Source organism: Solea solea, chromosome 3 (assembly GCF_958295425.1).
Source record: "Solea solea chromosome 3, fSolSol10.1, whole genome shotgun sequence".
Classification (NCBI taxonomy): domain Eukaryota; kingdom Metazoa; phylum Chordata; class Actinopteri; order Pleuronectiformes; family Soleidae; genus Solea; species Solea solea.
The window spans coordinates 26368115-26511632 of NC_081136.1; the positions used below are offsets into that span (position 1 = coordinate 26368115).

Sequence of the window (143518 nt, forward strand, 5' to 3'; positions counted from 1 at the left end):
GTTCACATATTCTTCTCTAAACTTTCCAATAGTGGATTTCAAAGTCCTCAAAGCTTTTCCCTTAATACTAATTTTGACAGGTCACAGTGGGAAAAGCACAATCTAAGCCAGTGTTTCCCAACCCTGGTCCTCAGGGAACACTGCCCTGCATGTTTTACATGTTGCCCTGATCCAATACACCTGATTCAAATGCTCGTCACCAAGCTCTGCAGAAGCCTGATAACGAGCTGTTCATCTGAATCAGGTGTGAATCAGACGAGTGAGTTCCATTTAGTGTCAAATGTAATCAGTGACACCTGTGCTTCTCCTGCTCAAACATGACAAAATGTATAATTAGACTTTTTATTTTAATAAAAAAAACTTTAGTAGTAGAAGTATGTTCTTCTGAAAAACAGGTGAAATAAAAGTTATTTGTTTCATTACTACATACTGTGCATAACATAAGTCAACACGATTTACGTGCACAATATGTTGAGTTCCAATAAACCGACCGAGAAACCATCTGCTCATATTGATTTCTATGTTTCTCTGTGGCTCCGCCCTGGTGCTGCTAATCACTCCTTAATGAGAAACACCTGTCCTGTGAGTGTGTGTGTGGGGTTTTCTGCTGTGTAAAGATATGTGTTATGTACCTGGTTACTTTAATCTTTAACTAATTAAGTGAGTGGAGTGTTACAAGTGTTACAAGTTGTAACACCACAAAAGTGCTTTTTTAATATTACGACTTTATTCTCATAATATTACAACTTAATTCTCGTAACATTATGACTTTGTTCTTGTAATATTAAGACTTTATTCTCATTAATTTATTATTGTACTACTATGACTTTATTAATAGTACGACTTTATTTTCATAACTAACCACTTTATTCTTCTAATATTAAGACTTTATTCTCATAGATTATGACTTTATTCTTGAAATATTACGACTTTATTCTTGAAATATTACGACTTTATTGTCATAAATTCCAACTTTATTCTAAAACCAAATGTTTAAATGCACTTATTGTAGGTTGCTTTGGATAAAAGCGTCTGCTAAATGACATGTTATGTAATGTAATGTAATGTAATGTAATGTAATGTAATGTAATGTAATATTACGACTTTTTTAATAGTATGACTTTATTCTCGTAATATTAAGACTTTATAGTCATAAATTACGACCATTCTCGAAATATTACGACTTTATTCTCGAAATATGACTTGTTTAATAGTAATACTTTATTATTGTAATATTACGACTTTATTATTGTAATATTACGACTTTATTCTTGTAATATTAAGACTTTATTCTCAAAAAAGTATCAAAAGATTTTTTTTTCTCTTCAGTCTGTCCCTTATACTCCATCATAATTTTGCAATCTAAGCTAACGACGAGTGAGTTCCATTAGTGTCAAATGTGATCAGTGTGCTTCTCCTGCTGAAACATGACCAAATGGCTGCTGTTATTACACCTGTACCTGCACATTCACTGTAACTGATTAGACCTCGTGTTGACACACAAACATATGCACACTGACTCATTTGTTGCACTTGTCTGTTGTATATCTTAGTAGTAGTAGTAGTAGTTTAATTAGATTAAAAATAAAATAAATACAAATAAAAGTTATTTGTTTTATTACTACATATATGTTGACTTAAGTTATGCACAATATGTCTAGTTCCATTAAACTGACCAAGTAACAATCTACTCATATGAAATTGTACTTTTCTCTGTGGCTCCGCCCTGATGCTGCTTAATCACTCCTTAATGAGAAACACCTGTCCTGGCAGCCAAAGTGCTTATAAGCTGCTGACACAGCAGCTCACAACCACTCTGAGTGGGAGAATGTGTGGGGGTTTTCTGTTGTGTAAAGATATGTGTTATGTGTCTGCTTATTTTAATGTTTCACTCATTGAGTCAGTGGTGGAGTGTTACGGGTTGTAACACCACTAAAGTGCAGGGAACATGTACTCATTTTTTTCTATCCCTTTCTTTTTATACTTGACAGTCTAATTTTCACAGCAGCTATTTTGATGTGTTTCCACAGGGAAAGCACAGGTTAACCCTGAAGCTGAGTAAGCTCAATGGAATTTAACTGTCTTTAATTTGATTATTTACACCTGTGATTTTCCCTCAATGACCTGTCCACATGGCTGCTGTGCAAAAGGCCCGTTATCAAATAAACCATTGTTTACATCCACACAACTCTTGAAGTTAATGCTGAAATAGAATAAAACAGGGAATAACTAATTAAATAAATAACTAATAAATCCAGCATCCCTTTTTTTTTTGATGCCCTGAAGTTAAAAGTAACTTCTGTTACAGTGCTACCCTCTGGTGGTTCTGATGAAACACTGCACTGGGGTTGGGTGATAGTTAATATTCTTTTTTTTTTTTTTTTTTTTCTTTTTTTTAACCAAAACCAATATATCCAACTGCTAGAAATTCAGGAACGTTGTCTTTTTCTTTGTTACCACACACTGCAACACACATATTATTGAGCTTATATTGCTAATCCTAACCTTTAAAATGCACAGTCACTCCCAAGCATAAGAAATTAATCTCTGGAAAACTTCTAGGTATCTATTATTCTAGGTCCACAAACTGTTTGAGGAAAAATGAGAATAATATGTCATTTAAAATGAATTTTGATTGTCCTCTCACGAACCATCTGCATTACCGTAATGATCCACCATGGGGCAGCAGCTCTCACTATGAGAACTCCAACGTAGTTGTCAGGACAATTACAAAACAAATATGACAAATTATTCTTAAGATTACAACTATGTCTCACACAAACCGTAACCTAATTATAACAGAAATGACCACACAGTAATTGTACAACAGTTTCTTTGTACATGTTGTCATTTATTAAATATCAACATATTAAATTAAAAATGACATTTGACCTTACATTTAAAAAAAACAACCTAACCATCTGCATTTTTATTTGGATTTTTTTGCTTGTTTTTCTTCTCTAAAATGCCAGAGTTCAGCTCAGCTGCTACATAAAGTACTCACTGACGTGTAAGAAGCTGAACCATGGCATCGAAATCAGTCATGTCAGTGCATCGTCGTTTTTAAAAAAAAAAGCCTGAGAAAGGTCATGGCACACGGGTGTGAGATTCATACATGTAAAGATCAAGTCTGTGCATGTTACACGTGAGGAAAACGGCTGAGTCAAGCACACGGAAGGGAAAAGGAGTGAAGGACAAAACACTGTCTGAATAAAATAACTGTGCCACGTGAACCACAGCTGAGACAGTTCGTATTCGTTTTCTCAAAACATTTTTTTTTTTATCTTATTTGTTGAAATCCTCTTCCCGTCCTGATAGCCTTCAAAAGTAAAAGTCTGGGGGACATGACGTAGGCTACATCCATTGCTTTTAAGAGAGGGCAGATTATGTGTAGGATTCATTGTGCAGTGCAGCCTGTGGAGATCAACCAACGTGAATATTTTCTGGTTTCCTTGCTCTGTATCAAATGGAATGTGTGGTTTGGGGACAAAACAAGACATTTAAGAACATCATCATAATTTCCAGGTTTGAAAAACACCGATGACCAAACCATTACTCGATTAATCGAGAAAATTATCTTTTTTTCCCATATATTTATGTGCATCTGATTAAAGATAACTCTTCAATGCTGACGTAATAATAATGATAATAAAAAATGTGCTTAACACCAGTAACTAGTTATTGAATAACACTTATTGTCCGTCTCTCCAAGGTACAATTTATGTTGGCACTATAGTGCAGTTATACACAGTATTTTCAATAAAAATAATGTATAAACTAAATATTTAAAACGTGAAACAGGTCCTCGGAAAGCAAAAAAATAAATAAACATAGGGATTGAAAACATTTAGTGACATAGCAACAGGTTTCTGGCTGATTTATTATTAAAAAATGGCAAATATCTGCCTGATTAATCGCTCTAACCTCTTGTGGTTTGCTGTTGCAACATTCACCACACTCCTACAGATTTTCTTTTGTTCCCCAGACAACTGTATTTAGTTAAGACCGTCATTAAGTGAAGAGAATTTCACCAAATAACACAATTAAGTGTTTTCCCAAACAAACTATGGTCTCAAGCTTTGAGATACAGTGAATCCCAGAAATCCTGTAAATGTTACTGTTTCACTGAAGGCACAGATTGTGTTCGATTAAAAAGTCTGTCGTTTAAAATCAAACTCCAAACACACGATGGTCTGACGACATGAAAAACAACGACTCTCGTCGTATAAATCGTTAGTAGTGGGCGACTAAAAAGTGTCTGTCAAAGTCTTCTTTGTTTGTGTGAGATTTAAAACTTTCTCTCAGTGGTTTTATTTTATTTTTTTTATCCTGAGTAAGTCTTTCACTCAGCTGCTCCAGAGTCAAATCCCCACACCAAGTCACGAGGAATCACATTCCTCTCGGTCCAACAGATTCTCTGGCGTCTTTACAACTCTGGCGGTCCAAGCCTGTGCGTGTCCACGATGCGTCGCTGCATCAGAGGCTCAGAGGAGCAGCGGCGTGTGCTCGCCCGCTGGCTCCATGCGCTTGGTGAGCTGCCGCACTCGGGCCATGAGGCGGTTGGGCAGAGGGGGGAAGTGGTGGCTCGGGTCCAGCACGTTGGTCTTGCGGCGCTCGCGCTCCTGCATCCACATGAGGTACGGGCTGGGCGGGAAGAACGGCCGAGAGCGCTCGCGGTACAGTTGCAGGACGATGCCGCACACGCCAAGCACCACCCACACTGTGATCAGGATGTAGTCTGGGTGAAGGAAGGAAGAAATCAGCCCAAGGCCACACCCACAACAATACTACGACATTTTTATTTAAAAATAAGAGAAGAACGATCTCTGTCCAGATGAGCATTTTAGGTCCCGTTCAGAGGTAATCTGTGTCCATACTAATACACATACAAATGTGTATATATATATATATATATATATATATATATATACATATATATACACATATATATACACATATATATATATATATGTACTTTTTTTAACTGGGAAGAGTAAAAGGGACCACATAGCACCAGTTCTGGCTTTCTTCCATCGGCTTCCTGTCCAACTTAGGATCAATTTTAAGATTTTAAATAGACTAGCTCCACCTTATTTATGTATTTAAGACCCACCTCTTGTCTTTGGCTTCTTGGTTGTGGTTGGGTTGATCGCGTGGAATGAGAGAATGAACGTGTTTTTGTGCACGTCATTCTTTTCTCTCTCTCAAGGTTGTTTTATCCTGTTTTAATCCATTTAAGACATTGTGCGATCAAGGCTGTAAAGCACGTTGGTCAACTATGGTTGTTTTTAAAACGTGCTGCTACATAATTCAATTTGACATTGACATGAGAACAATCGTGATTTCTTTTTTTTTTATATTAGACTGACGATTGTTTTGTGAGATGATTGTATTTAAACCTGTACTTACAAGTAGTCAGGCGTCATCTGATTGCAATCGGATCACAGAAAATGCATTTTAATGCCAGGTGTTAAGTCTCTGTTTTGGGGACTTAAAAAAAACACCCGGCGTAGTGTGCAGGGTATCTGAGTATTTGGAGTCTATTTTGATGTTTAACATCTTAAAGTTTACGTTACTGGTCTCAAGCGTGAACTCACCGATGGTCTGGAACGGCACGTCCGTGAACATGGCGCTGAAGTTGTTGTTGAGCAGGCGTTTGAGGATGTTCAGTGCGATGAAGGAGAGGCTGGTGTACATGTAGGCGTTGACGGCCAGAATCACAGCGTAAGCGCCGACAATGCCACACGTGCAGATGTTACCCTGGAGGCATTTGAAAAAGCAGAATCAGAGATTTAGTTGACTGAAAAACAATCACAATTTATTTATAAGAACATATAAAATAGGTTTTCATGTCTGTTTTCAATCGTAATACATTAGAATGGAAATAAGTACATTGAAATAATAGCACTTCTACAAAACTAAAATGCTAAATTTAAGTAAAGGAGCAGTTTAACATTTTTGAGAGATGCTTTCATGCCGTCACATGAGGAAAAACTCTCTTGGCAACAGACGGCAAAGCTCAGTGAGCACGAGGAATCACTTAGCTGAGAAATGTATAAACAAGGATTTGTCACTGGGCAGATACTGGAATTTTCCCACCATAAAAAGACAACTTAATATTTTTGTTTAAGTTCTGTTAGTTTACACTTTTATGAAATGGTGTGCTTTAAAGTGAAGCGAAGGTCAGCAGCACCTCTAGTTCAATGCATATGCTGGACAGTAAATCTGTTGCCAAGAATATTGAACTTATAACAATAATAATAATAATAATGAAAAACATATATACTACTACATAAAGATCCCAGGGTGTAATATTTAGGAGGGCTAATTGGCAGAAATTGCATCTACTTTCCAAAATGTTTGTATAATTGTACAAAAAGTACAATATTTCTATAGAAGCCCGATGAAAGGAACATGCATTGATAGAAGAAGTGTTTGCCCACATTAGGTAACTTTAACCTCTGAAAGGGACCTAATGACAAATAAAGAAGAAGACGGAGGAAATGGTAGACTGAGTGGGAACATGTGAAAGAGTGTTTACATCCTGGTTCTCTGACACGCTTGAAAAAAGGTGTTGCATTCTACAGTTACAGTATGTTTGTATTATGAAACTTAAATGTGACGCTGTGGTGAGGAGGTGTAGGTGTAAAAAGCCGTTACCTCTCTGGGCCAACGCACAAAGAAGAGTGGCACAATGATCATGATGCAGCAGAACGTCACCCAGAAAACGACATCCGATTGTCTGAAGACATCAAGGTCACCTGGAAGAAGTAGCACAGCACATGGTATACAGCTGTGTTAAAAGAACTTTACAGAGGATTCTGTGATTTAATGTGGAAAACTAATAGTGACTTCTGTTTGGGGAACACGCAGAATTTCGTTTTCTCACCCAGAGGAGTGAAGAAGACGGTGGAGGCGATGAGAAAGCCGAGCATCAGGCCGACCACGACGATACAGGCCATGACCGAGCCGAAACGCCACCAGCTCATCACCAGAAGAACCCCGCCCACCACGCCGATCACTGCCGACACAGCCAGGCGAACTGTGGAGGGACGGAAGCAGACATTGTTTTTATTTCCTTGCTGCAACTGTCTGTTATTATACTTCAGCTTTATTAGTGTAAACAATGAGAAGTAGATAAAAAAAAAACTCACGATCATAGTTCAGCTCTGTGGTCCTTGTGATCAGCACAAAGAAGAAAAACGCTGCAAAGCTAAAGCCCATGCAGAACAGCTCTGTGGGAGATATTAAAGAGATAAAGGCTGCACATATGTGTTTGTTTAATAACTAAAACAAGATGTTTCAGCTTCTTTAATGTAAACATGTTCCAGTTTCTTTGTTTCATTTAACAAAAAAAACTAAATTAAAACATTTGTTCATTTATTTCGAGATTGGGACACACCAATCAGCATTTTAACATTTTAAGGACCAAACAACTAATCGATTCATCAGGAAAATAATCAACATATTAATTGTGAAAATAATCATTAGTCGCGCCATGTAGCCTTTAAATGCAGCAGCTGGAACTGGATGGAACCACGTGTTCCGGAATAAAGAGGTTATGCACTTGATCTAACGTCTCACTCTGGCATTTATTAGAGAACTACTGGCAGCATCAAAGTCATGGGTTGGAGTTTGGAACAAATACATTTAAGCTTCGCACGAAAGATCACATGAGAGGAAGACCATGCTCAAGACCAGTAATCATTTTCATTTTTAAATGCATAAAGAAACAGAGAAGCACACACTGGACCTAATAAAATGGCATACTGTATGTATGTTGGAGAGCCAGAGCTTTGCTTCGTTTCTATGAGAAAGTTTACATTTACAAACATGACCTTGTATCTCACTGGCCTTTTCCTCATGCTCCTGAAGTGAAATGTGACTGAACAAAAACAGTACTTCGCTCAACAAAGTTTGGGTTTGATTCCCAGACCTCAAGAGAGAAAAAAAAAGAAAAAAGACGTAATGATTTATAGCTCCAAACAAAAAAGGCTGACCTGACGCTACGATGGAACCAGAAGTAGAGAGAAAAAAATTAATATGCCCCAGCTGTACTAAAAACCACTTTGCTGTTGCTGGTATTTTAAACCATAACTTACATTTTATGAAAATGAATGTAAGTGTTATTAACTGCAATGCTGATAAGATTAAAATACATAGACATTATTTAAAACAAGACTCCTTACCACATTTGAAGAATCGGTGTCCAAAAAAGCAGACAAACAGGCCCACCAAGCCAGTGATGGTGAAAAACACTTTTGTTGATACCTTTCCTAAAAAAAAATTAAAAAAAATAGTCATAATAATAATAATATAAATCCAATTGATCAACTGTTTTCAGAACAGTGCAGCTCAAGTTTCAACCTGATGTAAGAACTAGATCACGCGATGCAGGTCTAGTTCAGTTTTACATGGATCACTGATTCTTTTATTACCACCGTATAATAGTATAAACCTGTTTAAATGAGCAAATTTGCAGCGACTCAATCCATTGGACACAGATTGTCTTATCAGCTTTTGCTCCAATCATCAAGGTTAATGTGTTTTTCATCTGTTTTGACAGCCTTGCTAAATCATTTCTGGAGCCAGGCAAAGACACACATTCATTATCTGGCAGTTAGCATAGCTGTTAACAGTGCTAAATATGCAATAATAAGATAGTAAAAATCCAAGGTATAGCCATTAGATTTAGTGTGAAAGCGGCTTTAGGTGCTCACCCAGAGTTTGACAGCCATCCAGGGTGGAAGCAAAGCTACAGGCATAGGTGTGAACAGGGATGTAGGGGGCTGAAGTGTTCCACAGTGGGTCTCTGACAATGACCGAGTAAATGATGCCCTGGCCGGGGATGGAGTTGAACACCGCCATGCTCATATCTGATGACGACAGTGTCATGACCTGCAGGGAGACAGTGTGACGGGCTGTGTGTCAGCTGACCCTACTTGTCAATAAGAAAAACAGATTTCCACGGTTTAATCATGTGTGCGTTTATGCTGCTTACATGTTTGCCATTCTGCATCATACCACTGATGTCAGCCACGGCCTGAATGCCACTGAACAGGCTGCGCTCTGATAGGTCATTCTCGGGCAGGAAGTACTGGTAGATGTCGTACTGCAGACGCCAGCGTGTGTCGGCTCCTGTGGATTCGTCGCAGAGTGGAGGAGAATTGCCTCTGATGGAGAGCAGGGACAGAGGGGACAGTCAGGAGAACTCAAACTTCACCTTTTGTTCACCTCCTTCTGTGACTGCTTTTGTCGGAGGCCCTTTTCCTACTCAGCGAGACAGTGAGCCTTTCACTCACTGTACGTCAGCAGTGAGTGAAAGGCTCACTGTCTCGCTCATATGCACTTAACTCACTAAACAAAGAAATCTAAGTGAGATGACAATGGTCCGGGACTCTTCGTCTGAGCTGTTTACCGGAAACTGCCCCACTATAGTGAACAAGTGTCTCTACAAAACTGAATATGATGAGTTTGTGCAAATGTCAGCTAATTTACACATGGAAGAGACAGCAAATGGAAACAATCGAAAGGATATCATGTGGTTCTTATGAGGTGCCGTTCTATATACGTAATTCAGTGGTTTGTTGATGCACAGTGAAGTGTTCCACTTTGATCAATGCGGTACTGACTTCAAACAGGATATGAATGTAGTTAGTGTAGTGAAGTAGTGAAGCAACTTTGTGAGACATGAGAAAAAAAATCAAAGCCGAGTTTCTTTCAGAAACTAGAGAAAAAGAAGTTAATTGCTCTTAAAAAAACTCATGAGCCTCCATAGAATTTAAGGCAGAGAAGGTGTATAATCTCAGAAAGACATGCTTGAGCATTACATATACATGTTCTAGGAGTTTAACTCATTCAATTCAGCTTGCTAAACTAAGATTGCTAAGACCAACTTTCAGTCACATCATTCCAATCCAAATGCCAATGCTTTGACAGACATACAGTAAAAACAACAAAGCTGGACTTCTGCACAGCACTGTTTGTTTACAGTCTTCCTCCAGCTAAACAGGCCTAACAGGAAGTTGGGTAATGCCATGTGGTGCATTACCTCGCATATCCTGTGTTTGCAGGGGCAAAACGAATCGTGGTCTCATAGAGGTTGTAGTGAATGTTGAGATTTGGATCGACGTCCAGGTTGGACTCCATGTTGCAAGCCCCAGGCACTGGGTCTACAAGCAAGTGAAAGAGTGTGTTTATTATCAGCGGTGTCAGTGGAGCATGTTTGTTTCACCACACAAGGAAGAGGGCAGGCATGTGGGTGTAACCAACTTCAGACATAAGTGTGTCAAAAATATCAGGTCTTGCAGAAAGCATTCATGCACAACATGAATCATCCCATCCACGTGAACTTTTTCTTAAATCAGACATGGCATTAACATCCCTCCAGACTGATCTGACCCCCTGCTTTAAGTGCAGGTCTAAATGGTCACAATCCATCCTAAATGCGTCCTCAGATCTGAATGCAAAAACAACAAATGGAAGTGGTTTGGTGGCACATTTAAGGCCACTTCCTCAACTGAAGTAGTTTACCAGTATTCTTAACACTAATCAACAGGCAGGCAAATCCAGATACAATTTCGTTTTATTTCAGCTGTGAATAGTTGTACCTAGATTATTTCGATCAGATCACTCAGGATAGATGTTGAATGCGACATAGACCGGAAGCTCCAATTAACGCTGCGTTTGTGTGTGTATCTGTGTCATTACCTCGTTTATGAAACCCTAAAGTTTCAGAATAAACAGTTCAGCCACAGCTGAGAAAATAGGGTTTTATTGTTTTCCTGGGCTCTGCAAAGCGGAAAGGCACTTCCGTTTGCTGATGATGTCATCAGTAAACCTCCCCACTCATCTCACTACCGTAGCTCCTCCTGGTGCAGGCAGTAGTCCGGTCACATCTGGTTGCGTACATTCAACCGCAGAAGAAGAAGAAAAACTACTCTCGTTGTAGCTGCTGAGATGCAGAGCATCCACCGTGCCAGAGGGGGAGCTGCGTATCTGAGAGTTGAAGTGCTAATTACATCACTTCCAGGTACCTGGCCAATCACAGGACAGTGGGAAAGCTCTCGTTGGCTGGCCAATCACAACACAGCCCACGTTCTGGGGGTGTGATTTTGGGCTGAAACAGCGCGGCTGACGAGAACGTCAGTGAAGAGATATTTCGGCTCGTTTGCAGCTCGTTTTCACCATGGAAACAAGTTAATATATGTAAGTAGACCTCCATAACTAACATATATGTGCGATACGAGCACTCAATGTCACCTTTAATCCCAGGTCTAGACAGGGCCTAAAACTCACCAGTGCTAGAGAGAGGTAGAATGACCCCGATGCTTGCCACAGTGTCACTGTTGGGTGAAGACAGGAACAGTGAGAGGGATATTTGGGCCGGCAGCAGAGATGAGAGGAGGCCAGAGTCCACTGCTGTCATAGAGAGATCCAGACTTGGCATCTGAAACACACACACATAACAAATATAGAGCAAAGGTTTGTCAGCAGACAAAGCACAAACAAAGCACATGTGAACTTGTCTTTATGACCAGGATCACTTTAACAAACAGATAATTGTTAATCGATCCAGTGCAGCAGCTGTACTCTGTAAGACCTCACCACATACTAATGTGTTAGTGTGCTGATCGGTGTCTTGTATGTTTCTGCAACGCTGTCAATCAAAAACTGGTTTTGCTTCAAAATTAGGACAAAGTAAAGATTTAGCACAGATCAAGAAGCTATGATTGGCATTAAAACTCTGTTCGCTCACCATATCACGACACACTCGGTTCTTTGTTCCATGGATTACTGTGTTAGCGACCCACACAACACGCCTCACACTGAGGACTGTGGTTCATTGCAGTCTACATCCTCCACAGACAGTGACCTTTCTGACAGTGACAGTCTCTATTTATTCTATCTCTGAGGACGGTGGTGACCTGAAGGTTAATTAAATATTTCCGGTTGTTTCTGGAAAGTCACTCAAAGAATTTATAAGAGACTCTTTCTCAGAAGCTCTCACAATCTTCTTTTAAACAAATTATTTTCATTGACCAAGGAGTACTGCAGTACATGAATGAATTAATTCTTGTCATTGGCAGAGCAGTTGAAACACAAAGGTTCAGCAAAAGCTTGACTACAAAGGATAAGTTTAGTATCTTTCTTATTCTCAACAAAGACCAAAACAATCAATGAACAGCTCAAACTAACAAGTAACAGTAACCCTGATATTTAAAATGTTCCAATCCAATCCAATTTTATTAAAAAACTTTTGAAAACAGTACAGTTTGCCAAGTGTTGTACAGTAACAACATGGGTTTGGAAAAAATCCGGTACAGTAATATTAAAATTCATGTAACATGTAAAACACAAGTTAAAAAAAGTACAAAAAGCCAATTATTTTGTTTTTGTTCTTATTTTGTTGCATTAAAGAGCTCTTCTTATGACAAAAAAATGCATATTATTGCACAAGCTGGAATTTAACCCAATGTGTTCTTGATGTGTGTTTGTGCCAGTAGTAGTAGAGTCAAACAAGGAAGTGTGTTAAATAGTTCTGAACCCAGTACACATGAATAGAAAGTTTACAATACATTTTTTTAAAAGCGTGTGTGTGTGTGTGTGTGTGTGCGTGTGTATGCACACAGGAAATAGAGGAGGTCGATAGAGAGGAGTTCTTCCTGGCTAAGATCTCATAGATCTTGTAACAAAGTCAAAATAGAGATATATAGTCTTGACTCCACTGCACATACAATAACTCTGTTGTGTCACACTCATCTTGTTCAGAGTGGGTAGTGCCACCATTCACTGTGGTCACAACTGAATTAATCCAACATGACACAGAGCAATCACAAGAGTGTAAAGACGGTAGTTATTAGTCACCACCAGGTACAGCAGTGATTCATCACCCAAGCTTTTGTATTTCCTTTTTAAAATACAGAGCAGTAGATCTGACTTTAAAAAATCCTATGGTGTTCAGAAATAGTTGACATAACGTGCCAGTCAGCACAGACAACTATCTTGTATTAAGTCTCCTGTGAGAGTGAATAAAAAGGAAACAGATAACGCGAACAATCTCAGGAAATCTCATTTTGAGTGCATGTTCACTCTTAAATAAACCTGTCTGCACAAATACTTTTTTTCAATGAGAATTTCTAGTTTCCATGGTGAGAGTGATCTGCTCCATGTCAGAGGCATTTGTTTTTTTGTTTCTTTTTCATGTCTCCTTCATGCTTCATTTCTTTTTACCACAGAAAAAAAGCTTTTAGTCCCATGACTTTTTTTGTTTTCTTCTCTGCTATTTCAATCAGAAGAGAAAAGTAAAGCTAAACAGGTCTAGGTGGCTTTGACCTAATGTGTTCCCTGAGGCTGCTGGGACCATGGCCAGAAGGTTGTTTCCCTCTTGGTTGCCCCTGTCTGCTGCTCATGACCAGTAAACTGTACATCAGCTGACTGCCACTGCTCTCATAAGGGTCAGACGACTCAGCTCACAAAGCCTCATTCATCCATTGGGCTTAAACCAACTCAAAAAGTAATCCGTAAAACCACAACATGCATGACTGATAGAGGCAGCTACACAAACGGTTATCTCAGCTGTTGATATCGGCACACTCATCACTGCTTAACAGAGGTTTATCTACAACCTGTATGTTCACAATCAGTACAAGTACAATTCATCACCCACCCCATGAACAAATACTTACCTAATAGAAAGCCTTCATCTCAAAAAACAAGTAAAAAACAAACAAAAGAAGTCCTGTAGGCCAGAGAATCTTATTTGATTAAGTTACCTAACAAATCAATGTAGGCATTAGAAAATGTGCTAGACTGTGGTGAAATCACATAATTATCACTTTAACTCCACTGTATCCCGCTACTAAACACCCATATAATATTAATGTCAGTTAGTTGTGACCTAAAAAAAAAAAAGGAAATACATTTTTAATCAGAAGATACAATTCTGATATCTGTATCCTAAATCTGAGTCTACAAGCAGCAGTTCACCTTAACTCAACTTTTGTTTACACCATAAGCTGCTTTCTTTTTTAGCCCCAAGTAAATTCTTTGAAAAAGTTTGAGTCAAATGACAACTGGTAGTGACGTCACCATTAGAATCGTAACTGCTGTTTTGAGATTGGCTTCAAAACAGCTGCTGAGGGTTTTGCAAAAGGAAATTGACAGATGTCACCTGAAACCACACACATATTGGACAATACCAGCTGTCAATCACACTGGTGTCCGCTCATATGTGCCATTCTTAATCTTCTATCTTCTTTTAAATGGGAAGATCTTTTAGAACCATAATAATACTATTACTCTCTGAAATCACTCTAATATAATAGTGCTCCTAAACAGAGCTGCAGTCACTGCTGAAAAGAGTAAATTAAGTATTACTGCCATCCATCAGTTCATTGCTGTAGAACTAGTGAGAAAAGTGAGCACTTTCTCACCCTGTTGTAGGAGAGAGTGACGTTGTGGTGCTGTGTGTGAAACTGCAGAGTGATGAAAGCGACTTCCGGAGGAATCCCGGACACCATGGCCTGCACCGTCTCATTCTGGGAGATGTTCACGTTTTGGAACATTCCCGGTAGGAAAACTACGCGGTCTGTGAATGAGAGAGAGAAAACATTGCAGTAACTTGATTGTAACTTGCAGCATATACAGCTAAACAAATCAGCTAATACCCCCGTGTCTCTCTACCCCCACAACAAGCTCAGTCAGTGCCATAAAATCTTTGAGATAATAACAGAGTAATAAGATCATCCGCAGTTTATTAAATCAATTATTATGAAACAACCAATTAAAATAACTTCTGATCCAATATTCTAAATTTAACTGCAGAGCAGGCAGGTCAGATGTCAAGCCAGTGTATATAATACCTTTTATAGAATATTTCTCTCCCTCTCACATGATCTTTTCAACTGTTGCCCAGCCTGTGGATGCGGATTTTATTGAGTTAAACAGATTAAATTTCTTTAGTCTTTAGTCTTTAAGTCTTTAACATGGCAAGATACGGTGTTAGCCCTGGTGAAGGTATGCACTCATCCAGTGCCATTCTAGAAACATTCTTAAGGTGTTTCTTGAAAGAAATTACAAAACTACAATATTAAAATCAGTAAAACATTTATGAGTCCTATCTGAATTACAACACAATCTTCAGATGTAATGTGAAAATCATTGCCCTGGCAGTTAGCTATTATTCTTTACTGTTTGATATAAAAGAGAAAATTATTCATTAACTATGGATTAATTCATTAATAAGGATTAACTTTCTTTTTAAAAGTGGAAAGTGTACAAAAGCCCTGACATTTGATCTGTTGCGCCATGAGGGCCTCAAATGATCTATGCTCAAACAGCAATAACACAAGAGTTCAATCAGGACAGATAAATAAACACAAAGGCAAATATTCACAGAACTCCCAGGGCATGAATAAGTCACTTGGCCTGATCAGCTTTTAGCCTTTTAGACATCGATGTGACACTGCACTTTCCTCGCTGTTTATCTCTTAGTGTTCACCCAGATTTATTTGTGTTTACTATCTTGTAGTCGTGACAAGCACAGCACATAACTTTCACAATATGACCTATGGACCCCATCTAAAATACCTACCGCTCATTTTTACTTTTACTTCTCAACGTTTACATGGTTCACACTTCACTGTAGTATAGTATTTGTCTGAAGACTTATATTTTTTTTTATATGTTCTGCACTGATGGGATCACATGAATGGTATGTCATACTAACAGAATGAGTTTCAAATCTTACAGCTAAGGAACTAATGCAAAAGATGTGTTGATGGTGACACACGTGCTGGCCAACCCATGCACTTTGTTTGCTGGTCATTCTCTAAAACTGGAATTATCTGCCACTTCATTATTTAGACATGATTTTCACATACATTTTTATTACAGTACAGTTCAAAAGTCTTAGGCCACCATTAGATTTGTTGTTTTGGCAATGCTATAGAGACCATAATAATCGGTCACTTTATTGGAACATACTTTCCTTTGGGATAATAAAAGTATTCTGATTCTGATTCTGATTGACTTTCGAGCAATAGCATGAGCCAGCACGCCAGGTTTATTCATAACGTGTTGCATGAGTTGACAGCTTGTTAATATAAGACCAACTTTCAGTCACATAATTTCAATCCAGATGCCACAGATCACAGAATTTTTGCAAATAGAAAAACAACAAAGCTGATGGTGCCCTAAGACTATTGTGTGCACAGTATACTGTATATATGGTTATGTTGGAGTCACATACTTGTGCTCAAGTGATATGTAGTCATGTGCCTTGAAGTAGTATTTTTATGCGGCTTCCTTAATGTGAATATGTGCTCTTGCATATATCCTCTGAAATGATGTCAGTCAACTGTAATCTGTCATCTTTTAATGTTTCCTCCATCGCCCTGCCATGAACTGCCGATACAAACAAGCTTGTGTGGCTAAATCAGGCATATTTACTGATAATATCCCTATATATTAATATATATATAGAGAGAGAAGGGTACTACTCTTCTTATTATGATTATGACCACAAAGAAGAAGAGGACAGACTCATCCATTCAATTATTGTTGACACTTGAAAGATTGCATCATATAGCGTCACAGTTTTGTGTTCCCAAAATGTGTCCTCTTTCTGAGGCTATCCCAACCTTTCACACAGTCAATATGGAGTGGAAACAGTCAATATGTGTAGTGAAATAGCAAATAATTGTACAAAGACATAGATCATTAGTTACATGTGCTTTAAATCTGGAAGCTGAAGGTAACACTGCAGCACATATTGTATTATCACCTCACCTGGCTCTTGTCACTGCTCAATAAACTAATATATAGAATCTTATGTACGATATGTTATAGTATAATAATGTAATATGCAAGTAGTGTATTTTATTTATTTTATCTTGCACATTAAACTAAATTATTATTTGTTTTACAACACTAAATGTCTGTTTCCCTTCACGTGATTACAAATCCAGATGTTAAACTGACGCTCATCATGTCTGACTGACTTTCAGCGCAATATTTGTGTAAAGTTGTGATGCTGAGTGAGTTGTTGAGATTGACAGAAGCTGTTTGCTGTGGTGTTTCATCCATGTTGCAGTGCTTTGAATTGTCTCCGCCACCGTTGTAACGGGTTTTTGATATTCATACATGTACATAGTTGACGCTAGCTAGCTAAAATGGAAATAAAACATTTAGCTACACAAAGCGGCTCGAGACACTTCAGTGATTTGACAGCGCACGTTAACTATTGAGTGCAAAAGAGAGGATTTCTCTCCATTTCCTATAGAACAACACGCGATAACACCTCATATCCATATGTTTTATAGACTAAAGCATACAAATGAGAAGTTAAAAATGGTTAAGTTCGAGATTTAGCAACTCACTTTCCACTTGAGCGTTAACTTCACATATCGAGTGAAGCAGCAGCAGCAGCAGCAGCGGAGACCAAGTCCAAAGAGACATTTCCCTCTTTTCTTCGTTTATTCTACCAGAAGACGCTTCACTCTGTCGGTCACAGAACTCATTGATAACCTGACATTCTCTTGTGTTTGGACACAAATTCCTGCAAAGAAAAGAGCGGCATGTTGACAGAGCGGAGACAGCGCTTGCGACACAGGACGATTTCAGTCCGACATCGACTGGAGAACGACGCTGGCGCTGCCGCGAGAATCACGCCCTGTCTCGCGACGGTTCCTTCTCCTGCCCTCTCCTGACAGTCGCCGTCACCAGTATTTCCCACACTTTTTATATGGGGTGACCAACATAAATCGTGACCAGATTAAATTAATCGATTAGTGACTGTTATGACACATTTTTTATCTCCACATGTGTGGACCTCTTTGCCATCTTCTGTTCTCATTGCAGTCACAAGTTACTTTAAAGTAGTACAAAAACACTGCTGAATTTTGTCAGATTTACAGAGAGACTATTTGGCTATTAAAATAAACAATAACATGTGAGCAGGATACTTCACATACTTCAAATTATGACTCTTAACTGTTTCTATTCCTGCTTTATAGTTGCTGTGGACAATATACTAACATGGAGTAGTGAAAGTGAGAAGTAAACCACTTGCACAGGCTGCCCAAGAAAACAAGGGAGTCTGTGATGTGAAACACATCTGAAATCAAATCCCACCCATATTAAAGTAGCGACAATTTTATGTTTATGGATTTATTTTACCTCAAGCCCTTCTTTTACTCATTCACACTTTGCAGGCACCACAGTTTCATGCATGCTGGCAAAACAAGCAAACACAAGTACCAACAATAATTTAAAAAAAAAGAAAGAAAGAAAAACGTGTGCACACTGCATCTATCTGAATCACCAGACAGGAATGCAACACTGTAGCATAATGCAGTATTATGCAGTCAGGGAATGGGGAAGATCTTTGTTGTAGAGTCTTTATGGAAAAGGAGAAGTGGTTTGTGGCAACAGAATGTACATAACTGTACCCAATAGTGGCAGCAGATGGATGGGGAAGGGGGCTGGGCAGTGATCTGGGCTCTAACTTTTCCTTAAGCTGACATCGGCGCTGGTCAGCAACGGTGACAGAGATGTGCTCTCCGAAGCGTCTTCTCTCTTCAGAACAAGGAAAGCCTCACGACTGATTCCCAGCAGCTCGCGAAGTCCAGTGTTCTCTAGCTAAAACACAGACACAGAAACTGAATCTTTATTGAACAGTACAGACAATACTTCAGAATGTCTCATAACTAGTGCATTAGTGGATCCGACAAGCTTTGTGTAGGTTTGGACTCACATAGTGTACATGCAAAATTACTTCTCAGTGACGGGAAGAAAAAAAAAAAAACACTAAATACAACTGCTTGCATCTGTAAATATGCATGTCCTCAAGTTTAATCTAATGGCTCAAATTGTCACATGAAATGTGTGGCTTGTAATGCCAACCCACAGGTTAGCATTCAGGTTTAGTTTATTAAATGTATTTGTATTAAGGAGAGTGTACATAGTACATCTCAGTAAAAGAAAATATAGCTACTGGCTAATTTCCATCTATAGTCCCCTTAGGTCTCTGAAGTTTTTAGCATACTTCTGTTGTGGTTTTGGTCTTCCTCCATCTTTAGTGTTGCCATTTTCTCACAGTTGTCAGAATGTACTCTGTCCAACCACTACATTACAGACAGACAAAGATAGCAACTAGCCTGTGAAATATGTCAATGGGTCTTTACCATCCTCCTTGATAAAAGTAGTATTTTGTATGCACTTCATATTCACGAGTCATACATCCTTTCAGAAAATTACTGAATACTCCAAGTATGAAATGCAAGCTACATCCGTGAAAGTCAGGCAAAGAGGAACTTGCACATATTGTATCTTGTATTGTACATTCAGCAAAAAAACATTTCCATGATTATTAATTCAATGTAGAAATAATTTTCCATAACTTTTATTCTTCACTTCATTTATTAATTTTTGATAGCTAGGCTCGTGTTTTTGGATTTTTGCAGTAGGTCTGAACATTTGCTTTTACCTCTAGCTGTTTAATCCTCTCCTCATCTTCACATATCCGCCCCTCGTCCACCTCTATTGCCTTCCTCATCACAGAGGCCATCTCATTGATCTTGTCTATGTGTGCTTGCATTTCCTAAAAAGGGTAAAGAGTAAAGCATCAATATAAGACAAAAGACCAGAAGTGTGTCTGACTTGTACACAAAAACTTGCAGTTGAAATGTTGTGTTCTATTTACAGTTCAATTAGAAAGTTGAGAGAAAATTGCTCTGGTGGTATATGGTAACAATAATTTACAAAACTCTAAGTCACCAATAGCAAAAGCTGGTCTTGACTAACCGTGGTGTGCTGCTCCTTCAGCTGGCTTACAATAGTGGGGTCTTCCCTCTTGCTGGTCATAAGGAGCCTGAAGACCTGCTCCCTGTATTTGGTCATGATGAGCTCTAATGCAGACTGATGTTCTTCCAACGATGTCCGTAGTTCTGCAGAAAGAGTGAATCGAGGTTTGGTTTCAGAGGGATACAACAGTGAGAAAAAAATAAAAAACTCTTTTACAACACAAAAAAAAGTATATTCTTATACTTGAATATTAAGTGACCAGTATGATAGAGCTACACCTGCACAATATGGTCAAAAAATATCATATTGCCATTATTTTGACAGTTATTGCAACACAATACAAAATTCAAAAGGTTTTGACATTTTTTGGAGTCTGTTAAGAAACAATTTCTCCGATTCTCCAGTTTTCTTTCCGCCATCCAAAAACACGCAGATTAGGGTTCAGACAAATTGGACACTTTAAATTGACCGTAGGTATGAGTGTGAGAGTGGATGGTTGTATGTGGCCCTGCGATGGACTTGTGAACTGTCCAGGGTGTACCCCGTATGTCACCCTATATCAGCTGGGATTGGCACCAGCGCCCCCTGTGACCCTCGATGTATAGGGCAAAGCAGTAGAACATGAATGAATGAATGAATGAATGTTAACAAACAAATGTAATGCTTTATGACAGATGAAATGTATAGTTAAACTTCTACCCACAGAGTAACAACTCTTGCTCACTAAACTGTTCATGTTACACAAAAAAAAAAAAAAAAAAGCAACATGAAACCAAAGTCCATGTGCAGACCTTTATTTTCCTGCTGGAGCTCTCTGATTTGACGATTTTCCTGTTGGATTCCAAGTACCAGACTGGATCGAGGCCGATGTCGCGCAACTTGGTTCAGTGCATCAATCTCTTCCTGGTACTGTAAACAAGGATTAAACAAACTAAATCCAGTGAACAGGCGAAAGTGTTTAATGGCTTACATTTTTTTCAACAGATTTTACTCCATTTATTGCCAGTTTTTTGGTTGTTTTTTTATTACAGCATCTAAAAAATAAACAATCACATCTAATCAGAACCAAGCATCGTGTGAAACCCTACCTGTTTCATGGCCTCCACTCGCTTATTGAGGGATGTCGTCTGTTCGATTAACATCTCAGCAGCATTGTCATGGTTACGAAGCCTTTCCACTAATGATTTGGCATCTGCCAAGACGTTCTCCAAGGTACAGTTCATGCCTGAGAAAGAGTAACTCATTATTATGAGGACCTATGTAGGTTAATTGACAACAGCGCTATAGATTTAGTCAAGAGGGGTGGACTCCTTGTGCAATGATTATAAACTCAACCTTCAGACCAAACAATTAACTGCATTATAAATGATCACTTTTATTGTATGTCATAAAGTTATCTTATCTGTCTCAGAAAAGTCATTTTCTGACCTCAGGCAGGCCAAGGAGTCACACTAAATTAAACATCACCATACTGTGAGCAGTAAATCAGTAAAGCAAAAAAACAAAACTAACCATAATTGCTCAGAACAATGTATTATAAACTATATAATGTGTTTTACTTATAAACTTAAGTAAAACAACTGACCACAACTGATACAATGAACGCGTATATGCTAATTTGCTACATTGCTAATCTAGTCACACCTTATGACAGGTGCTGTGTTAAGCTGGCATTACTGTGTTGAAGGTGATATAACCAGCAACTGTAGGTCAGGACTTGTGTTCGCGATAGCAAGTGTAAAGGCAAATACACACTTCAATTCAGTTAACCAACATGAAGTAACATTTTAAGTCTAAGCTAACTTTGTTGGTGATCACTAACCACATTCAAAGTCATATAAGGTATATCGTTATATGCATGGTGGTGTAACAACTCAAGTGCCATGCAGAATGTTTGAATAAAAGGAAATTAAAGAATGAAAAGCGTTACCTGGAGAACTCAAAGTACAAGACATGAGGATTTAGTTAGCCCGCTGCTTCCTGTTGATGTTTGGCAGCTAGCATTAGCTAAAGACTAACATTAGTCCTCTCCGAGGTTAATAATGTAGCTCTTTTCACTTTTATAGCATTCTAAGAATTGAACAGGTTAACTAATTTTGTTGAACGCTCTTCTTGTTCGCTGTAAAGACGGGTTTGAGCTGCTACAACTGTTGACAGCTTATCGAAGCAGTGAAAAGTAGAAACAAAGCTTCCAAATACCGTCAAATTCTGCGAGAGTTTATGCTGGCAGGACATTCTCGCGACAACGATAGCGAGATTTGGTTAAAACACAGAAAATATGGCGGACAGGGTAACGCAGCTCCAAGACGCTGTCAATTCGGTAAGGATTTTTTTGCTGTTTTTAAAACATTAGCGCAGTATATTGACGAGGGACTTAAAAAATAAACCACGAGTGTTTATATCATTTGAAGGTAGTATGTACTGTGAAGCAGTATGTCCTATATGTGTCACTATTAACCCGCTAACGTGATACATCACTGGGGAGCTAACGATAGGGGCCTGTTTCATGAAACAAGTTCACTTTCAGATTACGTTGCACAGTACTGAGCACTTTCAAACTATCCAACTCTGCATAATATTGTGTTCAGCTTGCAGATCAGTTTTGTAATGCCATCGGGGTCCTGCAACAATGTGCGCCTCCTGCATCCTTCAGTAACATCCAGACAGCCATCAACAAGGATCAGCCCGCAAACCCAACAGAAGGTGTGTATTCTTTATTTTAAAGCTATGATGTAGTGTTAATCTAACTTGCCAGAAGTAACAAACACTTAGATCTTGTAAATTGCACTGTTTGCTGTCACAATTTGCAACAACATGGTTTTTATCAGCACTGAAAAGCAACATTACAAAAAAACCATTACACATCTAAAAGATCTAATTTATTGCTGAACTGAAATCACAAATGTTTGCGACTTCAGCCATCCCAGTAGAGGAACAATCACAGGGAGCGTGTTATTGATCAGTTGACAGCTAAAGAAAGTTTACATATTACTCCATTAAATCAGAACATAGCTAAATATTTTCTCCCAAACGTGATTATATCATTTATTGCATGTTCATTCATTCTCTTTACTTCTTTTTTATTGTTGCATTTACACACATCAGTTATCTTCTCCTAACTTTCTCTGTAACGCTTGTCTTTAGAGTTTCTCTAACTGTATTGTTAAACGTTCCACTTCTTCCCCGCTTTAGCTGTTGCTAGATAAGGATACAATAAGATGTAGGTTGTCATCTTTAGCCATATTTTGCAATTGAAGAATAAACACAATCTTACTCTGCTGCGTACCCTTTCATATTGTTTTTTCATATAGTTTTTTTAGTGACACTTAAAGGGGACATATTACGCAAAATCAACTTTTTAACCATTTTAATACTTATATTTGGGACTCTGGAGGCCCTACCAGTCACCAAAGTGTGGAAAAAGAATACTCCGTCATGTTTTCGTGGTTCCCCTTAGTGTAAGTATAGGCGATAAAACACTCGTTGTTGAATTCCCTGCGCTTATGACGTCATAATGCGCATTTCACCGCGAATGTTACCGCCCCACCAGTAAGTTTACTTCGAGAGCTCCACCTTAGCTCCACCTTGTCCCTGCGAGAGTGCAGGCGAGGGAGGAAGAGCGGTATTATGTCTACGCGGAGGGACAAGTGTGCTGTTGGTGGCTGCACAGTGGAGCACAGTGTTTTACACAAACTTCCACAGAGGATTTTATATATGAAGCTAATGTGCCGGATAAAGTCAGCAAACGTGTGTTCGTGTGTTCGCACTAGACTGCGGCCAGCGGTCGCCGTATTTAGTCAGGGGACGTATTTCACCGACGTACAAACACACACACGTTGTTAAGAAAAGGTCACATAGAGCTCATAACTGACCATTCTGACACGTCCTAATTAAAAATATTTGTTCAGTACGTCCTCCATGACCGGAGCACAGACTCAGTCTGATACAATCACATATACAGCGGCCGCTCGCCACTGGCGATCAGCGGTGCTGCACTCTCTGTGCAGAGGTGCTGCACTCTCTGTGAAAATCAGCTGATCGCCACCGCTGATCGCCAGCGGCGAGCCGCCTAAACGGCCGCTGTATGCGACTGATCGCCAGCTCCGGTGCAGACCGGTGACTATGCTCCGGAGACCTCGCCACCGCGGCACCGCTGATCGCCACCGCGGCACCGCTGATCGCCACCGCGGCACCGCTGATCGCCAGCGGCGAGCCGCCTAAACGGCCGCATGCCGCGGTGACGAGGTCTCCGGAGCATAGTCACCGGTCTGATACAGTAACATACAGCGCCAGCTTATGCAGCTCGCCGCGCGCCGCTGGCGATCAGTGGTGCTGTTCCTAAGTGTTTTTAACTGATTAACAGTTCGGCACTGTTCGGCTCGATCCTTATGTAGGACGTCTCTTCCTGTGACGGCGCTGTTTTCTGCGCACGCTGCCATGTTGATATTGTCGGAGAACTAGTGGAGGGAGGGGGAGACGAATAGAGCTGTAAAGCGCTGTAACGAGGACAAATCAGAAACCCCCTGGAAGAAGTGGGTGTGTGTTTGCCTGTGTCTCATTTGCATGTAAAGGGACCATGCACGAAAACCGAGCGTTCTGAAAGGGGCGGGCTTAGCAGGGTTATTGAACTGCTATGATGCTTCATCCTTATGGTATTTTGACCAAGGCATGTCACTGACATGTTCATTAGGACACCAGGGAACTATTTTAATGGGGGAAATAGGGTATAATATGTCCACTTTAAGTTATTCCTTTTGCCCTGTATTTTGGTTTGACTCAAAATTTTGAATTTGCTGCCCAGAGTATGCCCAACTGTTTGCGGCCCTGATCGCCAGAACAGCAAAAGACGTGGATGTACTAATTGACTCTCTGCCCAGTGAGGAGTCCACGGCAGCTCTGCAGGTCAGTTTTCACACAAACATGTTTGAATCTCATTTTTATCCTCAAATTATCCTTCAAATGTCATTGGCTGTCCAACACAGCAATTTCTCATGTAATGTTTGATCTATGTGAACGTGTACTCTCAGTAAAGCCCCTTTTCCACCAGCGCGGCACAACGCGGTTATTTTGAGTTTCCATTAGTGATAGTACCTGGTACTTTTTTTAGTTCCCGCTCTGGCAAGGCTCCAAGTGAGCTGAGGCGATACTATGCGGGATGTCGTCAGGCTGCCGGCCACTGATTGGTCAGAGTGCCGCCACAGGAAGAGGCGTGAGAGTGACGTCCAACACAAGAATCAATCCGAACAATGCCAAACTGTAGAACAGTTAAAAAGACTTAAATATCCTGAAAATGTGGGTTAATCTCCAACAGTTACCAGGGATGTATGTCTAATGTCTAAAATCTCATCACTTAACAGAGGAGTCTGGTGTATTTAGCGACAGCACTGCTGAAAGCCTGGGATCGCAACAGACGAGCCCCATCACAAACCCTCCCGTTGTATTTCAGTCCGATCTTTTCGATTAACTGATTCTAATGATTCAGTGCACTGAAAACAACTGCTTTACAAGTCACTAGTTTGTGTGTGTGACGTGTCAAACAAAGTCACGGGCAGTTTCATGCAGCCGTGCAGTGATGACTTTGAGGAGGAACTATATTGTAATGGAAACACAACCAAATCGTGAAGAAGTGAAGCGAGCCGAGGCGAGCTAGGACCATTTAGTGGAAACATGGCTTTGGATCGACATTTACATGACCAGAAGAACAAACCAATTTCCAGTGTTCAGTCAGTAGAGGGAGCCAAATGAGCATTTGGACAGTTTCTCTCTGCATCGATGGCTCTAGCTCTGAGAACCAGTGTGACGTTTTAGTCTATTTTTGATGGATGGATGGAAACCTAGATCCTACACATGCCATCCTGAACTAATGAAATGTACTCAATAATCAGTCACTTTAATATTTACTGGCTGTGTATATTCCGTAAATTTAAACTTAGTATGGTGACTGTGCTGTTCTGTTTCTTTTTCTAAAAAAAGAAGTATACATTGGTTCAAATGAAAATGATCCTTGTGCACCAACCGGGAAAAAGGTCAACTAACCTGACTCAGTGGTTGAACAAATATTGCAATACCTGTTTTTCACCCTACATACAGACATTTTAACTTTTTATAATCACAACAACAATGGTTCCTTTCTATCCAAGTTTCCCCGTATCACGGGACAGTAAGCCAGCACAGAAAACGATTTCAGAGAAAGGTATAATTAGCATTGGTATGAGCTTATTATTTGGGTCTGTGCGGCACAGGAAATACAGAGACAGAGGAATGGATTTCAATCGAATATAGATCAAGGATAAAACTGTCCTGTCAAGAGAATAAATGGTTTGCATTTATATAGCTCTTTTCTAGTCTCGATGACTATTCAAAGCTGCTTTAGACAACAGTTTTTGCCTTTCACAAACACTTTCATACAGCACATCTATGTGCAGAGCATTTCCTATCACTCATCTTTCATACCCATTCACATGCTGCCGGCACAGCCGTCAGGAGCAACGTGTAGACTAGTGGTGCCGGGAAATTGAACCCACAATCTTTAAGTTGAAAGACAACTTGCTCTACCCCTGAATGAAACCACATAATGCCACATAAGTTCAAGAAACGCATGGGTTTCCTGCATGGGATGTCCGTTCCAGCTGAACCAAAATGATATCAAGGCTTTATAAATAAATATGTGCCCTTGCTTATTAGAAAAATAAATATACATTTTAAAAGCATTGGTTATTCATTGACAAAAACAGTTTATTGTAAATGATTATGTGACTGTGATCTCCCATCAGGCAGCCAGTCTCCGACAGCTGGAAGAGGAGAACCACGAGGCAGCAGCTCGCCTGGAGGAAGTGGTTTACCGTGGTGATATGTTGCTGGAGAAGATCCAGAGTGCTCTGGCTGACATAGCCCAATCTCAACTCCGCACACGCAATAGTGCCCTAAGTCAGCCATCGGCGGCTGAATCCTGACCCACACCATGCACAAAACATAGGACTCTATTTTGTACCATCAGAGAATAAACTGCTATCCTGAAAATATTCAAACCCATACTAAAAGTGTCTGAATACATGTTTAAATGTGTAGGAGATTCTTACCAGACTGGTGTGGATGAGATGAGGTTTGAATATTCACAAAAACTAAACTTTTTTTTTTTGTCCCATTTAAGTAATTTGGTGTAGAAAAAGTAAGACCAGTTACACAATGGATGCATGTGCTGTGTGTCACGGCTGTAACATGTCTCTCTTTTTATTTAGGAACACTTAACCTCTTTATTATTTTTTTTTATGCGAGTGGCGGGCCTCTGGCAGCAAAAAATTACAGTGAAAATGATCTTTCTTCACAATTTTGCCATCTTTATATGTTTCATACATCCCAAAAACAACAGGTCCTGTTTCATAGTAAAATCACTCCACATGTTAGTTTTGTTTCCATTAAGAACAATTCAATAAAGTTTTATTATGAAACATGCAGCACTGACTGATGTGTTTTCATGCCAGGGAGTCTTTGCTTTTATGTAGGTACAGAGGAGTATTTGGAGTATTTAACATTTTGTATTTCAAAGGCAAATTCTGTGTAGAACATAGCAGAAGCTGCACTGAAGCCCTGCAGCAGTTGAGCTTGAGACATGCACTATGTGTGAATGACAGATGATGAAAAGGAAGGAGAGGAGTTAAAGAACCCACAAAATATTGTTTCATCCTACTTCCTCATGCTCTAATTTTGTATGTTTTATGGCAAGTATATGCTGTAAATGACGTTTTAATATGTTTTTGGATGAAATTGTCCTAATTTGAGTTGCTGCTGCTCTCAATAGTGACATAACTGTTTTCTGCTTTATTTAAATAAAACTTTGGGCACATCATTATTGTAAACAATTTATTTTCAGTTCAAGCACCTTTCTCAGTTTTGTAATAGATAGTAATGATATTTCAATTGGTTTCATATGAAAGATACAAATAGTGTGTAGGGGGAGATGACAGACTGTTGGCGGAAAAATAGGCAATTTAAATTTACATATGGAAAAACAAAAACAAATATTTAACTAATTTTAAAAATGATCTTTGTTAAAACAGGAAATATTGTTTGCAATAATTTATAATTAAGTCCTAGATGTTTTTGAGAACATAAAAGCAACACCTGTACATTGACTATTGATGTAATTGTTGTCAGCGGTAACAAATGTGGGGAGAGTGTTCCCACAGATGTGCTGCTGCCTTGAATTTCATGGTCTGGGGGGGTTTCGAGAGTGAACTTTGCAAAGTACAGGCTGCACGCCAGAGAGCCCATAGCACAAATCTAAATATAGCTGCAGTGTCACACAGCTCAGTGAGTGCCATCGATGTGAGAAAATGGAAAAATATAAAAACAGCCTTGTCAATGAGACACCACACCCAAAAGTGTCAGCAGGCTACACCCACCTTCTTTGCCTGTTGACACTGTGGCTTTAACAGTAAAAGCACTTAACCTGTCCAAAAAAGGAAATCTACAGCAGAGAAACTTAACCCATCAACCTTTGCTGCTTTTCACCACTTCTTATTTTTTTCTCAGAAGTATATTAATTTGTCACTGCATCCACAAAGATCTCTACACAAGGAAACTCCCAATAAGTTGAATACATTAAGGAGAAGCCTTGCTGGGATTATTGATGGGAACAAGTAATTATCACTCAGTGTGCAATATAAGTGCAATATTCTAATCTGAAAAATTCACATTTAAAGTATTCATAATCACATCCACAGTGATCTGTTTCATAAAAGGTTTATAGCTTGATTATTGCATTATTTAAATAGCTTTGGTCTGTCCGTGTCTGTGTCACTGTCGTGATTTTACATTTATCACAGTTTAGGCCCTCTGTACAGCGGCCATTTTGATGGGACACAGCAAATAGTCAAATTTATGATTTGCCTATTTTGCTTCCTTGGATTCAGGGTGTATTTCAGGGCTCGTTCAATGGCACACTGTCCTGTCTTACATTAAATGAACAAACCCATCGTTCATACAGTATGGGCAGTAACACCTGTCCTTATTGTCCAAATGGCTGCTGTGCCAAGGGACCATTGCTATGAGGCTTAAGCCTAATACAATACAACACCCATAGGATATAGATTATTGTTTTGATATTTTTACAATAATCAATTTTATTTTGCTCAATGTCTCATGTTTTGGTCCATAATTTTAAAACATGCCATCTGTATTTTGATAACAGTGTGACCTTTTATTGACCTTAGATACCCTTATTGCACCTCATAGGACATTCACTTTTGCTTTTTGTAATAATTTTAATAAATGCAAAATATAAAAAATATAATTGGACTACAACAATACTAGCTTTTTAGTAAGGGTTTGCAACAAGAATAATGAATAGAAATCTCGCTAGTGTATTATCTCACTGCTGCAAGTGCTTCCCAAATAAACCCGACCTCAAAATGCAACCCTTATCATTGGCTGAGGCACATGTCAATCATGTTTCAATCCCACACACGATAGGCCAGTGGATACAAACGGGCCCTGTTCTCAACGCTGATTGGCTCCTCGCCACGTCGGTCATAAAGCTACGCCGTTGCGTTTCCCAGAACGTGTGATGAGAGCAACGGTCCCAGGAAGCATCGCTGCCTATTTCATATTTATAACGATAAAGACGAGAGAAGCGTTGGGTTTCGAGGTCAGGGGTTACAAACAAAGACGGCAAAAATATTTTTGAATAATTTCAAGTTGGCTTGGACGTGAGATCATTTTTTTGATGGTTTGGCGTTGATGTCGGCGATGATTACTGTTTAGCCTGACTGGCGTGTGTAAGGGTTTCGCCAGTTAACTGGAGCGTGTAGCTGTGTAGCTGCATATTAGGCAGAAAAACACGGAATAACATTTAATATTTCTTCACCTGTGTCGTGGCTGGCGGCGAGCCAACAATTGACTCTGGAGCAGGACACGGAGGTAAGTGAACAGATTTTCTCACAAGAAGCTGTTTACTTTTGTCCTGCCGTGTTTTCATGTATTGATGGAACGAAACATGCCAGACAACCCTAACACGTAGCAGAGAAAATAGCTAGCTAACAGAACACAGCGTTAGTCTCACCCATTATCTGTGTGAAATGTAAAGAGACGCACAGCGAGTCTTATCTACCGTCTGTCGTCACGTCAGACAGCAGTGGCGGAGCTAGAGGTGGACACTTCTCTACCACTGGACATACTGTACCACTGTCGTGAAGGTACATACTGTCTTTAAATCATGATGACTACAAGCTAGCACTGAAAAATCTGTTCATGTATTATGTTTTGTCAGTAATGAAATACACACTGACCTTGACGGTACATTGAATAAAAGTTCAGGCCATATTTTCATTAAGGATAAGATAGGTTTTCACAATTCTGTACATTAAAATGCGCCTTTACCTGTTACCGTCAAAGCAAATATTGGGAGTTACTTTACTGAGATAAGCAGTAGGTGGCTTATGAGTCAGTGTCACCACAGAAGAACCACAAGGTGCAACTTGAAACATAACATAAATACATGACATGACATAAATAAAGAGTGCCATAGCTATTGATGTACTTTTCATTACTGCTTCATTTTGTTAGTGTAATATTTGCTTCTCATGCTAAGTCAAGGAATGTTATGGTCTTCAATTGTAGCTAAATGTGTACGTGAGAGGGACGTGTCAGTAACCTGATTTATAAATGTCCTCAATCATATATCACCCATTGGCTTCCTTGATTTCCAAAGAAAAGAGAAAAACCCTTATTGGATGACCAATACCTATGAGGTGTGTGTATCCATCAGTGTGGATTGGAAGGGTAGTTGAGTACATCAGAAATACACAGATCTGCCACAGTGACGTAGCTACTAGATTTAATGTTGTGGATGATCAATGTATATTATGGAATAACTGATACACACTCTTCCATAGAATTCCCATTATGCAAATGTTTAATACGTTTTATGATATTATTAAACAGGCTTTTGAATTTTGTTTGTGAGCATGCATGTGTGCCCCCATTCCTCATGCGGGTGTCATGACTGAGTCCATTCATTCAGGATGGAGAGGGTTTCTTGACCAGTTACTTTAAGTACTCAAAGGGTGGAGTGTGTCAGTAGGTTTCCACACACACATGCATACTGAAACAAACTCGAGAAACGAGTGTGGAAAAAGTTACACTCTAAAGCTTCTGCCTTGAGTTGGCTTCATTTCAAACTCCAAGAAATCCACATATGTGAGGAGTCTTAGTGTGAGTGTGTTAAAAATATTCATTCACTGATCTGATCTCAAAGTAGTTAAGTCTTATTCTAAGGCAGTTACAAGCATAGTTATCTGTCGCTAGCCATAGATGGACGTCAAATTTTTACCCCAACATTTGACTCATTGTCCATATGTAGATTATAGATTGTCAGGTTTGAACCATGATCCTTTCAGCAGCATACATTTTACTCCAAATTTTGAGGCTACATTCAAATTGCTGTCCTCACTAGACCGTAGTCATGAAGTCTTGTTTGTTTCACTGAGAGGGTGGATTTGGTTTCCTAAAGCCAAACCATGTTAGTCTGAGCTCAAGGATCAGCCTGCTCAGCTGTGATGTAACACCTTTCAACTGTTCAAATGTTGTTTCATTTTCCACTTTGGTTGGAAAAATTTGCTTCAAACTCCGTCAGACTCATGACTCAACTGTGTACATCAATTGGTCTTTTATTCTGAAGACCATGGTGTCACAGTAGGAAGAACACAGTTGTAACTCTTGAAATGAATGATGGCTGAGTTCCATTTAATTGCCCTCTGATGTAGACCACTGTCACAGTAAACATTTTTAGTTATTAGCAGCAAAAACAGCGGTGTGACTGGTGACATTCAAAATAACTGCATTAATTTGGGTGAGGTAGTGTTGATACTTAAAATACAAGCTTACTGGTACTGACGTGACAGACCATTAGGGCACTAAAAGGAAATGACTTATTGTTAAAAAAAAACAAACAGTAAAGTTAAGAGTGAAATTTAGTTTCGTTTCCAGTCTTTTCTATGGGAAAAATATAAAATAAAATAAAATAAAAGGTCTGCTGTTGGAAAAGTAGTGTTGCTTTTCATCATTAACCTAACACTGCTCATTGTACAAAATAATTGATGTATTTACTTGAGTAAGCTCACGCTGTCAAATGGAGCACATGAAACTGTCAGCGCACATGAATTGGAATGTAGTGACTGAACAAATCATTTTCAACAATGTAATTTACAAATTGCAAAGGCAAATTGCAAAGGAAATTAAAACATCAAACTCATGCACATTGGAAACAATTGATAATTCTTATCCTTGCAATAGAAAATAGAGTTGTAATGTTGATGATGATGATGATGATGATGGTGTTGTGTGGCAATTCCAAATATTAATCTGAACCGTGACTTTAAAAAATAGTTTTGCACATTCACTTGCATTTGTCAGAAAAATTGGATTCAAAGAAGCAGTGTTATGTAGCAGCATCCGACTACTACAGCCCACAACTAGACCACTAAGTGACACGTTGTGGTTTTAATTGTCACTACAACCTACACTACAAGCTAAATGACATGTAACAACCATCTAACCTCATCCAGTTCCACTCTGAAATGCCATACTGGTGCATTTTTAGTTTTCCTTTACTTAAAACTGTAGTATGTATCTTTCAAATATAATCCAATGTCCATTACATTCAAACCATTGTGAAATGAGTTCACACTTTTCTTACCAGTGATAAGATTTTGTGTCGCAAAGTGGCTTTACCATGCTGCATAGGGATGTGATTAGTTTATGTCACGATAGACGGAGGCAACAGCAGCATTGTGCTAATAAAGCAAGACGACCACAAAAGATTACAGAAGTTAATTCTACTGCACAGAAAACCCAGGGATTTTCATGCTTCTTGCCCCTGCCCACCCCTGTGCTTTCTCTGTATACTCACAAACTCTCTTTCAGGGAGGTCTGCCATTATTCTTGATCTAACCTACTTATCTACATGCCCAATTTAAAGCTGTAATGGTATTGTGTGCGGAGGGTCCACATGAACTACTCATTAGTCTACTTGTGCTGATTTACATTTATTATATTGATGATTGGTAATGTTTTGTTTTAAGTTGAGCTTCCTTTGAGTGGTGGTACTCAAGGCAATTTCTTACAACTCTCTGCCGGAACCTCTCAGAGTGCACAGTGTGCGAAAAGTGATTCAGTCATTTTTTCCTCAGAAGTAAGGAAGTTTTTTGTTTTTGTGAGATCACTGGGGCCAGGACGGGAAAATGGCTGGTGTTTAGACGAAACATGGTTCCTATCTCCAGGCTGCAGGGCTGTTTTTATCTCTGTGCGAGCTAATCAAGCCCATTCATACTTTCTCTAAAGCTAAAAAAGGTTTGTATAATGAATTGTCCTCATCCACCCTCTTCCTCTTTACCTGCGTTACCCTATTGGTAGCCTTAGAAACATGTTTCTGCAGCCGTCATGTTTCTCACTTTGAATCGGAAGCTTACTTAGTTCACTGACATGCATGGGAATGGGACGGGTGAGTGTTGCAGTCTGCAGTTTCACCTTTAGATGTCACTAGTTCTTACACACTGGACCTTTTTAAAGAAGAAGAATATTAGCTCTCTCTCCATGTACTAAGGATTTAAGTGCTTCATTGATGTGATGCGTTGTTCTTGCTCTGATTTTTCCCACCAGTAATTTCAAAAGTACCTGACATTTTTCCGTCCATCTATTTCTTTTGGTTTGATATTATCCAAGACTGAAAAATGCCTACTGAAAAATATGTGTGCACATTGCACTGGTATGAAACACTGCACACCATGAGCCATACATAGCATGATTCCCTGTCTATGTTAGGCGATCACAATAATATTTCTGTCCCGAGGATCTGACTCTTCTTAATGTGTGCTCAGGGGATCTGCTCCAGAGAGGCACTCACTGAAATTTAAAATGGATTCCTTCTCCTCATTGACCTTTACCTTGTTTAGCCATTCATTTAGAATCGACATTTAAATCCAGACTCTTTTACGTCATCGGGTCAGACAGGATGACTTTCTTCATCGGAAGCAAAGAGTGAAATATATATAATATAAAGGCTTTTTGCGTAAAATAGTCCTGAACATGTTTTTTCTATTTCAAAGTCTGACCGTCAGTTATTTATTTCCCAATGCACATGACAAACATACTGTATTCCAAATCCATAAAACTAATGGTGTATAACTAGGTGACTGTGCTAACTGACACAGTGTAGATGGATAATCATGTTAACTTGTCAGCCACCATTGACAACTGCAATTCATCAACAGATTATTTTTATTAAATGAATCGAATGATTTATTTCTGTTAGTTTACACATTTTTATTCGCAGAAACTTGATGAGTGCACTCAGCGTTTTTATCCAGGTGTATCCAATACTGGCCGATTATAATTTTTTCATAATCGGCATTGCACTGATTCCTAAAGACTATCACTAGATATGAGTAGACCTCTACTTGACGATTGAAGGAAAAAGGACAGCAATCACCAGAAAGTGGCAAAGTGGTGTTTATCAGCACATTCTTGAAATAGGCTGTACTTGTCTGTTGTGAGAAGTGACAACATTTTTTTTTATTGAAGCGTCCCTGTTAGCTGTCAATTAAATTTTCCTGCCAAGTTTTGCAGTTGCAGCTGTGATTTAAAAAGTGCAAAACTGTTGAGCAGCACTATCCCAGGAAAGCGAAAGTTGGTGTGTGTAGTGTAGCTAAAGTTTGTAAGCATTTGATAACATCAACCTTCATAAGCTGCTGGTTATATCACACCAAATAAGGCTGCAGCAATAAAAACCCCACCCGAGCGTATTGGGTGTGTTTTATTGGTAATGAATTGAACTTTGGTAATTGGATAGTTCCGTGTAGTCCTCTTCACTGGCTGATGAAAAGCATATTGTTGAAAACCGAATCGTTCTGTCTATTTTCTTTTTTGATGGATGATCAACTTATCCATCAAAAATATTCTCATCACGGTAGTTGAATCTGGCCTGATAAGCTCTTCTTCTTCTTCTTCAGGATAGTGTGGCCATGACGGGAGGGACTGCAGCTGCCCTTCCCATGAGCAACCACACCAGAGAGAGAGTGACTGTGGCAAAGCTGACGCTGGAAAACTTCTACAGCACTCTGCTCACCCAGCACGAGGAGCGGGAGATGAGGTAAAACCCTGCTTTCACAGCCGACAGTACACACAACCCACATATTACACAGAAACACACCTGACCACATCGCACCTAATGCTCGTTCACAGAATCATTGTATCGTGGAACCATGTGATTCCCACCCTTGCTATTAACTGCTATGAGTTCAAGACTACTTGTCACAGCAATTGCGTGTAGCATCTCATGCACCCTGTTGTTCACACGGGGAGTGTAGCTAGTGCATAGCTGCTGCAAGAGGAAGTCTGTCTGTTTCATACTTTAAAAAACAGCTGATAATTGTTATGTTGTGTATGCAACTACAAAAAATAGAATACAATGCGACTGCGGGAAAAAGTCTGTTAGTCAATCCCTTAGTCAGGAAGTGAAGTAAAATAAACAATGGAGGCAGCAGCTCTGTGTCCCATGGTCAGTCTGTCTGAATCCTTTGACATGTTAACAATGCAGCCCAGTTGAGAGAGTAAGAGAAAATTATTATTACTTTGTCATTTATTATTTTTGTGTGTGAAGCAGGGATGAGGGCGTGGTGTCATGATGGCGACCCTGCATGAAACTGGAACTCAAAAATGCAAAATGCAATAGCTAACTCGTTGCAAGATTTGCAATAATCAAATGAATCTAAAAGTCAAGTTATTAAAGTTTGCATTCATTTGATTTCCAGTCAAGATAAGCAGATTGGTTGCAAAATGATACATATTTAAACATTTGATAAAATTGCAATGCAATCCCAGTTAACTTTTGAGCTGATTAATCATGATAAAAAATATATTATTTTCAAGAGTTTTACCACAGTCCAGCCAGTCACATGTAAAGTCAGCTGTTGTTTTATGTATCAGATATCACTTCAGACACCAGTGTAAAGCTAACTATGAAGAGGTGTTTCATCACAGGTGTGTGAACACAACAAAGTGCATCAAATAATCGGCCTCTTGTGCTCTCATGTTACTTGAGAGCTGATATCTGGTTCAGGTAACATGGATGATTCCCATGACTGACTGGCTGTATAAACTAAGAGAGGATTTATTTTCAGTGTTTAACACATTTTAGGTCACCGGATCCTTCATTGTATGTCCCCACTTACAAATGTACAAAGGCATCACTGTTTTATTTATATTTTTATTTATATTATGGTTTTTGTTAATCATAGGCAGAAAAAGTTGGAGAAAGCAATGGATGAAGAAGGTTTACCAGATGAGGAGGTACAGCTTTTCCTTTTTTGTCTCACTTCCAAATCTCAGATTTTTTTTCTTCCTTTACATTCTTCTATATCATATGTGAACTTTTTTAAACCGCTGAGGGTTTTTCTGTGTTTTGCAGAAAGTAATGCGGCGCTCCCAGCATGCCCGCAAGGAGACAGAGTTTTTGCGACTCAAGAGGACGCGATTGGGCTTGGATGACTTTGAGTCCCTTAAAGTGATTGGACGGGGTGCTTTTGGAGAGGTACATTAAAACTCTGTTCATTTCAGAAATGTTGCTGTGCAGGTGTTGAAAACTCAAAGGTATCAGGATTGTGTATCTGTGCTTTTTTGCAGTGTCAATTTCAACTCCTCAATGTACTTTCAATGCACCAATATTTTAATGTCTCCTCCTGCAGGTTCGTTTGGTGCAGAAAAAAGATACAGGCCACATCTATGCCATGAAGATTTTGAGAAAAGCAGACATGCTGGAGAAGGAGCAGGTAAGCATTTGTCAGCTATGTTTACAAGGCACCTTGTTAGAACCACTGCTGCACCTGCAGTCATGTTGTGTGCAGTCTTAATTTGTCCATCTCTTTCTGTAGGTCGCTCATATCCGGGCAGAGAGGGATATTCTAGTGGAGGCAGACGGAGCCTGGGTGGTCAAGATGTTCTACAGCTTCCAGGACAAGAGGAACCTCTATCTTATCATGGAGTTCCTTCCTGGAGGTATGTTTCCTAATTAATTAATTTTTAGTCCATAAAATGTCAGAAAATGTTGTAAAATGTCATTAAGTGTTTAATGTCAAATTGATGACATCCATAAACAAGCCATTTACAGACATGTCTATAAATGGCTATGGTCCTAAAGAAGTAAAGAAACTACAACATGATCACACTTATGAAACTGTTATTTTATAATAAATCCACTCACCCTTTAAATGATTTGTTCATTTTCATGTGGATATTTCAGAATACAACAATTGTTAAATACATGAAACTGAAATTGTTAATAGAATATATTTGAATTCTTCAAGATCCTTGGCAAAAAAAATAAAATTCAAACATTTTAAAACAACTCAACACTTTTCCTAGTTGTTTCTGAAATGTACCTTATATAATCACTTTGTATACTCTGAAATAAAAGTATTGAACAAAATTTACATTACAAGAATTTGAAGAAAATCATAATATTCAAAAGTGTTGACCTCCGATCTTGTTACCAGGTGACATGATGACCTTGCTGATGAAGAAGGATACTCTCTCAGAAGAAGCCACCCAGTTCTATATCGCAGAGACAGTTTTGGCCATTGACTCCATCCACCAGCTGGGCTTCATCCACAGAGACATCAAACCTGACAACCTGCTGCTGGACTCTAGGGTGAGACACCACACACAGAAATTTGGTAAAGCCTAGAGTGTGTGTTCTTCTTTTCACAGTGACTGTCTGCAGATGATCAAATGTCTCTTTGCTCCCAGGGCCATGTGAAGCTGTCAGACTTCGGTCTGTGTACAGGACTGAAGAAGGCCCACCGCACTGAATTCTACAGGAACCTGACGCACAACCCACCCAGTGATTTCTGTTAGTAATTCATTTAATATACACAATGTGACCAGATCCAGACACAAACGTTTACTTGCACTGTAATAAATTTCAGACACATTGAAAACTTGTACTCCTGACTGTTCATGCTCGTCCTGTTCGTTCTTTCTTGCAGCCTTTCAAAATATGAACTCCAAGAGGAAAGCAGAAACCTGGAAGAAGAACCGCAGGCAGCTGGTAAGGATCTGACATTTTACTGTGATGAAGCTGGTGTTTGATGTGTTTCATATGTTTGCACACATTAATAAAGTGGTTTTCTTTTTTAACCAAGTCCTCTAATAAAACCAGTAAACCAGCTCTCAGTGTGTGAGACTAGTGAGCATTAGTGACCTCTAATGGTGGGACTGTGGAGTGCAACAAACCCAAGCTCATCAAGTAACGACTGTGGCCTTCACACACCAGAAAGGATGTTGTAATCTTGTACAACTCTCCCCACTCCCACTCCCACTCTGCAGTTTCCTCAGTCTTCTTTGTTGGTGTTGCAGAGATGATAAATGATCAAATGTAGTCTCCTGGCTGCAAAAATGGTGTTCACTCATTGTGTATTTTCCCCTAAATGGGAACCTAATTTACAAAATTGACTTTATGCTATATTATAGGAAGACCTGAAACTTAAAATTTAGACCTTAAGTCCTCAGGGTTTTTTTTCAATGTTATGCTGTAAATTAAGTTAACATCATTCTTATTTATTGATTTACTTTGCTTCAAAAAGTGCAGTTTGCAACCAATGGAGTCACCCCCTGGTGGCTAAATGCTAGTACGGTCCTCCTTCCTGAGCTTCACTTTTCAAACCAGAAAGTTGGGTCCTATGCATGAAACAAATTTCTGCTCAGGTCAGCTCAAGATAGCAGATAAAGCAATCATCTCCTTACTCTAAGTACATATAAAAGCCTTATTCTATACTATGAAAACCAAACAAATGTATGGGTAGTATATTCAATTTCTGCCTATAAACATTACTCAATCTTACACACTGTACGGTTAAATTATAACGTGACTTCCTTTGTCAAAGTCTTACTTTCCAAACTGTGACTGTGTGTGGCTTTTAGGCCTATTCCACTGTGGGGACGCCGGACTACATTGCTCCTGAGGTCTTCATGCAGACCGGTTACAACAAGCTGTGTGACTGGTGGTCTCTGGGTGTCATCATGTATGAAATGCTCATTGGTAAGCGGGCACTTGTCTAAATCTGAGTTTTTCACTGGAAAATTTAAAAACGATAGAAACCACAGAGTGCTGTACACATATTCAGAGAATATGTGTTTTTAAAATCCTTATCGTCTCTCTTCAGGTTACCCGCCATTCTGCTCAGAGACGCCACAGGAGACGTACAGGAAGGTGATGAACTGGAAGGAAACACTTGTCTTCCCACCTGAAGTCCCCATCTCAGAAAGGGCCAAAGACTTGATATTAAGGTATTCAAATTTAACAGGTTAACAGTTATTCAGCAGTTTGTATACAGCAGCAGCGCATAGCCAACAAATAAACACTCCCTCAGTTAGGTCTGGCAGATTACTTGACAGAGCCCATTTCAGGAAGCAGCATACAACTAACAACAAAATCATGATGAACTACAGCTTTAAGATGATGTTTTCTGTCACTGTAATGTGTGTGCAATGTGTGTACATTATAATGCAGTTACATTATCAGCCTGCTGTGTGTGTGTGTGTGTGTTGCAGGTATTGTGCTGATGCTGAGAACAGGATTGGAGCAGTGAGTGTGGAGGAGATCAAGAGTCATCAGTTCTTTGAGTCCGTGGACTGGGAGCACATCAGGTAGTACAGGAAGCATTTTCTTCTTACCTTCTTCTCAACAACCAAGGCGCTTCTTCCTCACTCCTCGATCTGTCCATGATTCCCTCTGTCCTGCCTCCACAGGGAGCGGCCAGCGGCCATCTCCATTGAAATCAAGAGCATTGACGATACCTCTAACTTTGATGACTTCCCTGAATCAGACATTCTTCAGCCAGGTCTGTCTTGTAAAGTATTTTACATCACAATTGTGAAACCTATATTGATTTTCAACCCACTGAGCCAAAACTACACTAGTTTTAAATGTTGGTCATTAATATACTAATATAATGATAGCTTTAAATACTTTTCCAGGCTTTTTCAATCCCATTGTATCCTCCACAGTGACCCCACTGAAATGATAGTTAAAAAAACCCTCTCTTCTTTTTGTTTTTGTACAGCCAATGCAACAGAGCCGGACTTTAAATCAAAGGACTGGGTGTTCCTCAACTACACTTACAAGCGATTTGAGGGTTTGACACAGCGAGGCACCATCCCCACATACATGAAGGCAGGCAAGGCCTGATGTGCTCACATGTGGAGACAGTGGTGTGGACAAAGAAAAAAAACAAAAAAACACAGACGTTTACGGACACAGGGTCGGGCCCTGGAGCCCTGCTGGTGCTGAAGGCTGCACAGCCTCTCAGTCTAAATTTAAGCTTCATCACAAGTTATCTACTGTAGGTCTGCTCAGCCGCTGCAAGAACACCCAAGAGCATTACCGCATTACCTCGGTTGTTTATATCGTATACCTGTGCTGTCCTTAGCCATAGCTCTCAGGCCACCTCACTAACTAGGACACTAACTCAGCCTATCTGCATGTTCAGCGGCATATTGCTTCTGGAGAGATTTTTCTTTTTTTCCCCCCAGCTTGAAAACAAATCACTGCTTTGACATCTTTGCATTATTATGTTTTAACACTAATGGTCAAATTGCCTCTGATGCAATTAGTTCGTGATGTTGAAGACATGCACTGTAGTTAAACTCTGGATAATTAGTAAGAACTGGAACCCGTCACTTATTGTATGTGCTAATTTAAAGGAAACTTCCAGCATGATTTCTAGTGTTTTTGCCTTGAATGTCAGTTTTAGTCAAGAGATGCTAAGCTCGTGATCGGGTAACTGGTAGCACAACTTCTTCCAACTTAGTTTCCAGTTAAAGTGCAGCTGGTTGTCAGGAGAATGTGTAGGACGAAAGAAGTATTGGTGTCGTTTTCATTTAAAGAACAGCGGTGTCAGTTCAGACTAGAATACCTCCGTAATAAATGGATGCTTTGGACTGTTAACTTTTTTTTTATAATCTTGTTTATTGGCACTCAGCAGTTAGCTGAACCTTGCTACTTTGCTTTGATAAGCAAATGTTAGCGTTGTTGGTACAGTAAAATAAACAAGTTCAACTTTACACCTGCTAAACACGTTAGTGTCATCATAGAGAGCGCTTTACTGTGCCATGGTTAGCATTTAGCTCAACGCACCATTATGTCCGGATGCAGCCTCAGAGACATGCTAGCATCTGCCGTATACTCACCTTTGTTAGCAGCTGTGTCAGTGTGGCTGCTGCTGTTTTCACTCTGTGTGTGCAATAATGCCAATAAGTGCTCCTGGAAACACCCACTGTAGTAGGAACTACCACAGAGGTGCTTTTGATTATCTTTCCGTCTGTGGTCACCACAATAGCATTGTAAGATACTCTCATTAAATGTTACAAGATGTAAGTCAAGTTAATGGAGGGTTGTTGTGGTCAGTCAATGCTGAATGGCTGATGTTGAATTTAAAAATGTCTGGTTGTTTTCTCTGAACCTAAATGCTGTTATGAAAGTGATATGGAAAAATGTGTAGGACAGTAGCAGGTGATGAAACATAATAGAGTAAAAACTCGAATCATGCTGGAAATGTTCTTTAACCATGATGGCGGTGACACAGTGTGACTTTGTGTCAGCTCCGTGGGGCAGCTCCTCCTGTGGCGTTGCTGTTCTCTGACCATATGTGAGTGGAGTATAATCGCTGGGCTCTCTCACATTGCCAAACAAACTGCGTGGTGTACCACTTCCCTTTTAGTGCCAGCGGGTGTGCTAAGATCAGTGCTACCATAAATTCTATTTCCCAGTTTTAATTCTAATCCGTCCAACAACGTAGTCGCTTCCTTCTGAGACAGAAGAAACATGTAAAGTGCCTTGTAATATCTAACATCTTTAGAGATGTTATCAGAACTAAAACAGAACAACTTCAATCAGAAATTATAATAATAATTTATGGTGGGGACAAGGGGGGGGAAAATAGACACAAATGTCTGATCAGTCATATGGTTTTTATATGTTAAATAGAAGCTCGTAAAAAGCAAACAGTGACTCTGTTTGGTAAGAACAGGTCAATGTGATGTATAGCTTGTGGTTTATGTCTTTGAGGTTCCTAAATGTCTTAGTTGATATTGAATTTGTTTTCCATTAGCTGGTTAGTTTTTTTCCTCCAAAAGAAAAAAAAAAGAAAAAGAAACGAGGCCTGATTTTCTCAACGAAAGAAATCGTCACATCTGCTCCGAGCCGTCTCGACACACCGTGCTAAAAATACTTACCAAAGAACTCTGACCGTCACATGTAGCTGTCGCTTACTGCACTTAACTTCAAACTACCTGTTAGAAAAACGTTTCTCAAGAAAGACGTCCTTGGTCATGGAATAATTTGCCCTTTTATTTTTTGCCGACACATCTGTGGAGTGTCAAAATATCAGAGAGGCTAAAGACGTCCGCGCAGGGACTGGATACACACTGATAACTTACCCACACTGAACTACATTTAACCATTTAACTGTTGCCATCACAGCGATCCCACGTGAAACTGTCTGTTGAGTTATTTATGGAGGAGGTGTTTTAGCAGGTTGAAAAATAAGTGTCGTATTATCATATCATCTATACCTCTTTGTTTTTCTTACATTTAATCTGTTTTACTTTAATCGAAGTACTCCTGCTGAAAACCTGTTTATGCACCAACGAGACTGACCAATAATGTACAAGGTATGCTCGACTGAGGGGAGACACGTGTGTTTTCATTGTTTTACTTTATTTATTTTCATGTTTTCCTTGAAGGTGTTGATAAATCTGTTCATTCAACGTTCACCGTATTTAAAGTTTATGAGTTTTGTGTTTGCTTTCCCTTGAATTGTAAGGAGCATCCATTTAGGACTGCACTTTTGTAAAGTTGAAGGAGTAACAAGAAAGAGAAAAGGTCAAAATTGATGCAGCAGGAGCTAAAATATCCTACAATGTCCTACTTTTACTATAAAAGACAGTTGTTGTTTTTTTACCCTTTAGAACAAGTTAAGGCCTACAGTAAACTGCAGTAGTAACTCCCATGAAGAAAAATCTGGTCCTAAACAGATAGTACATATTTTTGAAATGGGGTTGTAGGATGTACATGTAAACTACTTTAATAGTCCAGTTTTAGTTGGACTAACAGTCATTTAAATGTACTGACCATGTTGAAGTACATCAAATTTAAATCCAAACATGACAGATAATGTCTGGAAAAATAATAGTCAAACAATCTGGATTATATGGGATACAAGACGACCCTATGTGGCCATTGTTTTATTCCACATTTGGATTCAACCTAAAACACACAGAGGTCAGAGGAGGCTGTAACAGTGTGTGCTCTCACTGGACGACAGCATGAACACACACAGTGGGGGATTTTGCTGTTGCTACCGCCAAAGATTCCTGGTTGTGTGTAATCAGTGAAAGACACTTGACATAGACTGGATTGAAAAAAAGAAAAAGCTAATCTAATAAGAATTGTTCATGGAAAAAAAACAAGGGTGGAGTGAATGTGATTGTGTGATGAAGTTGCAAGTGACAAGAAGTGATATTTTCATGAAGTAGATATTTCGGTGCGTTCTTTTGTGAGGCGATGTCACCTTGGTCTCTGTGAAACACATGCTGTGTGCTGTAATAGAGAACTTGTTAGAGTAATCAAAAATACATGCACATAAAAGGTAAGAGGAGGGTTAATCCATGCAATTCTATGTGTATACAAGATGACTTGAACTCCATTACTGTGCCACTTTATCTGAACGGCGCTCAATGATGGTGACATTCAATTTTCCACAAGTTTATCATCTAATTACAATTATGACACTGGGCTATCAGCTGTCTGACTCACCCTGTGTGTTGTTACTGATCTAATTACATCACATAATCTGTCATTTTAGGGAGCATATTGAAATGCATCTGGGCTAATCCGTGTCAGAAACTCCAAAGCACCATGATTTTGCCGATAACAAAAAAACCTTCCCTCGTGATAAAGCAAGAATTCGTCTCCCTGTGAACATGTAAATGGTTTTAAAAACCTCTCCACAGGTCAGGAGCATGTTGTGAGGTGTTTTAATGTAATGTATATATATCGTCATAGACACTTGAAGGAAACTGTGCAGGGTGAAAGAGGAACAACTCAATAATATGTTCATTCACAATGGTGAGTTTTTAAGTAGATAAAGTGCTAAAAAAATAATAAAATCAAATACTCACAACCCTAACACTCTGAGGTTTCCTTCTTTTTTTTATTGGGTATGGGATTGAAACATGGCTGAGTGGTTCTCTATATCTGTGATTCCCAAAGTGTGGACCGGGTGGGCTGTAAACGCACTGCAAATGAGCTTCGCGAGGTCATTAAAAAATAATAAATAATTGTAAAATAGTTGGTGTTCATTGTTAAGTTATTGTGGATGAATTAATATTAATTGATAAATTTCATTTTGTGGTATAGATATGCAGAGATAAAAAAAGGATGTGTAAAGTTTGGCAATGACTTCTAAATTGACACCACATTTCCCATAAAAACATTTTCAGAATGTTAATCCAACAATCTTGTTCCGCATATTATAATTATTGTAATCAATATTAGTAATACCTTTTGAATCCCAGATTTAGACAATGATGAACAAAATGACGTAATTTGATTGTGAAAAGATGCTTAAAATCTAAATGATTTATTCAATCAAACCTTTTTTTTAACACGTTCTCTAAAGAGCGTTCAAATTCAAAATAATAGAATGAATCGGGTCAGTGAGTCTAACGTCATTCATAAGTTGAAGTTTTTTTGCATCTGCTACATTAATTGTATTTTCTCTAATAATCACTCAATTATTAGTTTTTTCACTTCAAAAAATCTGAATAACTGAATACTAAAGATTAGTTTTATTCTCTAAAGTGCAAGTCCTGCATTTTACCCCCAAATCGCCGCTAGAGGGAGCTCTTAGTGCAAATCAGTGCGGCTCCTGTGAGAGGAGCATGAATGGGCTAACAGCTGTTCAGCTGGTGACATGTGCAAACCTGTTTGTTACCCACGACTTATGCTACGCATTTAAATGCATAAAATCACTTTTTATCACACACACATTTATGATCCAGACTAAATCACTCGAACGCTAATTGGTCTAACGTGATTAAAGTATACATTTAGAGCTGAACAAATCTGGTAAATATTTGAATTTCTATAATAATTTTGCAGCCCGTGTTTACAGGAAACATTAGTCACCATGATCATAAATCCCCCCCTTAACAGCATAATATATTCCAACCATACAGTACATTTAAACGTGCATTAATTACATGAGGTTTACAGCCTACACATTAAATGTAATGTTTGTGCAACACACACATCACTTGTAGAGTACAAGGAGGGCACCTACATGTCAACATGGCCACGTGTTTTCACGTGTGGTCCCTGTCACTGGACATATGGTTACGTGGCTGAATGACCAACAATTCATTTCCTCCCCCATCACAAAAAAAATCTAGTTGTGTTAACCGGGTTTCTCTTAATCCCTTATCTCTATTAAAGAAACCAGGTTTCTGGTTTACATTAAGAAAGCAGGTTACTGGAGAAAGCCGACAACAACCGAGTGAGTGTGGGTGACGTTGTAACATATTCCACGAAGCATTAATTACACACACACACACTTACCTGATGATGTCTTAGCAAAAGTACTGTACTTCAAATTATATCTGAGTAAAAGTTTATTTTTTTTAACATATCCGGATAAATAATACAATATACGAGCATAAAAACAAGCATCAACAACAAAAACAAAATAGATACTTTTTCAATAATTAAAGCAAAACAAATATTTGTTGACTGGCTGATTGCTTATTAGTAAAGTCTTTATTCATGTGTTTTTTCCCGGCTTGTATTTCCTGTGATATTACGACGCTTCCGGGGTCGCAAACTGCACGAGGACACTACTTTCTCAACAAACGGGATTTGAAATGGGTTAACGAGCCAACCGTAGACACGTGACCTTCGAGTTATATAATATATAGGTCAACACGTTTCTCGCTGGCACGTGCAGTCTTCCTTCTTACATAAAGTCTCGTGCAAAGGTCTCAAATTACACTATGTAGGTAAGCGCCACAGATCGTAAACGCTTGGAAAGATGGATCACTTCGATTTATTGCTGTTATGGGGGAAATTGGGACATCATCATACACTGGAAAACAGTTTGATATTTGGAGAGGCCTACATATTTTCTGCCCCACATTAGAGTTTTCTTTTTAAAACTCTTTATGCCAAGTTAGAGCAAAAGTACACCAACTTTTTTCTTGTTTTTTTTGTTAATTCAGCACGTGAACATGATTTGGTGACATTTTGGATGCCAAAAAGCAACACAAACAGAGGAGGACATTTTTGTGACAAAGGCACAAAATATCACTCAAGGCAAACACAATTTAGATTCAATTTAATGTTTTTACAAAATATTACAAAATTGACCATCAACTATTTTGATAATCTGAGTATTTTTTTCAATAATTAAAATGAACTTTCTGATTTTTCAGCTTCTTAAGAAATCCTTAAAACTGACTCATTTTGGTTTGTGGACAAAACAAGACATGTGAGAACATCATCATTTCCAGGTTTGGTAAACACTGATCAACATTTTCTGACATTTTACACACCACAGTATTCGATTAATCGAGAAAATAATTGATAGATTAATTGATTACACAAATAATCCTTAGTTGCAGTCCTAACATCAACATATAGAACAGAGTAATCTATATATTCACTAAGTTTATTGCATTATGATGGCACACATTAATCAACAAATCAGTAGGAACCATGGTACCGGAATCATTGCTAAATTACATATGTGGTCCTAAGGCAACAGGTACCAAGAAAAAACCATTAAAAAGAACATTGCACACAACAGATGTAGTGTGACCAGGTATGTATGTGTGAGAACAGAACAGCAGGTTTGTTTTCAGCCAATGTTCGAATACAATGATAAAAATATTAATTAATTTTAAACATGTGATATGCAAAATACCATTTATTTTTTACAGTGCCTTATCAATTTTCTGAATTACTTAGAGCAATAAATATGCATAATAATAGTCCTTAAAAACGAATGGTCCTAAAACATCATGGGTGCTTCAGTAATGTCGTTAAGTCTTCTAAATATACTTTAACACAAAAATTCACACAATTTCATGATAGTACTTTAATGTTTGTGTTTGACTGTAGATTAAATACTAGGAAATGAGGACAAAGTGAGAGGTCTTAGCTTTGTTGAGTCTAATCTGTATTAATGGAGCACTCATGATATTCCGCCAGAAAAGTCGAAAATGTTGTGTTCAGAGTGAAAAGATGCCGTTTAAGTGTGTGAACTGGCTGAAAGCAGCTTTTCTTGTTAAACACGGCACATGAATGAACCAGGTAAAACAAAAAAGGTCATAGTGGAGGAGACAAGTGTGAGCCCTTACGTTTGTTTCCCAACGAATATGGGTGTCTGAGTCTCTGCCTCCTCAATAATGAGAAAGTAAGAGGAAAAAAACTATAGTTGGAGAAGAAGGAGGAGGAGGAGGAGAAGAGGAGAGGAGGGTGTCGGGAAAAAAAAAGAAGTAAATTATACAACGCGCCGGCTCTCTTCCACAGCCTCCTCCTCTCATCTCCCCCACTACTATAGCTGGTGGCTCCACACTCGCCGCGGCGCTCCGGAGCCTTCAGCGGACACCGGCTACTGTCCGTCGGCATGTCGGCCGGTGGCTCTGAGGGGATGGCTGACCAGAGGCCAGTGGGTAGGTGCACTTTTATAACTATTTTACACAATAATGTGTTTATTTTTATTTAATTTATTTCAACTTCACGGGTGTTTTCTTTCTGTTTGCTTCTCCTGTTTTAACATTATAGTGGACAGAAAAAAAAATCAAAAAGCAGATATAACACTTGTGAAAAAGTAGTTGCAACTTAAATACGCGCCGGTCACCCGCACACAAACATTCAAATTGTAAAAAAAAACAAAAAAAAAAACACACTTTAATGCTAATTTGTTTGTTTATTCAACTTTAAAGTGACATTAAACTAGTGACAACGCACACGGTTACTGTAGTAACAGTAGTAGCGACTGTGACGGCACTACCCAGCCAAATGTAGGTAGAAGTCAGTAGCCGGCTAAAGTACCGGTAACTTGCTAACCTGTTGTCCCCATGTTACCCACCGGCTACCGGTGATGCACCGTGTGCGCGCACATCCCCTATGGTGGTGGAATCCTCTCCATTCATCATTCTGTATACGTGCTCGTGTCCGGCGGGACGCGCGCGGAGGGTTGCCCTGTTCCATAACAGTGTCGTGTGGAAAGGGAGGGGGTGTCGTCAAGTGACGTAGGCAGTGTGTGTTTGTTTTCCTTTGCCGTCATAAAATATGTCAAACCTGAACCATACAGTTCTTTTCGCCGTGGACGAAGTGTTTCTGCATCATGTTTGTACATCCTTGAGGTGTCCTCGTGCAGCCTAGTTTGGCACGTGGTTCCATAAGGTTTGTCAGAGTGTCACGAGTACACTGTGGCTTTTCGGCTTCGTCCAAAACTAGGTCAGTAGCTCAGTGGAGCAGCGCTACCTCCACCGTCCAGCAGAGGGCGTAGTGGTCACAGAGCCAGGAGCTCCACATTCATGTCAGCAGCAAACTCACTACAAACTCCAGCAGCAGAGTTTTCTCTGAATGCTAAAACATATTTTTTTTGCTCACAACTGCACCATTCTTTTTGCTAAATAAAAACACAGCACTCAAAACCATGGTCTCTTTTTTATAACTGCCACTAATGTGATCATTCAGGCCAAGTTAAATATCCAAATGTACGGAAGGGTATTATGGCCACCTGTATAAAGATTTTTGAAGGAAATTTGATCCAGAAATTTGTGCTCAGAGATTTGCAAACTGTGATTTAGAGTGAAATATGAGTAGGAATTGGGTATAGAAGTTTGGAACATAAAGGAGCCTCACATTTTCAGAATGATCTGTGCATAGTGGCAATTCTTTGTGTGCGTATAAAATGGGAAAAAATATTTTAATTGGCTGGAATTTTATTTGAGCGATTGCTACTACTGTGCTTTTTATTGCAAAATCCCAAACTCCCCTCTGTTTTCATAATACAACAACTCATCATGAGATGTATTAATGTTAGATAGCAAACTGATTCTTCACCTCCAGCAGCACAATGTAAAACTAAATTAGTCTTATTCCCCTGGTTTCTTTTAAAATACAGCCTCATCAATTTCACTCACTAAAAAATAATACACAGAGCTCACAGAGCTGCCTATATGCTTTAACAATCCTGTATTAGTTCATATACTGTATACGTGTAACCCCCCTGCCTGAAAACATAATTTGCTTTGTAAAGCAATATACAATGTATAATATTTGCAAAAATAACAACGTATTGTAGAAAACCCCTGCATATACATTATCTTTAATGACCACCCAGGAATTGTAATTCAACCAGAAACAATCAACAACATATGCTGAATTATAACTGTTGGATTTAAACTGCCCTCTCATTTACAATTATCCAGAAGCATGGCTGTGTTCCTAGAATCAAGTATAAATATCTCACGTGGCTCAGATGTCACTAAAAAAAAAAGTCATGTCATACTGAGGTGTGAAGACACACGTCCTACTGATGTGTGGCCCAGTTATTCAAAGGTAACCCGTAGAGAGGGTTTTTCCAAAGAGAATAATCCCACTGCTCCTGTACTGTATGTACAGATATCACGTTTTAATAACCTTTATTTGTCACGGAGTGTGAGGGATGTTTCTGAACTTGCAGCCATGCAGCTCACTGAATGACAACATGACACTGCTCCTGCCACAGGAGAAGCAAAAAAATAAGCAGAAATGTGTTAAGAACAGCCGGAACAAAGAATAGTTTTCACCGTGGAGCCATAAACACACTAAATGCTGTTTAAACGGACAGCGTCATTATAAATGACACAATACAATAAGCAAATCTCAAAGGCTGCAATTTCATCATTCTGTTTTGTGTTGTTCTTTTTTTCTTTTGTGGTAATGCTCCATCTTGTTTTAAATCTAACAGCAAATACTGAACGTGAGGCTTGACTTAATATAAATATATGTATTAATCAAATCTCAATGGCAGTATTAAATAAAAGATAAACTGTAATCTTAATATTTTACCAAATCATTCAGTCTTACAAATAGTACAAACACACAGTATTAAAGCCTGAAGGTTGTGTTTTGCACAGTAGCCTGTGAGTGAACAGATGATCCAGGCTTTGATAAATAGTGCAAGGTCTGATGTGACAGAAAGAAAGTGAGTATTTAAGTAGTTTTAAGTGTAGTTTCTGTCAAAGTATTGATCAAATGAATGCAGACACAAACTCTGCTCTATGTTTTTTTAAATTTTTATTTAAAGATGGAATTGGGCTTTTGGAAAAGTAATCTGTCGGTATATTGTGCTGGCCTTGTGAACAACCATCGTCCTTTAAAACATGAAGAATGAAGAATGAAAAGATGCACAAGAAACTTGCTAAAAAAGATTAATTAAAATGCAACCTGTGGTTAAATAATAGTTAATAAATGAATGTGGCAAGAATAAAAACTATCAAATCAGAAATTGATCCTTGCTATGTTTCGGGTATATGAGGTCACAGAGTTATTCAAGTGTTCTTAATTGCATGCCTTTTAAAAATAAGGGCTTGGCTAAAATGAAGTGCATGTAGGTCATCTCATGATGGCTTTCATTAGCTCACACTCGTTTGTTTCAGTTATATAGTACGTCATCAGCCGCCCCCGCTGGCTCGGCATCTCATCAGCATTCATGTCACAAGCGATGCCTGTGGCGCTCGTGTGCCTCACGGTGTTGACCATTTATCTTTTAGTGCATCTATTAGTTACAGAGCGTGTTTCAGCCTCTCGGCTGTCACAGGTGATCATTTCCTGGAACATATGGGAACAGTGTGACATTGAAATAAGTGTGCAGTGAAGAGCCGTGGTGGGTGAGAGGGAGCGTCTGCACGTGCTCTCTCCCACACTGCAATTATTATTGTCAGTGATGACCCACAAAACCTATCTAGGGAAGGAAATGATGATGTCATTTCCTGACTGTCATTGAAGATGCAGTGTGAAACTTTTGAAAGACTTTTTTTTGTTGTTGTTGTTGTTGATGTTATTGCTGTGCCTCTGTTTGGTCTTAGTGAACAGAAATGATATAGCAGACTTTTGGTTATATTTAAAAGTTACTCACTGCAGCTTTACTTCACTCCATTGATTTTGAAGTTAAAAAACATCGTGTTTGACTTTCAAATAATCCCCACAGCCGTCAGACTTGAACATCTGCACCGTGTAGAAAAGTGGAACAAAACACTGTTAAAACACTCACTATGTTTGCATTATTCCTCACAGCCTGCTAGATATCATACATCTCTATATTACATGTGTCTACTACTACACTGTGGGCTGCTGGTGAAGTGAATGGTGTGAAAAAAAATAGAATAAAATCCTTAACCAAAGGAAAACAGGCAATAATCATTGCAGCCCTAAACAGGATTAAGGCGTGGTGCGGGCCTCGGCGGTAACATTTGCTAACTCTACTCCTATTTTGTTTTTGTATTTTTTATATCCTTATTTGAATTTTCACAGTTTGGCACCAGTGAAGTCAAATCTAAAAAAAGTTGAGGAAGAATATTAAAATCAATTCAAATACACCAAAGCCACAGTGTTTTTCCAGTGTTCTAGATAAGTACAAAACCAGCAGACACACATGTGCATTCATTGTTAAAAGTTTGCTTCTTCTTCCTCTTGTCATCGTTTCCGGCAGGTTGCACACTGAGAGGTACAACGCCACCCTTCACAGCCTCGTCTGTTACTATTATATGAGTTAGTCATAGTCAACATTGACATTGAAAAGCACTTTTTGGCCCAAATGGATGTCACAGTTCCTCACAGAGAAAAGTAGGTCAGTGTTACAGCATTATATAAGTATTAGGTTGAGATAGATGATCGCCCAAACCCCCATTTACTCTCACGTGCCTTTCAAAGTGACAAACGGAGAATACAGCTGGAGGTTTGATGATGTATAATGGCTGCATGAGACAATGACTGCAACAGATGACCAGACTGAGCCCAGGCATGTGTGTGTGTGTGTGTGTGTGATTGTTGGTTTGGCAAGCGATTAAGCAGAAAAGAGAAGAATTTTTGCCGTCCTGCACGTCCTACAGACATTTTAAAAAAAAAGTTATGGGTCAACTTTTAAATGCCTCATGCCCTATTTTGCTGACCGAGTCTTTGGAAAATAACTCGCTCCCGCAAACATATTTTACTCCTCGACAGTTATATGTATTGTATTGTGGACAAAGTATTATGGCAAACACTAGTGGAATTTTTTTCAGGATGTCACAAAACTTTGCCAAAATGACCCCAGTTTAAAAATAAACGATATTTCATGGGTAAAAACGAACTATTATGACAAGCAGTTATGTGGACTTTTGTACAGAGTGAAGTCAATTACTAGGTATATGTAAATATTTCTGTTCTGGCAAAGAAAGGTCATGTCATTTTTTTGAGCAACTGAATATTTAATGACTTCATTAAATATTTAATGACTTCATGTCTCATTTGAACTTTTAATTGTAGAATTGAAGTACTACTTCATTGAATGAATGTTAATATTTTAATTCTATAATTACTGAAAACTTAATTCTTTACTCTTCTTACTTCTTAAAGAGTATTCAGGTTTTGTTTTTTAATGATTGAAATTTACACATCAAATTTCCTGACACAACATTCAGATTTTTTAAATGATATTTTCCCAAATTCTAAATAAATAAAAAGAGTTCATTTCCTCTGATCAAAACAAACAGCATATATTCATATATTATTTTCATTATCAATCAGGGTTTATGATCCAATGGTAATCATTTAATATTAATAATTGATCGTTGCCATTATTCGCTAAATTGTCTTGTTTTGTATTAATTTGTAGTTGTTTTTTTTAGATACTGTATTATTATTATAATTATGTCTTTTTTTCTCTTTCTATATTTACATCATTACAGTGTCCTACTTATTAACGCAGCTCTGACAAATTACATCAAATTAATTAAGTTAAACTATTCAACAGATACATTGTTTTCATTTAAATCAGGGTTTAACCATTTATTTCATTGCAATAACAGATACTAATATATATGTACTCTAACACTGTATTTTTCTTAATGTCACAATTTTCAGTTATTAAACTGAACCAATTAAAATGGAAATGAAAAATTATCCATTTGGTCCTAGGCCTTTGCAGTCATATCACCTTCACTCCCCTCAAATAACTCTTTTTATTGTGTGCTGTGTATTTGTAAACCAACCTGTCTGATTAGTTTATTCGTGGTCATTTATGAACAGTGCAACTGTCACGCTGGCAGATCTCAAGGCTGACATATTTATTTTGAGTCTCTCACGACTATGCAACGCTTCTTTTCATGTACCAGAGGAGCCGGGTCCGAGCCAGATGGGACTGTCACTGCCAGCTGTCGAGTTGCCAAGGAAACGAAAGGGAGACGTGGAGGAGAGATCAGATGCCCAGCTACAGTAAGAGGAGTGATGCAATTCTGCTTTATGTTGGAAAGACAAACTCGTTGTAAATTCAACTTTGTATTCACCACAAACACAGCTCTATTACTATATATCCCTCCTTTTTACACTCACTCAGTGTCCATGCTCTCTTACAGGGAAGGCCTTGACTTCCAAATGGACGACGACCTCAGCAGGTACATGACAACTCTTGTCTTTATTCACACACTGTGGTAATAGAAGATTCAGGCAAAAAGTTTTTTCTTTGCTTAAGTTCATACATTTATTTCTTTGCAGGTCTGAAGGAGAGGATCAGCAAGTCAAAATGAAATGCTTCAGGTGATTCTACTATTCAGTGTTTTTTTGTTTTTGTAAATATGAAATGAATGTCTTAGTCACACTAGATGTACTTATTTTTCACAGAAGGTACACTATCGTGCAAAAACAATTACAATAATTTCAAAAACACTATAGATTGTGATGTGAAGACGTCATTGCTTTAAATATTTAACCTCATGTTTGTGAAATGATTCTAAAAGAGTGTTTGTTGTTGTTTTGTCTATAAAAAGGTTTAAAAAGCACAATTAAACAATTGTTTCTTTAAAAATACAAAATGTAAATTTAAAGTTGCTTTTTCATTGAATCACACTGTTTCAATATGGTTGCCTTTGAAGACACCTTCTTTATCATCTCTGCTAATACTTCAGTGGCAAACATCAGAGAGAGGAAGGAATTATTCAGTATTACTACTCAGCCATTGTGTTGTCTTTGGTTGTTTCAATAATGTGTGTATTTTTCACTAATGGATCAAGACTATATTGATCCATGATTGCTGCACATCCTGCTGCCAAACACACAAATTTGAAATCATTTGCACTATTGATTGATCTTAACCATTTTTATTGTGCTTTTACACGTTGTCCACAGGGAGCCTCATCGCCAGATTGAGAAGCGGCGAAGGGATAAAATGAACACTCTCATTGACGAGCTGTCCGCGATGATCCCTGCCTGTCAGCCAATGACTCGAAGACTTGACAAACTCACTGTGCTGCGAAAGGCTGTCCAACACTTGAAAACCCTCAAAGGTGATCCCTGACTCAATGCTGAGTCTGCAGTCCTTAATATTATTAATGTCACAATATCATTATCTGTGGCTACTTGGTTCCTATCTCCTACATTTTTCAGCCGATTTCAACAATTCATATTCATATAATTCATACCTCAAAACATCTGGCTGGCACACGACACTCATGGCTCAATCTCGGAACTTGTCTTTGCTGTGATTTCCAGCTGGGACGAGCAGCGCCTTCACAGACACCAGCTACAAGCCTTCCATTCTGTCTCACGATGACCTTGAGCACCTTCTGCTCAGTGTAGGTGCTAATGTGTGACCCACAACAACACCTCCAGTTTGAGTTGACTCCTTGACTGTTAACATGTAAACACACTGTATCCTTTTGTCTTCCAGGCTGCAGACAGTTTCCTGTTAGTTGTGAGCTGTGAACGAGCGAAAATCCTGTTCCTCTCCGAGTCCGTCTCCAAGATCCTCAACTTAAGTCGGGTATGTAGCACTGATGCCGTGCTACATCACACACTGAGAGAAGTTAACTCAGGACTTTTTATTTTCACTGTTTTGAATGTTACCAGATTGTGAAGGAAAAAATGCATGAAAGAAAGAAAGAAGTCTAATAATTGAAAAGAAACTGCTCTAAAAGCATAAACTTCCTCCATCCCTTAAAAAGTATTCACCCCCTAAATTATAATGGGTTTGTCTTTAACCCCTTCTCAGTGGTATTTGATCATTCTTCAGAAAGAAAGAAACGGACAGAATACAACCTTAGTCGAGATAAAAATAAATTGAGCACATTTTTCAGCAGGGAAACCTGTAATGTGTTGGACGTCACCTCACATGGTAAGATTAATGACTTTGGATCGTGTGTGGAGGCCTGATGTATGAAAGGCGAGGCATCTCCATATCTTTTGTGTTAAGTTTTGGTGCAATGTGAAAGACTATGAAACTTGAGCAAACAGTGGGGATGCTGAAAATAAATAAACAAAGACAATCAATCTAAACTAATTTATTACGATGGTGAGTGCCCTCCAGGTCAAGGGCTGGGGTACCTCTGAGCAAGATACCCAATCTCCATTGCTCATTGTTAATTGGGCACTCTAAAGTGTGAGTGCCTCCGTGTAAAAAAATCTCTGGCAGATCAAATGTGCGTATCATCAGCTATGGTGGCCCCTAGAGAGAGGGAGCAGCTGAAAGAGAATAAATAAATGTGAGCTGTTGGTGTTCACAGTTGGAGCTGATCGGACAGAGTCTGTTTGACTTCATTCACCACAAAGACATCAACAAGGTGAAGGAGCAGCTGTCGTCCTCTGACCTGCATCCTCGCCAACGCCTCATAGATGCAGCGAGTAAGTCTCATCACCAAACCTGTGTGTCATGTCTTCATGTGGAGGAGATCAGTGTTGGTGTCATGTCTACAAATGCCGTGTCCCTGTAGCCGGAGCTCAGGTGCAGACCGATGCCCCCATCAGGGCCTCTCTGTCCACTGGGGCTCGACGTTCCTTCTTCTGTCGCATGAAGCTCAGTCGGGTCGCTGGGAAGCACGAAGACAAACGCCCTCTGCCCACTACTTCCAAGAAGAAAGGTGAGCACATGCAGAGAATAACATGCAGCAGTTTTAAGAGCAGCATGTGCCATAGTTCACCCACAACTAAATTGTTGCTCGTGTTGACTCTATTCTTAGACAGCTTTCAGATTAGGATGGTTTATACAATGGTTTACAGCATGTTCACTGCTGTAAAAACTCAAAATTAACATTCTTATCTGATTCTGACTCTGAGCAAACACTTCCAAATGCTTATCTGTTTGACTCCTCTTAAAATACCAGATGGATGGAGGGATTTACAAGCCTCTCTGCTGTTTTCCATGATTTTATTCTGAGGTGATTAAGTTCACAGGACCAGCCGAAATGTGGTCCTGTGAAACTACATATACTATAGTTTGAGTTTCTGAGGGTGGAGCCTGTTTCTCTGTCTGGGCTTTTTGTGATCAAAATAACTTTGCAGTTCTGTTTATTTAGCAGCTGCCTGAACTGTGAAGTCAATCATCTCCAGTACAACGGTGATTACTTCCTCACACAGGAACTTTATCATATTGTAGAGATTTCACAAAGCTGGATTTGTGAACATTGTCATGTTCAAACCTGGCAAACCTGTCTGCAGTTTGGTCCTAATGGCTAATCAGAAAAAATGATTGTGAAAAAGGAGTGAGATATTTGAACGTGGTAATGAGGTCACTGTTCAGGCAGCTACAAAGTCAAATGTAAACAAATGTAGTGGAAGATGTGTTCCGGGCCTTGATTGCTTAAGAGCGAATAGACCAATAACGATCTGTGGACAAGTGGACAATGGGTATGTTGCGTCTTAAAAATCTCAAGGCGATGTGACCTCAGATTTGATGGAAACGCATAGACAAGGCAATAATGACAAGAAGTACTGTACTTTGTTTTCCCTCAAAAAAATGAAATGAGTATATGCAGACTGACTGATGGTAAGGTGAAAAAAAAAGAAGAATTTGTTTCTCAATGTGGGTCAGCTTTACTGATCGATGCCCTCATGGAAAGAATTCAGCGATTGATCAGGACTTTTTTTTCTAACTCGGAGACATGCCACAATTTTGTCCTCCGCAGGAAGTAGGTCGGTGTTACATCATTATATAACCACGAAGAACCAAGATGCTGCAAACTCCTCTTACTGTACAAGCGTGGTGGTGGAAACAGGACGTATGGCAGCACTCGGTGGCAAACATCAGCAACTGCACAACAGCATGTTTAAACTGCCTTCTCCCATAATACGCTGTCATGCTCTAATAAATAAACATTGAAATCAACAAATTTAAAATGGAAAATAATAATAATTTCAAAAAGCCACAATTATTAACATTAAATTCAAACATAGAGCCCGTAGGTTTCTACACAAAAAGTGTCCCCTTTGATAATTTTGTTGCATCACTCGATGTTACTACAGACGTATTAGTGCACATGGAGAATTGTATTATTGAGACTTTTTATTATTTGTATTATTCAAAACTACTTTTTGAAAATCAAACCATTGATTCATTTTACATCTTTCATTCTTTTGCGTCTTTACACATACTGTACATAGATGTATATAAGTGCTGACATTTTCTGACATTTTATGGACCAAACAATTACTCAATTAATCAAGAAAATAATCGTCAGATTAATTGATTATGAAAATAATCATGAGTTGCACAATCCACTGGTTCGTTAACATGTGGAATCCTGTGTGTGAGCAGTAATATGTAAGACTTTACAGTTAACACTCACACATTTTACAAAACAATATTTGTGTTTGTGCCCACAGACACCTACAGATACTGTACCCTGCACTGCACTGGATACATGCGGAGTTGGCTGAGCAGCCAGATGGACTCCGAGGGCGACACTGAGAAGGAAACCTCAAACTTGACCTGTCTGGTGATGGTGTGCTGCCTCCACCCTCACGTACCCCATCACCCTTCCAAAGACCTCAAGGTCAAGCCCACTGAGTTCGTCACCCGCTGTGCGATCGACGGCAAGTTCACTTTTGTAGACCAACAGTGAGTTTCACAATTCCAACTACGTGCATTTGTACCATATGTCCCTGTGTGATGAGGCATGGATTAGGTTATTAGTACACGACTCCGCTGAGAAAGTAATGGCCTAGGCAGGTTGTGCTGATTTGGCGTCTGAGGGCCGTACAGCGTGACCTTTGGCGGTGGAGATAATCTTTTTTGTCTTTGCCGTTGTTTCTCAGAAGGAGGTGTGCGTCTTGATGACATCACACGAAAGACTCGTCTCATTTTTGGGACGTAATGTCACACCACAAATATGGTGAATCATTCTACCAAATATCAAGTGTTAACATGAAGAGTGGCACATTATGATGCCTTTACCCCACTGTTAGTGTTCTCGAGCGGCACAAACCTGAGAGGCAGCCAGAGACGCGCAGAAAGCAAGAGGGACAAAACTGCATCTTAATTCTCTCTCTCCCTTTACAGAGCCACGACTGTTATTGGTTATCTGCCACAGGAACTCCTGGGCACCTCGTGTTATGAGTACTTCCACCAGGACGACCTGCAGCACCTCTCAGAGAAACACAGGCAAGGTAATGGAGCAAAGTCTATACTGCTCGCAAATTTGATCCCATATCAGACACAAATGATAACTCAATGTTCAACAGCAACCTTTATTGTTTTGAACTGTAGATTTTCCAACATCTAAATCAGAATCGGAAATATGTTATTGGGTAATGTCTCCATAAAGCACATGAAACTGCGTTCTCAGTACTCTGTCTGACTCCTAACTAGCCCCGTTAGCTCCTTCATTTTATTAGCCTCAATGGCAATCTCAACGGTTTATGCCTCCAAAAACATCTCCTGTCTCCACCCAGTTCCCACGTCGCATGGTTCCTCTTCTGCGTCCTTTGTGTGTTGTCCTCCTGATTTCTGCAGGCAAATCAGCAGGTCAACCTGCAGGTACAGCTGGTGAACATAGTATATCCAGTATTAAAAAAGAAAAAAGAAAAGGCTAAGCAGCATTTTTACAGCGGGCACAACTTCAAAACAACCTACTGAAATAAGAAAAAAAAAAGCGAATACAGTGAAAAAGTAAAAAAAGATGAGTAAAGCAAACAGTTGCAGCGACAACGGGCATGTGCACTCATGAATTATAAAAATTAAAGAAATAAGATGCTGCACTTAGCTGTCCCACCGTCTTTAACACAAGTCTACTGCAGCCCCTCGTTTTTCTTTTCCTCTGGGGGAGACATTTTTAGAGAGGCCTTTTTTTTGGTTCAGTATCATTCAGTATTTGACAATTCTGCTCACTTTGCCTGTATCTCATGTGTCAAAATGCTACGAGCTGCATTACTGTGTGTGTGGCGGTGGGTGGTTGTGGTTTGTGGCCCGCAAATTAAATTCAATTCAATTATGAATGAACTGGGTTAGTACCACAGTACCACCAGTGTTGTTAGTAAAGCTTGTATTTCAATTAAATGTGTTCCCATAATCTCTAATGACATATCATGGTCATTTTATGTCTTAATATTATGGATTATATATATTATGTAAGCTTTAAAGTGTAACTATAGGGGTGGGACAATGAGCCAAATCTTGTACTAGTGAAGCAAGAGTGAACGAAGAAAGCCAATGGCAAAAGTTGATGCAGTAGCTGGTGTTTGCAGCACATGCTAAGAAAAGTGCTTTTCTAAAGACCAGTAGGCCCATCTAATTTTTTCTAAAGTTATGGCCAAACAGCTCTATAACAGCATTTTTTAATTTTCTTTTTTTAATAATCTCCCCCTGTGCTTTGTGATGACACCTCTGTCTAATCTCTTGACAGTTCTTCGGTGCAAAGAGAAGATTGAGACACAGTGCTACAAGTTCAAAACAAAATATGGCTCCTATGTTTCACTCCAAAGTCAGTGGTTTAGTTTCACAAATCCGTGGACCAAAGAAGTTGAGTTTATTGTGTCTGCAAACAGGGTTATCTCGTAAGTATTGCCATCCATCACGGTGTGGTCAAGTCTTCCTCTTTCACAACACCTTATTGTTAAATATGTATTGTGTACTGTTTGTTTTACATATTTTTATAACTTCCAAAACCTTTTACCTTTTTGGAAAAACAACACATTTAATGCATTAAAGCAGCATATATATTCCTTTGCACCAGCAGGGGGCCTGGTCACACAAAAGATGATGAGGAGGGAGGTTCTAAAGCACTTCAGGGTAAGAAGGATTTACAGATGATATATTCACATACATACTCTTGTCCATGTATGAAAGTTTGATGTTAGTTTTTTTTTCCTTCCACAGAAGTCACAAAGCAAATACCCATAATTCCTGGCCTTTCCAGTGGATCGGGGACAATGATCTACGCAGGCAGTATAGGGACCCAAATAGCAAATGAGCTCACAGACTCCTACAGGTGCCTTCTGTGTATATGTATAAATAAATCATCCTTAATGTTACACACTGGATCTTTTAAAATGATATGATATGAATATTTAGCTTTACAGGGGAAATATGCATGCCTGGTTTTAGACTGCTTTGATTGGAGGAGCATTAGAAGATTTCTACTAGAGCATGTACTGTTTGTGTGTCTAGAACTACAGCCAGTGAACTGTGACTGTCTCTGTTCAGTGAGGACTCAGGATGTCTTTTTCCTCAGGCAACTAATCCTGCTGCAATATGAGTCTTTCTCCACCAGTCTTTCTGTAGCATGTTTGTTTGTCTCTTTTCTGTTTTTGCTCTCCCTAATTTGTTTCAGCGGTAAATATGACAATACACACACACACACATGAGAATCAGTATACACAGCCCTACAATGCTCTATTTGGGCCTGATCTTGTGCTTTGAAAATAAATAATCGTGTCTCTACAAAACACATACTCCGTATAGGAACTGAGAAAGCATCTTTCTGCTTAAAATAACTTCTGGACCTTTGACACTGACACATTTTTTCGGGCACTATCACAGTGTTGCTCAGTGAGCAGTGATATGCTGCTGCAAGTAGATTAAGACAACCTGAGTGTCATGTGATTGCAGGCTTCAGTAGATTCCCAAATTTGACCTCTGACTGAGACATTCTTAAATATTTAATCTTCTATTTACAAATCTTGTTTTTCTTAATATTTTTTCTTTTCACAAATGTTATTTGATTTTTGGACCCAGATGTGTACATATACATAAAGGTAACGCACTGTTTTCTTTGCTGCTGTGTGTTTTGACCAGAGTGAACTCGTCTCCATCAAGCGGAGCATCCAGTCCGTTTGGTCCAGTCCAGGAGAAATTTTCACTGGTTTCCCCTCAAACCAGCAGGAGTGTGAGTGTCACACTATTGCACATTTACTTTCGAGCAAATGCAACTCTGTTAGTTGCCATTTGTGTTTGACCTTGTGATAAGCGTATCACCCAACTAAAAGAATTTGCCAAGATAAAGTTCCCCAGTTAATGTTGCATATTACATTTTTTTTTTTTGGGAGAATATCAACGTTTGTTGCTGTGGTATGTGGAAATGAGAGCTACACTGTACATTTACAAGTAATGATGACAAGGGGAGTTTTCAGTTACGTAGGTACAAGACAATGACCTGACTATGCAATAGTATAAAGAGGTAATGTTACATGTAATAAAACAAGACACTATTTTCATTGTAAAATCAAATTCAGCTTGGAATTATTTGTATAACTTGTAAGTAATTAAACGTAAATATCTAAATTGCTTTCCCACTGCTACATGGGAACATGTCCTTATTCTGTAAACCTGCAGTGAGTGAGTGTGAAACAGGAGTGTTTATACTGGGTTGATTGGAGATGTAGAGCAGCTGAGTGAACCAGGTGAGTGGGTGAGGAAGAGGCAGGGTGAATGAGGAGTGAATTAGCTTAAACTGGAGCATATGATGCAGATTATGACAAATATTGTAATATTGCTGTCTATGTAGACATAGTCATTGTCAACAATTTGTTTACTTTGGGGCTGTATTGTGTTTTTTTTTATTAGGTATCCAGCAGAGACGACACAATGGGCAGTTTATCACAGTCTCAGTCGGACTCCAGGACGGCGATGGGAGCTAGCAGCGCAACATCTGAAAGTACAGGTACTGTCAGCATCCCATTATGTTTATTGTACATATTTGTAAAGAAAAAAAGAAGGGGCTGCACCCACGAAACAGGGGACAAAGTTTGAAAAAGGCCCTTCAAAATCAAAATTGTAATAAAATGATATATACATAAATTCAATGTTGCATTATTCACACAAATCAGGCACATGAAATCAGTTTGTGTCCCTGCACAGTTAAGTCGAGCTACGTTTGTAGCCCAACTATGGCATTTAACTGGAATTACTGTCCTTATCCCACTATGAAAGCACCAGTCAATAATCGTATGAAGTGTGTCAGTTGACCTATTACGATACAGACCAAAACACCAAGCACCATCAGTACCACCACTAATACCAATTCTTAAGCTGGCAGAACATTAATTTAGTCTCCTTCTCAGTCCAAAAATACACAGGTCCGGCATTTGCCATTTTTTCCTCACTGTTGTCTTATTCTTCTGTGTACCATTTTTTTATTTTACTTTCTGTAAATGATCTGGATGCGTTGGCTCAACAGAAATTTGTGCCACACAGGTGAACCATCCCAGTTATCAGACTTGGACAACATGGTGGTGCCAGGCCTGAGCAACTTCACCAACGATGAGGCAGCCATGGCGGTCATCATGAGCCTGCTGGAGACGGACGTAAACATGGGTCAGTCTGGAGCTTTTGAGGACTTAAACTGGCCTTTCTAGAAGGCGAAAACACTTACCACCACCATATGTGCTTTTTGTGCCATTTTCTTGCCATTTGCCAAGAACCTGGCTCTTCACTCATTCACTGTTGTGATGGACTGATCTGGTCAAAATCACTGGTCTTAAAAAAGGCTGGCTGCAGACACAAGATGGCAGACCTCAGACATGGAGGACCACTCAGTGAGTTGTCTTATGTCACATAATACCCATGATGATTCTACTTGCAGCTGGTTTACGCCCTGAAAACAAGTTGCTCAAAAATGTCAAGTAGAAACACTGAAATTAAAAGAATGAAAACATCAAAACTTGAGCACCCTCAACCAACTTGAACAAAATAATGAATATAAATAACCACTAACTCCTGACTCCATGTGATATATTTCCTCTGGCAGGTAGTTCTAGAGTCTTACTTATAAGCTCTAAAATAAAATAAATAATTAAAGCACTGATAATGCCACAAACTACAGCATCAATAGCTTCACCGACTACAGTCATGAGTCATTTACCCATGTCTCTGTTTGTATTTATAAAATACATTATTGGCTGTTTGTAGCTTTAGAATAAGCTTTGTATATGTGCTTCAGGTCCTTGTTTTACAGAGGCTGCCGTTTTGCACTGTGCTGTTTCTACAGCAGCTTGAACGGATTCCTTTTTGGTATGCAGAGGCCACCGTAGTTCCCTGACATGTTAAGGAAAGGGAGGAGTTAGAGGTTTGTTACAATTGGCAGCGTTTGCATCACTTGTTGCATCACTAATTCTTGCACACTTGAACTTAAAAAGGACAAGAAAAAAACCCATATGTAAACTTGTAAGGAAGTGAAATCTGAGTGGATACAGACTTGGAAAAATAGTAATGTATTGTATATGGGAGAAAAAACTAGCATGACACACACTAACAAAGCAGAATACATCTGCTGTGAAGCTCTTATGTGCTCCATGTTTTGAGATTTGCCCTTGTGTCTGCTGTGTTGGCCTCTTCACTGGACCTGGACCAGAGGCTGTAACACCTCGTACTTGAGGACGCCAGGTGGAAGTTTAAGTTGGTAGGAGATACTGTGATTAGCTTGTTGGTCATGCAGCTCTGGCCTGAAGGACAGAAGGACGTCACTGTGTCCTCAGAGTCCGTGGTGATTCCGGGTTGCATCTCCAAACGTGGGCAGTGCTGCTAAAGAAAGTCCTCAAACCTTTTCACTTTAGTGACAGCTGTGGTACCAGGTGATAACTGATAAGTTTGTTCTATTTATTTACTGTACTTTTTAAAGATTCCAGATGGTAACGAGTGTACAAGAAACTGCCAATGCTACTCTGAGTGAGCTGAAAACCTTTCTGTGGGTTTAAATTGAGTCAATGGAATAGTTTTTCCATTTTCCTTGAATATTTAGTCCATTTGGAAGGTTTTAATTAAAGGTCTAGAGTATAGAATGAATGGGGGGGGGGGGTTATTATGTAAAAGTGTACTGTGTTCTTTTAAATTATCACATAAAAATGTACAACTGTTGTGTATTATTTAAAAAGAGCATGTCCCATGCTCTGCCATGTTTGTTTACAAACAGTATTCAGTTGGTTGCATTATACAACTTTACCAATAGGTGGCACTACATCTTACACACTGTTTCTTAAACACAGCTGCACAAACCGCCAAGCTGCCAGTAATGTCTTAATGTCAACAAAAGATTCAATTAATACAACTATACTTTACAAGCTTTTTTTCATTTCGTCGGCCAAGCAGCTGTCAAACATGCAGACTTCAAACAGAATCATTGAACGATCAGGAACTGTAAACCCAAGAGTAACGATATATTCATGTTGATGTTACTCGTTTACAGCATCCATCTCAATAAGTGTAGAACATCCGTCTGAACAGCTAACTGTTTGAAAAAAAAAAACACACTTGAATTAAAAAAATAATACTTGAATATTAAGCAGTTTTATAGATAGATAGATACTTTATTCATCTCACAGAGAAATTATTATAAAAAGGACAACTTTATTTATTTCTTTTTGGATTCGTTAAATAAAAACAAACAGATAAACCAGACGAGCACCTGCCAGGTGAAATTTAAAAGAAGTGAAAAACACATTTCTCAACTCTCCTTAATATTAGTTTTCACACTGAAGAACAGAGCTCTATTACTGCCTGTGCACATATTTACTGAAACCTACTCAACACAGTTCTGTGAAGGACAACCACTGTCCACTTCACTCCTGGGAAAATGTAGACAGACTGTGGATATAAGAACGTTCTCCAGTGTTAACAAGACACAAGCAAGTCTTTTTATTTATTTATTTATTTTGGAAGACACGTGTTTGTGTCTCCTTTGCGCTACTGTTGCCCTAAAAGTACTTACCTTCCACTGCACAGAAATGATCCATCGCAATGAAGGAGCTAATTGTGGTGCCATCTATTATTGAATAACCCATTAGCGTAAAAGCTATTCTGAATGTAATCCGTGCAGAGGTAGTGCACAGAAATCAATTTGAACACAAGTGGTGCATTTACAAGTGAAGGTTGAGGGTCTGAGCAAATGGCCATGAATGATGTACAGTATATTATGAAGCTATTTATTTCCTCACAACCACACGTTTGATGCCAGCTTTCCGTTGTTGACAGGCTGATGAAAGCGGGTTCACCAAAAATAAAAAGCAAAAAAGCATTTTTATCACAGCACAAACTCCTGATATCAGCTGTGTGAGAGTATGTGAGTGTGGATTTTAGTTGAAACCCAGGGACTGGCCTTCATGTGTAACCTCTGGTTTGTATCACTGATTCTCCCTGTAGTTTGAGAAGCATCATGTGATTGATTGTGTTGCCTTAAACACATGCTGTCTCAGCACAGGGTTCGATTGTGAATCAAGCCCTCTGTGCTTTCATTGACTTAAAAAATAGTGTTGGTAATGGACATTATTTGCTGTTGCCATCAGTGCCACTTGACAACAATCACTGAAGTGTATTGAACATGCCCTGCTTAAGACAAAATGTCTGATATTTGTATGTGCAACCTGTCGATGTATCTGCTGTAACAAGGGATGGAGGTAGGTTTTGAAAGTAAAAATTGTTGTTTTTATTCAGTGGTCCAATTTCTTTTGTCATATCAATGTAACTTTTTCACAAGATATATATATATATATATACACACACACACCTATACCATTTGCCTTATTTTTATAAACACTGAACCTATTTGGCTCGTTTTAGGTGGATATTGAAAGTGGAATCAACAGCAGAGAATTAGGAGGAGGAGATGAGAAACAAGTTGGAGAAGGCATTAATACGAGACTGCAAAATAAAACAAATATCCCCTGACTACATGTATGGGGATATTAGCTAAGTTTGATTGTTTCCCTGTCCAGGAGAAGAATATATTTTTTTATTTTAATGCATCTTCACTGCTCCATCATGGCTGACCCTGGACATTGCAAGGTTATGAGAGGTGTATTTTAGTCTCAATGTGAAGAGGGTCAGCAGCAAATCCTGAGACACTTGTGAGTCCAAAAAGTCCCCCCAGGTTAATCAAAAGGTCAGATAAAGGAAGAGTCAAAGGTCATTGAAAATTCAAGCGTGTATTATTTAAGGATTTACTCGCAGTGATTAAATATACGATCAGTAAGTATGTTTGTATAAGTTTACTTTTCAAAATGTATTATACATGTTACAGTCGTTCGTCGCTTAATTACAAGACTGACAATCAAAAGCTATTTATTTTTAACCAATCTTGGGCTCCACCTGCAGTACCTTCAAAAGCCCAACAGGGGGATGAGCCCCGCGACAATTCCTTCGAAACATGATGATTTATTTTAGTATTAGTCACATGAGGTTGTCTTATTGCAACTCCTGCCTCCTCGGGTGGAGCTAACAACGAACAGGCAAGTCCACCATTTTTGTTTCTCTGTCATCTATGATGTAGAACTAGAAAAACACGCATGCTCCACTTTTCACATGCGTTCAGTGAGGTGTTAACAGACGCGATTTTAGGTCACGTTCTTTGTCACAATATTCCTGTCCTTCCCATTCTGATTCCCCGGTTATAATCATTCCTGAATACATCGTGTTACAAATAGTCAAACAGGTTTACCTACTTAAGTGGCCGGTGAGTGTATGACTCTGTACAATTTTCTCGCCTTGGAGAAATAGAACATGGGACCAATGAACACGCCAAACCTGGGGAATAAACTGGATAATTCAAATATGTTACAGATGCTCAAAGATGGAATTAAACTGGAGGAAAAGTATATTTCAAAGGGAACTAGAACCAGGATTGGGAGGTAAGAAATGACTGCAGGCACAACCACAACCAGTACATTATACACGGCCTGTCTCTTCAGTGCTGACTCAGGGCCTCGGTTTGCATGTGTGGTGTGGGCGGGGCTCTTCTGCATCAACGACCAGATCATTCTCCCTAGGCAGGCGAGCATTACGATGAAGAGGCAGGCGATGATGATGGGGACAGATGTCAAGACGATGCCAACATTATTCAGTACACCTGAAAAGACAAAATTGCAACATCAAAATACCCTCCTTTATATTTTGTCCAGTATTTGTATGATAACAATCACTTTAAAGCTGTAGTGTGCGACCTTTAAATGTAAATAATACTTATTTAAGTGATTGATAGCTCAATCAAGCCTACTACAAGGAAGACAGAAGCAGAACAGATCACACACTCTCATGAATGTCTGTTACAGAGTCTCGTGAAGCTGATAAACTACTCAGTATGAACTCAGTGTGAACTCATTTGTCAATGGCTGGAATGTAGTGGACCGCTATTTATAATGAAACGATACAGCTTTAAAGGGCTGTTTCCTGTTCAATTAGATGACCTTTTTTTATTTACGTAGATTTGAACTGTTTCGTCGCACACTAACTGTACCTTTGTGATGCATCAACACAGTGCAAAACTCTTACTTGTGCCCAGAATGAAGAGCAAGGTGACTCCCCACACCACAAGACTCACAGCCATCCGGTACTCCCACTTCCTCACTCTCATGTACAGCACCGGTTTCACCACCGCCAGGTATCGCTCCACACACATGCAGGTCAACAGCAGGGGGCAGCCAATCATGTTGAACATACTGCAGCTGTCTGTTACCCTTTCCAGTAGACTTGTGTCGTTGTTTGTGAGTGTGACTGAAAAGTAAATAGACATGAAGCGGCTTAGCTTTGCTGTGGGATTATGTAAGATGCAAATCATTAGCCTGAGTCATTGACTGTATATTATAAAGAGACATATGGCGCTTTCCCATGATAGATTTCCAGCACGACTCGACTCTACTCAGTTTGGTATCGTTTTCCGTGACTAGAGTCCCTCCACCACGAGGGAGCGATTAGAATCATTTAATTAGAACGATTCAGTTCAGTACTTCCCTCGCAGCTCGCATGGAAACTCACAAGAGCAGGTACCAAAAAAAGCACCAGGTACCAGATACTATCCCTAATGACAAGTAGATTAGAGTCGAGTCGAACTAGAACTGTATATTAGAAAAGCACAAAAAGGACTTTAAATTAGAATAAAGTATTAAAACTGAAATAAAACGTATTAGAAAAAATAGTTTTGCTCTAAATCAAAACATAGTAGTGTGAATGTAGCCTGATTCTCACTTCATAATAACAGTATCACATTTTCCTCGCACAAGCCCACGATCTCAATCCCTTGGACAGAAAAAAAAGTATATTACAATTTTACAAACGGCACTAATTAATTATTTCCAAAGAAAAAAAAAAATTCCAGTAGCAGTAATCTCTCTCTTCGTTGCCTCATTTAACCAAAACCCTCTGGTTCAAATCTCAGCATTTACTGTATCTACATCAGCGTTTTTACTTGGTTCAGTGGTCAACTATGGTGTGCTAATATCCTCACCAGTTTCATTTCCTTGCAATTCCGTCGTTGGCATAATGAATCGCGCGGGCACTGTGCATATAAACATGAGATTCATCACTACAAGATTCAATCCCAGGACCTGAAAGACAAAAAAAGTTGAGGGGTTGAACAGGGAGGGAGTTATGTTTTGTAACCCAAAATTAGTGGTCATGTTCTTTTTTCTTTAAAGAACACAACAGCACGCCTCCTTTCCTTAGTGGTGCTGAGTTGGAGTCAGGTTTGGAGTTTCAGGTCCACTGCCAGCATGTCGTGTCCTTCAGTGTGTTACCGTTACCGTCTCGTTCAGACAGAAACTCTGCAGTGATTACAGCAGTGAACGTCGCAATGTAATATGTGTTGTAACATGATTGTTTGGACTAGTTAGATGATGTGTTTTTTTTTTTTCTACATTCATGTTCAAAAGCCAGATCATCTTTACTAAAGCAAACCTCGCAGATTATGATTATGGACGACTGCATTTGAGAAAAAAAAAATCTGATTGGCCTGCAGTCTGAGCCTTAGACCCCAATCAGATCTGGCATTTAAATGCATCCTGGAAACATATGGGCAGATCTGGCAACCCAAGCCCTTTATTCAAATACACACTCATGCATGTCCAGGAAAGTGTCTTGGAACAACCTCCAAATGGGATTCTGTGACGCTTTCAGGACACGCAGCACAGAAGTGTTCAGACCTGTACTTGACTCGTGTCAATTCCGTAGTAACAACATGCATTTAACTAGTCGGTTAGCTTCTGTTAGAACAGGACATTGTACTTACCATTGAGGCAGATATGGATTTCCTTTCCTTTAGGAACAGCAACAGCAAGGCGGTATTGGACACCAATCCTGTTATCAGGAAGAATATGTCTAAGGTGAACCAGGCATCGAGCCAACCCAATTTGTAACAGTGAACCACTAAAGTTCTAAAATCTCTCATCTGTCCCATGATGATCTCTGAAACTCTCAGGAGTTTGTGCTGAAAATAAAAACAAATCCTGCAGAGGAAAGAAAGTTGTTTGTCATATTTGTCATTTATAGCCTTTTGTAACTGAATGTAGTGAGTTGGAAAATGTGATGCAGATTATGTGTCATCAACACTGTGGGGAATCCCTGCGGATTGAACAGGGCTCTCCCTAAAAGTTGAATTTTGGGCTCTTTCCCCCATACTGTAGGATGTAAACTATGCTGTTCAATTCTTCTCAATCAATTCCATAAAAACATGAACCAGAAATAATGTGTGATAGCTCTAAAATCTAAAATCTCTGTGTGGCTGAACCTTTTTATATGATAAATCATTTAAAAAAAAAAGCCAAGGGTAAAAACAAAGCTTGCCATTACCTGTGCGGTCTGTCTGTGTGTCCTCTCTCGCAGTCAGTGGTCACTGACTCTCTTTACGTCTAACTTTAAAGAGCACATGCAAAACAAATGAGCAGGTGTTAGTTTTCCACACTTAAATGCAAAGAAGTATACTTTATATGTAAAGTAAGTTCTTAACACAAATTTATTCCTGTAGAACAAAAGATTTCCATATGACAGGTGTTTACTGTGTGACTGATGATGTCTTTCTTTCTTTCTTTCTTTCTTTCTTTCCTTTTCATTTAGAACGTATTTGCTTGACTACATCATTTGTGTGTGAATTTAATTAATGGTGATTTTTTAAAATAAAAAAATTTTAACCCTTAACCCGAGTGTATCGCAGACGACACATTTGCGCAAGCGCACTTTGCATTACCGTAATTACACAACGGTTTGTGCTATTTATTAAAGTGTAAATTAAGAAGTTGCACTTTAAAGCCAACTATGGTTATTACGGTTGCAGGATGTGGCAAATCAGCGTCTTTGTCACCAGAGAGGAGAGAGTTGGAAAAACATTCAATTACATTTTTTGGCCTGTTTTTGGACATTGAGACAAAGACTCAAATGAACGTTATTTTAAACATGTGTTACTGTTCAAATTTCGAATTTAACATGCAAAATCTGTTGTTCTTGTGCAACTGCAGTGTTTGTTTCTAAATTAAACTTGGGCAAAAGCACTTACTCACAGGCCATTTTCTGGTGCTTTTATGGTTAAAATAGCGAGCATAACAGATATTCATTTATATTTCAAATGTATGTAAAATAATGTCCTTTTTTATTTTTTGACATTGTTGATGAATACTGCGTTTCCCATAATACTGGGAAACGCAGAACTGGTTCTTGCCATTGTGATGCTGCATAGAGAGGATGGATGGATGGGTCTGAGGAAGGCTTTTTGGATGACTTACTATAATTGCCTTAGAAAATGGATGAATACCATCATGAGTGGAGCCTGTTAATGCTTCTCATACATACATTGTGCCTTTCGGTCTCTTTGAGCGTCTTTGAGAGAAAATGGTTGGACAAACTCTCACCTTTTAGACTCTAAAGTCATTTGCTTTCCTGTCAGTGCACCTTGACGACTGCTGTCACTCAGTCACTCAAGCCCCTGTGCGCACAAAAACCACTCCATCTCCATCACATGTCAGTGTCACTCTGCAGGCAAATGAGTTTGTCTTCTCGTTTTTCAGCTGTTGCGTGACAGTGATGAATTCGTTGGAGCCACATATATTTTCCACGTCTCTTTTCTTCCGTCTCCCCTTTTCCCCCTCCATTCCCTCTCTTCCTTCAGGTGAGCACACACTCTGAAAACACGCGCTGAACCATCGACTGTTGAACTAAACTATACTCTCTTTATTAAGCTTTTATGGCAGTTTCATTAATATACAACAAACAGCAAAATAACTATCTCCAATCCTGCAAGAACATGTAAAGTGCTTCTTTTCTTTTCTTTTTCTAAATGAGTGTTTCTACTTGTGTGCTACTGACACAAAAGTCTCATGTTTAGAGTGTAAAGTAAAGCAACAATAAAGGGAGTTTATGATGTAAATGCTCACATTGTCCAGATGGTTAAGAAAGGTTTAGGTTTAAAAAAAAAAAAAGCATTTTCCTCCGTTTCCTCACTCAATATGTACAAACCAGTGCCTGACAAGTCTGCGTTCCCTGATAAATCTTAGTTCTTAGTTCTTATACTCATTGTGTGTACAATGTTTTTAAAATGACACATTCCCATGATTTAATGAGTACTATGTTCTTAAACCCATTTGAGGCTTGAATCGACAGGATGTTAAACCAGTATAACCATCAACCACAACAAACGTTATAAAAGTGACAAACGATAGAATGACTTAAATGAGTTTAAATCCATAGGAACAGCACAGAATAGGTTCCATTCCAGTCCAACAGTAGCACTTTATCTCACACAGTGTGTTCGCTTCACAGAGATCCTTATGGTCAGTAATAAAAACAGAGCTGAAATGTCACCTAAAACCTTTTTTTTTACAAAGTCACACAAGGATCTGGACTAAAAGGACTGGCAAAAATATCCTTTAAGTACTGTTCCATTAAAGTGTACATTAGATTATCTCTGATAGGGATTCATTTACACAATAAATATAAAGCGTATTTATTTAAAAAGCTGCTGAAACACTTCTCCACTCATGAGTTTAAAGTTTAATTGAATTAATACAACTCCCTGTGTCCCTTTGTTAACATGAGGCATCCTTGTAATTTCTCTCTGTAGAATTCCATGTGCAGTATCTGCAGCAGCAACAGCTGTTCGACAAAAAGTTCCAAACTCCAAAATCAAGTCCAAACTGTAAGTGCAGTAAAACACCGCTGCACGTGCTCCGGCAGCATGTCCATTCCTGAACTTCCCCTTCATGTTTGCTTCACATCTTTGCATTTGCAGCCGTCTGTGGGAGAAAACAGGGGTTAAGAAAAGACGCCCTGTGTTTTAAGACAAAACACTTTATTCCTGTCTTCTTTACAAACAGGACGGACAGAAGTTTAAAGACACAGCTACTGCCATGGCCGCTGTGGTATGGGGTTGGGGTTTGGGTAAATGGGTGCTGGTGCCGGGTGGGAGTAGACCGGCACAGCCGTATTGGGGTTTGGCGGGTACGTCGGGGTTGGGTACTGCGCCATGACGTGAGGCTGGCTGTTGGTGGCTGCGTGTACAGGTGAGGAGGCGGCAGACGAGGAGGACCCGAGGTGGAGGTAGAGAGGAGCGGATGGCGCCGATGGGGCGGAGGGCGCCGTGGGAGTCGGGACCCTCTGCAGGACCACGTGCGGGTACAGCTGAGACTCGGAGCGGTAGAGTCCGGGCAGGGAGGCTTTCAGCAGACTCTCCTGACTCCTGTGTCACAGAGAGACGGAGAACGTCATGTGCACAACTCATGGCAGCTGCAGACCTTCATTTTAGTATTAATAGAACTGCAGCCGTGTGGAAACAAAGCAAATTTTGCCTCAAATACTTCGAAGCTATACGCCACTTTACAAAAACCGACATGGCACATGTGCAACACCTTAGCAAAATGCTAAATTGTAATAAAAAAAATCTAAAATCTAGATGGAGTGTGGGTATTTCACCTCTGATATCCTCTGTTCTCATATCCACTGAGGCCTCCTGTCAGGTAGAGGGGGCTGTCTGGAGCCAGACGGGGGTTCATCCTCTGTGACAGGTGGAAGATCTTAGGAGGAGGGAAGGATTCCCACGCACCCTCCTCTCTGTCCAGCCAGCACTCGCTGCGACGGGCTGAGTGTTTCTCTCTGCGCCTGTGGAGACACAGAGAGAGAACCTCATCAGCTGACTGGTCTTTATCCAAGAGAACAAACAAAGTATGTAATCGGTGCAATCATGTGCTGGGCTAAAATGAACCATCACTTTTGGCGTCTACCTGCTCCGTCCCTCCCTCTTGGCCCGGTCACGGCCGGATCGTTCTTGCAGGCAGCAGATGAGGAAGGACAAGGACATGGCGAGGATGACGATGCCACTCACCACTGAGGCGAGCACGGCCACTCTCAGGCCACGGTCCTCTGGTCTGGGGATCGCTAATGGTAGGGAAAACGACTCGGGTTTAGAGACTTAGATGACACAAATCGGACTTGGTTTTAAGACCCACAGACACAACAAACTTTGTTTTTCAATCTTTTAATCCTGAGAAAGCACAGACTCGGCGACCCCAGTCGAGACCAGTCAGGACCACACACTTGGCGTTTAATCAAACGATTTCAGGGAGGAGATTCCGGGGGATTTGGGATCTCACAGAAACTTGTGTGATTAATGTGACTCCAGAACGTAAGCAGACACGGAGGCGGACCATCTTCAGTCAGTCTGTGATACATCTTGAAAGACACATTAAACAAGCAAATCATACAGGTTTGTCCTCTTTCTCTTCACATTCATCCTCGTCGCACTGTGGGCAGCGCGGTCAGCTCGCTCTCATTGGTTAGTGCGGGGTTCTGCTCACGCCCCTCTCGCTATTCTGTTGTAAATATCAAACGTCTTTATCGGGAAGACTCTTGATGACGTTAAAATCCGGTCTGTTAACCCCTCACACTACAGGATGATTTGGCCAGGTAATGTGTTCAAATCAGCCTGAAATCTAAAGTCACCCAAGATTGTCGGAAGGGCCAGATTGGGTGTGGGACAGGATTTATTTATTTTTTGGAAAATGTTGGAGGCTCCCATTTGTCATTTCGGCCCCTACCACTTTTCCTTCTGGCTATGGTGTGAGTCCGGTATGCCTCGTCTATGTGTGTGCTTATAATGTATGGCATAATGTCACATTCTGACACCTGCAAGGGATGTTTCTCCACACCTTCCCTTTCTCTTCCCTTTCTCTTCCCTTTCAGCAGCACAATGCTAATTTCACACGACACATTTGCATGTCGATAGGAAACGTGCGAAATGTTCCCCGCGACGCTTTAAGCGTAAGCTGCGGCCACATTTCATGCCACAAACTGGAGAAATTACTCCAGGCGCTGTCGTTATGGGTATTGTTTATACTGAACACAGGCAAATGAGATGGTTCATTTAAGAATCATGATGATGCATCCGTGCACCAATTGTAAACCGAAAGCACCTATTTTGCCTGATACCCCTGCTCACCTTCACAGACAGGTAGGTAGTTGCTCCACTGTGGCTTCCCTTTCCTGATACTGCAGTAGATTTTGTCACTGCCGACCAGCTGGTATCCCTCCCTGCACCAGAAGGCCAACACACTGCCAATGGACACTCCGGTGCCACCTTCAACATAGAAGGAACCTCGACGTGGAGGCAGGACGGGGGTACATGACAGACCTGAGGAGAGAGGAGACACCTCGACAGTTTATCCAATAGATAACCCACATACAGAAGTGAGGAGATTGTCTTTATTAAGTTGTATTTGCACCACATCTAATGTCTGCGTGCTGTGCTCTCGTTTGGCTCCAGCTCCACGGAGAAGATTTAAACTCAGTCAAGTCACTCTTGACTTTTCCCTCGTCATTGGACGTGTGTGTTCTGACATCATCTCTCACTCCGAGTAGACACCAAGAGAGGGGGAAAGATGGAAAGCTCTATTTTTATCCTCCTTATGCTACAATAACCCCGATACCTCTGAGAGGTTTCGCGATACAGCAGCTGTTGTTAGAGAGTGCTGCAGGGATTTCTGAGGAAATCTCATCAGCATAAACCTAGAGCACCGCTAACTGTGCTAAACATTTATTTCTACACGGTAGGTCGAAGCTCAAGCTTGGAAGAGTTATTTAGTCCTTTGTTGGGTCAACTATCCAGACACAACAATCCACAACAGTTAGAAATAAAAACAGTAAAGACGTTTACTCCTTTAAAATCACAGTTCTCAGAATTTTTTAGCCACATTTGTAGTATAAATAGCTCTGGAAGTTGCACGGTCACAATGTTGGCATCTTGTATGTATAGACATGCACAGTATGACCAGCAGCATAAACACAAGGCAATGTTACATGTGTGCTAGGTTTGCTAAAATGATGCTTTAATGAGTAATGGCATGTGAAGGGCTTTGCTGTGTCAGTATTAGTGTAATCTGTGAGTGAGTGTGTGTGTGTGTGTGAGAGAGAGAGAGAGACAGACAGAGAGATAGAGAGACAGACAGAGAGAGAGACAGACAGAGAGAGAGATGTCATCCTTGCATAAAACTCTGTGAACACACAGGCTGCTCTCTGCTGATTAGGAGTGACAGATGGGAGGATTTCTGCAGAGGCATAGACAGAGAGGGAGAGGATCCCATGATCCTGTGTGAAGATGACAGCATCTCACACACACACACACACACACACACACACACACAGCAGACACGTGCATAATGGGTACAGTGCAGGGAAACAAGGACAGGCTTTTCAAAGTGGACACTAAAAGCCATCCTGTACCTCAGTCAGAGGCTGCATACTGATGATGTCACAACGTCAATTATTTATTCCATTAAAATATGACTTCATCAGTCATGTCATACTTATCATCTACTCATTAAAGGCATTAAATTGTAGCACTGATCATTGGAAAAAAAAATATATATATATGTGTATATATATATATATATATATATATATATATATATATATATATAATATAATTTCATTCATTTAAATGTAGTTTAAATTCAAACATAATGACAAAACAGATACTAAGTGTTCAGGTCCTGGACTGTGCAGTGTTCCAGCATGCACATGTCATAAAGTATCAATGTAAGTGGTCAAATGCAGCACATGCACTTTTTTTTTTTTATTAAATCCAAACTGGTGCGGAAGAGAAAGGAGTAAAGGAAGCGAGTAAATGTCCTTCTGTGATGAATGCAGACAGAAGTATAAACGTATCCTCTTTGCCAGTTCTTTGCAACATGTCTGTTTCAATTTAAAGCCTAATACAATCCAGGGATTATTCTGTCGTCTATTTTAAGGACTGAAAATCACAGTTATCGTTTTGCTCACTTACATTCCAATGTCATTTATACTTGGCTGTGACTTGCAGCCGTCCAATTAGCGTTTGTTTACATGCTTATTTTCATTTCCACATTAAGAGTCTATAACAAGCTGTGCACACAGACACCCACCACATTTGGATTCTTTGAGAACTTTTGTTCGTTTGTGTATCTTATGCTGTTTATTTCCTGCTCTCTTCTTTTTTGCAGCTTTCCTTTGTGTCTGTTTAGTTTCACTTCCTGCCCTTGAGTGCTTCCCTGATTAGCCACACCTGTTCCTAATTGTTTACACCTGTGTCTCGTTATCTCACCTTCCCTGTCTCCCTGTCAGTTTGTCTTGTGTGGCCATAGTTCACGTCTCAGCTTTTTTTTTTTTGGGTCATGTTTGTTGCCTAGCGAACATATTTGCAGTATGTTTTTGGGACTCGGGTCTCGGCTGAACGTGTTCTGCAAAGACTGTTTTTCTTAATCCTGGCCTGACTCGAGTCCTACATTTGGGTCCTTGTCTTGTGTCGGACCTTAACACGTGGTGCACCGCCTGAGAATTCCTGACCTTTCAAAGCCCGACCAATGGGATGCCAGCTGTGTGTGACGGATGGAGGATGCTCTACCGACCGAACGGTGAGTGAACAGCGATCACGTGAAGGCATGTTCTCCAGCTGAGCCAACTCTTTGAAAACAATGTGCTAAAAAGATTCAAAAACGCTAAGGATGATGAGCTGTGGTGATCATTTTATTATTCTCATACTATCATCTGCATTTATATTACCATATAACGGCTGGCTAACAAACTTGGCACGCAATCCGTGACCATATTCTGTGCTTCTTCACACACACACACACACACACACACACACACCTGCCAAAGAAAGAAGTCTTTGCCACTAAAAGCAGATAAAATATTTAGTTTGTCTTTTAAGACTGCAAGAGCTTTTTTTTTTCTTTCTTTTTTTGTTGGCTTTTCTCGTCATCAGTGCTGTAAACCTAGAGATGCTGAGGTAACGCTAACCTCCTGCGAGGGATCGTGCTCTAGTAAACAAAAAAGACACCAGTGTGAGATGGGCAAACACAAAACTCTTGGTGGAGAGGGAAAGATTAAACATGTGCGTCTTTGTTCAGGATTGTTGTGCACATGCACGTTCATGTCATTACAGCGGGAGACATTGGCTCCTAAGCGCAGAGACTTGACTCGTGTGTGTTTTTTGAGTCTTGTGCTGTATTTGCTCGGCCCTTGTTGATCTGCCCTCATTCACAAAGCCTCTGTCATTGTGAAAGCTGTGAGTTGCCAGTCACAGAGTTCAGCTTCCATCAGGGGGGGGCTAATACACCTCCGGACAATCCAACCTGGCAACCCAACACTATCACCCAAGCATCCCCCCCCCCTCTGTTGCATTCTTCTCTCCTCCAGCGCTCATCTCTGTCGGGGGAGCACTCGGAATAGTTTGTGATTAAATAAAGATTAGGCTCTCTGCATTAAAGATTCAAACATACTCACATGCACAGAAAGAGTGAACATTCACTGGATTGTACCCATGCCCTATACCTATATCAAGAATATGTGAAGTTGCATCATATGGATTTGACATAAAACCACTTTTCCACTGACCAAAAACCCCACAAACACCTGGCAAATTCTGCAGTGGGAACAGATGCAACTCTGCAATAGACATGAGTTTTTAAGCTTGGGCACTGATCAGCAGTGAGAACTGTTGGGATCAGATTAAAAAAATATTAGTATCTGTGATACTCAACAGGGGAGGAGGACAGAAATTGAGATGAGAAGAGTTTTCTTACTCCAGCAGTTCTATAGGTGTGCAACAGAAAAGGAACGTGTCCACTGACATGTAAATATCTCTCTTGCTTAACACATTTTTGGAGTGTTGGATGGAGTGTACATCAGGCTTTGGTGTAAATTGAGCAAACAATAATGATAATACTTTACTGTCCGCAGATGTATACATTTATCTATAGCTTCACAGGCTAATTGTCCACTGTGGAAATAGGAAACCTGTAGAGTTGAGGGCAACCTCCATATGTGGTCAATTTCTTTTCATTTTTAACTATGAGCGACTCTTGTTTCATATAAGACGCAGTCATGTGACCCATTATTCATATAGAAATAGTCATTAGTGCAGCTTTGATGCTCTCATCCTCGGGTGTAATGAGTTTGAAGCAGCTGTGTGTTTTCTGCATCAGTGTGTTAATGTGGGCTTTTTGCATCAAGTACTGTAGTACTGTAGACTTGCTTTACTTTGACAAAGGAGAGATTCAGTTTTCTCTGGACACATTTCAGTGGTTTGAACTTCACTGGTTAGAAAATGAGTGGAACATTGGGAAAATGAACATTCTAGGATGACGAGCTCATGTCATTTATCCTTCTGTTAGTGTCACGTTCTTTTCTCAGCTGCTCTCATGCCATCTGAACTCGCTGCTTTCTTCTCTCCATCAGTGTATCTATTTCTGTGGCGCCACACCGATGCGCGGCATCACAACGGATTACCTAATCCCCCTGACTCTCTCTCAGTGAGCGTCCCTGTGCAAACACATAAAGGCACGAGTGTTTGACTCACCCGTGCGTTAGGACTCATGTCCTGTGTGCGTCTCTAGTGCTAACTGTGTGGATTTTAGGCATGTTTATTTATTTATTTTTGTCGTGGAGAACAGACGTGGTTGAGCTTTATACGTGTTTAAAATAAGAAAAGAATATTGGGAGAGAAACTTTTGGACAGAAAACATTCTTGAAAGTTGCATCAAAGAGAATTCTACTTTTCTTTTTTGCAGCTATCTTGACTGCATTTGAAGTTAAGACAGCTAACACTCACTTAAGCAGTTTTTCTTCAAGACATGAACTTCACAAAAAATTGGGGGCATTCTCTGGACGTTTGTTGGTCACATATGAAAAAAGAAGCAGGAGATTATCTGGTTCAGATGCTTTTACAAAGAAAGTTGCTTGAACAATTAGGTGTGGACATTCAGTTACTAAGCTGGCAGGAAAAGTTCCAGGCTATGCATGTTTGAAAACCGTGTGTAGTTTGGATGGTTTTATTAGGGGAATTTGACTGGGTATCACTGCTGGTTTCCTGAATTGATTTAATTCTGATTCACAAGGTCTCTATTTAATTTATTTGATTCAATATTGATTCATTTAGAGACATATCAGTTTCCCTACCAATTTTGCTTGTATGTTTTTCACAGAACTAACAAAAGAGAACTGCAAATTGTATATAATATGGGTCTTTATAACCTGGTGCATCATTGAAACTATCATGTTTACATTGACCCCAAAGGAATTACGTGAATGCACTTTTCATTTCATATGACCACACGGCGCAACTCTACAGCACAGTTGGTGATAATTCAAATTCTAACTTGTTAAAGTTCAAACGTGTCCAGCCTACAAACGCCACAGTATTTTGTTTTCTACACTATAAATGGAAAAAAAACGAACAAATCTGCAGACTCAGCTGTTTGCTCCATGGAAGTTAAAAATTTCATGAATCAATATCAGCTTTTCCAAATAAAAATCAATATGAAACAAGAAATCTTTTTTTTTTTAACCCAGCCCAAATATCAAGTTATGGCATCAAATTTAAGCCATATGTGTATATTTCACTGCCTTTTCACTTTCATTCCTCCTTTTCCTTAGTAGTCGTCTCCCTGTGTCAACCATCATGGCTGAGAGAAAACTCATTTCACTTCAGACTCTTCCCTCGGTGTCTTTGTTTGGACTGCAGTGCTAGTTTTAAGCCGTGGGAAGGTAATAATGAAGTTGATTCACTGCCAGCAGCCATATTGGATTGACAGCAGGAGGCAGAAGAAACTCTTTGTGTGAAGCTCACCAAGTCCTCGCTGTTCAAGGGTGAGGACAGTGTGTGTGTGTGTTGTTGACAGAAATACCATTGGCTTTGCAGGTGCATGGAGTGTGTGTGTGTGTGTGTGTGTGTGTGTGTGTACCCAGGCATGTCGTGTCCCTGCAGAGGGCCATCTGCAAAAATGCAGGCATTACTTTTGAAGGTTAGATCTTTGCTAAAAATGCTGCTGCATTTTGTTTTTATGATTGAGACAAAGCAGTCTGCTCTTATAATGTGGAAATATAGATAGTTTTCAATGCATTTGTGAAGGAAATAAACAAAAGAACCAGAGTTACTGGGCCTCTACATCTACATCTGTATGTGCGTGTGTTTGTCGTGCCATCACCAGGGTTTCTTCCACTAGAAATAGCTGGTAATAGACAAAGGTAATTGGCTTTGCTTGTCGGTTAATCAGATTAAATGCATTGTAACCTTAGACGTTTAGGCTTTTGGCTGACGATCTGATCTAAAGAGAATCGGGTTGAAGAATAAGCAGCTTATTGTCAGAATAAAGTAGATGCTGTATTTAAAAGTGAGTGGTATTTATTTTTCCAGAAGAAGAAATAGTTTAGAATATTTAGCCACTGGGAAAACAAGAACTTAATTGCAGTTGCTGCCCATCACTGAACATTTTGCTCTCCAGTGCTTCAATATATTAAAACAGTGAAGGGACATGAAGTTTTCCCCCAAAACCATAGAGGAACTTTGCCAGTAAATTGTCAACATGAGACATAAAGACATATTTGTGGATGAGAGGCCACGATTTTATGGGATTCACTGTAAACACGGTTTTGTTGGATTAAGAAGAGGCAGACTGTCTGCACAGTAACTGATGCAAGTATAGACCTCATGCAGTAATTAACACACACTTCCTTTCAAGGTTGTGAGACTGTGTTAATGTTCTAAAGCTGAAATAACCGCTCCTCAGCAGCTTGCCAACACTGTAACGGGAATGGACAACTGCCACTGAGCCCGACCAGAAAAATGTACACCTGCTCGAGGGGCGCACACTTTTCGATTTGGCACATTATGATACATTTGTTTTATGTGATTAGTCTGAAATGAATACATGTCTTTATATATTACTTTTAGCAATCTTTAAACAATGTATCCATTAGTTTTAGCTGAGTATTTTAATAATATCCACTTCCTTGTATTTATTTATCTATCTATTTCTATGTGTGCTACAGCTGCTTTTCTGTCATTCAAAAATGTCTAGATGCTGGAGCAGCAGTGTCATGGATATATAAGGCTATGGAATAATGGACATTGTTAGTATATCCTGTCTAAAAGCAAGGTGATACTGTAGGAACAAAATGAACTAATATGAATTGAGTCGCATATTAAAGATACTGTCCACAAAATAAAAACGAGGGAGAGGAACTTTTTAGTATAAGTGCAGAGTCAAATGAGGAGCACCTGAAAACAAAGTAATCAATAGAAGGACACTGATCAGTTTACTTCCAGGAACAGCAGGCAGTACGGGAGTCATGCAGATATTGACTAAGTCTAAAAGCTCAGGTTTGATCCATCCACTCGAGGAGTCTAAACCTTCACACGTCTGCTTCATCAGTTTGATCGATAATGAAACGGTGCCTTCAAAGCTCGGGATAGAAGAGACATAGAATAGCTACTGTCTGACTTCTGATGTGGCCTTGCCAAGCTTACTATAATATTAAAGAAACACATTTAAATGTTGACTAAATGACAGTGATATAGTCTCTAAAGATGAGAGGTTTGGCCAATTTTCTCATAGACTTGCATACAAACAGACTTCCCTTTGCACCCAGTGGAAAACAAGATTTCACACTTTTCTGCTGTTTTCTGTTTTGACCTGGCCAAATTCTTATTTTAGGATAACAGAAAAGCAGCTGTAGCACACACAGAAATAGATCATGAATGCATAGATAACTACAAGGAAGTGGAAATGATTAAATAATCAGCTAAAAATAAGATTGCTAAAAGGAATATATAAAGACATACATTCATTTAAATTTAATTGGTATAGAATGAAAGGGTTAGAGGAACGCAAGCAAGCAAAATAAAATAAAATAAGCTTCACTAAAAGTAATCATATCCATGCAAACTTATCCAATCCAACCTTACACTGTCAGTATAAAGATAAATATATCGAATTAAAAGAAAAGGTTCCCTGAAATGTGGCTGCTTTACCACTGATATGCACTCAAAAGATGCACAATAAATGAGTATAATTAGTGTTTTATTTATTTATTTTGTCCTATAAATGACAACTGAGACTGGGTTTTATGCTCAGTCAAACAAGCTTAAAATCTGGTGGAGGAAAAAAGGAAACAAAGTGCAGCTTTTATCTCATCATACCACTGGAAAAAAGTAGTTTATACTCTCTCTCTCTCTCTCTCTCTCTCTCAAACACACACAAGACACACACACACACTTTGCTTTTGGGAAAGTTGATATTGCTTACACCTCGAGGACTTTTCATTTTTAAAAACTCTCACATAAAACCTGCTCTGGTGAAATTCGTGCATGTGGTGTGATGTGGAAAGCCACCTGATAACCAGTGTGTGTGTGTGCTATTAAAGTATAAAGTGCTTATTCCTGCTCTGTCACACATGTGCTGTAATGAAACAAGCGACTGTGTAGTTCATGCCCTAAACCTTTAAGAAGATTGTTGTTGTTTTGGCCGAGTGCATTTCTGATGTGTGTGTGTGTGTGTGTGTGAGAATTATGATTGTATTTAGCACGTGCGGCTTGCATTTTGTGTCATGCTATAGGCTGTTTCTGAAAACACGTGAGGATATGAGGCTTGTGTGTGACGAGAGGCGGGTCACTGACATGACAGTGGATAAGGAAAAAGAAACAAGAAGAGGGAGAGAGTGTGAAACTGTGTGAGGCAAATTAAGTGACGGGGAAGAAAAGGCAATCAGCTAAAAAATGCAGATGAGACTGGAGGAAAATAACACTGGAGAAAATAAACAGGGGAACTAAGGAGTGACCTATAGGCAGAGAGGGAGAAAGAAGCAAGAGAGAGAGAGAGAGGGGGAGAGAATGCATGAGAAGAGAAGAGAAGGGCAGCTCATGCACCAGTGGTGGTGTCGTCATGTGAGCAACTTCAGCCTGGACATTATAAAGTGTCTTTAGACATGAATGGACAAATGTACAATCATTGAAGCTCGTGAGGAACGTATTGTCAAAGGTCATTCCTAAGACCATAATCTTACTTTAACACCACTTAAAGGGATAGTTAAGTGGTTTTTTTAAGTGAGTTGCATGAGGTATGTACTGTACATCCAGAATATGCACCTTTATCTTCGGGGAGATGGTATAGATCAATTAAACACATATCCAATCGGCAGAAGCTCTCCTTTCTCCCATCTTCTATTACATTTCTTAATAAACAACCTGCTCTGTGACCACTAGCCCCCGAGAAAGTCTTTTACAGTTTTTATTGTTTTTAAGGGTATTCCTAGGTCTTAATATCAGTTATTTTTATCTCGTTTATTGGCTATTGTGCACAAACTTACCAAGTGATTTATGACACATATTGTACAATATAGCTTTAGTTGACAACACTCTTGTCTCTTGAAATCCTGGTCTCAGAAACAAACTCATCAGAGTATCATAGCACGTTCCATCGTTGGAGTTACAAACATTTAGGCTAAATCAGGATAAAATCAGGTCAGACACAATCAGTTACATTTTCAAAGAAGTTCAAATTGGAGTTTAAGGTCAGTAAGTAATGCAGTGACTAAGTTTTCTTGTATTATTAACTTTAAAGCTGTTTCACACAAAACAGTGACCTTTCATGTTCTTTAAGGTCAACATTTGAATGACAAAATCCTCAGCAGTCCTAGATGAGTTCACGTGTGTGAGAAGTTGAGCAGCGCTCCTGAAAAAGTCACCTACCTGTGATTGTAAACCAAATATTTTGGACATTTGAACTTGATTATTTTTTTTTTTTTTTTAGACTAAGCTATTAATTACTGAAGCAATTGCCAGAATAGTTACCCTGCTTCTCTGTTTCCTTTTGAGTGTGCAGTAAAATGAGAGGAATGAGAGTTGTCTGGGAGATATACTAACCTGTGTAGTTGCTGGTGATGCTCTGAGTCTGTATTTCTGCCACAGTCCCTGTCAGAGCCTCTGTCAGAGCCTCTGTCAGTGCCTCTGTCAGTGCCTCTGTCAGTGCCTCTGTCGGAATCTCGGCTTCGGTCTGCAGATCTGGCTGCAGCTGGATTGTCGTACCAGTCCATTCCTCTGGCAGTGACTCTGTATTGTTGCTCTGTGTGTCCTGTGTGCTCAGTGTGGAGCCTTCACCCAGCACCAGAGCACAGAGCAGGGGCTCGAACAGCAGCAGCAGCAGCAGCAGCAGCAGCATCCAGAGGTGGGAGCTGGAGCTGGTGCTTTGGTTGGTGCAAGCCACTTTTGGACTCATCGGGGTCAGATGACGAAGAGAAGTTCTGTTAAAGGAGAAGGTCAAAGCCTCATGGTCGAGTTTTGCTTCGGGTCAAAATATGGTGGAGAAATGCTTCAGGGGAAAGTTTGCTTCTCTCCTGTCCTCATTCTTGTTGTCCTCGCCTCACTTTTCTGCACTTCCTCTGCCCCTTGCACTCCTGTGCACTCTCTGAATCTCTGTCTTCTTCCTTCTCACTTGTCTTTTTTTGTTTTCCTCACTCCCTTGGTGGAAACAGAGAAAAAACCCTGGCGTTGTTGCTCATGACGCTGCTGTGCTGCATGGAGGTAAGAGAGAAAAAAGGGGGATGAAGTGAGGCAGCGTGTGTGTGTGTGTGTGTGTGTGTGGGTGTGAGATCTCACATAATGCATGTGTGCATATAAGGTATAGATCCAGCTGCAATCTGCTCCCTCTCTGCTCAATTGCTGTTGTTTTCCCTCCAGCCTCCTCCTCTTGGTCTGGCTCTCTCGTGCTCTCGCTGCTCCCTCGCTCCACTGCTCTCTCCCTCCCTGATCTCCAGCTGACTGAGCTCTTGCATAACAGAAACTCATTCGCTGAGCTGTGCTGAGCTGAGCTGTAACTCATGCTGCCTTAAGTCCTGATCTTCCAGGTCCCCCACCCTTCCCCTCGCTGCTTCCCTTACCCGTGTTCCACTTTATTCAGTGTGCAGGTATTTTAAGGTTTCACTTACATTGATTTACTATTGAATCACTGCCTCACGGGAGGTCACACGCTGGAGGTCAGGTCCACTTTGCCAGGCTTCACCATCACTGAACACTCAGCAGAATAATCCCACAGTAACAGGAGAGAATCAGAAGTGACAGAATATGACAGTCCTGCTTCTCCTGCTCTACATGCTTTTGTTGTTGTTATTTCTTCACCCCACGGAGTATTGTTTTTAGCGGCGCTGTGTGTTTGTCTATTTGTCTGTCTGTCTATTTGTCTGTCTGTTTGTTTGTTTGTTTGTGCTTCCACATATGTGTGTATATGGCCTTTTAGACATTGGTTGACATTGTGACAAGCACCTACCGCCCAGAAACTCTTGAGGGCAGGCAGTGTAGTCAGTCTGCTGTCCTCGCTGTTCAAACTGAGGACAGAAGCAGAGTGTAATGTTAGTCACAAGTTATGACTTACAGTATAAACAGTATTGTTTCTATGGTAGTTTTGCAGCCCACAGGCGGACTGATCGGGCTTAAAGGGTTAAAGTTGTTACATCTCCAACTAGTCCAACTAACTTTAATTCATCATTAACAGTTATTGGAAGCTTAATTACAAAACTGAAAATTCAAAACCTTTCTGTGTTTATTTGCATGACCTACAATTTGGGAATAAGTGACTTGGTGTTTGCTCAGTGACATGGTCCCCCTTAATTTCAGGCTGTGACACTAAATCTAGGTCAGATTTTCTACTATCCCACCACACTTCATATCCAATCAGGAGCCAGAACTTCACAAAGAGGTTGTCCTCTCTGCTTGTGAGGCGGTTTGTTACTGAGTAAATTGATCTTGAGGTAATGTTAAACTCAGGCACTCGATGTTCAGGTAATATTATGAATTATGGGTATATTTCAAGCAGGAATTCAATGATTCAGTCATTCCATCTTTTATTCTTTATTCTCAGTTTTTCTTTTCAATTAAGACCACAGACTAAGAATCAGTGCCGGCCCAACATAAGCAAACTAAGTGCCTGCTTAGGGCCCCATGACCACCAGGGGGCCCCTAGAGCATTTCATAATTTTATTGTTTGTGCATGACACTAACTTTTGCAAATTTTACATATTTTTCAACTAGTTATTAACACATTTTGTTCTTGTTTGTGTTATCTTGTTAAAGTTCCATCTCTTTCTTTCTGATTTAAATACGTGTTTTTTTTTTATTCTATCTGTCTTCTGTGCATTTGCACTTATTTGGGAATTACCAAGGTGCTGTTTGTCATTTTAAGTTATTTGACTTTTATTGTAGAGTGGCTTTTATCTTTACTTTTTCATTTAATGATAATATAACCTGATTACTTTATTATAGGTTATTTTTTGTAGCTCTTTAACCGTTGTTGCACTTTTGCACCTTGCAAATTTAGAATAAACTGTTTTATTTTGTTACTTTTTATTAGGCCTGACACCGTATTCACCTCGTAGTGTCATTTTGAATACTAAGTGAAAATCAACGCAAGATCATTCTTCTGATTTTGCTACCATTTAAAGGTGAAAACATGCCAGGCTGCAAGCAACACATTTACTGCTTTATTATTAGCGTTAATAAAGATTTGGGCCCCAAAATCTAACTTTTGCTTATGCCCATGAAGGCTTAGGACGGCCCTGATAAGGATATGAGGAGTGTTACATAGGTGCTATAAAAAATATTCCACTGTCTTGTGTGTGTGTGTGTGTGAAGATATAGGACTGCAAGTATCTGTGAGGCACTCGTATAGATTCAGTTTAGAGTGGAGTCAGTGTGTCCTGAGTGTAAGGGAACTTGCTGACAGAACTATTCGATTGTCTTAGTGTCTCCACAGACCAGTGAACAGTATCACAGTGTTACGTAGACTTCTGCATAAAGGAAGTGGATTGGTTTATTGAGCCCTTCCTTCTTGGAAGCGAGCACAGACACAAAAACAAATGTTAACATTTACCAGTAATGAATCACGCTCGCATGGTAAGAAAGAGATAAGATGGCAAGTTTAGCTCGCTTCTCTTTGACAAATACTCACTGTAGCTGTTGCTTACTTAAAATACACAAACCTTTATATATTATTTAAGAGTTCTTTTCAAGTCGGAATGAAACAATTTGCCTTTGTTCCAGCCAAAGATCCAAAGATCATTTGTCGGTTTCTCCTGGTATTCACCCCCGGATTAAACCTTGTGCTTGAGTAATCCATGTTTTCATTGGTGTAATGGAACACCACAGTGCAGAAAGATTGTTTGCATAATTATGTGAAAATGAACTCATCATATCCAGTAAAAGTTGTTTGTTTTTTTGGTTCAGAATAAATATCCTCATATTTGCAGATTGTGCTGTGGTCACTGCTGTCTGGGAAACGAGCCAAGAGTCCAGCTACAGGGCTTAGCTGGTGTTCTGTAAATATTTTTTCCACATTTGTACCTCAGCGGTACAAACTAAACTCACAAAATAAGCATTTACTCTGCAGGGCTGACATGACTGATTAGGAACAAACTACACTTCAGTGCAAACGCACCTGAAATTTCTGTTTCCCCCTATATCTAGCACTTGGACATTGTGTCACAGTGCATCACTGGTGATGTACAATCTTTCAAGTGGTGAATCTTATACAATCTTCTTTAGCCTGAGCTGAAATATCAACTGCCAGGGCTTTTCGTACACTGTAAAATACTCATAGTAAATAACTGTCTACTAGTTGCATCACTTATACAGCAAATTACTGTGTCCATGTACTTTTACACTCGGTCACTGTATTATTTTATATTAAATCCCTATCACGTAAGTAATACCAACTTCTGTTATACTGCATTACTGCATTTAATAGTATTACTACACAGTTATGCCATATATTAATGTGATTTAGCAGTGTTGTCTTGTATAGAAAATACATTTAACTGTGTTAATCATTTATTATATAATTTTCCTCTAATAGCAATGCCTAATTATACAATAAAACACAAAAATACAGTATTTTACTGTAAATGGTAGCGGATAAAGCCTGTGAAATGACAAGGATGTAATTTATTGTGAAATTTATGGTTCCGTGGCTGCGTCTGAATCTCCTGTATTTCTTTTTTTGCATCCATCCATGTGATGAAAAAGGTGCTCTCCGTGTCGGGATGGACACTCGGGTGTAATATGATGAACGGGGCAGCTCTTGCTTGCTGATAGCTCTGTTGTGAGAAAAGTCCGCGCAAAGTCGTGAATAATTGATGCAAACAGGACCAGGACCAGAAATAGTAGAGAGAGAGAGAAAAGGAAAGAGAGCAATTGTGAGGGAGCAGACAGTGTGAGCGATTACAAGACAGCAGGAAAGACGGTGAGGAACTGGGAAAAGAAAGATGGATAAAGGGAGGTCCAGCACTTTTAGCCCCCGAAAAAGCCGCCATTTATCAAATGCCCAGTCTCCTGCTGCGGACTACATTATTTACAACCACAGCTTTGCCAAAGTGGACACACGGAAGCCTTCAAAGGACTGATCCAAGATTTTATTTTAAGCTATCAAATTCTGACTGCACTAGGCAGAGTTTTTATGGTTAAAAAAATAAATAAAAAATACAGTGTAATTAACTGTTGATATTATCTTAAATATTGTCTTTTTTTTTTTTAGCGTTGCATCTGTATCATATGCACTTTTCACAGACTGACCCCAGTCAGACGGCAATTATCGGCAGCTTGCATACACAGCACAATCAATTATATATGGTGTCTTTAATATGCTACCAGCAGCAATTTCTAACATACATCAATAAATAATTGCATCATTAATTATGAAACATACTATAGGTTAACTAGTGCGGCAGACAAACTGTAGCCTCCCACTGTGCATATACTGTCAGCCTCTGATGATAATGAATGCTGAATGTCATGTTGTATACTGTATGTGCAACAGGGACAATACACAGAGAACACAAGCCTTATATACAACAAAAATAAATCTTCTGCACTGACTGTGTTTTTAGCCAAACAGCTATTTTCCGTTTTTAATCTCAGGGCAGGTAAAAAATGATGGTTTTGGTTCCCATTACACAGTCATTTGTGTCATTATTCTATTCATATTATATATGATATCAACCCTTTAACACTGAGCGTATCAAAGACGATGGAGAAAAAACCTGTACATTGTTTGCTTTTTTTGGCTGTTTTTGGACTTCGAGACAAAGACTCACTATATACACACACACTGACGGAGGTTCTGTCACTATAAGCTTAATTTCTGATGCCGCATCTTAGAGCCCATTTAACACTGCTCATACACAATCTAAACACACTGACTTGAACTATATATGTATATATATGTATATGTGTATATATATATGTATATATGTATATGTGTATATATGTATATATGTGTATATTTGTATATATATGTATATATGTATATGTGTATATTTGTATATATGTATATATGTATATGTGTATATATGTATATATGTATATATGTGTATATATGTATATATGTGTATATGTGTATATATATATGTATGTATATATATATACATATATGCGTGTATATATGTATATATATGTATGTATATGTATAAGTATATGTGTATATATGTATATGTATATGTGTATATATATATATACAGTATATGTATATATATATGTATATGTATATGTATATGTATATACACATATCACTTCCTTTATGTCTTCAGGCAACACAAGATGTAAACACCACTATGCTGAGAAACAGTGGAGCTGATGGACTTAATCAGCATTGACTGAACTCACACAGTGATCTTTATGTTTTAATTAACAACAATCTAATGTTTAGTACTCAGCTTCAAAAAGGATGAAAGCTTTTATTTCTTTTCTCTTTTCTTTTAAACCTCAGCTTCATAAATTATTACATTTTATTCTTATTCAGAATGTGAGGATCTGTCGCTGAATTCCAGCTGAGCTCATGCCTCTTTCTTCTGCTCCCAGACTGCGTCGACCAGTTACTGTCACTGTTTTAGCACTGCATAAAACTCCTCTGTCACTATCATCATCATCCACAGTAAACAACTCTCAACACAGTGGGTGGCTGATTAATTCATGTTAGTCCTACTTTAATGATTACTTTTGCGTCTCACAGTTTCTTCTTCTGATTCGTGTTGTGACAAATCACATCAGACGAGGGGGATTTGAAGGGCAGGTATAGGTCAGCTCAGGAGTGAAGGGCGATGGGTATGGTTCAAATCCCTGGACCAGCTTGGAAGTAATCCTCCATCAGGAACCAGTGACTCTGTAGCCTTGATTTGACCTTTAGCGCTTGCAAACATTTGGTGTGTGTGTGTGATTTCTTTCTCTTTTACAGCTCATTTATGAACGAAGTCTGACTACCACTATGTGGTTGATTCAACACATATTTAGGTAAGAATGAGAGCAAAAATGTAGTTGTGAGGAAACTGGGCCATCACAGCCACACATGCGACATGGTGAAACTTGAATAAAACAAGAAGAAGAAGAAGATGAAACTCTTCCTGTGCTTCATTTTCACACACACACAGAAAGAGGTCACAGCTCAGAGGGTTTAAGTAAGATCCGAGCTCGGGGTGACTCCCTGCAGCTTTGCTGTTAATTTGGAAGACGAGCAACAGTGGCAGATTAGAAACAAGCAGCCACGACAGATAAACAGGGGAACATGCGGTGGCGCTCTACCAGACTCTGAGACCCCCTGTAGCTCGTCTGAGCTTCCACTTGATCTATGCTGCAGGACCTGGCTGCAGTAACCATCAATAACCACCAAGACGGTGATGAGTTGGTATTGTTCTGAGAAAAGGGTGGATGACCTGGTGACTTCTGAAGTTAGTAAAGATGTTCTCAAACTTGCGGCCCGTGGGACACATGTGGTCCCCCAATCAATTTCATGCGGCCTGTAAGAGAGAAAACGTCTAATTCGGTCCTTTTTAAATTAGCAACTTACATTCCTAAGCACCAACCTAACAACTTAAGTTACAACAAAGTATAGGGCCAGCTGGAACTCACTCTGGCACCCATAATTTGTCTACAGAGTGCTCCTCATTATGTCTTTGTTGAACCTAACCAAACTGGGGCAGAGGACCGATAACTCGACGACACAGTCCTCCCCAAGGTCAACTCAGGGGGGAATCAGCAGAGTAAGGCGCCAGACATATTGACCTGACGTCTCTCTCTCCTCCAAACCAAAGTTATACCTTAACACTGAGATTCACAGGGATGCCCAGCGGTTAACATCTCCTTGTTCATGTTTGGCATTGTCTCAGTTCTCCTCAGATCTGAGCTCTTTCCAATAAAGCTTTTCAACTTTACTCATCACTGACTCCAGAAACCTCATCCTTGGTCGTCTCACCTAATAATCAAAATCTCTGCAACACGGCCCACCGCTTAATATCATGTTATAATGACATGTTATTTCTGTATTTTTTTCTTTAACCGATTTCTTTTTACTCATAAATATGTTTATACTGTGAGCTATTTATCCTTCCATATCAAAGCAAACGCTCTTATTTTGAAATTCTATAAAATACCATCATAAATATTATTATTTTGATGTATTTTTCTCAAAATAAAAGTAGTTTTGTGTATTAAAACAAAGTATTGGATTTACAAAGTCTCATTTTGGAGTTTAAAAATAGAGCAGACTATAAGTGTAAATGATATAAAAGAATGAAAATGAAATCATGTTGTGTCTGTAACAGCTAAAGGCTAAAGTACTGACATTAGACTGGGCTGTGGTTTTGCCTTTGTGTCACTTATGTTCTCTGGATGTGATTCCTAAGCTGAGGTTAGGGTTTGCTCAAATCTGGTGGGACATTTCTATTAATATTTTAAGTATTTTACGAGGCTTTAATCCAGAGGAGGGTGACTTCCACCTTTCCATTAGCGGCGACAGGGATGATTAATGGAGAGCTAAAAAAAGACAAACAAACACAAAACCATCCCAAAACACACCAAAATATGTCTGATCTGGACTCGTTTTACATTAAAAAACTAATTTAAAACTCTTTATAAAGATGTAAGTATCACTATGCATACATTTTATTCATCTAAAACAATCAAACATGGTTAATAATCAGCCATAATGCCTCATTTTTGTTCTATAAACGAATGGTTGTCTCAGTGACACACTGCAGTTGAAAGCTGTACAGGGATACAGCGCTATCTTGTGGTTTTCAGGTGTCACTGCACTTATTCTGCCAAATGAAAAATAATTACACCTACATTTTACATTTTTTTTTTACTAATGAAGTGAGGAAAACTTGCTGCTTCATGTGAAGAGTATGCAGCACCACAACTGTGTGGACAGCTCCCTCTCAGCCTCAGCACTGTTTCCGACCAGTGCAACAGTATTCAACGCGTGAAGAACATGTGTCTGACTCGTGTCAAATTAACGAGGAAGATTGAATGAGATTGTACAATTGAGCAATACAATTGAGCCTTAAAACTAGTGTTCTAAAAATGCAAAGGAAATTGTAAATGGAATTTAAAACAAAAATCCTGAATGTGCTGAAATATTTGTCTGAATGATTGAAATCAGAAATCAGTCATGTTGACTCAGCATTCCCAACTAGTAAGCAAAAAAAAAGCAAGATTTATTCAAATTAGCAAGACTGCACTCTCTTTCTCTCTCTCCCTCACACACACACACACACTTTGTAAAGTGCAAAGTCACTGACAAGGTTTCACAGATTTAAGAGTAAAAGAGGTTTAGAGGGAATTAGTTTACAGGCATTGGGTTACACAAGGTCCAATTAAGAATACACACAAACAGAAGTTATATCCTTACATTAGTGTGTGTGTGTGTGGGTTGTAAGAAGGATGAGTGCAATCATGGCCATTAGATTGTAACTTTACTCATGTTCACATGTCTTGCTAATTTGAATAAATCCAATTTCTTCTTTGCTGTCACACATCACAGAAGTTTGATTGGATAATCCCAATAAATGTCTCCTTGCTTTTTTTTTTATTTGCTGGACGAAAAGCTGAGAATTAATCCTCATTACACAATGGAGGAAAAGCTGTTAGGTTGACACGCTGCTTAAAGCATGTGTTAACTTTTGTCATGTGACAGCCACCACACAAATACACTTCCGTCATGTAATGCTCCTATAAATTAGCCTGAAGTATTTGAGACCTTTAGTAATCTTGTAACTGATAATGTGAAGGTGATACATGTGAACTGACAACGTTTGTGTGTTCAATCAGAATAAGAGAGATTACAGAGTGGCCCCCCAAACTGCATGACACTGTATATTCAACACTAATACACATATACATAGGAGCAGCGATGCATATTTGTTTTATTAGATTCAACATGCACAGTAATCTGACCTACAGCTGCTCCCAAGTGAAGAGAGCCATGGACACTGAAGCTACTCTTCCTGTGTTTGTGACACAGGAAAATGGCAAATCATCTGTATTTATATAGAGCTTTCAGTCTGTTTATGTGAAACAGTACTGTGAGTTATTGTCTTTGAGCTGAGAGTTAAATCACATCAGGATGAATACATTTGTTTGACCATTTTGTGATGTCAGCTGTCCTTCCTCATGATTATATTCAATGTGGATATTGGAACTGTTATCAAGGAGAGTAAAATACTATGTTTTGATCGTGTGCTTTACACTACAATTTGCACATACTTTAATACCCTCTCACACGCTGCCGGCACAGCCATCAGGAGCAATTTGGGGTTAAGTGTCTTGCCCAGGGACACATCAGCATAAAGACTATAAGAGAGCCACGAAACAAACCCACAACCTTCCATTTGAAAGACGACTCACTCTCCAGCTGAGCTACCGTCGCCCCGAAAATCAAGCCAGATAAACAATAATTGCCACAGGCAAAACAACATAATCACGTCGTTCACAGTTAATACCCAGTTTTAACAGCATCCATTCAGCCTGTTTTTATTAAGATGGCTTTCTCGCACATTTAAAATAGTGGCCAGCAAATTGGTTTTCACCCTTTTTTTTTGTTAATCCCAAAGCAAGAGCAACAACAACAACAACAACAATGCCTTCAGTCTCAGATAAAAAAAAAGCAGGCACAGTTCATCTTGAATTACAACATAGAGAATTCAACCATGTTTGAATGAGTCATTGCCTTTATATCTTTCTTATTATATTACAGAACTTTCAGGCAAACTTAAATTTGACAATTTGACAAACATGGAAACACCACAGCTGGTGGTGTTCTAAGACTTTATACTGCAGTGCTATATGCTGCAGATTTAACTGTCACATTCATGTTCCTGCCTGAACAAGTTACCCACTCACATTTACTCACTAAATCCTCTAGGAGGCAGTGTGTGACTGCAGCCTCATCAGAAAGAGCTGGACTCATGAATTCCTGATAATAAATGAACTGATAATGATGTACATTTTTTATTTATTTAAACACTTAGTATGAAACATCACATATCGCAATCCTGCAATTTTAAAGGATAGTGTAGTTGTTTTTAAGTACTCAGGGCACGGAGACTAGAGTACAATTTATACATTTTCTTTTCACAAAATATTATTAAAATTCATACTGTATGCTACTGTTGTGAATGTTTTCATTAGTTTCACATGCTGTCAGACAGTGCTTTGAAAATATAACCTAAACCTAAGGTAACTAAGAAAATGAAAGGGCTGTATGTACATGAAGGTGGGTGTAGACTTCCAGTTTGCAGAGTGAATCTAGACAGGAACTAAGACTTTATTTAATAGCCACTAGGGGGCGACTTCTGAAATTGGAGAATGCAGATTTGATTTATAACATCAGTAAACATTTTGGTGAGGATGTAATGGCCTCCAAAGCTGGTTTCAGGTCTTCTCCACAAAAACTTGATCTCAATTACGTAAACAATGTTCCCATTTAGAGGAAAACAGATGGACTATGGCAGTGTTTCCCAAGCTTCCGTGACCCCAATCACAAAATTGATCGTGACGAGCAAATTTGCATATCATTTGAGCGACTTGTTGTCAGTCATTTTTGTATTCATTTTGAATCGGTAAACAAATCCTTTCCAAGTAAACTCCATTTTATGCATGATGTATTTAAACATAAACATAAATCTCACCTAGAGATTTATGGAACTTCTGTTTTGGACCCCATAAAATGCTCCTGCGACCAATGTGTGGGCCCTGACCCAGTGTTTGAGAACCACTGTGGTCTGACAGCAGGGTATATCTCTGCAAATATTATTAGGTTATTTAATTTGCCCCTTCTTTTACGTGGTTGTCCCTGTTTAGATGAAGGTGTTCCAGTTTCCTAACCGGCTTTAAAGTGTTTTATAGACATGTCATCTTTAAATTTCATATCCTGGGTGTTTGTTTAACTTTTTATTTGTTTTCCTCATAATATCTTATTAATAAGCACAGAAGCTGCTCTTTATCCGGATAACATTCCAATAATGTCCGTGTGCAGCGTGCACACCCGCACAGCCCCTAACTTTACACGATCCTGATTGGTGGAGACGCAGTCAGTGAGGGTGGCGCAAAGCATGTGCTTCATTAGCATAACAATCCCACCTCATAAATGTACCGGCGGCCTTACCTGATGTCGCTGAGGGTATCACACACTCACAGAGGAGGAGAGGAGAGGAGAGGAGAGGAGGCTCGGACACGGTGGACACCAGTTCCCCGACCTCACGCATACACACTCCACCAGCGTCTGCAGTCTGTGCGTAAAAGCGCACAGCCAAGACAGACTTCAGAGACGGCTTCCCTCTCCCTCCCTCCTGCCTGCTCTTCAGGGTCTCGCCCGTGACCCTCAGGCCCGCTTCTGCTGAGTTGTGGCCGGTGCGTTCCAGAGCCCCGGGTCACCCATGAGGCTTGAGGCCGCAGCCAGGATGGATGTGTTCAGGAAGCTGTGGAGTGCGAGGAATATGATCGTCGTCGTGTTCATCCCGCTGGCCCTGCTTCCATTACCACTCATCCACCCCACCAGCGTGAGCAAAAATATTATTATTATAATTAGTAGTAGTAGTAGTTGTTGTTGTAGAAGAAGTATTATTATACAAGCAGAACTGAAAAGTAACTTCTGTCATTCATGAAGTTGTTATGTTATTATTATTCAACCAATGAATGTTCCAGCAGTGTGTGGCAGGCAAGATGCACATACATAGGCAAACGCTACATTTTTAATAACTGAAAGTTGCTCTCAACAAAGTTTTCAGCGATTGGTTATAAAGATAATATAAGTGTGTTAATTACCTAGACAAAAATCCATAAAGCTGTAAACAAAGCCTCCAGCTGATGTGTTGATAAGGCCCTCCTGATTGCTTCTAATGGTTGCTGCTGTGTCCTGATGGGATTTCGGTTTGTTTGTGTGTGTGGGATAGAGAGAGAGAGAGATAGAGATAGAGAGAGAGAGACAGTCAAAAGGCACACTGTTCCTGTTTTGATGAATGCTTGTTACAGAGCTGTCCTGATCATCAGCTGAGTACTTTCTCTCTCTTTGTGTGAGTGTGTGTGTGTGTGTGGAGGAGATGTCTCTACATGTTGATGAGATGGAGATGAGTGTTGTGCTTAAAGAGATAGTTCAGGTTTTGTGAAGTGTGGTTGTTTGAGGGTGAGTCTGCCACCTCAGACGCTGATGCTGCTCTTGAAAACACAGATTTAGCAAAGACATCTCATGTCTTCAGTATCTTCAGAACATGTTGGCCACTTTTGCTCACCGAGAGTTTGAATGACTCTAAGTCAAAGTGTATACGTCGCTCGCTGTCCCACACCAAAGTTCATAGAGAAACTCACTGCAGCTGCTGCTCTACTGTTGCCTCATTTGGACAGTTTGTCACTTAACTAAATGATCCTAAACATTGAAGTCACAAGATATTAAATCTTTAAAGAAAACATTGGTGCTGGCATGGTGCGAACCTTTGAGGCTGCATCTCAGCGTCAGCATCAGTTGGCACTTCAAATATGTCAAACCCTCAACACACACTTTAAAGACATCTGAAGTGAACAATGTCTTCATAGGTTTGGGTCTGGGCTGTAGCTCATGTTTGCTTTTAGAACATTTCTGCAGACATTTCAACTTGACAACAATAGGATTATCTCAATCTGCACAAACCCAATCTTGGGAAAACGTGTTGCTGTTTGTTGCCAGGGTCAGATACTGAGTAAAGTTTTGTTGCATTGAGTGTGTAAATTCAACACATCTGACATGCATTTCACTGTATGTGAGATTGTACTTTGCTGTGTCACACTTTCGGGATTTCAAAAAGGTTTTTTTTTTTTTTGGAAGTCTAAGGTCCAAATGATGCCCATTAGCCCCAGTTTGCCTCAGCAAACACCGGATTGGTTACAACAAAAACACTTTCTGTTCTGAAACTGTTTCCTTTGAAACTCCCAAAGACACATTAAATCACACAGAAGAAAAGGTATTCCATCCAAAAAAAAGGGAAAAAAAAGACTTAACTAGTTGCCCAGGTTGCACCACTTGCACAAACCATGGTAGAGGGGAATTAACTCTCTCGTGGCAGCTCAAGAGAAGCTTAAGTAAAACAAAACAAATTGTTAGAGAGAAATCATTTGGATTGTTTTTCCTAAATGTAATAAATATAATAGTTAAGAAATACATTGATTACGCTTCATTCATGTAATATAAACTGATGAGTGAGTGCTCACTTTACACAATTACAATCACCAACAGTGAAGAACAACCTTTTTAAATGACCTATTTCCCATTGTGCAAACACATCTTATATTTCAGATAAGAATCCCAGTTTAAGTGTTGATCAATAGTTAAACACACCGACACATTGCATACGTTCACATGTATTTAAATTCCCTTTATGGTTCTATTTTCAATAGTTCACAGAAGGTTAATTAGCACACAAATATTAGCACTGGGCTAAATAAGTTGGTAAATAACATGTAACAGAGGTATAGTGGGCACAGGTGTGTGCTAATTGTTACTTTTGAATGATTCACATACAAACTTGTGTATCTCATATCATCATTGATTGAAGGTGTGTGTCACATGCTCACACGTTGTTGATTAGCCACTCAGCGCTGTCAGCCAGGAGCCTTGTTATTCTGTCAGGACTGGTGCATGTTTGGCAGGAGTAGGCGGCACATGATGAGGCCGGGGGGTGGAGTGGGGGGGGGGCAAAAGAACAAAAGCAGCACTACAAAGAAAAAGAAAGAAACAATCCAAGCAATTAAGTTATATAATCAACCTAAGGCCACGCTGGATTTTGGCCCCCACGTGGCCCAGATGGTGTGAGGAATGTGCCGGAGGTTGAGAGTGACTGTGTGATGGTGTTTGTTGTGGTGCTGTGTCCAGCTGCAGCGGGACAGAACATCAGCTGGGTGCAGTCACAGAGGTGAGACACGGAGAAGCCGAGTTAGTGAGAGACCTGCACGATGTCACGCTCCAACCGGGGACATTTCCCCAAACTTTCATGGCCTCAACAAAAAGGTTGAGCTCAGCTGGGGGCTTTAAATGAAACCAAACCAACTCTTAGGCACCTGAGGTTCAACACTTCTAACACTTCACAATTCACCTGTAATGCCTCCTCAAAGTGTAGATCTAAAGCCAAGCTGTGCTCACAGCGCCCTCTGCTGGACTATGCAGTTATTACTCCAGATGGTCTGAGGAGCTTCTAAGCTTTGTATTTGACTCCCTAAAGCTAAGTGTACTTCTTTGTCTGTATCTTGATACTAATTATAAAGCATTTAGTAGGAAACTAGTGGCATGCACCACCATTACTGGGATTCCTACCAAGTTGTTGTTGCAGTCTTGTTGTTGTAGCTGCTCATTAAATTAAATTAAATATGGTGCTTAAATTGTCATTGCTTTGAACTTACATAGATATTTGTAGATGTCAGTAAATGTACCTCCATAGCACTGAAGATGGCACTGGGCAGCAGCCAGCTCTGGTTCATCCTGTAGAATACCTCAGTGTTCCTGGTCTTGTAATGGAAGTAAGGAGTGGCATGAACTCATTATCTCCTGATATTGAGATACATGTGGTTTAGAGGAACATCAGACACAGAGGGGCAGGTATAAGATGGCACCATACAGTAGGCAGGCGAACATGGGGTGCTCCAACAAAGGCTTGACCATTGAGTGGAGGGAATGCATGTTTAATCTTTAAAGGTGACATCTAATAGTGAGACTGCATATTGTGTTTATCTCTTCCTTTCACAAGCACATTGGGAAACATTTGGTGGCCCAAAGGAAGGGCATTAAGGATAGAACCTTAAAGCTAATGTACAGCAAAGCTCTTGCCTACGTACACATGAATTCTTCATTTTAAATCTATACAAACAATCTCTGAAAACAAACCCTAAATGTTACATGTGACATATCCTTGGTACATGAATGATTCAGGGTGTTTTACACAACACTTCTCTAAATGTAAAGGTGAAGTTGGGACTGGAGCGGTAACATCATATAAAACAAACAGGATTAGAACATTAAGACCTAAAGTTTTGCCGTATGGAAAGACCATATTCTGTTTTATATTACATGTTAGAATGTTTTAGGGCTCCACTAAACATTACATTACTAAACTTACTCATCTATCTATGTATTTTGTGTACACTGTAGCTTAGTGTGTGTGATTAGATCCCTGACCTAATCTGCCTATCTTGAAGCCACTGTGTGTGTGTGTGTGTGTGTGTTCACCTCTATATCCTAAACTGAGCACAGAGAACAGGGAGCTGATGAGACAATCAATGAGCTACTGTTGCAAACATTTAATAATGATTAGGTTTAAAAAGAAAATGATTAACTAGGCCACGTTATCATATATAATTAGTTAAATAATGCACAGAAACACACTCTTCAAAAGCGTATCTCACAGGCCATTTTCCCCATCAGATCACCATTATTGTATTGGCCGCTGCTCTGTGACACGTGTCAGTGTAAAGTCTGGAGGTTGAGACCTGCACCTCTGCTTACCTCAGCACTTTGGCATTGACTTGCAAAACAAAAAACAGCACAAACGAATGTTTAAGGATCTGCAGCTGTTGAGTTTGTGTGACAACTGTCCTCTGATAGACATAAACCAATAATCAATGAGCAGTGATCATTGAATCACATCAGTGTTTACTTATTAATCCATGCTTGTCTCTTTTATTTGTTCTTTCTTCCCCGAATGCCGCCTCTCCTGTCCTCTTTCCATTCATCTCAATCTCAGTTAAAATCAAGAGATTTTGGCCTTAACTTGACTGCGTTAATCCCGTTATCAGGCAACCTTCTCAGTTACCTCATGCTTCCTGAGGGTGAAGGTCTAGTTGTGAGTGATGTGCTTCTTATTCATCTTCATTAACGAAGAACACACAGGAAAGCTAGTGGCTAATGTGCAAAACCATACTTTTATAATACATAGCCTGAGAGCCTCTGAGTTCATGAATTTCAGATGAATTGATTTTTTTTTTCCTCATGTAAATGTATTGCAAGCTTGCACTGTATGCCAGTGTCAATGGCAGGAACACGGTCTAATACAGTAGGAAGGACACGTTTCAAAAATTGCCACAATTTTAGATGTAACCACATTAATGAAAGTCGTGATCATTTTCACAAGGTCTTAACAAAATGTCACGAGATTCCTCTTTAGCTTTTAAACGTTGGGGAGCGTGTGACTAAGCCTGCTGGTGTTACAACAGAAGCGCAGCATGCAGACTGGTATGTTGATATTATGTAACCACAACAAGATTAATAGCGACATCGGTGTGGTTTGTGTTCTTGAGCGAGTCTGTGTGTGTACTCCATTTTGTTACCAGTTAAACACCTTTTCTTTGGATAAACTCGCCTGTTTCTGGACCAGTAGTCCTCATGGAGACCATAGTCTGGTCCTCATGAAGAAGAAACTCATTTCTCAGACCCTGCGATAAGGCTTTATAAATGAATGCAGTGTCCTAACGAGACTAACTGTGCAAACCTGTGTGTGTGTGTGTAACAAGCGCCTAAAAGAGCATATTTTATGATCTTATAAAGGATCTTCGCTCCTGTTTGTCTTTATTATGAGAGTTATTTAGAGCGTGACATGAGTGATTTAGAGACTGGAAGTGGGTCTTTAATATTTGGAACAATCTTTTGATTTTGTTGCCATATGTTGTTGCACGTGCAGGAGGCGTGCTGTGCGTACGTGCTGATGGTGACAGCAGTATACTGGGTGTCCGAGGCCGTTCCTCTGGGTGCTGCTGCTCTGGTCCCAGCTTTCCTCTACCCGCTGTTCGGAGTCCTCAAGTCCAGCGAGGTAAGTCTGTTGAGCTGATTCTGCAGGATGCTTGACGTTTTATGTGTCAGTCTCTTCATCTGGTGAGTTTTCTTTTAATACAAATTAAATTTGCACGTGTATAAAAGATAATTGATCACACAGCTGCAGAGACACAGTATAGTAAACCTCTTGGTCCAATATCCAGACGGACCTGGACCTATTTGTATGTATCACTGATATCTGCCACGTTTTAACGTAGGTTTTCTTGCCTTAATGGCACCAGAGGTCCAGGAAATGGAGCCCAATTACATGTGCTTTTAATATTTTTTACTATATTTACAAATGTAATCAGCTCCAATATAGACGGTTTAATGAAGTATTGTATGTGTAGTTTTATCAGAAAGCCAGCAATAATATCACTTGACTTAATGAAACATTTGCTCATCGAGTGAAGACACTCCAATGGCTCCACATGTAGATGTTACAGTGTGGTGACCTTTGACACTGTTATTGAGAGAAGCTGGTAAACTGTGTTGGGCTCAACAGTGACCCAAGGCTGCCTTTGAATATTGGGATATCCGATTATTACAATGTGTTACTGTGCTGGTGTTAAGAGTCACCTGATCAAACTGCTGCACATGTAGATGTACAGTAATTCCAGATTATGGGGGTACTCACAAGTTAGGACGAACCGTAGCGTTAAACATTATTTGCAAGTGAGAGACATTTTTGGAATCATTTCCAGGACAATTTGATCAAATGTTGTTCTTTAGATAAAATGTAAACACTTTTAACACCGCTAAGAGTGAACTTCTAAGTGGTGTTAAACTGTTATGATTGTACCAACTGCACAATCATGCAGTTAAAAGGATATAATGGAAGATCAGTTTGAGATTATATGACAGACCAGTGTTCAGTAACTAAAAATATTTTATTTCTTAAAGCACAATCATTTCTAGAAATAATTTCCTCCTGGTACGTAAGAGGCAAACCCTTTTGAAATAGCTTGTGCTTAGCTGAGATTTTTTTTTTTAAATACGTATTTTACGGGGGCATTAAAAGTTTACCTTTAATGCAAATTTCAAGGACAATTTCAGATATTTAAGGGGCATTTTGCCTATGATTCGTGACTGCTGATAAAGTGCCAATCGATATCTTGTGTCAGCGAGTTGTAATACATGTCAGCAATTGGAAAATCATGCTAGAAAAGCTTTTGCAAGAGATAAATATCTGATATATATATCTATATATATATACATATATATATATATAGATATATCTATATATCTATATATATATATATATACATATACATATACATATATATATGCATTTTTTTTTTAAACAGTTATTTCTTCTACCTTTTCCCCTGCTGAATAATTTAATCCAAACTACATATATAACTTAATGTCCAATTAAGTGTGTGAGTGGTTTGGTGGTTTGCATCTGTGCTATATTTATAGCGCTAGGTGTTGAGGTGACGTCACTCGGCCGTAAAAGTTTTATCAGCCATGACTCTGCGGAGCGTGAAGACAAACCCATTAACCTGGTGCTCCACATCATAATTATACCACTGATGTTTGTCGCTGAGCACACGCCATTCAGAGTGTGACACCTTCCACAGTCATCAGCACCGGAGCCTGTCTCTGTCTCATGCTCTGCTTGCGTGAAAATGTGAATGCCTCTTTGATCTTAACAGCTAAGAGTGTTTTATCCACTAAGTAACACTTTGTTTCCTTCTCCATTAAACTCGCCTCCCTCTTCTTTCCCTCTTTCTTATCATTACATAAAAAAGTGAGCTGTACGCCTCATGTGACCAAATCACTTTGACATTTCCTGTTAACGCCGCTTTAAGCCTCTTGTGATGGCGTTCCGTAAATATGCCAGCGGAGAGCTTTATGCAACTTTACCAGTCTGTGACGTTTTTTTCCCCCCGCGACTCAATACAATACCTCACACGAATCCACAAGTGATCACTCAACACTTGTTTCTATTGGCCGATCATTCACAGCTATACTGTATGTGTGTACTGCAAGTGCTAAATCTCGCCTATTTTGCTCTTAAAACCAAAGACTTGAACCTGAATGAGAATAATTTAACTAGGTTTTCAAGCAAGCTTCACTCACCGATGAGCTGAGAAATCACTGGAGCTCATGTCTCACTTCTCTAAAGCTCTAAGCGTTGCCCTGTGTCATTATTCTCTTCTGGTCTATTTCATCTATCAAGTGAAATCACAGTTACAAAGCAACTGGGGCTGCACAGGTAACTGCAAAATAATTGAAATCACAGTGTGACCAAGTGCACCATCCAAATCTAAAGACACTGCAATTATAGTATTTGAGAAAGATAGTAAATGGTTGACAAAACATAGCATAATGATGAAATGTGTGAGAATATTAGTTGTTTAATGATTTTATCAGCAGCAATTCCTCACATGGCTTCCTCCCAGCTTCCCTAATTTAAATTCACCATTAACTGATTGCATTCTGCTGGATTTTTAATGAATAGAATTTGACCTAGGACATTCTTAGATTGTTATTATTTCACCATTAGGACTTCAATGGAAAATCAACACATTTATTTTCAAAGCAAGCGGGGGTGAGGCAGAGAAAACTCAAAGGATGACTCCCTCCTGTCTCCTTAGATCCTTCTGGGAACAATTCAAATGCACTGGTCAAGTATTATGTAAGCCAATCTGTGTATGTGTGTGTGTGTGTGTGTGTGTGTTCAGGTAGCGGCTGAATACTTTAAAGACACCACTCTGCTGCTGATGGGAGTCATCTGTCTGGCAGCTTCCATAGAGAAGTGGAACCTGCACAAACGCATCGCTCTGCGTATGGTGATGATCGCAGGAGCCAAGCCTGGCATGTGAGCGGCACACACACACTCTCATATACTCATGCAAAACACACAAATACACACACACTTTTCTAAAGTAATAGTCAATGATTGGCAAAGATATGTACCATATGTTTATTGAAATGTGTGGAAAACAACATCCTTTGCAAATAAACTTATTAGAAACATAATGTTCTTCCTCTTGGGGACTAAAGCTTGCACTCGTTCTCCCACAAATAGAAGTGTCACAGACACACAAATGTGAACGTGCCTGTCTCTCTCGTGCAGGTTGGTGCTGGGCTTCATGTGCTGCACTGTGTTTCTGTCCATGTGGCTCAGCAACACGTCCACCACAGCCATGGTGATGCCCATCGCTGAGGCCGTCCTGCAGCAGCTCATCTGCACCGGCCTGGCCGACAGCCAGGACGACTCCGAGACTGCGGATGCCCCAGAGGATGACAGCGGTATTTGTATTGTTATTATGGTTATTATAATCTTTATTCAATCAGGAAAAGTCTCATTAAGAGTAAAAAAAATGATCCTGGCAGCATATTTAACAGAGTTACAAATGGGCAAATAACAAATTGCAGTAAATCAGCAAAGACCATTATTTCTTACATTTGGAAGTAAACTCCAAAAAGGCCTTGCAGATAAAAATAAGTGGTTTTCAATGTCTGTCTGCAACACACTTCCTGACCCAAGACACGAAACACATGCTACACAAAAGCCTGCAACAGTACACTCACACCAGACTGTGTACATTAGTTCATCACGCACTTTAAGTAAAAAGCTTTTTATAAAATTCCGTTCTACAGCAGCTGCTTCCCTGTTACAATCTCACACTCACTGTTGTTGTCTTCGACAGCTGTTTTAGACGAACAAGAAAAGCGGGACAGGAACCAGCTAAAGCTGATCTATCACAGCAACAGGTACAGTATATGTACAGTATGTAGTTAGTGTGTGTTTGAATGTACATGTAAGTTGTTTAACGCTGCACCACCTTCCTTTGAGAGGCTCTGTCAAATTTCTCGTTCAAAAAGCCAAGGCTTAAACACTTTGTCACCGGAAATTTGGTCCACTTTGATCCAGAAGACTTTCTTTAGAGATTTAGATTTAGAGAACAATCCAACAAGCCAATATAGTATCATTTTCATGTGTTTTCTTCCTTTCTTTTCAGCGATGACCGCACCAAACAGGAGCTTGCTACATTCAGTGAGGTGAGACTTATTATAATAAAAGACATAATTAATAGGGAGTGAAAAATCCTGGTATCAGCCCAACAGAAAATATGCGTCACATCCTATGTCTGCATCAAATATGATATTTAAAAACCTCCCCAAACTCAACACACCTGTGTTTGAAATATGGAAATCCATTCCCAACACTTAAATGGAGTCGTGTGCATATGCACAGTTTGACCCACATACTTATGCCAGCAGGTTTTCTCAAGCATGAGTGCCATAAAATCCAAACATTGTTTTATTTATTTCATTATTCCAAACTGGGTCAGTGTTTTTTGTGTGTCAGCGGTTATTAAATGTATATATAAAAGTTTTATATATAAATATGTATACTAGAAGTTGCAGATCCCTGCCTAAGACTATAGGAAGAGTTCAAACTCTAGATAATGAAAACCAGACCTCAGGCATAATTATTTTTCTCCATCGTATTCTGTCTGAAAAATGTAGGTCAGACTGTAGCTTTTGTTTTTGCTGAGTAGACATTAATGGAAAAATCAACGTGCTTTCTCTCGCCATCAGGCTCACAGTGGGGAGGTAAATGGTTTGAGTCTAAAGCCAGTCTCAAACCAGGACTTCATCGGTAACACTAATGGACACATGTCGCAGGTTCGGAAACCTTTTATTGGAGTTAAATGATGCAAGATGAGCTGCAGATGTGAGTGAGAAATGCACAGTTTACAAGTTAACATACAAACACACTCTCTTTCTCTTTCAGGTCGCCGTTGAAATTCCAAACGTGAAGCGGGTGAAGGCCAGGAGAGACTCCCAGTATCCCACCAAGAAAGACCACATGATCTGTAAATGCCTGACGCTCAGCATCACCTACGCCGCCACCATCGGTGGACTCATCACCATCACGGGCACGTCAACCAACCTCATCTTTGCCGAGCAGTTTAACACGTAGGTACATGTGCACACACACACGCACACACACGGCAGACTCACTTGTCTAATGAGGTAAATCAGGTGTAAAACATAGAGCAAAACAAGACAAAATAAAAAACAAAAAAAACAAGACCAGGCAGAACAAGGAAGGTCAATAACTCATGAAAAAGGGAGAACATTAATTATGTAGGGAGTGTGGTTTGTTTGGATTTGGATGCATTTCAGTGGTTATTATTTTTTGGCTGCTGCGCTGCTTGGACCGATGCACTTCATGTTAATTGAGCGATGTTGTTGCACGGGGTCCAAGATCAAACTAATCAGTCTTTACAGTGCCAACAGAGCCGATTTCCTCCAGCAGCAGCAGCAGCAGCAGCAGCAGCAGCAGCACTAAGCCTGACAGAAAGGCTTTCTTCATGTCGCAGCCTTGTTGGACAAAGGTCAGGTTTTGAGTCGGCTTGGTGTGGGTGTGTGTTTCCAGTTGAAATGAGCAACTCAAATTTACAGCATGAAACACTGAGCTGCACATTTTCATCTGATTTATAAAATGAGCTAAAGGTGGCGAGGGCCCCCTAGTAACGCACACACAGTGTGACATGCTGTGATGACATTTGTGATTGACATTTTGCTTATGACATTCTCACATCAACACATTTTCAACTAAATTGATTCTTTTTGTGAAAGATCTTTTCTTTTGGTGCCCATTTTGTCATTTTGTAACTCCGCGACACATCACGCCTGTGCTACTGTGCGTCAGCTGTTTCACAGAAACTAACACTTGACTAGATTAAGTGTTTGCAGCAGAATCCATGGCTTTACTGTTTCAATTTAAATCTTCAATTAAACCCTGCACGCAGCATTTCATCCACTTCATGGTAAAACAGTGCAGTAACAGCAGCAGCACAGCAGAGGAACATGAGGGGAGTTTAAGTCTCTCGGCCTCTGGGAGGTTTTTTGATCAGATGGTTTTCTGTAGCTACTGGAAGGATAACCATTGGGATTAACTCACAAACTAACATATCTGTAAAAGCAAATAAAATAGGCTTTTACAGTTAAATTTACACCCATAAATACTCTTTTTGACCCAAACTGTTCATGCTGACATTATCTTTTTAATTGAGAAAGAGATGATGCAGCTCCTGAACTTCTTCAGGCTTCAGGCTGAGAAAAAGGAATTCTTGCTCGATACAGTTGTTGCAGACAGGGAATGAGCTCATGCTTCCATCTCTGGTGTGAAAGCATGGTGGAAACTTATTCTAGATTCATTTCGATTTGATCTTTTTTTGTTGTCTTCTTTTTACCGAAGCTGATTTATTCTCATGTGTATCATCAGCACACTGCAAATACACTCAAACCTAGTTTGATGTGATGGATGGCAGAGTTGCTTCTGCAGCACATACTGTACATCGCGGTCATTGTCATCATCATCATCGTCGTCGTCGTCGTCCCCTCTGTGCGTTACCTTTACCCTGATTAGTGTCCGTACAGCGCAGAGTTCAGTGAAGCACATCAGAGCAAACATACTTAAAGCAGAGCCAGACACAGCAGTGGAAACTGAGTGATGTGTTAGAGCATGACGTGCACTGAGGATGAACGAGCACAGGATCACTGCACCGAGAGCTGAACGAATTATGTTATTTGTTTATTTTTAAATATTGCATAAACTTTATATTACTGTACAGAGACATAATAGTTTGGTAACAACTATAATAAGGGAGGTGATATTATCATTATATCATCATAACACCATTTTATTGCTAATGCAATTTTCATCAATGTAATATATTCACATTAAAATGTTTTTTTTTTGTGAAAATTGAAAACATAATTACCACATTATAAAAATTCAGAATTCAGAAATTCATTCTCTCTTGTATATCACATACTCAATTTTATTTTTTACCATTATTACTAAGCTATTACTTGTGGTTAACCATAAAATTAAGATGGTATTTCCTTAAAATTACTCCTATTACTACAAATTATTACATTTTAACACCGTCAAAGTTCAAAGATGTCAAAGAGGAGGAGACACTAGAGACTAAATGCACGAGTGAGAAATCTAGAAAGAATATAAAAAGGAAATGACCAATATAAAATAGAAAACATTTACAGCTCATAAGAGAGCAAAAGTAAAATGATGTTAAGAAAACAATGTATTTACAATAAAATGTAGAATTTAAGTGAGAGTAGTGAGAGCTTCTCCCTTTAGGGGTTGCCACATCGGATTATCTTCCTCCATCTTGCCCTGTCATTGTAGGAGCAGAATGTTTTCACACTACTCAAATGTCTAAAAATGTAACCAGAAAATCATACATCATCTAAAAGCAACTACAGATAATCTTTTTTTTTTTCCAGTTAAGGAGAGATTATACTGAAGTCTATGTAAATCTTGTCACAGTGATACTTGACTCTTATCAGAAGTGCAGAGCAGATAAGAAGATGAGGATAACAGCAGCTGTCACTCAGAGCCAACACATGAGTCCAGTGCAGGATCAAGGGTTCACAGTGACCTCCAGTGCTCATGTGATCTATGAGCCTTTTAAAGAGATTGGGTATAACGTTCTGAAGGAATTGCCACAGGAGTACTGCCCTCTTCTACCCGAGCTCAAGCCAATCTGGTGTGGTATTTGAATTTGTATGAGTGAGAAGTTGAAATGGTGAGTTCACGTCTACAATTGTATGTCAGTTTGTTTAGAAAGAAGCTGAAGATTAGTACAAAAATGAGGGATTGAAAGTGGTAAATATATCCAAAATCTGACAAGCTGATGTGTATTGTCACTCTTGTCTACTATTGCTCTATAACTGCACTGACTTTTGCTCTTTAATACTGTCATAGTAGTTAAAAAGTAGTTTCATTCACCTCAGCCCTCACTGTCTTTCTTTGTATGCATAAACTCAATTAACATTTAGTAATCTCTGTTGGGGGTTAGTGGTTTCTTCTGTTGCCATGCAACAAGAAGCCCTGGGTTCACACCTCGGGCATTTCTACATGGAAGTTGCATTTTCTCCCCGTGTGTGTGTGTGTGTGTGGGATGCTTTCCTCCTACAGTCCAAAGTACATGCAGAGTGTTGGACACTTTAAATTGAACGAAGGTATGAATTTGAGAGTGAACGGACTGGCCCATCTGTCCAGGGGTGTACCCCACGTTTCGCCCTATGTCAGGTGGGATTAGCACCAGCTGCCTTGCGACCCTCATGTGGAGGATAAAGCGATCGACAATGAGTGAATGAATGAATCCCCTTTGTTGTCATTGCCAGGTGCCACTATATAAAATGTTGCCTTGAAACCTACCACCTTATAATCATAATCATATCATCGTAAAAAAAAAACCTCTCTCTACAGTCGCTATCCAGATGCAAAGGTGATAAACTTCGGCACATGGTTCATCTTCAGCTTCCCCATCGCCATCATCATGCTGGTCCTCACCTGGCTGTGGCTGCACTTCCTCTTCCTTGGCTGCAAGTGAGTGTGTGCATGTTCCGCGGTGTTAAACAGCTTGTATGTATCCTGTGCTGTTCGTATCCATGTGTCATTATGGTCTGTGCATGGACTCATGATAATCCCCCCCCCCCTCTGTCTGCTGTTGAATGTCGAGCCGTGTCATCCTCTGGTGTCCTGTGGCTGCGGGGGTTAGAAAGCGCTGAGCGCGTGTCTGGTTTCTGTGTGTTTGTTTGACGTCGCTGTTGTGTGTCCAGCTTCAGGGAAACGTGCTCACTGAGTAAGAAGCGCAAAACCAAGAGGGAGATTATATCAGAGAGGAGGATTCATGAGGAATACGAAAAACTGGGAACCATCAGGTATGTGTTTATTTTACTTTCAAATAATAATATTATCACCCATGTAGTTGTTGCTCATGGACTTTTTGTGGTTTCTGCGGTTTTCACGTGTGTCCCAGCTACCCAGAGGTGGTGACCGGTGTTTTCTTTGTCCTGATGACTCTGCTGTGGTTCACCAGAGAGCCCGGGTTCGTGCCTGGTTGGACCTCTCTCTTTGAGAAGTAAGTGGCTCAGAGTGTTGCGACAGGTTGTCATTATCACTGTCATGTGTTTATGCTCAGACAGAGATCAGTGGTCCAGTTGGTCAGTAACACACGCTGTCGAATTGTGAATTTGATTTTAAAAACAATTTACTCAAGTAGTGATCAGGTGAAACAGTTTCAGACAGCACAGGTTTTGTTTTGATCAGTTTATGAACATATTAAATTAAATCTCTCGCCTTTATTCAGAGTGTTTTTCATTCTGTTTGTGCTTTCGAAGCCTTTTTACGAACACAGTATTAGGCTTCACGTAAAGTTAACTATTGAAACAGAGTGTGAAAGACAATGAAAAGAAAACTATTTTCCTCATCACCTTTACCTGAAATGTTCTCCCTATCAGGAAAGGCTACAGGACTGATGCCACCGTATCTGTCCTTCTTGGCTTCCTGCTCTTCCTCATCCCTGCCAGGCGACCCTTCTCTTCCTCCTCCTCCTCCTCCTGCTGCAGAAACACGGGTATGTTATGCAGTTTTTGTTTTATTTACATATATGTGTGTATATATATACGTATGTATATATATATATATATATATACATATATATGTAAATGTATATGTATATATGTATGTATATATATATATATGTATATATATAAACAGCCTTTTTTAATAATATTTCTCTCTCCTCCTCACTCATATCTACTCTATCCATCTGTTTCTCAGTGTATACAGTTGCTGTGATGTCCTGAGTTTTGCGTTAATTGAAAAAAGTTTGAAAAACTTGATGTTCGAAAAATCGATTTTTGAGAAGCATGTCGCTCTTGTTCCAACATGCCTCCATTTATGTAAACAGACTCTGCAGGTTGCTTTATCGCCTGTTTGTTGCAGGTTCACCAGGTCAGAGAAAACTTGTGCATCAGCCCAAAAGGAAAGGAAAGGAAAGAAAAGAAAAGAAAAAAGCCTGAAAGTGTGACATCTATTGTATTTCACAGTTTCACGCTGCTCAGCACTTGATGTTTTCCTGACCTCTGAACAGTGTAATCTCATAGAGAGAGTGCCAGCTGTTTGTCTTCGTAGAATTTTGATGAAATTGACTTTTGTTTTGCAGAATGTGTGTTTTTACTGCTGATACATTGAGATTAAAAAATGACAGGTGGGCAGTATACAATATAACAACTGAAATGTGAAGAAAAAAAAAAATCAAATTAGTGATGACTGAGTTCCAGCTATCTTCCCCGATGTCAGGGTGAATGCTGGCTCAATGTGCACTGTCTTGACTTTCCTGAAGTGAACAGAGCCATTGTGAATGTCATCACTAACACCTCGATCATGTCAAAAGCAAACCGGCAATTTTGACAACACATCTTTCAATTAGAAATTATGAATTCATTTATATTTCTTCATGGTTTCTTCTTGAGATTTTCTCTGAAATAGGAAGCACAGCAGACGTTTTTTGTAACTTCATTAAAAATAGGAAATACAAGAACATACTAAATGAAACTTATGAATATAATGATAACTTTACTGTGGGTCATTATGTCAAATGTTAGTATCCCCACTGTGCTGATTTCTTCCTGTGTTCTGTGTTTTTTCCCCTCACCAAATGCATAAAATGATAATTCAGAGTCAGACCCACTGGCTCCAATGATCACCTGGAAGGATTTCCAGAGACTGATGCCATGGGAGATCGTCATCCTGGTGGGAGGGGGCTACGCACTGGCTGCTGGTTGTAAGGTACTTGGCATCTGCATGATCTTAAGTATTCTGTATCAAATTTCTTCCCAGGGCTTTATGTATTATGTTCTAAACACAGTTCACATGATTTAATCTTGTATTGAAATGTCAAACATAAACCCTGATTCAAAAGCATCAAATTGAGAGAGTGTAATATTTGATAGTTCACTCACATGTGTTGTATCTACTCCTGTGTGTGTGCAGGTGTCAGGCCTGTCGGTATGGATCGGCAGACAGCTGGAGCCCATGAGCGGTCTTCCTCCCTGGGCCGTCACCCTGCTGGCCTGCCTGCTGGTGTCGACAGTCACAGAGTTTGCCTCCAACCCAGCAACTCTCACCGTCTTCCTGCCCATCCTGTCCACACTGGTACAACACTCACTCACACGCACGCACGCACACATACACACCTCTCACACGTTGGGTCTTTGGCAAGAACTGGCTCCTGTTCATGCCCATGTCAAAATATCAGATTTAGGAAGTGGTTGGAAAAAAAGAAAAAAAAAAACTTGAGGATCCACTGGTTGACTGCAGGTTTGAATAGAAACATGTGACGTTTGAATGAACCGACCTTCTTAGTACAATGATGACGTTCTTCACCTCCCTGTTAGTTTAGGAGACACAATTGACTGTAATGACCCTAACCCATCACATGGTCTCAGGTCCAGGAATAGTCCGTTTGAATAAAAGTCAGAAATGAGTTTCTACTTCTCACTTGATTTATGTCCGTCAATGTTTTTTAGTCTCAATTGCTAGTTTCAGGTCTTACTCAATAGAGCATTATATCATATCATTCTTTGTGTTCTTGAGTTCCCTATTTAGAGGAAAATAGACAAAAAAACATGGCATATATGAGTGGGCACCAGTGTGATTGACAGCCGGTACAAGCCTGACTTCTGGGATCTTTCAAAACTCAAGGTTTCACAAAGGGAGTTCATTTTGCACCTGGAAGACTATCTCCATACAGCCTTAGGGAGACACCAAGAGAGAAAAGCCCTGTGTTTGGATAAAGCATGAGCAGGTATGAAATAGATTCATGTTTCCATAGTAACTGCATATGGTACAAATCCACTGTTTCCACTGAAAAACATTCACACATCTGATGAGCATAACATACAAATAATTTAGCAGGTGGTGTAAATGCAGCTTGTTACATGCAACGATGGAAAGGTCAATGCACATTATAGTGGTGCCACATGCAACCAAGCTTCTATTGGACGATACCGGCTGTGACTCACAATGAGTGTGCACTCGTATGTGCCACACTTTATTGTCTATTTTGGTCCAAATGGGAACAACATAGTTTAAAAATCAACATGTTTTTTTTAAACAATTTCTTTCTGTACTGAAAATGTACCGTACCGTGACGCAAAAACCAAGGTACATACCAAACTGTGACTTTTGTGTATGGTAACACCCCTAAATTTAAACACTTTGAGTTAGTTACAATTCTTTTTGCAACCAGCAGATGCGCACCCTGGTGGCTATTCAATATATTTTCACTTCCTATTTGTTTTCGTGACGACGTGGAAGACATTTTTTTTAATATGGTCTCTGGTTTAGCCAGAGTGGAACTAGTGTGGATGATTTCAGTTTGAACTGCTCATTTGCCACTGGTTTGTAGAGGGTTAGTCTCATTTAAAAGGCGGTAACGTGTATTTATGTGCATGAAATTGACCATGTGGTTAACTGGTTCCTACGTTTGACAGTTAATGAACTGAGCGCATTTCACTTTCTTTTGGTGTTTTTGTTTGTGTTTCTTTCTCACGTCTCTCATTGTTCTCTTTCACCTCCTTCTCTCCCTCCAGTCAGAGACTCTGCTCATCAACCCCCTCCAGACTTTGATCCCAGCCACCATGTGCGTGTCATTTGGGGTCATGCTTCCAGTCGGGAACCCCCCCAACGCCATCGTCTTCAGTTACAGCCACCTGCAGATCAGTGACATGGTAGGACACGCACACACACACACACACACACAGTCCCATGCTCTTTGTGCACCTGCAGCATCAATAGGGTACAGTGTGTCATATTTTGAAGATGTGTTTCTTCACGCTAAACTAAAATAGCTAAAGCTGGTGCTTTTTGTAAAGTTAAACATTTCTGACATATTTCCATTTAGTTTTTGTTTAATTTACGTATTCATCTTTACATTATTTATTTCATTTCCCCACTAGGTAAAAGCAGGCTTTGGGGTGAACCTTATCGGCGTGGCGGTGGTTATGTTGGCCATAACAACATGGGGCGTTCCACTCTTCAACCTGAATGAGTTCCCAGCCTGGGCAGCAGCCAGGAACGTCACTGGAAGCTTATAACCACTGAGAAGGGGAATGGTTTGAATCAGTGGGAGATGGAAAGAGACAACAGACAACATGTCTGTGTGGAATGTTGTGCCTGAGCGGATGTTTCACCCTGAGGTGAGCCCTTTGCTAGACCTTGATGGGAGGAAGAGAAGAAAAGGAGAGAGAGAGAGAAAAAGAACACTTGGCTTAGATTTAAGAAGTAGAAACATATTTTGGCATCACAAGATGTCCTTGTGAAACTGGATTCTGGATTGAACTCTGACCTTCAGCAAAACAACTCTTTTTTTTTTTTTACCCTCAATTAAAGACGTTTGATGAGGATTTTCACTGAATCACTGAAGATATCACTAAAAGATTGGAAAATGTTAAACAACTTTTTAAGAGCTACTTCATACCCTTTTCTGTGGAGAACACTGGTATGCAGATAGAAATAAGCTACTCTGATTTCATAGAAAAGCTTCTTTTTACTGCAAAACATCGGCTGCACACAAATGTATGGTTATTTATCCAGATTACATACACTGGAACATTGTGGGCTGGTGAAATCTGACTTTGGTTAGCCGATACAGTTTAAAAACAGTAAACTGCTGTGTTTAAAAAGTAAAAAAAGGGCTGTTGCTGTTGCCTTTACAGCTTTTACAGATGTATACAATAACCTTTCGTGAGAGTCTGTATGCGGAAGTGTAATTTTGTATTTATCAACAAACGGAACGCATATACACTGTCCTTAGCTGCTATCATGTGCCTGAATGTCTTTATGAAAGCTGATCTTGTGCCTATTATACTGTGAACAAGTTAATATACATTGGCCACAGTTGCTCTACATCCAGCTGCTTGTACTACAATATTGATGTGACGAAGTAATCCAACCTCTAACTGTGACAGTGTTAGTGCCTTACGCGCAGGAACTGGGTTCACTGCCAGCACCCAAAGCAGTAGTAAACAGTTTTTTGCTTCACTCCATTACAATATCATGAATGTGCACTATAATTTTTGTGAGATAAAATAAGTATGAGGTTGTTGTATTTCATACTTTTCGCTCACTATTAAGCAGTTTTGGAGTAACTCTCTTGCCCTTTTACCACCTTAAATTGAACACCAATTGGGCAGAAAACACTTTTCACTTTTATCAATCACGTGTAGCTTCACAAAAACTGAATGCACATTTTATTTAATGTATTACTTAAGCATGTTAATCAACAGGACAACCATGCTCAATTGTTTTCTTCTCAACATGTGAACACAGCAGATAACATCATGTTTGGGATGTTAAAATTATTTGAATGCAGCAGCTAATGTATAGCATGAGCAAGTCACGATTTGTATGGTGCAAGTTTGTCCAATCAGCTGTCAAATCACAGTCGCTGTTACCCTATGTTGAAAGGGTTTGCACATAATGTTTGCTGTACTGTGCAAATATGGAAAAAGATGCATTTTATACTGTATTTTTACACGTGTAATTTGTGGCCTTTTTATAATATTACAATATAAACATAGGGTTTGGTGTAGGCAGAATCAGAAGCCTGTTTCTCTTGCATAATTTATTTAGTTCTCCTAAAAGTTTCATATGTAACCTGGGGCCCTACTTCTTTGGAAATACATACATAATTGTAATATAAAGATATTGTGCCTTTGCCTGTTTCCAAATGAGTTGTAATATTTCTAAATAATGGTATTCATTTACAATTCAACCACACTAAAGATGATATACATGTACAACAATAAAGAAAAACATTAAAGTTGTGTTTTATATTTTAGTTATTCAGTTACACTAGACTTTTTAGAGATTTTTACTGATGCAGCAGTGTCCTGGAAATAAAATCTAATTAAAAGCATCCACCATTTTTAAGTATCAAAACATATATATATGACTGGTCCTAATGCAATAAAAACTTCAACAACTTAGTGATCTGACAGATAATTTAATGGTTGCTAAGAGACAGAGAGTGGGTTAATAAATCTTGGACAGTGTTGAGTGCTCATTAGTGACTCAGACCAAATAACTGAGTGTGTGCATGTACTGTAAGTGTGGATATATGTGTGGGCTGCATTTTTCAGTAATATAATATTACATTTAGGGTTTGTCAATAAAGCTAACAGGATAATTCCAGGGGACCCAACAAGAAGTAGATTAATTGAATGTAGATCCTTTTCCTCTTTTGTCCCTCTGGTATCTTTTATAACAAAGACCAGATCAGCTGACACCACTGGTTAGTCCTGCGGCCATTTTAAAGTTGTTTCTATATGGTGTCTCTGTACAAATAAATAAGGATAAGGATTAAGTACAGGTCCTCCATCCACATCACGTTGGAAAAACCACTCTCCAAGTCCTGCACCTCCAGCTCTGGTGTGAATTAGCCTAAAAGCCAGTCCACCTGCAGCTCATTTATGAAGGCTGCTGAGGCCCATCTGCAGGTGTGAAGCCTTGTTCCTGCATCTTGTCTTTGTATTTCAAGTAGACTCTTCTCTTTGTGAAATATTTCACCTGCAACAAAAACAGAAAAGGTGAGAATCAATCCTGCCCAAGTGAATTAAAACGGTGTGTAGCAGATTAGGAAAAAAAGTGAAACTTTACCCACTGAGCAGGGCATTTTGCCTCAAATTCACTCTGGTACTTCTGGCAGGCTGAAACGTTGTCACCATTATAATCCAGACATTTCCACAGCTGGTCCCTGGTGTCCCAGCAGGCCTTCCTCTCTGCTGAATTTGGAGCCGACATCACTTCCAGAGTCTGGGAGGGGATGTAAGAAAAGCAAACTCTTGATAAACAGGTACAGGTACAAATACACAAGTCTGTACTATTACACTAGTTACAGTGTCATTATTTGAATACTACCGCTTATCTCATGCCATGTAGTTTCTGTGTGTTATGATCCTCACAAAATCTCTGGCTAAATAGGATTTAATTAGGATTAGTCAAACATTCGACTGCAAATCATTTGATTCTTCTTCTTGAGTAGGAGCAATGCACATGTATGTCCATCAACATGGACATGCCAGATTGTAACCAAGGTGACCAATTTACATCTGTTGTCCCAAAATATATAAACTTATACTAAAGTATATGACATTTATGAGAAGAAAAAAAACGGATAAGGAATATCAGTAAAAGCTGTATTCCACTTCACAAAGACGGACAAATGACAATATAATATGAGTAAAAACAGAAAATAGGGACCTCAATTGTAACGCTCACTGGGTGTCAAAATGTTAAATATAAACGTACAACATCTTTCGCTTGTCTATAAAGGCATGTAAGATGATAGTATCTATGTTAATTCGTATTAAACTGAACACTCACTCACTGAATGAAGGATTAAAAACCTCCCGGGGGTTTTCTTCTTTCTCTCTCCAGCTTCTGTCTTCTCCTGTCACTCCACAAAACCAGGAGAATCACTGTTAATACCGCCGTATCACTAAAAACACAAGATTTTGAAGAGGTTTTGGTCACAGTGGCGTTGTGTAAAGTGAAGGACGTGCACCACGGTACTTCCTTGTCGCGGCGTGATGACGTCGTCTAGTCGTGGTTAGCAAAGTGTACCAGGTGGTGGCGCAGTTCGTTAATAATTGTGGCTGAAAACAAGCCCGTCAAACATCTAAACATCTAAAATTTTGAGTTAACAAGTAAATACGACGCATTTGAACACAAAGTTAGCCTGAAGAATGGTTTTGTGAAAGCCAGTGAAAGGATGAAACAACGCCAGAGTAAGTACTTAATTATTAGTTAGTGTGACGCTCTTTCAAACATGTGCTTCATTAATTATAATATGCATGCACTTGTTTTGCAATGTTTTAACATGAAGTGTTCAACATTTACATTCCGGATTTAATGTCATTGATGTCACGTTTCATTTATAGGCCTTTGTTTAACTATATAGTGTCAGCCTTTGTCATTGCAGCCATTTTGACATGTTTAGCAGGACAAGCTCAGGAACTCAGCCATCATTAATTTACATTATTTACACCTGCGCCAACTGTGACCTGTCAAAATGAAAACGCCCCCCAAATAATGATAACTAAAAAATAAAAATCAGTGAATATGTGTCAGGAACTGTTTCGCAAGCTAAATCATGAAAATCATATAAATAAATGATATATCAAAAGATAGTGACAACAACTTTTCCTTTGTGGAATTTAATGTGAATAAGATATATATTGTTGTTGTCAGTCAGTAAGGTACTATCTATGTTTTCCAACCTACAAGGGACAACCTATATTTTCTTTAATGATTCCTATAAATGTATTAATCTATAATGTTGTGGTTATTGCAATGATTTTATATAAAAAAAGAAATCACTGCAGTAATTCACACTTGTTTCCCCAAAGTAGCCTTTATCAGAGAATAAAGGTGAAATGTTTGTGTATGTGTTGTGTATGTTGAAGTTTATGTTCACGTTTCATTGAAATCGGTCAAAAAAAGCTGTTTCTTTTCATAATGTGAAAACTTCTTTTTATTCTTCTGCAAAACCATGTTTAGTTCAAATATTCTAAATTCTGTCCTTGTTGAACTTTGTGTTTTACAAATATCGTTAAATCCGAAAGCCCCACTCGCCTTTTATTCTTTTGCCACTGAGCTGCATCCACAATTAGGTGTGTGTGTGTGTGTGTGTGTGTGTGTGTGAGGGAGACAGTGCATGCATGTGTGTAAGACTTGCCAGTGAGTAAGGACAGAATGAAAATGTGTGTGGTTGATCAACTCTCCCTCTCCCTCTCTGTGTCTTTTTCTCCCTCCTTTAGCCACAGTGACGGAAAATAGTCCGACTGGTTGCCATGGCGCCCAGCACAAATCCATCTCAGTTTGTCTTCTTGTGCAGACTGAAGGGAATTAAAAACACAAGCACTCTACTGCAGGGGTGAGGTGCGTGCCCTCTTCTTAGGAAAGTAAGTGTTTGTCCCTCTGTGTGTGTGCGTGCATGTGTGTGTGTGTGTGTGTGACTTCAGTGTGTCTCTGGTGCTGCCACAAAGACAGAACATTCACTATTTATGTCACACACCATTTAACAGCTGACCCGACTTTTAAGTGTGTTTCCTCTGCTGTCGATGAGATTGTTTTAATCTCTGCAGCAGTATGGAGACGTAAAGCCTCAGAGCATAAGTGATGTTCCTTACACAAGACAACACAAATTCACCAAATGTCTGCAAGTTAAAAGGACCAGAGTGTGGACCAGGAGTTGGTGGCATCCAGGGCTGCAGTTACATCCTGCAACCAACTTTTGCTTCATGTTCATCATATTAGTGTATTTTATACATGAGAAATTATGGCATAAAAACATGGAAGCAACATGAAACATGAGAGCCAGTGTTTGATTGGTCTTGATTTTGGGCTACGATACAACCATGCGGAGAAAAACATGGCAGATTCCATGGATGTGTAATATAAAGGTCTCTTTCCAAGGTTACTTTCTCCTGATATATACCCTCTAAATCATGCACACAGGACCTTTAAAATAATTCATCTGAAAATGAATATATAGTTGATTAAAATGTGAATAAACCACAAAACGGACATACTGTAACCCTGTTTTCAAGTCAATCAAATTCCGGTTGAGGTAACTATGGCGTGGAGACCTCTTATGTACCATCAGTAACAATATATCAAGGATGTAGTTTAACCTGCAATTCACTTTATAAAATCCTTAAAATCTATTAATCTAAAGACAAATTACCATGTCCTTCGGTTTTTGTTTTAAAACCCGATTGCGTATATTTGCATGTTTTATTTTTCAGCTACTACGATTCACAAGTTCTTTAATATTTAACTGTGAATATTTTGTTCTGTAGATGTGCTTGGTTTAAGTAGCCAAAACAGTATCAGGGGAGCATTTTTTTCATAACTGGCTGCAGAGTTTTAAAGTCATGCTGGAAATATCTGAAAAATGAAGATTGTGGATGTCATGTATGCCTCTAATACTACATTATTCATTCTTATTTGTGTTGATTGGCTCTATTGCTTTTTTATTAAGAAAGGATCCACTCATTATATTATTTTTAAACTAAGATACATAAAATAGTATGAAAATATTGATGAACATGTCTTTGTCGCTGTACAGTCTGTTGGGGTTTACCAGGTTATGTGCCAGTTCTAGTAAATGTTACGTGCACTACACAGGTTGCATCATTGGGATTTGAATCTTAATCCTGGCAGTGTTGGTGATTTAACATATCAGGAAGTGCTGCCTCTCTCCACCTCAAACTGTAGCTCTTGTAAAGTATTTTGCTTTACATGTGCACAGCCTTTCATTACTCTCTGGTAGCTCTTGAAGATATTGCCTCATTCTGTTTGAAGCTCTTACTTCCTGGGTTTTTTTCAACCAAACACATTAGGCTTAGTATGAATCCCTATCAGAGTCTCAGCAGACAAGTTGTATTTACTGACAGGATTGTTTTATGACACCTCCCTCTGTTTTTGACCTCACATTGGTTGCAGTCTTTTCACACTTTCCAGTTTACACTGTACCATCGTATTTGATACATTTAATACATTTTTATTTGAGTTGTCTCATGCTCCATTAGAGTGTTGGCATGTTGTAACGCAATTAAACCCATGCTAACCAATATCTACTTGGATGAGAGATTGACCATAAAGCCCAGGCTGTGCTTGATTGTGTTAAAGGTAGCTGTGGGCGAATGGGGTTCCATGAAGTGTCCTTTTAAAAACACTGGTGGTCTACCTGTGTATCAACTGGTGCCTTCAGAGACTTGTGGGTGTGACGTGGTGTGTTTTTAATGGTGTAGTTTTGAGAGCATGGTTGCTAAGCAATGGCAATGACAGGTGGATAACTTTAATGTAATTCAAGAAATATAGATGGAGGACAACAAACAATTTTTGACTCTATATGAATAAAGTAACAGTATATTCACTTATCATACATTGAAAAATAAAGCTTAGCCATTTTTGAAAACCTCAGCAAAAAAAAACACAACTCATGAACCTGGAGCTTTCAGAGTCTTTCCACTTATGATATTGTATTCACAAAATGGGGGGTTGGGTTGTTTAAATCTTACCATAATACCACAATATTCATGAGTTTCAGAAGTGTTTCCTCAAGAGTAAATAATTCAAATGCTGTAAATGTCACTTCACAATAAGACAGGCATAAATGTGAAAACACACAATTAAATACACACAGTGTCACGCCTTTTCAGTTCCTCTCTTGGAAACACACACACATGCTCATATCTATTGGTAGGAGCTGTAGCTGCTTGATACAGTCAACAAATGACCATCCTGACATTAGTCTTTTCTCCAGATGTCAGAATCTGGTCTCTGTGTGTTTTCCGATCAAGGAGTCGTCTCTAAAGGAAACCTCTGAACGATCTTTGTTGACTATTATAGGGTGTATATTCTCTCTAAAGGGGTAAAGTCTTTGCTCAGTCTGAAGTGAAGAGAAAAGAACAGAAGCTAATGTGAATGTATATGTTTACAGCATTACAGCAGTGGCTACAGTGTCTTTATTTCTTCTTCTTTTATGGGGTTTAGTGGCAGCTTGCATCCATGATGTTGCATCACTGCATGATAATATTTACACACACGGTAGATAATAGAAGCCTTCAACACTGAAACATGCACTGTGACTCCTGTATTTTATTGTTGCTACATTGACATTTTGTGCACAGATATTTGTGTTAAAATGGCTGATATCAACAAAACGCATGCATATATGTTTTTTTTTCACACACAAATTACATTTAACATTCACCCAAAACCAATTTATTTGCAAGTCTAACAAGCCACACACAGAGCCACGTTGCTCCATGGCAGGCATCGACCACTGTCTCTCTCTCACTCTCTCTCTCCCCCCTCACATACACACACACGCACACGCACACACACACACACACACACACACATCGACCAGTATTCCTGTATTTGTCAGCGGGTGGCGTCCACAATACTGACCCCCAGATGCCACCACTGGACATCAATATCAATGTCAATTCTGAAACAACATTCACTGTCATGGCAACAGGGGTTTGGAAACACACACCTAAACACAATCACAGGCACATAAACAAAGCATGTGAATATAATAATTATAGTGTGAATGTGCAGCTTCCCTTGACATTTAAGAGAAAGAAAGTATTTGACAGCAAACTCTTCACTTTAAAACTCAGTGTTTACATTACCAAGACCGCATCATACACTGAATGATTGTGAATTAGTGGTACACTGAATCCTCTTCCAACTGGAAGGTTATGGGTTTGATTCCCGGCTCTACTACTCCTACCTGCCAATGTGTCCTTGGGCAAGACACTTAACCCCATGTTGCTCCTGATGGCTGTGCTGGCAGTGTTTGAATGGGTATGAAAGTTGTGTGACAGAAAATGTGGACACCGTAGTTTCAACCAAAATGTTACACTCTTGTTCCGAGTTGCACAATTTTGGGCACCACTGTAATATTTGACAAGAAAAGCACAATATAAATACAAACCATTTACCTTTTGCTCCGTCATATAATGTCATATATTATAGTGGTGCCCAAAATTATGGTGTCCATGTTTTCCCAAAGATATTATGTGTGATACATTGAGCGAATGCAAATCCGATAGACAGAGCTGACAAAAGATGACCTGAATGAAGTGCAGATGAGATGTTGACTCTACAGTCACAGAGAGGAAAGAGAGAGCAAACATAATCCATAATCCATAGCTGCCAGTAGCTGCTGTGGAGCTTTACACAGTAACAAGATCGAAAAAAAACCTCTTTATCTTTTTTGCAGGAGGCTGTAGTGGTGGTGGGATTGTCACTATGTATGACGTATGTTTGTTTGTTTTTTAAAAAGTATGTTTCTAAACTTTTTACATCAAAGACTCAACAAGGAAGCATTTTTCAAGGAGCATTTACAATACTTTCTATCTGTATTAAGTCTGGTTTTGTTAGTAATTTCTCAAACCGGTGTTAGAATCATCAACATGTTGTTAGTTCACCAACCACACTCACATTCTCCAAACAAATGCACAGGTTTTTATCCCGGAAGCACCGGGGCAGAGGGAATATTGTAACAAGCATCCGAAAAAATGTTGGACCAACAATTGAGACAAGGCTCCAGTCTGAATTAAAGAGGATTATCGCTCTTAATTTATGCAAATGAATGCACACACACTAACGAGAGCAGCATGTTATTGTGTGACCAAAGCCTGCCTCACACACACTCACACACACTTGCTCTCACAAACATTCATAAGCTTCCACAACTGTGTGTTATTGCACCACTGAAGCCTGTTGCTTGTGGAGCTACACTCAATCTGTTTCACAAGATACACACTCACACAGTATTATGCCATTGTGTACTTCATGGGAATCTTGCAGTCCAACCGCTGCCAAATCTCACCATCACACACACAGAAAGAGAATGATTCCCTAGTGGGACAGTCCTGGCTTGGCTTGATCCACATTCTTGTTCTGTTGTGTGACGCTTCTTCAGTTCAGCAGACCAAAGCCCTTTCACTGCTTTAAACACACACACTGTGAGGTAAAGCTTTCTAAGGCACTCCAATGAAGCTTCTCATGAAAATCCACCACTAGAAGATACAGACCTGTTGACTGTCTCTGGTACTCAGGGGTCAGATAATGGATGTTTGAATTACCTCTGCCATACATAATGTTTGTTTCCTATGCTGTCACTCTTCATATGTTACCTGTTTTCCCATCAAGTACTTGTCTTATCATAATACAGCAGATCAGTCCAATTACCACAAAGCACGAGTCATTCCATCGAAATACTCTTATTTCTACATGAGCATAGAAAAATATGTAACTTAACAAGGACAGACGCTTAACTACTGTAAATGAAACCAGCCACAACCAGCTAGACACTGTAGTATGAAAGTAAAGCTGCCTGTAACTGATAATTATTTATTTAGTTTATGTATTATTCACTTGATTGATCTATTGGTTGTTTCGCCCCATTAATGTCAGAAAATTGTGACATTGATTCCCACAAAGCAAAGCTGTTGAGTTTACTGACATAGAGGGGTGAAAAAAGCAGAAGAATTTACATTTAAGAAGCTGAAAATGAATAACTTATTTTAAAAACCCATAACAAACAAACACAAAAAACACAATTGAAAATGGATCAATTATAGTAATTGTTGGCTAATTGACTAATCTGTTAACTGCTTAATTATTGCAGCCCTAATAAATAATAATAATAAATATTACAGTAACACAAACAGATTTAGGTGAATAATGCAGTATTCGCGTATCATCAAATTCATTATTCAAGTTTATTGTCGTGTTTTTTTCAGCAGACAAAATAATGCTACTGTAGATTAGATTTTCACACACTGCAGCACACACTCTCTCTCACACACACACACACACACACACACATCTGTCCCTGTGGTCATGTCATAAGAATATTACAGCAGTGATTTCCACAGTGGGCGGCGCGCGTTACATATGTGAGTGCGCGTCCCCACTCACCCAACCAGACCTCACTTCTTAAACCAAACCCAGCCGAGCCGCGCTGATCCGAGCCAAACCAACCCGAGCATTTTAGAGGCAGCAGAGGAGGCACGATGATGTGGTAGCGCATCTTTACGCACCTGATCCCTGCACAAACCCACCGTCTGCCTCTTTACGCTCAATTTTCACGCCGACACCATGGAGACGGCGCTTCACAGGACCGATGTTCTCGTTTCCCAGCTGCTCCTTTTCTGCCAAATAGGTAAGAAAGTGAGTGGAGTGTGGCTGCTGACATGTGATGCTGTGCTCAGCCTGAAACGATTGAGCGCTACGCGTGTGTTTTATTCCCGTGGATAATCTGCACACGCCGGTGTGCGTGTTCAGACTATGCAGTCAGCGCCGAAGAAATATGCATTTTCACTCGTAAATGACATTTCTTAAAACGTGCCCTTTTGAGGGGTAACGTGTTTTTACAGAGTGAATATTCCTGTCCACTCTGATTTGGTTCCAGGCGAAGATTTCTATTAACATGTTGAGCCATTTTCTTAAACACAAGTTGAAGTATAGGCGGTGAATGACATGCAATGTGCAGGGTGATTGCTCTGGCTTCTGTTATCCTGGTGGACAGTGGATGTGTGAAATGTGCTCTGTAACTTGGAGCTGCTGCTGCGGCAGTAGGCTACATATTTTTTTTTTTTTTTACAAATAATGTTTCTATGATATTTTAAAGGGTCGTATGCAACCTTCTTTGTGCTTAAATTGTAGACCTATACACATGAGTTCAAATGCATGTGTGTGCCCCATTTGTGTAATTTTGATAGCTAAACACCCATTCTTCATTATCTGAAACTATTGTTTAAATGATAAATAATTAAAAATTTCAGGGTCCCTAGTGTGCATGTACTGGACAACAGTTCTATAGGCAGTGTAGGCAGGTTTTATTGAAATGGGTAAACGCTCCAGTCTTCCAGTTTCATCACAACAAGTGGATAAGTTATGTTCAGTACTCTGAGCATTCAAGATAATCACTTTATCAGGCCAATCAGTGTCAAATTAACAGCAAATAATCATTATGCACCCTCAGTTCACACTTACACCAGTGGCATGTGCAAAATCTAGTTTAAAGAGAAAGATTAAGCTTGCGTTTCAGTGCTCCCTCCATATTGTCACATTAATTCAGGAGCCCTGAAATACTCTAAGCTTCATATCCATGTGATTTTGAAGCTCAATTCAAGCTCTAATAGGAAAAAGAAATCACCTTATGGCTAAGCAAATCAAAATTACACATAATGTCATTGTCATGCTTGACATAGAGATGCAAGGACTGATACATCTGTAGAAGCAATATATGAGGCAAGTAATTAAGCTGTAAGCAGCTGTCCTGATGATTAGTAACAAATGTCAGCTGGGATGCAACTAATGTTTGAGTTAGTCACGCTGTTACATAGTTTGTCCTGCAGAGAGCGCTGATGAGCACAACCTTTTAAAATGTAAATTATCCCACTCACTATACTGTATATCACAACCATTTACATATTTAATATAGTCTCCTTTAAAGGGTTTACCACATTTTTACTAAATATTTACCCAATATTGATAATGTTATTAGCGTCAAAATGTAGGAAACCTATGTGGTCTATAGTTTTGTTGAGATCCTCCCAAACGCTCTGACAGCTCCCTGGTTGTCTGCTTTCTCCCGTCCTCAGTACAGCATTGGTTGACATTTCGATTTGACCTTTGGGAAATCAAACGGCATGCTAAAATGTTCGACCTGGATTCGTAAAAAGGTTATAGTTGTACCATTCAAATAAAGTGTAAGAGGTGAATCTCGCGACACTCAGTTGAGGAGGATGAGATCAGAGGTTTTCATGTCCTGAACTCATGCTCCCATTTGATGAGATTTTGTGTGATCAGATTTACTCAGGAGATCCTATTACAGTTTTTTCTTTTTTTAATATTCTGCAGTTTGGTGCAGAAACAGAAAATAGGGTAGATGTGATAGATTTGGTGAGTGAGCACTGTTACTACTGAAACTTAAGCTCACATTTAGGTTGTCTCCCAATTTCGCACTGCTCTTATTTCAGAAATGATCTCCACATTTAGCATCTGTCCACTACTTACTTAACCCCTTCCTTCACCTCTTCTACTGAAACTTCTCATGTTTATTTATATTTATTGATGCATTTATGTTGATGTTTTTTTTTTGGGCTACAGTGCATCATTTTTGGGGAATATTTTGTAGTTTTATGTTATTATTCTGCCTCTGTTTGGTGATCAACAACAGAAATGATGTAACATTATCTCTATGCTGCATCGTTTGTCGTAAAAAAGGCTCTTTTAAGCTATAATATCAGACCTGACTGAGGGAGTGTTTGTGTATACAGTGGAAGAGCAGAGGTTTGACTGGGGAAAATAAGTTGCAGCCGTCTGAATTTACTAGCACAATGCTGTTGCCTAATGATTTGAATGTAACTTCTAATTTGTATGTAAAATTCATACACTACAGTATTAATCTTGTCTATTCACCTTTCTGTTTTACAATGTACATAGAGTACATAGAGATGGGGGGGGTGAACGGAAATGGAGCATCCTTCAGCCATCTGTCCTGTAGTTGGACACCACACAGAATTTTTTTTCACACACTTCTGTGCAAACACACACACACACAAACAACTCACAGCAATGTTGTGAGAGCTCTCATTGCAGCTTTGTATGACTAAGCAGTTCAGCCAGTTAATAGTTTTTATAGCTCAACTGAGTAACACGTATTTCCAACAACAACAACATGGTTCCCTCTATACATTATACATCTTGCATATGACTTATCACACATGTGCTTGCTGCCTGTCCATACACACTGTTCTGCACACCTTGGGTATAATGTATATAACTCTTTTTTCATTGTTTAGAAAACCAGATAACAACATTACAGCAATGTCATTAGTTAAAATCTTCAACAGCAATGTCAGTTTTTTTCTTCTTCTCTCCATACAAGACAAATTGAATGCGATGCCTTCTGCTAGCAATCACCTGCATATGTTAGTTGTTTCCTGTCATATGGGGTGATACATTTACACTCTTGTCAGACTGCATTAGATGACTCACTGTTATGATTTCATAGGGTTTTGCTGCATTGGTCTCAACAACCTTAAAACTGTAGTAGACACAGTCCCTAGAAAATAACGTAGTTAATTATTGAGTGAGCAATCTCTCCTTTTCTGAAACACTCAATATTGACACAGCTTTAAATGATTTTGTCTTGCTTTCTTTTAGACTCCTTTTCATTTTTTTTTCAATGTTACTTTGCAGCCTAGGCAGGTCTTGTCAATGGTGGAACAGCAAATTTCTCAGTGTGCAGGTGCTTAGTAGAACAGCAATAGATGTGCGCTCGCCTTTTAATCTGTTTGGTAGATTCTCCTTTCCCAAGGCTAGATTTTCCTAAGAATAATAAAAAAAAATGCTCTCTCGGATCATTGGATTTACCTCATGCTGAACTATTATTATTGTGGAATTATTATTCAATAGTGTTGCCTACAGCAGGTTTGAAGGTTTGTATTATCCCTCTACAGTCAGTTGAATGGAAAGAAGAGATAAACGCACAGTGGGATTATTAGATTGATGACACATGTTGATTGGTGAGATTGAGGGACTCAGCTTGCATGCTAAAAACAACTCAATAACTGGCGTGTACAGACATCATTCGTCTTTGTGTGTGTATATAATATATTTTACAAAACCACTGCAGGGTTAACTATTCGTGGGTGTATTTTTACACTAATAAACACTTTGTTACACTTAATAACAAAATATTTGGTCTACCAAGTAGACCAGACCAATTAATTAGACAAAAACTGAGATAAATGTCGGCAGCTTTCCACCATACTCGGTGTAATAGGCAGTGTGTAATATTTAATGTGAGTTCAGTGATCATATGCTCTCCTTGTAAGAAACCATCTGGCCAACCAGGGCACGCAGAGTGGATGAACCAGAGGGGATTCATCCGGTGGCACATTTGGAAACCTGATAGTGTCATAGTATAACAAAACCCTGGCATACACATTCTGGCACACGAAGCATGTAGAATTTGTAAATAATATGAGGAGTGAGAACATACGCTCAGATTCAGAGGGTTTGGATAAGTAGATTTCAAAGGTAAATGTAACAAGTCTGCATGCTAATGTTTCACTGTAGCTATACCATACAGAAACACACAGATCTGACTTCTCTCTCTTGTTACTTATATATCTCTGTATTATCTCAGGGATTCTGCTGGTACTGAGTGCCAATGTGATATAGTTCTCGTTTTCCTCCCTAATTTAAAGTATTTATAACATTTTCACCCACCATGTGATGTCCAACTCAAACATTACTGTTTTGATGAATTGAATACCACGGTAATTAGGGAGTTGCTATGCTGACTGATCACTTTAAAGCTGCAGTATAAGCAACTTGTTAGTCAAGTTGGCAACATCTATAACACCCTGTTGTCTATGACACCTGCACAAATATCACAATGTCTATTAACCACCACTTATTATTATAACATTCTCTATTAACTTTTTTGTGACTTTATACTGTATAGTATAGTATAGTATAGTATAGAGATGTAATTGCATGTCTCCTTACTTCTAGCTTTAACTCTGGGCTGAAGATGAGATTATGTGAGCCGTAAAACACACACACGCACAGGCACATACAGCATGATAAAGCTTTATAACCCAGTGAGGGAGATAAGTCTAATTCGCACAAGTTTCCACAATTTATTTTGTTTTTATGTTGGCAGTCAAACATTTTTATGTTCTGAATTTTACAGACTTAATATTCCAAGCTTTCATTTTGAAAGCAAATCCAACTTTATTCTGTACTGATGGAAGTGGGTTGCACAGTTACTTTACTTTGGCATTGCTAAAAAAAACACACAGATGTTACATTAAATAATTGAAAGCCTGGTTTGGGTTAGTGATATTTTGTGTTCCTTCCCTAGGACACTCTGCCTCTCCCCGCTGGTGTTTCATCTAACTTCTCCATCTAAAGCATTTTATTCATAATTGCTGCTCTTATCCTTAAATCCACTTAGCAGCCGTCTGCGCCTATTGTGGCAGCATGCGGTCACAGTTATTTTAGATCCGGTCTGTGCTATAAGGACAGCTGGATCGCTTTGATGCTGAGCAGCCTGGACAAGGACCGCGGCTCAGTGAAACACTTGTGTCACTCAAAAGTTTGTGCAGTAGACCTTGGCAGTGATTGGTAGTTGGTCGAACAAATTCTCAAAAGTAAATTTCCAAATCACAGTGGTAGAAAATCACTCTCGCAAAACTCAGCAGAGCAGACACAAATATAAAGAGGAGAGGGGGTTTGCAACGTCAGCTACAATATGGTTTTGCAGGTACAGCAAACAACAGATGTCCACAGCTTCTGATGTGTTTGTTGTTGGTGAGAAACACGGCCTTCTTTTATTCCTTCCTTCACCTTCTCACTTTATCCTGCCTGGCTGGTTTTGCAGCCTGCATTAATGGAAGGCAGTGACATTGGATGTCAGATTTCCAGTGCTGAGCCAGAACCATGTGACAGAAATACAAACTTCTCAAACAAACTCCTGCAGCATCAGCCACTTCTCCACTGTTAAATCACTAAATCAACACTTTCTACCACAACCTGTAAGTAATAAGCAGTGTATTTAGTATTTGTTATGTGTTTTATACTGCAGGATTGTTTGGTAGTTTTCTTTGACCTTTGCATTGGAATCCAATGCAGTACCTAAAAACTCTCCAGGAAGTTTGTATTTGAGTTTGTATTTTGAGGATCAGTGCATTCAATTTATAAATAAATGTATTTATTTGTAGTTTCAACAAGTGACCGTAGTTTATACAGTTTGTTGTACGACTGTGGTATGAAGGCAAATGTGACCAGACTGTTGTAAAAAGCCAGTTGTCATGGAGAGGATTGAGATGCCTTTTTCTTGTTGAAACCTGGAAATCATATACAGTGTTGCCATTGCTTTTAGATATAAGAGACAAATTGTAGCATAAAATATAATAGATGATAGTTTAGATAAGAGCCTGTACTTTCTCCCACCTACATTACTGATTTCTCAGAAGTTTGGATGTGCAAGGGGATGGCATTTCAGATCTACTTTAAACCTGCTTAAAATAATCTTGAATCTTGGTGTTTAGTTGGAAAAGTGACTGCTAACAAGAAGTCCTTATGACCTTACTTCCACCTGAGGAGTAAGTAAATGGTCTGTATTTATATAGCGCTCGTTTAGTCTAGTCTAGTTGATGACCACTCAAAGCTGCTTTATACTACACTTTTGCCATTCACCTATTCCCTCCCTCCCACACTTTTCGTACAGTGCAACTATGTGCAGCATTGTATAAAAGTGTGATCTTTCATACCCATTTGCACCATTCTTGCCCAAGACTTGCAGAGACTCCCTATTGCCCCTAACCTTCGAGTTGAAAGAGGACTCGCTCTACTACTGAGCTACCGTCACCCGTCACCCTGTGTTTTAAGTATTAAAATGAGGATTTGCATGTCATATCAGTCTCTTTAATCTCATTCTTCGTAGTGTCAAAAACAACTTTTTGGTCCCCAATATCACAACCGCGAATTTGTATCAATACCGATATCAGTACGATATGTTAACTTTGCTGTCTATATGACATTTGCCACTTAACTATAACCTGCAATTTCAAAAACGTAATGATCCAATAGTGTGCGTGGCAGACCTTTGCTGCTCTCATTCATGTCCTTGTCACAAGACAGTGGTGGTGGACGTTTATCCTTACAACATGTTTACTTGTGTTTGGTAAAGCATTTCTATTGTATTTAAGGTTTACTTTACATTTTTCAATATATGATCTTGTGATTTTGGCCAGTATCGGACTGATACAGAAACTGCAGTGTGTATATATATGATAAGAAAGGGCGGAGGTGTGATAGGTTCCAGGGAGAACGTTGAGAGAGGATTTGGATCGACATATTTGGACAGAGGAATAACTGAGGATAACCAACAGATGAGTGTGGGTCAGATGAGGAGAAGACCACAGTATCATGGAGAACAAAAGGTGAAAAGGAGAGGAAGAGTGAAACCAAGTAGCTGAAACTAAACTCCAATGCTCTCGCTGTAGTCTCTCCAGTCGAAGAGCTGTGTCTGAAGTTTCACCAGCTGACAATGGCTGTCTGTCTCCGCCGGTGCCCGCACACAAAAGCCACTGTTGTGTTTTTAAAAGACTGGCACCAAGGACTGAGGCTGCTGGAGAGGGAGAGAACCTTTCTGCCACTCGGCCGGACATCTAATGGGCATGTGAGCCTTTTACAACATGAATGGACTCGTAGAGACAATGGACACTCCAGCTTCCAGGATAATTCTTTACATAATATGTGTACATTTCTTAAAGGGATAACCAGACACTTCACCTTTTAACTAAGTAACTACTGAACGCATCTGAATCCAACGTACTCACCCTTCCATGCTATGGAGCACACTAAAGATGTTCCTTGCAACAGTTGTGTTTCCCTGTTGTATCTCGTATTTGTTCGTGCTGTCGTTGTGTGGCTGTGATTCATCCGTGTGACTGTTGTCTTGCAAATTTTGCAAACGCGATGATTCAAAGGCATTGTTTGAAATCCTAAGACCTACATCAGGGGTCATACAGGTCGTGGCAGCACTGAGGCTCACCAAAACCACCCTGCTTCTTGTGGCTTTGCCTTACTTGATGTTGCAAGTGGTATGAACTAAAATGTCATTCTAATATGACTATTAAAGGATATAATGTATGTTTTTTTTTAAAGATTAAAGTTTTTGGCTAAAACTTGACATGATGGTATTTGTGTAGTCGTATTGCATTGGACGATTCACAACACAAAGTAATTCTATCGCCAAAACACTGCAGAGAACAGCGTTGCCTCAGTGTCTTCTGTGTTTGTCATGCAGACGTTTTTATTATAGCACAACAGAACAGGAAAATTATTCTTACTTTCATTTTGTTCCTGGTCTAGATGTAATAGTGTTTTGTTGATTACTGAGGTGAACATTTCTGAGGTTTGTGTCACTGATATTTAAATTAAAAACACTAAGACAGTTCTACTTCTCTCTTTGAAATGTAACTTTGCATATTTCTTTTATGTGACATTAAACAAAGTTGGCAAGTCAGTCTAATATCCTGTTGCAGTGTTCAAAGACAGAAACACTGAAATTACAAAAAAACAATTAGTGTAATCACAACTGAGAGTCTGCTTGGTTTTTGTTTCTCCCAAATACATGTATGGTTTTTTTGAAAACACATTTTGTGGCAGTGCTTTAATCTCATGAGCTGCAGGGTTGTTTTTAAGTCATTTAGGCAGCATTGAAGTCAAGTGAGAACAAAAACAAGCTGGTCTAATGAAAGTTAGTGGATGCGTGACTTTTGCTTTGTCAAGCGTGGAATTCAGAGACAAACCGAGTGGAAGTGAACTCAATTGAGCACAGGACAGACTTTCTTCTGCCAGTGAGAAAGTTCATCAGAGGACTGCAACTGTGACTAACTGGTGGTTGAAAGTTGTTTAACCCTCGCACCCACCAGCCGACCACCCTCCTAAGTCTTGCGCACACACACACACACACACACACACACACACACTTTTACACACATTTTAATAGAAATGTTTGGGTGGGCAATTGCACATAGTGCACACAGTGCAAAAGAGAAGTCTGCTGTATATTTGTACTACGTTTTTATAAACATAATATTTTTTTTATTTATCGTCTGTGTGTTTTGTGTGTGTGTGTATATTGTGTGTGCGTGCGCGCTGCCATCCAGACAAGTGAGGAATTGGGAGCGTGACCCCGCACTGAAAGATAGAGAGAAGAGAGGGGTTGGTTTTGTATCCATGGCGATAGAGAGAGTCGGAGGAGGAAGCTGACAGGAAGTCGGGGTGTTCCACACGCCATCGGGGGGCTCCTCTGTTGTCATGACGCTGTGAACTGTTGTCACAGAAAACTCAGCTCTTTGAGTCTGAAAACAGATTGGAAAAAAAAAACAACACGTTGACTGGATTTGTCAATGAGTGTACGTCATCGGCAGCCTCAACACTCGTCGATGAACAGTCATACTTTTATACTAAATGAATCCAGCTGTACCATGTGAAACAGAGATAGTTTATTGTCCTCGATGGACTTTCCAGACTGTGCGGTCGCTGTACTCAGAATTTTAATATTTAAGTTTCTTAATGTGTCATTCTTCCACTGATTACAGCAGGTCCACACGCCAGCCTTTGCTCTCCTCATTAAAGAGTGATCACAGCTTTTAGTTACAGTAAATCTTGCTGCTGTACTAATTTACTGCTGTGCTGCACTCAACTCTTACAGGATTAATAATCACGTACAGTGCTGTACAAAGACACATGCGCACACACACACACACACGGTATTTTCTCAGTTTGTACAGAACAGATGGAAATGGGGGATCTGACCGCTCTAACTGCGCAGGCAGATTAGTGGTACGCACACACAGGGTTAAAGTGGATATATATAATCATAAATGTTTACTGTTTGAAACAGAATTTGCTGTCTGTATCCACAGAAAACACATCTGAATGGGGAGTGAGCATCTGGGCATCAAACTCTCGCATACACACACAAGCATACATATGTGTTGTGAATACAGACTTCCTTCAGTCCACGAAGCTTTCTCCATCCTACACGTTTGCTTGTCCTATAAATGTTCTCACATCACACAGTCCTGTTTTCACATCTGCTGCGTCCAACGTTTGTGTGGTTGCGTCATCTCATTAGCAAATTTGTACTCATTGCGTGCATGTTGGTTTTAAGACTCTCTGTGTCTGTGTGTCTGTTATTCATAGCTTTTTGAGGAAATATGTTCGGCCTGTCTGCTTTAATTTTGTAGCCTATGGCAAAGATTCGAGGTCAGTCCCCTGCAGGTCTTCTTCTAACCCTCGCAGCTCATCAGAAATGTCTCAGTAAATTGTGGAGGAAACATGCTCATCCATTCCCTTTACACCAGGCTCTAGATCAGGTTTGGAAACGATTGGGAGTGTAATTAGGCAGCTCAGAAGAAAAGAAAAAATGTGAAGTTGTCAGTGGCGGCTGGTAGATAAAAATGTTGGGGGGGGCGGGCATATTTACACAAATCAAAAGAAAAACACAGCTGACGCGATCGATTAGAGAATAGACAGACGAGAGACACGGAGTGTTGCCTCTTGCTGTGACAGTATAGTGTTGTTTCAAACTAGTTTGATGTTCACAAAAGTTTATAACGATTACACATGGTAGTTACGGACTGTATCATTTTGTCGCCACACAATATCCTTATTGTGTGGCGTTTTTATCCTGCAGTGTGTGCGTGGATTCTGAATACTCCCTCTTCCTCTCACTGTCTAAAGATGTGCTGATTAGGGGTTCATTTACTCGGTTGTGAGTGTGAAAGGTTGTTTGTCTCTGATGTTTCATTTATTTGAGTGTAATTCAGTGTGTCAGGAAACTGTGCCAGTGTTGTTACAGAACGTTACGGGTTATTTTCCATTTGACATACTTGGGTCTGTCTTGGTTCGTTCATTTAAAACAAAAAAAAAATCTATCTCATGACAACTGTAACTGTCCCCACATATCCAACTCCAATATATGACCTACTACCCTTACATACTAAACATTTCATCCTTTGAGCCCCAACAGAAACCTAACCAGCCATCACTCTCCAGTTGTCACCGTGTGTTTTTGGTTGAAGCAGAGCAGCGTTTTAAATATCAGAACAGTTTGGTTTTATTGTGATACACTGGACATGGAGGGTGTCACCTGACACTGTGTGTGTGTGCGTGTGTGTGTGTGTGTTTGTGTGTGTGTGTGTGTTTTAACCCATGCAGCTGTTCAAGCTGCATTACCACCTTCAACACTGGGCCCCAAATTCTCACGGTCACCTCCAGACACACACACAAACCTGTTTTTATATCTTAGTGAGGACACATCAGACTTAGTGCTTAACCATTACCTTTACCCTAACTGTGACCTAAACCCAATTCTAACCCTAACCTTAAAACCAGGTCTTAACCCTGAAAATGTCCTTTAAAGTTGTGGGGCTCCAGACAAAATTTTCCCACAAATGTCCTCACAAAGATAGTATGTCTTTTTTGGACCTCACAGTGATATAAATACAAGTACACACACAGAGAGAGAGAGAGTGAGACAGAGAGATTCCAGTGATAGGCTTGTCTGATAAGGTTTTATATTGCGGATTTAGTACTGCTGTGTCCCTGTGGGACAATGCCTGTTTTGTTTAGCACTCAGAAACAATATCCTGCATTTAATATCGAGCCTAATCTCGTTAACTCATAACCTGTGCTTCTGGACTGCACTGTAAGGCTTCGTTCATTCAACTGGACACCAGAGAAGACCAGGAGATGTCTTTCTCATGCTGCAGCATTAGTGGCAGCATGCTGATGAACCTTAAAGGACCCTGAAATGCCTGGGATCATCTGATCATTAGGTTACATTAAGCAAGAATGTATGCCTGTGGTTGGAAACTCATTCAATTGACAGTTAATTGGTTGATATTGTCTCACAGTTAGATGAGTAGATAATTATGTTACCACCATCAATATTTAAAGGTATAGTGTGTGAAATTATATATCCCTTGCCTCAGTCTTCCTTTTCAAGTGTTTTGGAGAACCTAAAACTAAAAAGAAAAATGACCCAGTGTCTGGTATAAAAAGGCTCATTCTGGGGTAAGGAAAAACAACAATGCATATTATCAGGAAAATTATTTTACCTACATTTTACTGGACCTTTCAGTTAAAATGCTTCAAGTAATAGACTGTCAACTACATCTCTCCTGCACTTCAAGTGTAACAATCATGATCCCGTGTATAGTTTCAAATTTGACCCGTAGTAAATGAGATGGCGGCTGATATGGCAACAAAAAGAGTGAGACAGTGAATGAGGGAGAAGTGGAGTATAACAATTTAACCAGCTGACACTCAACACAGCTGAACGATATATAAGTTATCGCTTGGCCCCTGGAAGTATGTGTGTGTGCGCATGTGAGACTGAGGTCAACAGGTGTCACATTTCCTGTGTTCATTTCTGATCAGTTATGACAGTTGTTGTCTGAGACTCCTTTCACTTAACAGGAAATATTGAACAGTAGTCAGTCTGAGCTGTCTGTGTTTAGGACACTCTGCCGAGAGCTGCTTCAGTTGACTGTATGTTACTGACCAACGAACACCCATTTCTATATGTTGAAAAGCAGCGTACATTTGCGATACATGACCCTGCTTAGATTAAAGTGAAACGACCACTGTTTCAGCATGTTGACTAAATGACAAAAGGTCAGCATTTATCCTTGAATTATTGATTACAAATAATGATTAATTGGTTTTCTAATGTTTTCCTAAAAAGGAAATCAAAGATACACATCTGTATTTTGGTAGATTTTTGGTAAACATGTTTGCTGAGAGAGTGACCTTCATATAAGCTGAAAGTCATGTGTGTAACATTTTTATTTTTAAATATTTTTTAATACTTATTTATCTACTACTAAGGACATATTAAAAGCTGTATGGTACTAACCCTGAAAGGAAGTAATGGCTGACTGTATCACTGTATTGCCTGGCCTGGCTCAGGTTAAATCCTTTTGTGAAAACAGAACAACACTCATTTGCATATGTATGACTGTGTAATAACATTACAATACCTGCTTTAGCACCGAACATTAACATTTTTAACTCAGAAACCAAATTACAAATGCTTTCGTTTTCCCAGAACAGGCAGTATCAGCCTCTAGACACAGAAATGCACAGAACGTTGCTAACACTTTTCCTCTTGTGGTTTGAACACACAGGCTTTCTGTCCCTACGGAAATGAAGAGCGTCGTTTAATAGAACCACAGTATTCACGTCAGTGAAAAAAAATAATCAGCGTGCGACTGTGTAATGCAGCTTATTAATGATTCCCTGGTTGCAGGGATGCTGGTTAAATCAGCCCTTTGAGTCCTGTAGTCCAGCATGGTGCTGTTCATCAGTTTTTAGCTGGGACCGGCTCGCTTTGCAACTACATAGACCCGGTTTCAGCAAATCTTCTTCACTGCCACAAGCTATTTAAGGCTGTTGCTGTATATAATGCAAAAATCCACCCAAAATGTGTTAATAATTCACTCGTAAACATGAGTAGCTACTGTTTACTATGACATGCTTATCCCTCATAACTCTCTATGATGATCAAACGTTCATAACCTGTCCCTGGAAGTGATTGAAAGGTATTTTAAACCCAAAAGAAACCAGTAAATGCAGAAGTACAAGGAACAAGGGCAAATAGATCCATCAAACCAGTTTGAGCACATCATCAGAAAACACTCCTGGATTCATCTAAGCGTGAGTGATGAATGTAGGAGAATCTGAGGAGACACTGAACTGCTCAGAGGGTAAGAGGAGAAAAGGTGATAACGGAGTCATAGGTCAGATAAGTTTACCTGACTGTGATATCTCATATGCATAATTCAATTTTGACACTGCTCAAAAAGATCTGCATTAGAGTTTTCTGTTTCTAAATTTGACTAGAGTGGAAAAGGTTGTGACAAACCGCAATAGAATCAGACTTGGCAGGTACATTAAATACTGGTATACTTTACACCAAGCAAGTGCATTTAACATATACTGATGCTGTGATGTGTTTCATCAGATAGACTTGAAAGCCATTATTCTATCTTCTGTTTGGTGTGTTTGTTTGCTTGTTGTTTCACTGGCACTCTTTTAATTAAGTTGTGTCAATGCAGCTGTGATGGCTGACTGGATAATTATCATGAAAAATGTGTTTATCTAAATTTGCAAAACTCCTAATAAAGCCATAACAACTGTACATGGAAACATTGATATACCTTTTCTTTCCCAAATATCTATATGTTAATATAAATATCACTAAAATAACTACTTTCTATGTAGATGCAACATATTACTCGTAAGATCAGATATTGCTTTTATTAGAAAACGGCTCAAGTACTAATGACGTTTGGCAAGTGAGTGGAAATGATCTTCAGTTGTGCATTAGCTTATTCTTCATATTACATGTTTGTGAGTGAATTATGCTCAGTGACACTTTATTATAATAGTCAAACAGTGTTTCGCATGTATTTTCTATTTTGTTATGCCCCACCACAGAGTATTTTTCTTAATTTTTAACTAACTAAAACCTTATTTTCACTGAGTATTTTTACTCAATTTATCCAAAACCTGTGTGCAGTGCTAACTGCAGTGCTCATTGCAGTGCCATTTGCAAGTATGATGCAAACAACACTGTAATGCAGACCTGTGTGCAGCACTATTTGCATCATACTTGGTTGTGCACTCATAATACTGTCTCATGCTTTTGAGTGCATAGTTTCAGCTGCAGCTGTGTCTCCAAACTACTCTTTTACTATTCTGTGTACCTGTCATTTGGATTTCTATGTGTGTGAGAGTGAGCTGTGTGCATGTGCATACATCTCCACACATCTCCACCACTGCCATAGATTGAGTTAATTCTGTGGGAAACACTGGTATCAGGTGTGTGGCAGACACACATTCTCAGTTGGCATTAAATCCAGCTTCATTTTTTACAGTGACAGCCGTGGACTAAACGTGGGGCAGAGTTCAGATCAAGCCGAATCATATTTTTATTATTGATTCATTACAGTTTTTTGCTGCACTTTATTTACACATTGGAGAATTGAGTAGGTGTGTGGACGTGTACGTTGACCTTTTCAGTATGACACCATCCATATTCCACCATCTCATTCCTGCAGCAGTCACCAACAGTAAACCTTGAATGTCAGGTCTCTGCTGCCTTCTGGGAAATCTGGTGGAGCAGATAGAGTCCAGATGGGTGGAATAAAACCGTGATTCAGCTGTGAGCTTCATGCATGATCAGCTTGCAGCAATGAAGGTCCAACTCTATCCACTGTGCTCTTAAAGTTGCTCACCGGTGTCTGTTTTGCTGCTAGCTGTTGACCTGTGCTGTCCAGACCCATTTTTCTGTGACTGAGAGCTATGCGACTCTCCACCTCTCTCCACAACCCATCAATGCTTTTGTTGAACTTATATTTTATTTTTAATCTTTTTATTTATCTGTTAATGTGAGATAACCCATTCAGTACTGCTGCTTTCAGAAAGTTTGTATTGTGAACAGTAGAGAGATTATCAGAAATGAAGAGGAAAGAGGTGACTCAAAGGTCACGGGCAAGACCTGAACCTGGTTCATGACCAAGGTTAAACACATGAAGTCGCATGCTTGATTTCAGATCTTCATGATCTGACCTGTGTGGTTATCGTATGCATCCATCTTCTAAACCACTTATCATTTGAGTGTTGCAGATGGCTGGAGACATTCCCAGCTGATCTTGGGCTAGATGCAGGGTACATCCTGGGAAGAGATAAGTTACTCTATGTGGACTCTGGAGGGATACAGTTAGAGGACAGATGAAGACTGTACAGCAGCAAAGACAGACAGGTGACATGTATCATGTGTGGCCATAGTGAGAATAAAATCATTACATCAACTCTTAATCCATTTCCGTACTGTGGTTTTCGTGCATTGAACAAAATTCAATTCAAAGTCAATTTCCATTGTAAAACGTTTCAGTCTTGTGCCAAACGTTATACAAAGGACAATTCTGCACCTTTCCATTTTAAATGGACACTGTTCTCTAATAAACTCCCAAATATAACATAAAAACTACCAATTATCCGGTGTGTATGTGCAACCATGTGTGTGCACCAGTGTGTGTGTGTTGCACTGAGTTGTCAAGGGTAAATTAGATTAAAAACCCTCACAGTGTGATGTTAATGAAGCCATTATTGATGCTACAATCCCACAGTCAACTCCATTCGTCACTCTTTCCCCCTTTTCCCCGCTTTCATTCATTTCTCTCATCAGTCTCTCCTCTTTTGTGGGAACATGAATGTAATCATCACACGGGATTTCTAGCGAGGCGGTGTGAATGAGGCTGGAGCTTCTCACCTCCTTTCTTCCTCCTTATCTTTTCTTTCTTAACATGTTCCCCATACAGTATATTATACAGACATTGAGGTCTGTCTTTCTTTGCTTCACAATGTATTGATCCAGTATTGTATGGCACAATACAACACTGTGATCATGCTTCCTGTAGCATTATTATATATGTTTTCAGGGGAAGAACCTTTCCCATACATTTTCCCTTTTGATATATGTATTAAGTACTTGATTGATCTTTTTTTTTCTAGGGTCATTAATCAACTTTCCCACTATGTTTTGTGCTCACCTAAAGGTATAGAAACATTCATGGTCTATGCAGAAAAAGAAAGAATTTTCTTTTCACATTTTAGGGTATGCATCACTGTGGGAAACATTTTGTGGGATTGCAGTAGCAGCCGAAATTAAACAAGTGTGAGCTACAACATTTAGATTCCTTGTGGCTCCATCTGTGTCAGGGTTTGCTGAATATTCATGCATGCAGAGGATTTTACAGATGACTTAGTGAGCTTTTTTAAGGCATGTGTATGTCTGCAGTGGCTCTGTCGCATGTGGTTGTGTTAAAGCTATTATAATGTACAGTATGTTCTATGTGGGGAGCTATTTACTCAGCTGAGCTCATCTGTGCTGCATGGACAGACTTAATGTTGTGGATAGGATGATAGTTGTTTCTGACCTAAATTTGACTCAACACAGCGCTTTCATCTTCGTGAGTGGAAAAGTCTGTGTGCAGCAAAGGATCAAAAAAAGAAGATTGTTTTATTCACTTCTCATTCATTCAGTAATCGTTTGCCTTTATGATGATTTTATTTATTTATTTATTTTTTTTTTAAATATTGTAATTTGTAAAAGCAGAGTGGGTGAGTTCTGCTCTGTCTTTACTGATCAGCCACATGGGTTGTACCAGTGGCTGAGGTTTACGGGGGGGGGGGGAGCATAGAAAGTGGTTCTGTGAAATTGTGTATATTGTCTAAAGTGCTAAAACTGCTTATGTTCTGGTCATGCTTTCAGGGAATTTGTGTTTTATTGAAATTGCTTAAATGACACTAAATCTGTGTGTATTTCTCTATCTCCTGTAGTTTTGGCAGCAGAGCCGCTGGTCAGAGGCCTGAAGAAACTCCCCGAGGACGTGGACTGGTCATACACAGGTCTGTACAAACCAGTAATGGTAAAATATATAATAAGACTAATGCCATGTGAGTGGTCATAAGCTCTTTGCAACAAAGATGACAGAGTGATGTGCCATCTGGTGTAGCTGCTCTCAGCACTTCATCTCAGAATGTAACGGAAAGCTATTGGTTTGATCACTAGCTTCTTTTTAGGCACCCAATCAGAGGGGCAGGACGTTGGTAACTAAGAAAATGGAGAACCTTGTTTTGTGTGATATGTCAGATTGAAGTTTTCATAACAAAGACAGAAAAATTAGCTCGACCAGACTGAATATTGCTGTTGAGTTATTTTCTTTTATCAGCGTGTGTTGAAATCAGCTGCTGTTGGCTGTGGTGTTCTCTGGTGCAGATGGGTCACAGGAGAGTTTCTTTTGGTTGCCAGATAAAATTGTTGGTCTATCTATTAAATATAAGTACAATATCATGGCAGCAAAAATGGTGGGACACATTTGCTCATCAAATTGGGATGTGATATTTTGTACATTTTTAAATTGTGAGCCTCTGTGTAACATTTTTGGAAACACAGCTGTACCCAAGAGTGGACCCCTGGCAGAAAGCGGAAAGTATTTTGAGATGATATTTGTGGTCATATCAGATTCAGTCATGTTGGAAATGAACTTGTCTGGATTTCACCATGTTTTTCAAACATCAAACATCAGGGCGGAAACTGTAAAGCACACACAGACCCAATTGTACATAGACATGCAGTAGTAATTTGACAAATTGGATTTAGTACAATTTGTTCAGTCATGCAAACAAAAAGTGAAAGGAGTACAGCAGAATATACTAGTCTGTACATTATTGGTGATGATATGTTATCATAAACATAAAAACCCAAGCATGAATATGTGATACACACCAAACGAACAGAATGTTCATAAAAGACTAATTTGATATGACCACCAAACAGGTACAGGAAGCGTCGTCACACTACTTCATAAAACAGACAGCGCCATCAGATGTCAGCCTCAACACTCTGATCATCACATGAACTGAGGAAATGATTTAGTAACGTCTCCCCCAGGACAGCCTTGATCTGCCTCAGAGCATATGGTCAGATGACACGAGCAAACAGAGCACAAAGCCCCTGCTGTGCTAAGCTGTGCTCCAGCAGAAACGCAGAGAGGGTAATGGTCCCACCGGGAGGGAGATTAGCTTCTTAGTGGTCAGACAGAATCAGGATGAGTGATCCAGCTCAACAGGTCATTTGGCGGAACACAGAGCTATTAGAATTATTAACCTGCACCCAAATGGGTTGCTGTGATAATAGACATGTATCATTTGAGTCACATGATCTTATACACTACAGGCAAATGGAGGACACACCATTTACACCCCTAACCCAAATAATTGCAGGGTTACATTCAAGACAATGTTTAAGCCAGTGGTCTCAAAACATGTGGCCCTCCAATTGATTTCCTGTGGCCCTCCAAAAAATATCAAGTTGTAATGAGTTAATTTTGCATCATAAATATGTTTTTTTATTGTGAATATTGTTGCATATTAAAACAAGCACTGTTATTTTG

The 143518-nt window shown here is 39.4% G+C and overlaps 10 protein-coding genes across 15 annotated transcripts in view; 5 read left to right on the top strand and 5 right to left on the bottom strand.

The window, feature by feature from the left end:
* Nucleotides 1-2830: 2830 nt before the first annotated feature.
* On the bottom strand, nt 2831-17702 carry tm7sf3 (transmembrane 7 superfamily member 3). The gene is made up of 12 exons (XM_058624727.1): nt 17382-17702; nt 14436-14590; nt 11299-11449; nt 10052-10172; nt 9002-9173; nt 8721-8898; nt 8190-8276; nt 7155-7235; nt 6890-7042; nt 6661-6761; nt 5598-5760; nt 2831-4738 (listed from the first exon to the last, which is right to left on the bottom strand). The coding sequence occupies exons 1-12, from the start codon at nt 17458-17460 to the stop codon at nt 4485-4487; spliced, it is 1695 nt and encodes a 564-aa protein (XP_058480710.1). The 5' UTR covers nt 17461-17702; the 3' UTR covers nt 2831-4484.
* A 453-nt stretch (nt 17703-18155) lies between these two features.
* Nucleotides 18156-21980, bottom strand: fgfr1op2 (FGFR1 oncogene partner 2). The gene is made up of 6 exons (XM_058624728.1): nt 21737-21980; nt 20895-21031; nt 20598-20715; nt 19807-19949; nt 19490-19603; nt 18156-18642 (listed from the first exon to the last, which is right to left on the bottom strand). Exons 1-6 carry the CDS (start codon nt 21759-21761, stop codon nt 18505-18507), a joined length of 675 nt encoding a protein of 224 aa, XP_058480711.1. The 5' UTR covers nt 21762-21980; the 3' UTR covers nt 18156-18504.
* A 5-nt stretch (nt 21981-21985) lies between these two features.
* On the top strand, nt 21986-27260 carry med21 (mediator complex subunit 21). Its single transcript, XM_058624729.1, has 4 exons — nt 21986-22126; nt 22395-22509; nt 24608-24708; nt 26580-27260. Exons 1-4 carry the CDS (start codon nt 22085-22087, stop codon nt 26757-26759), a joined length of 438 nt encoding a protein of 145 aa, XP_058480712.1. The 5' UTR covers nt 21986-22084; the 3' UTR covers nt 26760-27260.
* Nucleotides 27261-29358: 2098 nt separating this feature from the next.
* On the top strand, nt 29359-40933 carry LOC131456966 (serine/threonine-protein kinase 38-like). The gene is made up of 14 exons (XM_058625689.1): nt 29359-29724; nt 34812-34951; nt 36099-36150; nt 36269-36391; nt 36546-36629; nt 36732-36855; nt 37353-37507; nt 37606-37708; nt 37845-37906; nt 38779-38896; nt 39021-39144; nt 39409-39504; nt 39607-39698; nt 39921-40933. Exons 2-14 carry the CDS (start codon nt 34824-34826, stop codon nt 40043-40045), a joined length of 1386 nt encoding a protein of 461 aa, XP_058481672.1. The 5' UTR covers nt 29359-29724; nt 34812-34823; the 3' UTR covers nt 40046-40933.
* A 6175-nt stretch (nt 40934-47108) lies between these two features.
* On the top strand, nt 47109-65760 carry LOC131455731 (basic helix-loop-helix ARNT-like protein 1). Of its 2 annotated transcripts, none has more exons than XM_058623495.1 (17): nt 47109-47586; nt 53284-53383; nt 53524-53562; nt 53663-53704; nt 54293-54450; nt 54656-54738; nt 54834-54926; nt 55666-55783; nt 55873-56019; nt 57761-57995; nt 58437-58543; nt 59779-59929; nt 60109-60164; nt 60252-60363; nt 61170-61260; nt 61938-62034; nt 62568-65760. In XM_058623495.1, the coding sequence occupies exons 1-17, from the start codon at nt 47541-47543 to the stop codon at nt 62726-62728; spliced, it is 1836 nt and encodes a 611-aa protein (XP_058479478.1). In that variant the 5' UTR covers nt 47109-47540; the 3' UTR covers nt 62729-65760. The 2 variants fall into 2 exon arrangements, with proteins under 2 accessions (XP_058479478.1, XP_058479479.1); XM_058623496.1 differs by having other exon boundaries at nt 60112-60164.
* Nucleotides 65761-66112: 352 nt separating this feature from the next.
* LOC131456066 (P2Y purinoceptor 1-like) lies at nt 66113-67848 on the bottom strand. The gene is made up of 3 exons (XM_058624043.1): nt 67632-67848; nt 66922-67209; nt 66113-66135 (listed from the first exon to the last, which is right to left on the bottom strand). The coding sequence occupies exons 1-3, from the start codon at nt 67795-67797 to the stop codon at nt 66113-66115; spliced, it is 477 nt and encodes a 158-aa protein (XP_058480026.1). The 5' UTR covers nt 67798-67848.
* Nucleotides 67849-71271: 3423 nt separating this feature from the next.
* zgc:162331 (uncharacterized protein LOC793007 homolog) lies at nt 71272-84875 on the bottom strand. Its single transcript, XM_058625288.1, has 5 exons — nt 84295-84875; nt 74554-74745; nt 73340-73493; nt 73032-73217; nt 71272-72798 (listed from the first exon to the last, which is right to left on the bottom strand). The coding sequence occupies exons 1-5, from the start codon at nt 84644-84646 to the stop codon at nt 72462-72464; spliced, it is 1221 nt and encodes a 406-aa protein (XP_058481271.1). The 5' UTR covers nt 84647-84875; the 3' UTR covers nt 71272-72461.
* Nucleotides 84876-95851: 10976 nt separating this feature from the next.
* slc13a4 (solute carrier family 13 member 4) lies at nt 95852-114581 on the top strand. Its single transcript, XM_058625287.1, has 16 exons — nt 95852-96245; nt 101382-101510; nt 104203-104339; nt 104598-104773; nt 105175-105238; nt 105487-105526; nt 106070-106156; nt 106266-106450; nt 109779-109898; nt 110132-110233; nt 110332-110433; nt 110813-110928; nt 112036-112145; nt 112350-112511; nt 113951-114088; nt 114317-114581. The coding sequence occupies exons 1-16, from the start codon at nt 96123-96125 to the stop codon at nt 114452-114454; spliced, it is 1929 nt and encodes a 642-aa protein (XP_058481270.1). The 5' UTR covers nt 95852-96122; the 3' UTR covers nt 114455-114581.
* A 1767-nt stretch (nt 114582-116348) lies between these two features.
* Nucleotides 116349-117939, bottom strand: LOC131455785 (cytochrome c oxidase assembly factor 6 homolog). Of its 2 annotated transcripts, none has more exons than XM_058623574.1 (3): nt 117748-117939; nt 117018-117173; nt 116349-116927 (listed from the first exon to the last, which is right to left on the bottom strand). In XM_058623574.1, exons 2-3 carry the CDS (start codon nt 117159-117161, stop codon nt 116829-116831), a joined length of 243 nt encoding a protein of 80 aa, XP_058479557.1. In that variant the 5' UTR covers nt 117162-117173; nt 117748-117939; the 3' UTR covers nt 116349-116828. The 2 variants fall into 2 exon arrangements, with proteins under 2 accessions (XP_058479557.1, XP_058479556.1); XM_058623573.1 differs by having other exon boundaries at nt 117744-117937.
* Nucleotides 117940-124820: 6881 nt separating this feature from the next.
* Nucleotides 124821-143518, top strand: part of ptprz1b (protein tyrosine phosphatase receptor type Z1b) — a 47453-nt gene continuing 28755 nt past the window's right edge. For 2 of the 4 annotated variants that reach the window (XM_058623565.1, XM_058623566.1), the window contains exons 1-2: nt 124821-125112; nt 141903-141971. In XM_058623565.1, the coding sequence (XP_058479548.1) occupies nt 125049-125112; nt 141903-141971 (133 nt within the window). In that variant the 5' untranslated portion in view covers nt 124821-125048. The remainder of the gene's footprint in view (nt 125113-141902; nt 141972-143518) is intronic. The other 2 variants (XM_058623568.1, XM_058623569.1) reach the window with 1 other exon arrangement.

Coding starts and splice junctions, on each gene's coding strand:
- LOC131455785 (XM_058623574.1), bottom strand. CDS start 117,161: ATGTCGGCTCCAAATTCAGCAGAGAGGAAGGCCTGCTGGGACACCAGG. Junction 116,928..117,017: donor CAAAATGCCCTGCTCAGTGG/GTAAAGTTTCAC, acceptor TTTTTGTTGCAG/GTGAAATATTTCACAAAGAG.
- tm7sf3 (XM_058624727.1), bottom strand. CDS start 17,460: ATGTCTCTTTGGACTTGGTCTCCGCTGCTGCTGCTGCTGCTGCTTCAC. Junction 14,591..17,381: donor AGTTAACGCTCAAGTGGAAA/GTGAGTTGCTAA, acceptor TCTCATTCACAG/ACCGCGTAGTTTTCCTACCG. Junction 10,173..11,298: donor TCTACCTCTCTCTAGCACTG/GTGAGTTTTAGG, acceptor ACTTGCTTGTAG/ACCCAGTGCCTGGGGCTTGC.
- fgfr1op2 (XM_058624728.1), bottom strand. CDS start 21,761: ATGTCTTGTACTTTGAGTTCTCCAG. Junction 21,032..21,736: donor TTGTACTTTGAGTTCTCCAG/GTAACGCTTTTC, acceptor ACTCTTTCTCAG/GCATGAACTGTACCTTGGAG. Junction 18,643..19,489: donor AGAGGATTAAACAGCTAGAG/GTAAAAGCAAAT, acceptor TCTGTGTTTTAG/CTAGAGAACACTGGACTTCG.
- LOC131456966 (XM_058625689.1), top strand. CDS start 34,824: ATGACGGGAGGGACTGCAGCTGCCCTTCCCATGAGCAACCACACCAGA. Junction 37,709..37,844: donor CAACCCACCCAGTGATTTCT/GTTAGTAATTCA, acceptor TCTTTCTTGCAG/CCTTTCAAAATATGAACTCC. Junction 39,505..39,606: donor GTGGACTGGGAGCACATCAG/GTAGTACAGGAA, acceptor CTGCCTCCACAG/GGAGCGGCCAGCGGCCATCT.
- med21 (XM_058624729.1), top strand. CDS start 22,085: ATGGCGGACAGGGTAACGCAGCTCCAAGACGCTGTCAATTCG. Junction 22,127..22,394: donor TCCAAGACGCTGTCAATTCG/GTAAGGATTTTT, acceptor TATTGTGTTCAG/CTTGCAGATCAGTTTTGTAA. Junction 24,709..26,579: donor AGTCCACGGCAGCTCTGCAG/GTCAGTTTTCAC, acceptor ATCTCCCATCAG/GCAGCCAGTCTCCGACAGCT.
- LOC131455731 (XM_058623495.1), top strand. CDS start 47,541: ATGTCGGCCGGTGGCTCTGAGGGGATGGCTGACCAGAGGCCAGTGG. Junction 54,739..54,833: donor TTGAGCACCTTCTGCTCAGT/GTAGGTGCTAAT, acceptor TTTGTCTTCCAG/GCTGCAGACAGTTTCCTGTT. Junction 54,927..55,665: donor AGATCCTCAACTTAAGTCGG/GTATGTAGCACT, acceptor TGGTGTTCACAG/TTGGAGCTGATCGGACAGAG.
- LOC131456066 (XM_058624043.1), bottom strand. CDS start 67,797: ATGTTCAACATGATTGGCTGCCCCCTGCTGTTGACCTGCATGTGTGTG. Junction 67,210..67,631: donor GCTCTTCATTCTGGGCACAA/GTAAGAGTTTTG, acceptor TTGTCTTTTCAG/GTGTACTGAATAATGTTGGC. Junction 66,136..66,921: donor AATTCCATCTTTGAGCATCT/GTAACATATTTG, acceptor TGCAATGTCCAG/GGTCAGCCATGATGGAGCAG.
- zgc:162331 (XM_058625288.1), bottom strand. CDS start 84,646: ATGAGTCCAAAAGTGGCTTGCACCAACCAAAGCACCAGCTCCAGCTCC. Junction 74,746..84,294: donor CATCACCAGCAACTACACAG/GTTAGTATATCT, acceptor CTCTCTCCTCAG/GTCTGTCATGTACCCCCGTC. Junction 73,494..74,553: donor CTACCTACCTGTCTGTGAAG/GTGAGCAGGGGT, acceptor CCCTACCATTAG/CGATCCCCAGACCAGAGGAC.
- slc13a4 (XM_058625287.1), top strand. CDS start 96,123: ATGAGGCTTGAGGCCGCAGCCAGGATGGATGTGTTCAGGAAGCTGTGG. Junction 109,899..110,131: donor TTCCTCTTCCTTGGCTGCAA/GTGAGTGTGTGC, acceptor TTGTGTGTCCAG/CTTCAGGGAAACGTGCTCAC. Junction 110,234..110,331: donor GAAAAACTGGGAACCATCAG/GTATGTGTTTAT, acceptor CGTGTGTCCCAG/CTACCCAGAGGTGGTGACCG.